The 144,179-nt window shown below is 46.0% G+C and overlaps 1 protein-coding gene across 1 annotated transcript; it reads right to left on the reverse strand.

The window, feature by feature from the left end:
• Positions 1-10,328: 10,328 nt before the first annotated feature.
• On the reverse strand, positions 10,329-111,319 carry LOC142570364 (neural cell adhesion molecule 1-like). The gene is made up of 14 exons (XM_075678753.1): positions 111,262-111,319; positions 106,207-106,554; positions 59,867-59,977; positions 49,003-49,209; positions 32,864-33,015; positions 29,250-29,394; positions 27,375-27,668; positions 25,745-26,032; positions 21,308-21,619; positions 20,517-20,660; positions 18,382-18,409; positions 17,494-17,710; positions 15,855-15,934; positions 10,329-10,606 (listed from the first exon to the last, which is right to left on the reverse strand). The coding sequence occupies exons 1-12, from the start codon at positions 111,317-111,319 to the stop codon at positions 17,530-17,532; spliced, it is 2,268 nt and encodes a 755-aa protein (XP_075534868.1). The 3' UTR covers positions 10,329-10,606; positions 15,855-15,934; positions 17,494-17,529.
• Between the last annotated feature and the right edge of the window lie 32,860 nt (positions 111,320-144,179).

Below are 144,179 nucleotides of genomic sequence, written 5' to 3' on the forward strand. Positions count from 1 at the left end.
TTAACGTGCGCCCAATGCACGGGATACGGGCGTTTTCCGCATTTCGCCCACATCGAAGTGCGGCCTTCGCGCCCGGGATTTGATCCCTGCGACCTCGGGCTTTGCAGCACAACACCATAGCCACTAAGCCACCACGGTGTGTATTGATCTCCGTTAGACTTATGCAATATCATCTATACCTGCAGCGACTGCTTGCATTCACGAAAGTAGCCTTTACAAGTAGAAAAGAAACAAATTTGAGCTGCCCGTTCAGCCAGCCCAACTGAAACTCATGTATACCCTACCAAGGACGCAGCCGCAAGTACGAAACGCTTATGCTGCCAGCAGGAAGTAGCCCTCGCTTCGCCGCCAAGCCGAATAAACGGACGCTGCATTCGTATATTGTTGCGGTCGTTTTGTAATCAAGTTGACTGCGCGCAGGTTACACCTGGTGTATGGCCTTTTAAGAATGCGAAACCAACGTATAGTTCCCTGGGCGTGAAACATCAACGCAGTGCGTCGCTTCGCTGCAGTCTATTCAAAACATTGCAATCACAACCATTCAAGCGGGTAACGTTGCGAGTCTGATCACACCCCTAATCACAGACGGCGAAACTTCTTCGTGATGGCAACGTCATCGTTGTTTGAAAATGCCAAAAAAGTTAGTCCTATTAGCTGGAACACCTTGTTACTGTCGATGTTTTCTAGTCGTCTAGAATCGAGGGATTGACGGAGCAACGAATAATAATAAGCGAGATGCCCAGGCTGATCGTCGCAGTTTCAGGCCTGCGTATCGCCATGATCGCAGGCAAAATCACTAATATGCGATTATTCTTTTACACCAGCCTGTGGAATACCGTAAAGATAAGCTAACTGTTGATCTTCCGCTGTAATGACTGCCCTCGTGCTTTTAAGAAAAAGTCTCTGCAGGCATACGGGATGTTGTTGAAGTCCGACGGAGTTCCATAGAAAGCACCCGCACAGCCCTTAATCGCTGATGCAAGTTCGCACATTCGGCTACATAGGAAAGTCTTCAAAACCCATCCTCTACTGCTGACATCGTTGTTCTTCTTTCTTGGCCTGTTAGAACAAACGCATGAACTACAACAAGCGCAGCTAATGCATTCTGACACGCCAGCGCACACTCGGAGATCGATTGGCATACTTAGGCGAAGTTCACACGTACACCACCAAGCTCAATACATTGCACGTTCACGCAAAACATTCAGTGAAAGATTTAATATCAGTTTTCTTGCAGAAGCGGAACCACACACAATAAAACAAGATGCCTTTACAGAGCAACACCGGGCAGAACACGTTGTCGTCTGCTGCGAATACACCACAATTATGGCGACCGGCGCCGGGGCCCAGCAGCGCCACTTCACGGCCGAGCTTCAGCACATACGCCCAGCAGGATAACTGAGGATAGGCCAGAGATAAATATCAAGTTCAGATTCGTTGAAGCAGAGTCTTACTTACTTGTGCAATGCAGGACACCTCCTTCGGCTCACACAACTATCGATAGAGGAAGGAAGGTGTTTATATTTACTAGGGTTCTTTGGTGGAAGCACCCGCATGGTGCGGAGACACGCAAATGTAGGTTAGTGAGCCTCAATAAAAAACTCGCACGCGTTTACTCGAAGCGAAGATGGTAAGTTAGAATGGTCTAAACGTTACGACTTATGCCGTAATGTCAAAATGTTTTATAACTATGCCGTAAATTATGATGACGCCCTTTTTCCTCGCAATGTACTGGTACGTGTGATAGAGGGAGAAAAAACGTGAGTCATTAGTTCGGGGTCTATTAAAGCTTTGGTCGTCCTCTAAGTGATTTTTTGTGTTGTAACTCAGAGAACTTTCTGAAATACCTCACCGACGAGCATCTTCTCTTTCTCTCTGGGTGTTGGATCTGAAATATTGACTTGAAAAGCCATAACTGACGCCTTAATTTCTCTTTCTATCGCCCTTCTTCATACCTTCCATCGTCATTCACGAATGTTCCTAAAGCGTACGCTGTGCTCGTTTCAGACGTTGTAATCACAGGAGACATTAGCGGAGCCTTCAAACGTCCGAACACCTTGCATGGTTTCTGCTAGACGACGTCGCAGAGTGGAGATATCTCGTGAACAAACACTGGGTTTCACCCACCTACCCGCTACCCGCGACAGGTTATATCGGTCAGACCTTTGTGCACATTTCGATTACAATAGTCTATGTGTACGGGCTGACATAGTTGCTCACGCATTCTTTTTTATCCACCTGGACACTATTTACTTTCAACGCTGATAACGGTGACGAGCGATACGGCTGGTTCTTTACTGTAAAAGCAAGCAGATATGAAAAGAGGATGGTTAGATCACGAACTGCACAAAAAAAAAGAAAGAAAGCTGGCTCGTCGGCGTGCTTCAGGTACTGCCAAGCCTCGCGCTGAAGTCTCGCGCTCTAGCCATGATAAGTGGCTACCGACAAAACGTTCCCGGTGATGGATTGCTCAAGAGACAAAAAAATGTCACACAAACTCGGTGGTGGAACGAAGCTACATTAGCGTAGTGCAGGGCCTTTACGCGTGAACGTCAGGATAATGTAGTGCGAACCAGAAGCTTTTAAATCTTTTCTCTTCTCTTCTTTCGCACTTCCTGTTGTTTGCTTTTGACTCTACCCCAAAGAATGTCAGCCGGAGTGCTCTCAAAACTGTCGGCACTCTTATGTAAACACCAGAAGTCTCAGACATTCCTTTACTAGAAGTGATCGATTGCGGGCGTGCGGGATAACCCTCTCTTTGTATTCTTATAACGTTGCCTTCCAGCCATACGAACAGGCTTTAGCCCTAAAAGATCACGTTACATTTTCCTTTTTATAACATTTTGTTATTGTTGTTGTCGACAACAAAGTTATTGACTTAAAAATTACGATAGGCTCTCACGGCATGCAGTTCTTTTTAATCAACGTTATGGGCAGTCTGTCAGAATGGAACAAACACCAAAACGAAAAACGAAAAAAGAATGATATTTTTACCCAGATCGCCTATGCTCTTTAACCTGGCTCTGATTGGTCTTCCTAGGAAATTACAAAGAATCGAAGGACTTAACCACACAATCTATGCAGACGACACCACTCTATGGACAAACGATGGCATTGATGGATCGATTCAACAGAGACTACAAGAAGCTGTTGAAACAGTCGAGGAATACCTAGAAGGCACCGGTCTAACATGCTCGGCCGCAAAATCTGAGCTCTTGCTGTACGGACCACCACTAAAGGGGAGACCACCCAAGAACTACAACACACAAAGCAACAAAGACATGCCACTCATGACGCAAGATGGACAACCCATACCCCAAGTGGAGAAGATAAGGGCGTTGGGAATGATCATAGAAGCCAAGGCCACCAACGGAGAAACTATTCGCAAAATCGAAACCAAGGTTTCTCAGACGATGCGATTGATCAAGAGAGTCACCAATAGGCACGAGGGAATGAAAGAAGCAAGCGTCATGAGAATCATCCAGGCGTTCGTCATAAGTCAGATCACTTATGTGACGGCATACCACAGATGGGGCGCCGCAGAAAAGAAGAAGCTAGACGGCCTGATTAGGCAGATATATAAACAAGCGATTGGACTCATGCTAAGCACGAACACGGCGAAACTCCTAGAGCTGGGACTTCACAACACGCTAAAAGAGGTAATAGAAGCGCAACGTATGGCGCAATACGAACGCCTCTCCAAGACGACGGTGGGCAGACACATCCTAGATGCATTAGGGATCCGCTACTACACACAACACGGAGAAAAACGGGGCATAACCAAGAAAATAAGGTCCAAACTCGCGGTACCCCCTTTACCCAAGAATATGCATCCTTAGCGCCACGAGGGCAAGAGAAAAAAAGGGCAAAAAACATGGCGAAGAACTACAGAAGGAACAAGGACGCGGTCTTTGTTGACGCTGCACGTTACAAACACAAACGCAGCTTTCTCGCAGCAGTACTTAACCACAACAGGCAACGCTGCACAAGCTTGACTATAAACACGACACTCATCGAAACGGCGGAGGAAGCGGCTATAGCGTTAGCCATAGCACAAACAACGCACACTATATAATCAGCGATTCCCAGACGGCAATAGGCAACTTCGCGAACGGCCGGATCTCAGCTTAGGCGCTACACATACTCATAAAAGGCAAACGAACAAGGGAAGACAGGTGCGTCCAAATCCTATGGATACCAGCCCACACCACTGACTCAACGGGAGAGGACAACCCTAACGCGGTGGCACACAACGTAGCTCGAGGACTGACTTTCCGAGCCGCGATGAACGTAGACCCCTCGACAGGGCCCTCCGAAATGTGGGAATTGGAAGAGAGATTGACCAGGTTCAACAACATCACGAACCATTACAAGATGCACTTATCCACCACCCCACCCACAACTCACTAGATTGCAAGCTGTCCAGTGGCGACAACTACGAACAAAATCCTACAAGAGCCCGATACTAATGCACGCTATTTATCTAGACACATACACAACAGATAGATGCAAAGTGTGTGGCACAAGAGCCACGCTAGAACACATACTATGGGAATGCCAGGAACTACTACAGGACAATGAGAGCGCAGCCTCCATCGACAGCCTCCGCGCGTGATGGCAAGCCACGCTGCTCAGCTCGAACCTGGATGACCAACTCTGGGCAGTCCAGCGGGCCAAGGAAGCCGCCAAGAGGCAAGAATTCTTGGCCGTAACCTCGGCGGGTGCCCCAGCCCACAAACTTGCCGGACCCGAATCGTTCTGATTCGAAGTAAAGTTTTCTCACTCACTTATTTACCCCGAACAAAAACGTAACCGAAACGTTATTGCTCTGTTTCGGAGTGAAACCGAAATATTTTACAGCGAAGCTGTATACCTCTACCGCTCAAGGAAATTTTAGCGTCGTTGTTGACGTGGCAAGTAAAAAACTCCCCCTACGTGGGCCGATCCCGGAGATAGTGCAATGCCGGGCCGACCCACGGCTGACGTGCAGTTCGCCATTAAGGGGTCCACATACACAGCTTCGCTGGTCATCCTTCTTCACCGAGTGTAAAGGCACTGAGTTTATTTATAGGTTTTCAGCTGAAGGGGGAAGTCGGCAATCTGAAAACCGACTTCAGGAAACGTCAGAATAAGTGCGTATATCTCAGCCAGGGATAGCGCGAGCCATTGCCCCTCGAGCGCCAATCTAAGCCTGTCGCTCGGTGCACAGGCAGATCGGCATCGTAGCAAAACCCAGAGCTTGTGCACTGGAAACCTTATCGTTTCGTGCTCAACGGGCACAACGCTCTGTTACCGAAGATTTATTTTTCGTTTATGCTCGTTTAGGTTCGTTTTATCGAATCAGCAGCTTCGCATTTCGCCAAATGCACTCTTTGGCGTGTCACTTCTAAGATCATGCTCAGTGCCTCGACTCTAGACAATGAGCATGATCTCAGAATTTGTAATTCACTTACTGAGAAAAATTCAGCGCCCTTCCTATGTTCTTCTAACACTATGTCTTCCGTTATTTTGGCATTGATTAATAAGTATGCGTCCTTTCCAACTCGCCCATCTTTGTACTTCACTGAAAAATAAATAAGCTTTTAGCGTTACTTTGCTTCGAAAATTTTTCATGCGAACCAAAACCGTTCTGAACCATTACGCATCATTTTATTTTTTGTTCCGGAGCAGAACCGGGACAGAACGTTTTTCCCTAGAATGAAACTAAAACTAGAATTGAAAACATTATATTCCGACACCATGGTTATGGGCGACCTATGAGTGGAGTTACGTGTTTTGTCTTCACTGCACTGTGCTTGTATTTGTCACATTGATGTCGGGGTCATGTTACCCTTATACACCGGGTGTTTTTTATCTTTTGTACTTGTTTTTAGCTGCACGAAATCGTAAAAGATATCGTGTGACAGATGGACCAGTTCTAACTCTTGAGCTATATTGCTGAATGAGGCAGCCATTAGTTCCACAAAAAATCAAAATTTCAATTGTACAGTTAACACGATTGCACCAATTCGCGTTTTAGACAGTCAGCACTCATGCCACATATTTCAAGTTATATATGTATACGAATTGTAGCCGGTGTGTTCTCGAGGCATGTTCACTTAGATTGTAATCACTTAGTGAGTATTCGAGACATATCGACTTGGAATGGATTCTGTGGATGGCACCGCCAAACATGCAGTAAAAATGCACTGTTGTTCCACTTACTTTATTTAAAACACTATTTTATGCACTGAAGCACGAAAATAAGTGGAACGCAAATGCATTTCGCCGGACAATTCGAATATTATATTTCGAAACTGGTGTAGTCCTGAAAACTCGTTGTAAGTCGATATGCCTTGTAAACTCGCTCGGCACATTTCGCAGATTGAAATAAGTGCCATAAAGTAATTAATTAAAGAGTGAATTAGTGTTATTGTGGCAACTGCAGTTAAGCATTTAGATTTCTTGTAGAAAAAATGGCCGCTCCACGTCGAGTAATTTAGCTCAATGTTTAGAATAGTGCTATCTGCCACAAGCAATGTATTTTCTAAATTTTTGGAGCTAAAAAGACACCCTATATTATGCACACATGAAAGGACTTGTGCGGTCTCCAACTCCTGTGTAATGAACGACCTTGCTTATGCTCCTGGTGCCCGTATAGTCACTCTGTGTGTGGCGGCGACGTATTCGTGTATTCCTAGTACTTGTAGATATATTCCTCTTCTTTTCCTTTTTTAACGGCGAAGCTGTTCTAAGTAGACCCTTAGCCGTCCGTTGTCCGATGTCACGCAGAGGAGCCGGGAGCAGATCGCGCGCCGGGGGAGCGCAGGGGTATAGGAGCAGCTGTTTCGCCGGCGCCGCTATTTCGCCCCATGGATTCCGCTCAGCGCGAGCGGCAACGCCCACGTCTAGCAAATACCGAGCTTCGAGAGCGAGATGCGGAAGCAAAGCGCCATCGGAGGGAAGCGCTACCGCCGAGGATCGAGAACGGGAAGCGCAAGCCAAGTGCCGGTAGAGGCAAGCCAACCCCCACTTTCAAGAGCAGGCAACCCAAGCCAAGCGCTAGCAGAGTCGAGCTAATCCCCAACTTCGAAAGTAGGAGGCTGAGCAGAGACGTCGACGCAGACAGATTCCTCCCACGGAGGGTTACGATGGAAGGTTTCACTAGACAAGTTCTCGACAGTGAGCGCAGCCACAGCTGCAAGGCGTGGGATAGACTGCGGTTTGATCATAACCTCACGCCAGTGGAGAGTGCGCGCAATCCGGAACCGAAACTTGAATCTAGCAAAATGACGACAACGAGACAAAGGACTTTCGTGCAAATCGCACTAAACACGAGTTCAAAGTTGAGAAAATCATCACCAGCTTCGCTGTTTGGACAGCTTTCACTGAGTGGAACTGGCTTTACCTTATTTACTTTTTCATTTACTTCATTTACTTCTTTATTCTCGCTTGAGGAATAAATTTGGAATTTTTGGGAAACCGGCTTGAATGCAGCCTACGTTTACATTTTTCTGCACTTAAAATGAGAACGTGCAAATAATTTTGATTTCACCGTGTGCCACAGTCATCTCTATGTGTGCGGATTGATATTCAATGACACTCGTAAAATATTACCGGCCTACTTGGTAAACACTGAGGCGACTGTCCAAGTAACTAGCAGTCGGCTATTCCACGATGGAGACTTTCTTGCACATTCTTCTTCAATGCTAGCAATAACTTCTCGGGAATTATGGGTGTCAGCAGAATACTGGCCAAAAGAAATGTTTGATAGACAACAGAAAGTACCATACAACATATTCAAGCTCTTGCTCAATGTCCATTCTTTCCTGTTGCCACCTTTGTGGACTTCTGGCCCCGCTTATTTCGTCTCAGTCGTTTTCTGAACCTAATTTTTTTCGCTCATACAACGGCACAACATTCTCCTACCGCGTATCTAGTAGTCGTTTGCGTGCTCTAGAGTCTGCTGCAGTCATAAGCGCCAACAATTGTCTCCTGCTGCGATGTAGCATTGCTACACCAGCTATAGGTAGAAGTGGAGCTTTTGAATACTTATGCTTTCCTGGTAGAATTGGGTGTCAAAGTGCGCGAGTGCTGTGAATCCCACGTAGTCTAGCTCCTCTCTCTATATAATGCGCTAAGCGGGCTAGATGCAGAACGTCTCCAGTGACTAAAATTCGTAGATCATGGCCACATGGGCCACCGGCACAAAAAGCAATTCGTTCTCAATTATGCCTTTTTAAATGAGCCGGCCTGCGCAACCATCTGTATTTATGGCACGCGTTTTCTCTCGAGCGAGCAGAGTTCTTGCTGTCTGGTTTCGCGATCTTTATTCATTTTGTCGGGTAGTAAAACGGACATTTGTCTGAGTGGCCCGATTTCCCTCTTTTTATTTACTTCTCTTTTTGTTTTTGCGTGATCGTTAAATGATTGGGGTCAAGTGTCTTTCGGGACAGTGTTTCTAAATCTGCTCGTACCGTCTCCTTTGTATCTAAATTTTTTTTTTCATTTTAGCCATATATGCGCTTTTGTCTTGTTCGAAAAAAGAATGAAACAAGACCGACATCCGTCGTAGCAGGTACCATATTTCTTTACCGTATTTTAGTGCGACTAAATGTGAAACTAAGGAGATCTGTATTAGGAGAGGGGTCGGGGGCTCATTAAAGCAGCCGTGGTAGCCGCAATACATCTGGTGTTCTCCTATGCGGCATGTGTCGTATACTATTTGTTATCTTGCTTTGGGTCAATGACATCAGTTAATCAGTGAGTCAGTGAATTTTCTCTCATTCGATTTCTATTACATTGTGGTGAGAGCACTGCTACACAGGTTTCCGGCGTCCTTGATGTGAAGTCCCTTGCTTTGTCCGCAATCAATTATTTCCTCATAAGACCGTGCAGGCATGCATTTGCATTTTCATGATTGTTATGTTGGGCACGACGAGTCTGCTTGGATGCCCAAAACATATTCTCATCATTGGCTCAATACATTTGGTGCTCTGCAATAATATTTTTTTTTATTTATTTACATTTATTGCAGAACGATCGTCGCCACAAATAAATACAGTGGCACACCTACCTCTCTGTATAGAAGACGCCGAAACGCTTGATGTGATTGCACCTTGCTGCGTGCGGTGAACAGCAGAAAGCGCAAGAATGAGAATAGCACGGTCTTTATATACACTATTTACATTTTGAACTTAGGAGCCGGAGCAACCTTCGTATGTAGTCCACAGCGGATAAATGCACCTTCGTTTTCATCTGAACACTGAGATTCATGCTCGAACGAGCCTGACGGCAATGAGTCCATGAAATCTAGTTCTTCATGCAGCGTCATATTGTAAATGAAGTAGTTTTAACCTTGTTTGAAGAAGCTCCGGTGCCTCTTTAAGTGGACAGAGCTGCTCACACAATACATGCACACGAACACACAATGCACAAACGAGTGGAACGAGGCGTCGCAAGAAAGGCAGTTTTCACAGGGCTCCAACAACACACAGGCACACGCGCGCAGTTGACGGCGGTTCCATTATCGTGCATTTAGTTGACGTAATTTTTTTTCGTCTCTTCAGGTTTCATGACGTTCGTTGACACGTTGGGGCAGAGTTCCTTTCTTCCAAACCGAAAAGAAAGACAGTGCAGAAGACGCCTTAACAATGTGTAGATTATGAAGCTCGGCAAATTAATTGCCTTTGGAAACTCCAAATTGCAGCCTCCCCAATACGTGTTGATCTCGCAATAGCACACACGCGACTTAAAGTGAACGCGACTTAAAGTGAATGCGACGGCCAGGGCGACCGAACGCATACTTCACGTGCACGCCTGCTGTTCGAAAATATTTTGTTATTAATGCTTGCGTTCTCGCGCACACTCTTCATACGCGTAAAACAGTGTCAACATTATGTATTCTTGACACTGGAAGCACGTAAAGTGGCTATTTTCTTGTTTTGTTCGGCTGCACACACTGCGGTAACATGGTCAATCGCTTGCTGTCATCACTGAGTCCTAGTTTCACAAAAGCGCCGCGCCATGTTCCTTCTTGACCGCGGTTTTTGTCAACAGGTATGTCCAGGGTTTTCGCAGAATAGTGCCTAAACAGGAATCGTTTGTGATGGCCCGGCATAACGTTGGGAAGTAGGGTAATCTCCTTGACGTCTCCCCATCGCTGGACACTTGACCACTTGCGCCCTTACTTTTTTCCCCCTTTTCTGTCGAGGAAAATGAAACAGGAAATGCTGCCTCTTGTGTATCAAAAATTTTCTTCAACAACCGGTCTTGACTAGTCCACTGTATTTTTTTTTTCGAAATTACTCGTGCATGATAACGTCCACGATAGCGGCCGTTGTCTCCTAAGTCGTACAGTAGTCACGTGTGTCGAATTGAGCGCGCAAAGCGCTGGCTTCGATTCCCACGAGCATCATTCTCGAACAAGAAACGTCCATTGTTGCCGGACTCCCTTTTGGAGAAGGCACTTGAGGCGAACGGTCTGCGCAGTCAGAGATGTTCGGTCGTCGCAAGAGCGACATATTGCTGGAAGCGTAGGACCCTGTGCGTCTTGCTGACATTCCAGTAGCTCAGGATGCCCACTTCCGCATTTTTTTTTCTGGTCACATCATTCGAAAACTCGAACCTGGGGGCAAGAAGACATTGTGAAAAACATTAGGTCGCCAGCCCAATTTTTTACCATCGTTACTAACTCTACATCCTGACGTATGTTGCTTGTTTCACCTTGCTCATATTGCCCTTAGGGGAAAACAATAAACCTTTCTATTGTATTGGGAGTATTGTGTTGGGTTAAAATACCTTCACACATACATGTGCGTACAAAAATAACATTGTCTAAAACAGTCGTTCGATAACTTTAATTGCTTCAGATCTCAAAGCATATAGGCAACTTGTATTGCTGCTTACTTAAGTATCTTCAACTACGTCGCTCAGTCGCTAGCGCACGGTGCGTTTTGATAAAAAAAAAAGCCTAGTGGCTAGACGCAAGAGCGCGAAGTGCTCTGAATACATGAGCAATGCTTCTGAATACATGTGCACTGAATCTGAGCACTGCTTCTGAATACATGTAATTCTACACAATGGAAGTAATTCTCACAGGATATTCCTCGGGAATGCTTCGCTCTAGTTGAGTGCACTTCAGTTATAGGGCAACTGATATACCACCTTAACGTAAAATTGGCCCTGAAGTAGCGTGAATGTTTTCCAAGGACAACACTGGGGCGGTATTCTGCAGTTTTCGATTCGTCCGTTATGTAATAACTATTGATAATGTATGATGCGTGTTCACTTTCATAAAGAATTGAAATTAAACACTCGACGCTGAAAACCACACTGGGGCTCTTTTTCCTGCCTTTACACCTCAAATAACAAATTAACGGTGCGCGAATGCACAAATGCTCCAAGTTTATGCGCTGTTCAATTGCACACGTTCTCACCCCTTGTTGCCGCTCCAACTATAACGAGAATCATTAGTTCTCGCTCCGTTCTTCTTGGTTCTCCCTACACCAAGTTTCATTTAATTGACTGGAAAGGAAAGACAACTGTACGTAGTGCCTGCTTTTTTTTTGTCGCTTTTGCGCTGACGGAGGAGCATTTGCCTAAAGAAAGAGTCCATAATGTGATTTAAACAGAATGCGTACACTTATTCAGGTGCAGCTGCAGCGAAAAAGGATTAACACAGGTGATCGATGACTCGATCAGATAAATTGCAGCACGCCACGCGGTTGTTCCCTATCCCGCAGAAAACGAGAGTGCCAGGCGCCCCCTTTTGAAACGTGAATCATCTGGCACTAGAGATACCGGTATTATGCACGGGAACAAGAGCGCCGCGTACCGCAATTTCGCTTCTGGAGTCATCGATCACCTGTGATAATCATTTCTCCGCTGCAGCTTTACCTTTATTTGACGTTAGCCGCACTGAACAGGGAGACGGAGAGATCAAAGTGGCAATCTCTATATATCACTTCATAAACAAGAATTTTAACACGTAATATTACGGAAGAATACTACGGTCTCCTCATCAGCAGTGAATGCGGAAAGTTCCAGTCATGCAGTGCATAACGGCACCCAGCAAAGCCGCTACACCATACGGCGTTCTACATCCTCCCAAACACCCCAACTCATCGCAGCAGACGGCGACGAAGGCGTCGCTAAAATTCTTTAAGGACAACAAACCCACAACAACAAACCTCAATTGGACAACACAACCATTAAGGTGTCCATGGTGATCAGGTGCTGTGATCGTGTACGGTGCCTGCAACGAGATGCGGTTGCGTGCATGTGCAATGTCTCGCTCTTAGTCATTTTAGGTTTAGACATATTTTTCTTGCTCCCCTACCCCCTTCTACCAATCCAAAAACAAGAAGGGGCTGACAGATGGAATAGCACACTGTGGTATGAAGTTCGTAAACAGGGCTAAGGTGCCTCAGAAAGGCTGGCCAATGTTTCGATAGGAGGACCTATCTTCGTCAAAGGCGGCCTCGTCATCCTCGGCGTGTTAGCTTTAAAGGGTTAGTGCAGTGATGTCACGTGCGGGTGTTGTCGCTGGCGGCTGGTTTTAAAGAGAGGGACTACCAAGGAAACAAGCGCTGTCGTCCGACGTCTGTGAGCTTCGTTCCCAAGACGAGGGGACAAGAGCGTGAAAGTGGGCACGAAGATAGGTCCTCCTATCGAAACGTTGGCCAGCCTTTCTGAGACACCTTATCCCTGTTTACGAACTTTATACCCCTTCTACCAATGTACGGCAGTAGATCAGATTTTCTGTTCTTGTGTACTTCCCCGCCTTTCTCCTTTCCTTTCGGCCTTCTGCCAGAACTCAGGTTTCGACTTCGTTCTGTGACAGCTACATTTAAGAGCGCTCTACAATGACTTTGCACCGCAGCCACATTGGGGAATTTTATCCCTCAAACAGACTCAGGCTCCTCAATAAAACAGCAGGTGGGAAGCGACAAGGTGCGCTCACCACCTGACATCATCAAATTGGCAAGCGCAAGTTGAAGTGTTCAAAAATGCTTGCTTTTCGCTGCCTTCCACATATTTTCTATTTAAAGAGACGCAATGACGCAATTCTCGCCTATTCCTAGTTTCTTCTTCACTGCTTTTAGGCTGGAAAGGAGGAAGCCTAAAAGCAGTGAAGAAGAAACTAGGAATAGGCAAGACTCAGATGTTTGCGTTAAGAGACAAAGCCGGCAATATCATTACTAATATGGATGAGATAGTTCAAGTGGCTGAGGAGTTCTATAGAGATTTATACAGTACCAGTAGCACCCACGACGATAATGTGAGTGAGAATAGTCTAGAGGAATCTGAAATCCCACAAGTAACGCCGGAAGAAATAAAGAACGCCTTGGGAGCTTTGCATAGGGGGAAGGCAGCGGGGGAGGATCAGGTAACAGCAGATTTGTTGAAGGATGGTGGGCAAATTGTTCTAGAAGAACTGGCCACATTGTATACACAATGCCTCGTGACCTTGAGCATACCGGAATCTTGGAAGAACGCTAACATAATCCTAGTCCATAATAAAGGGCACGCCAAAGACTTGAAAAATTATAGACCGATCAGCTTACTGTCCGTTGCCTACAAAGTATTTACTAAGGTAATCGCAAATATTATCAGGAACACCTTAGACTTCTGTCAACCAAAGGACCAGGCAGGATTCCGTAAAGGCTACTCAACAATAGACCATATTCACACTATCAATCAAGTGATAGAGGAATGTGCTGAATATAACCAACCCTTATATATAGCTTTCGTTGACTACGAAAAAGCGTTTGATTGGGTCGAAAGCTCAGCAGTCATGGAGGCATTATGGAATCAGGGTGCAGACGAGCCATATGTAAAAATACTGAAAGATATCTATAGGGGCTCCACAGCCACCGTAGTCCTCCATAAAGAAAGCAACAAAATCCCTATAAAGAAACGCGGCAGGCCGGGAGATACGATCTCTCCAATGCTATTCACAGCGTGTTTACAGGAAGTATTCAGAGACCTGGAGTGGGAAGAATTGGGGATAACAGTTAATGGAGAATACCTTAGTACCTTGAGATTCGCTGATGATATTACCTTGCTTAGCAACTGAGGCAACCAATTGCAATGCATGCTCACTGACCTGGAGAGGCAAAGCAGAAGAGTGGGTCTAAAAATTAATCTGCAGAAACTAAAGTAATGTTTAACAGTCTCGGAAGAGAACAGCAGTTTACAATAGGTAGCGAGGCACTGGAAGTGGTAAGGGAATACATCTACTTAGGGCAGGTAGTGACCACGGATCCGGATCATGAGACTGAAATAATCAGAAGAATAAGAATGAGCTGGGGTGCGTTTGGCAGGCATTCTCAAATCGTCAACAGCAGGTTGCCACTATCCCTCAAGAGAAAAGTTTATAACCAGCTGTGTCTTACCAGTACTCACGTATGGGGCAGAAACCTGGAGTCTTACGAAAAGGGTTCTGCTTTAATTGAGGACGACACAACGAGCTATGGAAAGAAGAATGATGGGTGTAACGTTAAGGGATAAGAAAAGAGCAGATTGGGTGATGGAACAAACGCGAGTTAATGACATCTTAGTTGAAATAAAAAAAAAGAAATGGGCAAGGGCGGGACATGTAATGAGGAGGGAAGATAACCGATGGTCAGTAAGGGTTACGGACTGGATTCCAAGGGAAGGGAAGAGTAGCAGGGGGCGGCAGAAAATTAGGTGGGCGAATGAGATTAAGAAGTTTGCAGGGACAACATGGCCACAATTAGTACATGACCGGGGTAGTTGGAGAAGTATGGAAGGGGCCTTTGCCCTGCAGTGGGCGTAACCTGGCTGATTAAGGATGACGCAAATACATAGACGTTTTACCAGTCAGTGTGCTACCTATCTGCTGTTCCCTGGAGAATCAGGCAAAGAAACTCCTTATATCGTCCAGTTTTAGGCAATCTCCGCATTTTGTAGTACATGCGTATCGTGCGCTATCATTAGGCTCACTCATGTGCGGAAATATTTGAGGCTGTATATTCAGTTGACAGAAAAGAACAATACTATTATCACTTGCTGCAAAGCGACTCAGTTAAGTAAAAGGAAAAAGGTAAAAGAACCTTGCCAAGAAGAATTTATCGCTCATGGGCAAGACCGAAACGAAATCGTAGTTGGTGCGCAGAGAACAGCTCAACAGCCATTTGAATGGTGCTCATGCTCTACAACTTGCACATCCACAGAGGTTTGTAGTAGTCCGCAAAAAACATTCACGCTTTCTTAATTGCTATTCTGAAAGACGCTGATTTGTTAGATAGATTTGATAGATTTGTGAAAACTTACCGCAGTGACACTGCAAAAGACGCTAAGGCGCCGCAATTGCTGGCCTCGATCGCGAGGCTAATAAGTCCGCCTATTGCTACAATGGATCACCAGAATATAAGCCTGTGTTTTAGGCGTCACACCGGTTCATAAAACGCAACAATAAAAGAGGATAATGTTTGGCTGACACACTGCTGTCTGGGAAGCCGCCGAGGCCGAAACGTAGGATGGTCACACGGCATAATGCGTGAAGCTATGATTTTTAGTTCTTGTTTTCTGACCAATAATACTGCCTTGACGCCTTTCCGCTTTGCAGTAAGCTCAGCTGCTTAAAACACTGTAGGCACTCGACGATCACAGACAGCATGCTGCTTACATATTGTCACGTTCTTCGCCTGCTGCAAGGTGTGGCAATATGCATCTCTGCATTTCGCGCATGTACATTATGTAGATTCTGTTCAAATTGCGCGCTTTATTGTTTCAAACATAAACAATGGTGGATTATAATTTTTAGGAGTATCTGTACCTGTAACTGTCCGCTATTTGTGATAAATGCTCGAGCCGACTGGACCTGTCACATAAAGATCTACACTTACCTTCTATTATGTACACATATAGACTTGCTTCCCACACAGTTCCCCTATGTAGTAGTATCCAGTTTGGACATCGATGATGGCTGCAAATAAGAACGTTTTTTTTTTCGAAAATATGCGCTTGTATTCACAGAAAGCTGTTACATTAGAATTGCTCCTAAGAGAAAATTTGAGCCATTGCTGATCATGGACATAACACTCGCGAAAGCACTCGACCTAGGGCAGAAAACGTTTACGTATGAAAGGCTTTGTGAATGGGGCCTCTGTTTACTAGACAGCGGCATGTCCTTTCATTGATATAGTATGCACGATAAGCTAGTCTGGAGATAGGGTGAAAGAGGCGCTTGTGATTTCAATACATACATACACTACTAAAACATCAAAGACAGCATGGATTGCGCTTCTTCCCACCTAAAACTTAATTTAATTGAGGATATATGCTGAAGATAAATACTTATTCTGTGCGCTTTGTTTTTCGATCATGCTGTAGCTATATGGGGTAGGAAAGTACACTCAAACATTTCAAAGGATAAAATGTGTATAATATGAATGTACAAGAATCGATTTTGTCAAATGAGCGACGTATAGTATTCTCCAAGCGCTTAGTGTTCATGTCAATCTCTGTTAGACCAGCAAAAAAAATAGACAGAGAGAGAAGGTATGCTGACTTCACAGGCAGGAAGTGAAGAGATCGCTGAAAGCCACATGGCGCATGAAGGTGTACGAGTACTGATAGCTTTTTCAATCAATTAAACAGGAGGCAAAACTTGAACTCCACGGGAGACTTTCAAAAACTTTGTATGCGTAAACTTGTTCTGGATTTACGATCACCTCATTTTTTTACTGTTTTTTTTTCTTTTTTTTTTGTTAACGATGGATTGCTCTGGAATTGTTGCAGTAGAATGTACCAAAGTTACTTTATTCTTACCTTGACCAAGCCTTTTTTGTGGGTTAAGGAAGCAAGAAGTTAAAATCGTTGTCTTACATTGAACAAAAATTTTCCCATAAAATTTTTGTCGAAAAGTTTGTACACAGCTATCGCGGTGGAAGAAGCTCTGTAGTCCTGTCACCGCTAGAAAGACGATTCAAGCAACAAATTTTCTTCGAAAGGAGATGTCCTCTTGTTGCAAGTTAACTTCTGTATATAGTCGACGGAATACTTTGTACAGTCGCGGAAATTTGACGGTTTTCAGACATCATTTCTTGTCGAACTTTTACACATTCATTGTAGTCTTACTTAAGTAGCAATGCTCCATTCTTTGTGACTCCCCTATGTAACTTCGTGTATTCCTTTTCTTTTTTTATTCTTTGAGCAACCGCTCATCCTTGCTAAATGTGAAGTGTTAAAGTGAAAACAAAAATCTCCAAGCGCTGCATGTTGAGAAAAGGAGAGCAGTAAACTAGTCGGCAATATCCACATGACGTGACCATCACTGTAACGGACTTCAGTTTATAGAAGCAGTTCCCGCTCGGAGACGGTCTACCGATATGTGTGGAATGTTATTTCTCTTAAAATTGTCTTTCCAACAGCCGTAAACCTGCTCCTCACATTGCGTATTGTTTTTAAACATTGTTTCATATGATGCTGCGGCCTCTGGGCGAAATAAATGCCATCGAGGCTAAGCAATGTCGCACGCAGTACCTCCTTTCCACTGCTCGTTTGGAGCACGTCTGGATATCAGAAATCCACAATCTTCTGGCGGCAGAAGTACGGCGTGTGATTGTTGACGTTTGTTATGTAGTCGGCGTGGATCGGCGGCTTGACTGGTGACGCCTCCAGTGTTGTCGAATGGAGCTCGTTGCCTTCGCCGGAGTGGAAGGTAGTCATGTCCACTGATCCATCGCAGGCGCGAGTAGATCTACGAAGCCATAAACGCAATGATATGACTTCTCACGCTCCTCAAATCAGGTTGCGCAGTTACCCAGAAATCTTTAGCACACGGCTCATCACTCTACACCCTGTCGGCAAAACAATAGTGAGGGCACAGGACACACAGTTCCCACTTTCTAAAAGCTGGTCAGAAGCGTCAAACTGGTCAGTAGCTTGAGTATTTATCAGCTATCGAAGTTGTCAGAACTACTTGCGGTCGTGGATGCAATAAGCCGGAGACTGTAAGTGCATCGCTAAGTGAAAGAAACACAGCATTATAGATAAATACATAGCACACACTAATATTCAGGATATTCTGCTTATTACGTAATTCACGTGAGTCAAAGAAGCGCAGTTGAGCAACCCATGCAATGCGTAGAGGAGCTAACAAGTGGTCTACAGCATAAGAAAACGCGTTCCAAAGTACGCGAAACTCGGTAGAGGGTGGCACAGAATTCGATGGAGAGATATGGTGGGGAAATAGTCAGCGAAAGGGTAGGTTCGGGCATATGCAAGACCGCGATAATTGGAGATAAATGCTTGCGCGGCTCTGTCAACAGGAATCATCCCTGCTCATATCACAGCCATCCTTCAAGTCTGTTAAACGCTAGCATGTCTTTCGGTAAAAGTGTGCGTAAGGAGACACAAAATGAAACTCACGTTATTCCGTTTTGCACCACTTTATCACCTGAAAGAAAAGATGGTGTTGGTTGTGCCATAGAACCAAAACACGTTGCTAGAAAGAACGAAGTGATCGAGGAGGAGGAGGAGAAAGAACTTTATTCTGGTCCTGTACAAGGTGTTGCGACCTGCCTGGCTAGTCACTTCTTGGGACCGGGAGGTCAAGCCTCCTAGCCCTATCACGGGCGTACTGGTCAGCAAGGACTTGAGGGATATGAACGTGGGATCTAATCATTCCTAAAAACCGATTCCGGGAAATGCCAAGGCCGAGCGACCCACACTCCCAGAGCATATGTTGAAGCGTTCATATCTCCTTTTTGCATGATTTGCATATAATATTCATGTCTGCAATGTCATACCATTCCTATATTTGTGCAGGCGAATAATAAGACTGTGTTTGTAATTGCCTAAGTGTAACTGATTGTGCTCTGCTTAGCCTATAGTGAGGGGGTGCGAACTCCCTCTTTCCCATGTAGTAATGTTTTTCAGTTTCATTGTAGGTAATGAGCGTATCTCTCTGTAGGTTCTCCAATCCAGTAGAATCAAAACCATATGTAAAAGCAGCCCGGTCTGTAAGTTCACGGGCGACGCTTTTGGCCGAATCATTTGGATTGACAGGAATATCATCAAATGAACCAAGGTGCGCCGGGAACCAATAACTGTAACGTGTAAAGTTCCCGTACGCCAGATGGTAAAGTTTTAGTGCGCATAGCACAGCTTTACTTTCCCAGTAAGAACCTACGCGATAGTACAGATACAAATAACTGAAATTTGATATCTAGAAATAACATATTGGGGTTGAAGCGCAGCAGACAAATGCGGCATTCCTATAGCTTCGTATAGAAAGGATGAAACGCTCATAATGGTGATGTAAAGAATATCGTGAGGTGATGAGCCAGCATAAATGGATGAACTTGCTTCTGTAGAAAAAATTTAAACAAAAGAAATGTGCTTAAGATAAAGTAACCCTACATTTCGTCCATTTTTCAGTGGCTTTCCCAGAAAGCAAACCTTTTAACTCCCATTCCTGTTATCCACACAGCCACTTTGCATAGCGTAGTTCACACAACTGTCCGTTTATATATGTTGTGAAAGGAATATAGCTAAAGATGGGACTGGCAAGTACTTTATGATCAGGTTCCTTTTATGAGGGATTCATTGAGTGTTGGTGTTTCCGCTGTTATTTTGACAATTTGTGGTCCTTTAAACGACCCCTGAGTCGAAATGATTCTGATACGCATCTTCCTTCATGACAGAGATTCCACTGGTAAAAAGAATATTAGAAATAACTAGCAATAGATTACACTGCCCATATTCACAGGAGCTTAAATTTTCCTTGTGGATGGTTTAAAACGAATCACTTGGTGGTATAAACTCAGCTGGAAGTCAGTGGTCTGTGTATATGTCTGTGCTTTAATGAGTGTATATTACTCGAATTAAAAAAAACGGATAGGGCCAGCTATCAAGATTGTAGGTAGGAAAAAACAACAAGGGAAAAAAGACAATAAAAACTACCATTTGGTCATTGCCCTTAGCCTAATCCTCCTTTTGTCCTGTTCTTTTCAAACATGTTGTCATATACCATCTAGCTTGAATTCACTTTGTCACTCAGTCCACGTATTCCCTTGCGATACTTGACACCAAGTTTTTGTAATTTTCCTCTAAGTGGCACAGCTGCGCAGGAGCAGTCACACCTGCAGTCTAATTCACAGTGACTAAAAACACGAGGTAGCGCTTACACGAACGATCAGCAAGCTAACAGTTCTAAAAACCGCCATAATCCTATCAGCAGTCGGAGTAGTCGATTCTACACGGCATCAAAGTGAAAATGTTCGCCACGTTGACAATAAGCCAGTACACCTTGGTCACCTTTTAGTTCGCACTTCACAAATTTTCTGGTAAACGGGAAAAAACACACTCAGCGTCGCACTATAGGGGACTTCGTTTGACCTGCTCAATGCTACTTGCAATTTCATGTATACAGACTGACTGTATACCTGAGGGCGGCGTAGCATTGCGGCGAGGGTGATCTTCTAGGTATATTAACTAGAAATAAACCTAACAAAGCAAAGTTTGAAATTATAGGCAGTAAAGCAAAGGGGCAGATGGCTTACCAGTGTTCGCTTTTAATCGCTGCTTCTTCGTACGACAGCGAGCCAGAGTTACGAACAACAAGAGGAAGAAAATCGCAGAGAACGTGACAGTGATAAGGATGACGGCGAGGGAGTTGCTTGGATCGCAGCTGCTCCAGTCACCCCCTGCAAACCGGAAAATTAGCGAACTGAAACAAAGGAAGAATTCAAAAGAAACAAAGTGGAGAAAGCTCTTCCCTGTGCCCACTCCTTGAAAACTGCCGCTTCTTGACTCTCAACAGTAGTATATGTTTCGATGTGATAGTAAGGCGACTACTGCGCCATACTACTGGTGCGATCGAATGTGTGCCAATGAAAGCGCCTACGCCTCCTAAATAATGGACGTCCTGCACGATCGCTTTCACCGCTGCTAACCAAAGCATATTTCTTGCAAGGACGCTGAGCCTTTAAGAAGACTGTATAGTTACCCTACTTGCAAAGGGGGTAGCCACGCAATGCAATCAGAATACGGTTTTGCCGTGGGTTTAAATTGTTCGAAGACGTTCTCGAAATATTCACTCTGATAGTACCAGATACTTCAGAACAGCTGTCGGTGGGCTCGCAGAAATCCGTTACGTCTGCGATTCTTTCAGCGGTTGCATTACCAGCTTGTATTTCCTTGACTAACATGGTAAACATCTTGAAGAGAGTAGCACTCATGAGGATTTAAAAAGAAATGGCGAAACGACAGATATGTGACATATTCGGCAAAGCATAACGAAATAGTTAGCTCTTTGGTCACTAGACCCTCGACTGCGACACGTTTTACGTACCGCGATGCAATGTGCCGTCCCAGTATCGGTAGGGCGTCTCGGCGCGCAAAAGCACTGGCTGCGAGCGACCCATCTCGTTGACGGCGTACAGAACGAGAACGTAGCTCAGACCTGCGGGCACATCCTGCACCCAGAAGGCGGGCCTCTCTGCGCTCAGGTTGGCCAGCAGTCGGTGGCACGAGACGTCGTGCACTTCGAGGCTGTACAGCTGGCGCAGTCCTCCGCCATCGCTCGGGTCTTCCAGGCATTCCGCCAGGAATGCGTCCTCCGTCTGGTTGCTTAGCGTGCAGTTGTAGGGAGCCTTGGGCGGACCTGAAGCGGACATACGGATCGACTTATTATGCACTGACCTCTCTTCATAATTTGTGACATCATCAGGCATGGTATCAAGCTATGTGCTTTGGCTATTATTGAAATGGCCAGCAATTAAACCGTCAGTAAAGTCAGTAGATACCTTTCGCAACTTGCACTGGCTTCTGGAGCCAGTAGTATAAAAGCTCATTGGCGCGTATTTGACCACAGAAGTCGACAGGCTTCCGAGCCCACAGCTGTCAACTTACAATGCATTTTCTCACGTATCCGCATATGACCAGTGTGTCCAATCGACTCTGAACCCACACCGATATTTCTGGAACCTGCGTGAACCCAAATCGAAGCTCAGCCGAGAAATATCTACATAATTAGGTAAATAAGTGAGAAAGAGGTCGGTAAAAAGAAGTTGAACGTTCTTGTGCGAGGAGTGCGACAACGTGAAAGATTGAGAGGTAAACGTACGCTAGGCGCACAGAAGCAGGAGAAATGCGTGCAGAAGCCAAAAATTGCGGCACACTTGTTTTGCACTTCTTGCACTTTCGACTTTTCGAGTCGGTGCTGATTGACACCTATCGGTGCGTCATTAAACCGCAAACCAGGCATCGTCGTTGAATTGCTCTGCCCATACTTCCTTTGTTCACAGTGAACGAGGACCGCAGACCCTCAGTGTGTATAGACTGCGACGTGTCCTTCGTGCTCGTTGGAAAAAGTTCGTCTATTTGTTCATCTATTTGGATTGCATACGACAAAAAATATGAAAGAGAAGAATTTGAAAGGACCGCAAGCCACAAAACTATCGAACGTCGGAAAAGGTCATGTACTTTGTAATTTTGCAATTCTGAAACGAAAAAATCTCAGATCTTTTATTTCCTCTTAAATGTGAACGAATACGGCCGCGTCCTGCGGAACATGTTTTTTTGATTTCATAATATCGAAACGAAGGTTGTGGAGGCGTAACGCCTGGAAGAAACATTTCCTGTCTTTGATGAGCAATCGCTGCTCCTCGTATGTTTTGCCGTCTCTTCTTTTCTTCGCATTTGCTGCTGGCTGTAGGAGACTGAGCCACGCCTATCAGATACACACGTGCTGGCCTATTTTCCCTTCGCGCTTTGTTTTCATAGAAACGGCAGAAATCATTACTGTGACCCAGAAAGGCGAGGAACAAGCAATAGCACTTGGCAGTTACGCCCTGTGGCGAATACGGCGCCAGAATAACAACGGGAGTTACGTGCGTCCGCGGAGGAAAGAATGACGAACGCCAGATGCGTGCTGACATCGACTCCGGTAACGTTAAGGACACTCGAAAAGTAAATTCTATTAGTGACAGTAAACACCGTCTCAGGACACCAAACATCGCCATCGAGCGACTGAACACTTTAATGAGTACAGACAATCGAAGAACATCGAATAAATCGGCGCACATGGCAGCTGCTGAAGAAAGAATAGTAAAAAAGAAACATGTTCTGCGAGTATGATAATTTATTTTAACCCGCCTTTCCTTTAGGTGCTGTTAAGTAGAAAAGCAGATGCGCACGCATTCGTGCATCAAAACAGGAAATGCTTCAGCCAGGAGACCGCCATAGGAGGAGGAGGAGGTAAAGAGAGAAGGCAGGGGTGTTAACCAGAAATGCGTCCGGTTGGCTACCCTACTCTGCAGAACGGGAAAGCGGGAATAGAAAGATAAGATAGAGAGAGACAGGGGAGGGGGAGAAAGCCGCAGTGAGCTCGAGCACGCACGCGGAGGGCCTCAGTGAGTCAAAGGCGATCACATGGGCCAGTCGCGCTCAAGAAAGGCAAAAGTGCCTTTATAGCTTTGTGGGCTGAGAAGCGATGACGAAGGTCTTCAAGCAGCGCCTGCGCAGACAGCGGTCGATCGTCCAGCCGTCGCAATGCATAAATCTCGTGGGGCGTAAATGAGGTTCTAATAAAATGTGCTTTCACTTCTGCCATAGTTTATTATTATTATTATTATTATTATTATTATTATTATTATTATTATTATTATTATTATTATTATTATTATTATTCCCAGCCTTCCTGTATAACAAAAGCAAGTTGGAGAACAAGGACCACCAACATCGACCATGATAGCCTTACTTTTGCCTGATGCAGTCGTTTCGTTCATTTCGTTCACTAACATTTAATAGACCCACATAATGACGGTGGCGTACACACCTTTGTTCTCCAATCTTCTTGTTTTTTACGATCGAGCTGATATTTGACGGCAACCTTTGATCCACAATTCCCAGGGACAGCGACAACCAGTTTCTCAAAGGGGCTACGAGAAATCGCGCCACATCGCTGGTGTCGTATTGCCTAATTGCCACTGGCCCCTCTGTCGACCAAATGCTTTGTCTTGTACAGGGACAACATATTGATAGAAAAGATGCATATGAAGTCAAGACGGTTAACCAGAGGCAGTTTTGCTTGCACGGGTGGAAGAGGGTAAGAACATTTGAAAAGAAAGAGCGGGAACCACATACGAAGCAAACCGTGTAGGATCACGCTCACTCTGACTTGTTGGTGCATGTTGTGCAAAACAGCGCGAAGACAAGATAGGCAAAAAATAGGCATTGTTTAAAGCATGGCGGCCTTGACATGTTTCCGATTCCACAATCACTTCCGACGTACACAGCCCGCAAACGCACAGCCTTTGAGATTTGTGTCTGTTAACCAAAAGGAGCCGTTGCCGGGGCGTGTGTTTGAACGCCACCTATAGGAAAGGCATCAACGCTTTGTCGGCGTCCTTGCGCCTGTGTGCCGTCTTAGCCTCCGCCCGCCCAACCACCGGTGCTTTTTGCAATAAACGACGTAAATTGTCCATTATCTTCCGGTACAATATAGCGGATGCAGCGATAAACAAAGAGGCAGACTCACAACTCCAGCTGACTTCTACGTAAAGCGAAGCATTCTTGGTGTCAATGGCTCATGAACCATGCGTGTTGTATAGGAAGTGTGGTTTTCGAGTTATAAATTTTAGCGTTAAAGAGAAGCAGCATGGTATATTAAGAAACGATTTTGTTTGCAGTAACTTATGGGCAGGCTGGATATTATACACACATATTTACGTGCAGCAAATCCTATCCATGTATACTGCATAATTTGTTTAAACTTTGAATAGCTGGCGTCCATAATGTCGTGTTGCACTTATGGTGTTTCTGATGATGCGTTGGTTTCTTCTAGCGCAAGTGCAAATCGAAACACGCCAAGCATTTCAACGCAATGGCTTGCTTGTGAGAACGGCCGCTCTACGCCGCTTGTCGATGCCTGCGTCCGCGGCGCAATGGTTTCGATATCACGCTTATGTTGCTAGAAAGCCTGTGTTCGAATTCTGCCGTCGGAGAATTTTTTTATTGCTTATTTATATATTTAGAACATCGTACTTTGTTGAAAATGATAAGTTTACAAAGTCGCAAAGCCGTTTGAAGCCAACACAACAAAGCTCAGACAAATCCATGTAATATCCATCATGTTTATGCTGACTGAATTCCCTGCGCGCAGCTGTCATAGACACTAGAGCCGCATTTTTCACTAGCAATTACTGCATGAAGCTCTATGATTGAAACAGTAAACTCGTAAACTACTTCGCAGCACCGTTCCCATATGGCGTCACCATCCCGTGAAGCACGTTCGGCCTTAGAGGTCAGATACGCACGAAAAAAAATTGATAATCACTTAGATATCCTTACGTGATTTGAAAGCGAAATCATTAGGACTTGTCTAACTTACCACCTTAAGTTGAAATTCGACCTTTTTCCACCTTGCACTGATTTGTATCAACCTTAATCCACTTTAATCCACCTTAGTCATCTTTATTCCCCTTTATATACCACCTTAATCCAAATTGAGGGGAAGGGGGGCCAGGTCCAACGCCATGGCTATTCACAGTGGGATTTCACAGGGCGAGCCGCAGCAGGTCCAGCGCCGGGGAACGTGACGTCATCACTTGGTCAAGTGGTTTTTCCGTACCATCGGATGATAACAACGGACGCCTGATTCTCCACTTCATAGGGTACGTAATGCTTTCGCATGAAAGGTGCATCGAACTCAGCAAGAAAGTTTCGCTTTAAAAGATTGTTTAGGGCCTGCAGCTGGACGGAGAGTGCAGGAGAGAAATTTACTGACCGATCGGGACGATCTGGAAGCGGCAAGGCTCCTTCTGCCGACCAATCTTGTTGGTGGCCCAGCACAGGAGCGTGCCGTAGTCGGATCTGTCCCGCGGCACGTAGGACGCCATGCTGTGGCTGCCCTCCGACACGAAGCTTTGAAGCTCGTGACTGCGTAGGGAGCCGTTGAAAGCCCACTGGAAGCTGACGGCCGATGGGTGTGCGTCTACGTCGCACGACACCTGCAGCATCTCGTGCGCTGCAGCCGGGTACACGGTGCGCTGGTAAAAGCTGCACACTGGCGAGTCTGTGAGAAGAGGGAGGGAACAAAACATATTAAACAATAAATCTGTAAGGTAAGCGTTAATCATACCGATAACAAAATGCGTGAGCGTATGAGAACCCTGGTGTTTAATCGTACGCGTGTCTGTGTACGCCTACATGAGACTGATTTTCTGGAGTTTCAGTACTGGTGAGGTAGGCGAGGTCTATTTGTTACCGACATATCAAACGCCCCATAGGCTGGTGCTAGTTCACGCAAATTCTCACTTTTCTTGATGAGTCTGTGTAAGTTAAAAGTATACTTATGGAGCGGGCCAGAGTAAGCTCCGTTAATTTTGTCAGCCTATGCTCATCAAGGCGCGTAGGCTGGCCGAGCAAACGCGGTCAGTTAGGTTGATTCATTTATTCAAATTTTAAACGTTGAAAAGCAACACCGGAGCTTACGCCATAGGTAAGAGCTACGGCACCATAACGCCATAGCCACTGAGAGAGTGTGGCGAGTGGTCCGGCGTACGAAAAGCGACTTGTGAGAGAGCACAATTACCGCCACATTTATTTTCCCACTAAGCCATTTACAACATGCACTGACATAGTGGTCAGGAAGACAACGTGGCTTAAAGAATACAGGCTCCGCTACAACGACACGTTGCACTTTGTATTATAAGACTATAATGAAGCACCGAGTTAATATCCCTGTTCTGGTTAACGTGAAGCCTTAAAGTATACTTAAATAGTATAGTCAAGCTTCACAAATGTGTATCTGTAATCATGCAGCATGCAGTGGCTGTTATCCTGCTAGACTGAAATCACTGGACAGTGGAAAGGAACGTATGAGATACATCATCCGTTTGCATTTCAGTACCTTTAGAGAGGGAGATCGTAAAGGCAAGGAGAGGAAAGGTATAGGGAGGTCAACCAGACAAGCGTACGGTTTACTACCCTACACTGTGGTTAAGGTAAGGGGTAAATAGAAAGAGGAAAAGAGAAAGACAGTACGCACTGAGTGTACGTGGCAGGATGCACAGGAGCATGACAAGCAGTTTCTCAAACCGGTGCACTTCAAGTAATGTACGAATAACTTTTTCTACCAGCGAAGGATGTGGCCACGGTCCGACTATCTCTGACTCAACGAACTGTCTCAAGTCCAGTCGGTTTAAATTTGTCCGGGGAAAGAGGCGTTGGACGTTGTAGCAAGGACAGATAGACAAGAGGTGCGTTCAAACCATACAACACCTTTACGCTTTTTCAATGAAAAGGTATGTCCCGCACTATAGGTCCCACACTATAAATAAATATAAGCGAAAGAAATCTGATCTCCAATGTGACATTGATACACGAAGAACATAGGAGAGATAGAAGTCACTTACACTGCACCCTCAGATGGAGCTCGTTGCTGACCGACTCGCCTTCGCTGTTGGCGGCCACGCAAGTGTAGCGCCCGGCGTTCAGGCGTTGGATAGCCTGGAAGACGAGCGACTGGTTGCTCGTGATCACCTTGGCCGCCGGGTTTGAGTGGACCTCGTGGCTGTCTTCGAAGCGCCACACGACTTCGCTCACACGCGGATTTGCGTCGATGCTGCACTCCAAATACACGTCTTGCCCCTCGAAGATCTCCTCGAGCCGCAGTCTCTTTCCCAGCTGAAGAGTCACAATAGGTTTGTCTGTGCCGTGCCGGAGAAAAAAGTGACTTAGTTACGTACATAACTCAATACCTCTGCGTGGCCACTCAAGATGCGACGTACCGACTCCCTGCTGTGTACTTGGTGCAATTAGGCAGGAGACAGGAGACATCGAACAATTTCTGTGGTCGCGTCCGAGCTACCGAGGTGAAAGGGACGCGGTAACTGAGAACTTAGAAAGAAGAGGCATCCCACATGCGTGTCTTCAACACCTGGCATTTCGGGAAAGATCTGCTGTAACTCTTCCGCGCTTATAGGTTCGCGCCTTTTTTTCACATTTCGAAGAGACACTGAACTGTTCCACAGATGGTGAACACCCCAGTGGCAATGAAAGAGACCCTCAGGCGGGGAAACTGCCAGCCTCGATCGCCAGGCTAAATCCGCCTGTAGCTACAACACACCAGCGGCTCCAGTACTCACGAATTAAAATGCGACAGTGGCGCAGTCGCAACAGCCGCACCAGTTGGGTGCGTAGCGAACCACACACCTGCTCACTAGTGACCGGAAGCACTAATCCTGCTCTCAAAAACGCTGTCACCCTCGTAGTATACCACGATGCAACAGCTTGATTCCACGAGTACCTGCGTGTACCCGCGGCCACACACTGCGGCTATCGCGTTTCATTCCGTGAACAGTACATGCGTACAAACTTAGACATCGGAAAATGAGAACACACAAACATTAAAGGTAGGACAAGCGCGCCCTCTCATTCTAGACCGTTTCTTTTCTGAGCTCTTCTTAAGTTTAAACTCTACCTGAATCAGCCCCACAGCATATGTTACTCAAGCGATTACACTCGCAAAAAAACATTGCCTTTCACACGCAAAAAAAATGAAGCATAGATTCGGCAACAAAACAAGCTTCTGTTCACAACGGAAAAAGTCGACTGCTTTGGTGGCATCGCTTAGACACTAACACTCGGGTATTCAAATTCCTCAAAAGCGTGGTGTAGAGATATACGGGAACAACACCGGAGCTTATAGTGTTCGCGTCATCTCCGGTAGACCTGTGCTAGATCGTAAGCTTGTTATTAACTTCTCTTGACTTCCCCCCTGAAAGTTGCACAAACGACGGGTAGTTAAAGGTATTGCATGGTGCGTGCCCTTTGTGGCAGAAATCTTGTGGCTAGAAGCTTCCTGAAAACGGTATCGCTCTGTGAAGGCACTATTCTTTCTCTGTTTGGTTTTCTAGTGCGGCAGTTGTTGAGAAAGTACTGCATGACTTTTCAATTGGATGATGATGACTTTTGGGAATGGCATGAGATGAAAAACAGAATTTAAAAAAAATAAATTATGGGGTTTTACGTTTCGAAACAACTTTCTGATTGTGAGTCACGCTTTAGTGGAGGACTCCGGAAATTTGGATCACCTGGGGTTCTTTAACGTGCACATAAATCTAATTACACGGGTGTTTTCGCAATTCGCGCCCATCGAAATGCGACCGCCGTGGCCGGGATTCGATCCCGCGACCTCGTGCTCAGCAGCCTAACACCATAGCAACTGAGCAACCACGGCGGGTAAAAAAAAACGTAATCGGGGATGTGCTTAGTAGAACTACACTTACAGTGCACGTCAAGGCTGTACGAGGCTTCGAGGAAACTTCCTGCAATGCCGGGGTTTTCGGCCACGCATCGGAGTCGCTTTCCGTTGTCCTCTCTTCTGGGTGTGTACGTGGCCACCGAGAAAACGCGGTGTCCAATGGGCATCACCTACGTGTTACACAATAACAAAATAGGGTTAGAACTTTGTGTACAGCACTTATGTGTGTATGAGAACACTGGAGCATTCTCATATCTAATTTCGGCGTAAATTCTTGTTTTAGGAAGAGATTTCGTTTGATATTTTTTATACTTGCATCATTTATGGCCCTAAAGTAAAGAAAGTTCATTAAACAAATGCGCTCTACACGAGTGAATTTTGAATGTAGTAAGTGAATGTTTCATTTGACAAAAAAGAAATGTCATACGATTTATCGAATCCCATATTGTGAGTGGGCCGACTACCTGAGGAAGTCGATTTGAGTCCGCGTTCGTAGACCTCTGTCGGTGTGCGAGCATACCATTTCAAGCAATCGCAAATAAACAGAAAACTTGCAAACCACTAATCATATATAGCTGCAATGCTAAATGTGAGGCTTTACTCGGTTAAGTAGTACGATCATTCAGCTTCTTGCATCGAATTATTGGATATATACTGAGTCAGGTCAACACAGCCCGAGTTCAGTCAAACACAGTGGCTGAGTGAACGGAGTGAGTGTGGGGGTGTAAGACCACACGAGGTTCGTAAATGATCGATACTCTGTAAATATCGAGTAGAAGTGAGCCTTGGCTCTTGCCAGCCCCTAATTCTTAGCAGATGACTTGTGCCTCATCGACGCTATGTTTGTAAGTAAACGTAGCTCAGGTTGTCTTCTGTTAGGTTGTTTTTGTCCCCCAGTTTTTGTAGGTCCTTACACTAAGTTAGTTGCAATTTCTCAAGTCTTCAAATTTCTCTACGGCGAAAACTGGGGTACCCCAGTCCATTCTATGTTGAAGCTGTACATGGTACTATTCCTCGGACTCCTACGTTACAGTCTACCAGTTTTGTCACATACATGCAAGATGAACACTCGCGCTTTGGAGAGCATAGAAGGTCATGCCCTACGCACGTGTTTCGGGCTGCCTCGGCGCACGTCAACAGCAGCAACAATTGCCATCCATATGACCCAGACACACGTAGCTGTCGACTCTCTCAGAGCGCACATTCGCCATCGGTCGAGGATCCTCGACCATCACTTGGCCTCCCTACCAGCCGAGAGACCTCGGACGACCTTTTCAAGAGTAATAGCGCTCATCAAGAAGTGCATACCGAAATCTTATACACCGGCGGCGAAGCCATCTTCACCGTGGAGACGCCCCTCTTTTGTATCGACTGTGGTTGGGCGTTGCTTTTACCAAAGCCAATGCGTTCCGCATAAGGATGGCCGAAACCACAATCTATGACCACTGCGACCATGAAGAATCGATTGGCCATATCTTGTGTGACTGCCCGCACTACAGTCCATAGAGCGAATCCCTTCGCCATGAACTCAATCAGGTGGATGGTCGACTACTATAGGAAGAAGGAATTCTACACCATCGACTGGACCTAACGTCACAGAAGAAGGCCGTAGAAGCGCTACGGCGCTTCTTACTATCTACCGGCCTTTCTTGATGTCTCTAACTAGAACGCCCTTCGTGTGTGTGTCTCTGTGTGTGCATTTTTTCAATCCTTCACTCTCTGGCCTCTTTATAACCCCTATATCCCGACCCCACTGTAGGGTAGCAAAGCTAACCTTCCTGCCTTTCCTCTTCATATCCCGCTATCTTCATCTCCCCTGTGGTGCTTGCGAGAACCTCAAGTGAATTTTGCTATTCCCGGAATCACAAAAGCCACTCAGTCATCGCCGGCTCTGAAGCATCTCCCGCTCCTATTACTGCACCAGACATATCATGACTGCATTCCTATATAAACCGACGGTTTGATCTCACCCACCCGCTCAACTGCCGCATTCGTCGTTCCCGCTAAGGAGCTAAGCAGGTTATAGTTAAATTCAAATGATCACACCTGACTACATCTACGTCGGCAGAACTTCCAGCTCTCCATGCTCCATGCCACGTTCCAGCTCCATGCCGCTATGACGTACGTCACCGAAGAGCCGGCAGAGAAATGGGTCGTATTTGGTGACTCTAAGGCAGCTCTTCACAGTATCAAATCTGCATCACATCACAAAACTTACTAATAGAAGATATCCGACAGCAGGGAAGTACAACATCATGCTCTGGAAACAGGGCACAACATAATCTTTCAGTGAATTCCTGCTCACTGTGGCGTCGTCGGCAACGACTTTGCTGACAGGGCTGCCTGGTCTGCCCACGAAGACGCTCAGACGCGTCCAATACCTTTGGTGACGTCGGACGCTGCCAGAGACCTTCGCCTGCTTGCATGCAAACAGTCACAAGATTTCTGGAGTTCAAGTGCCTTCAATTGCCGATCGCATAAGTTGGACCCCATGCTACGGCTACAACTGCCCTCTAGCCTTTCCCACGGCGAAACAACCGTGCTGTGCCGCTTGTGGCTAGGAGTGGCGTTCACGAATGCGATGCCCATACGATTGTATGGGAATTGCCGACAGCCGAATGTGCGACTCCTGTAGGTGCGAGGAGACCATCGAGCACCTATGGTGTACCTGCCCTCGCTATGACGTACAACGTTCCTCTCTGCGGAGAACTTTAAACCGACTGGACTTGAGACCGTTCTCCGAGTCAAAGATACTCGGTTGGTGGCCACAGCCGTCAATGGCACGAAATGCGATTCGTGCACTAGTACACTACTTGAAGTGCACCGGCTTAAGCGGCCGCTTACAGTGTCCCTGTGCATCCTCACACACGTGCTCAGTGGTCACTCTACCCTCTTTTCCTCTTTCTACTGCCCTTTCCCTCATCCCCAATGTAGGGTAGCAAACCGTGTGCTCGTCTGGTTGACCTTCCTTCCTTTCCTGTCCTTGGTCTCTCTCTTATCTGTCTCTTTTAAGAGCGAAGCTGTATATGGTTTGCGGATTCGTCCGTCCGTCCGTCTGTCGCCTGTACGCCGAAAACTCCTCCGGCGCAACCCCATGTGCATGCGCGAAAAAAGAAAAGAGCAAGACAGGCGCGCCGATTGGCTGCGCCAGTAGCGACGTCGTTGCTCCCCGTCGCAGCCAAACGCGCACGCAGCAGTTTCTCTCCGGCTCCGAAATGGAGAGGCCGCGCGCCATACGTACCCCTGAGGAGTAGGCAGCTTTCGTTCAGCAAAGCTGCGAGCAGAACCGGGAATGAGCTTGTCTGCGCCATGCCGATGCTGCAGCCCGGGCACAATAACAGGCTCGTGCAGCCGAGCGCAAGCAGCAACTGCGCACGGAGGATCCAGCAGCCTACCAAGCCATCGTTTAATGAACCGCCGGGATTGACCCAGTTACATGCACTGGCGCCGCACGTTTCAGCTTCGCTGGTTAGCCATCAGTACTGAGCGCGTGGGCGGTGATTTCTTTCTTTCTTTCCTTTGAGTAGGCATGATAAAATTTGTGAACGTTTGGCAGAGACTTCATAAGCCTCAATGGAAAGAAGCAGGAAGAGGGACGCAACGCTAGAACAGACACTATAGTGTAACACATAGACAGACCTTTACATTGTCGGCGGATATCTTGGCTTTCCCGCACCACCATGTGATCACAGGTGCAGGACGGGAGCCGGCAGCTTCACACTCGATTTCTGCTGGCAGGCCGGCTGCCAAAGGGCGCTGCTTGGAACGGATGCGCACCATGGATGGCTTCACTGCAACAAGACAAAGAGTGCGGAAAGCAGGCAGGAGGCAGTGACGCCACACTATACACCTCTGGCGCCAGGCTTTATTTAGCACTATGTTATTTTTTTCCCGACGAAACAATAGTTGGTTAACTATAGAATTAGCGGAGAGGCATTAAACAATTACGGCTATAGTAATAATCAAGTCCAATAGCCTCAGTTGCACTGGTCGCTCACATGACTGCTGATTCGATATATATATAGCCACGTTCTGTGGGTCTAAGGTTGATGTGGCCTGAGTCAACCATGGTGAAAATAGAATATTCTGAGTAGGGTTTTGAAGAGAAGCCATGGAAGCCAGACTTCACTGTCGGAAAACGGCTCAGAGCAAATGCGCGTTCGTGTAAAAAAAAAAAAGAGCAACGATGCGTCACGGAGAATAATTGTTCCCTGTGGGCTATGCAATGCAGCGCAGCCTGAACTATAATATGTCCTTAAATACGACTTGATGGCTCGCGACACATCTTGCACCGTGACGTCTCTCTTTGCTATTTAGGCGTCCTTAAAAACAATTTAGCTTCTCATGAATGAAAGGACTCTGGTACTTGAACGCAATTGGTTCTTCGCGAGACTATGCGTAGCAGTGAAAGCAAGTGTCCTGTTCACAAGTCGCGTTAATTTTGTTTGTACTAACATCATGTGAAAAATCAAGTATCTGAAACGATCATTGAACCTATATATTGAGTATAAAACACCGCGTGGGCGCACAGGTACGTTTTCAGCCTCACACACATGTTCGAGGTCAGATTTGCCGGACCTCGTGATGTGCTAGAAGAGTATGGCCACTGCAAGCTCTCCATCCGTCATATACGTACGATTATTTTAACGATTCTTTTCATATCCTATACGGCAACGAAGAGATGACAATCAAAGGGACAGACTGCCAGAGCAGGCCTATGCTAATTATCACTATCATTTCTGCAACAACAAATGATAACCCAGTCTGCTTAGCGCTGTCAAAAGCGGTTCTCTTTGCATGCAGCTTTGGGATAATCGAAAAACAGTTGGTTGGGTAACTAGTTCGAGAGAGAATAATAATATATCCGAAGCGGCCTTAGCAGCGCTCTGCCTTGCGATAACACCCACGTGGTTGATTATTTTATAGTTCTACTTGTAAAAAAAAAGCGGGCACTGACCACGGAATTAAAATTTTAATGAAAAAGAAAAAAAAACGTTTCGGCTTCCGCACAGAAGCCTCATTAACAAAACTTTTTTTCACCTCCATATGGCAGATAACTTATGTAGCCTGCTTGCTTTCGTGGTGATACAAGTGTGAGAGGGAACATATAGATTGAGAGAGAAAGTGCGACTTTGTTTTGTTGCTATCTTCTTGCATCTCTTTTTGTCTAGCACTTCTTGTGGATACACATGAAATGAAATTGAAAGAGTGTGTTATGAACAAGAGATTTCAATAAGGCTGAAAGGGTGTTTACAGAGCGTTATAGATAATGGAGAAGTTCACAGCTTTTCTCTCTTGCTTCTCATTTTTCTCTCTCTCATTTTCGTTTTTCTGAATGCAGCAAAGCTTTTCTGACGCATTTCGTTCATCCATAAATATAAGTTCAACGGAGTCACACACACGTCTCAAGAGCTAGTGTGATCCAACAAGCGCGAAGTTGCCACTACTTGTGCTTAGGATTTAGCAAACAACCGAATTCCAGAAAGTCTGAGCTGGGAGGTGTGCTATAGAGCTCAAATCAAACAATAGACAGGAATAAAAGAATCCACAGAACACGAGAAGCATGAACTACCAGGGAAATGGCATAATATTTCCATTTGCCATCATTGCAATGTGGTCATTACTTTGTCGTCATACGTGGGATCCGCATGTTCGAGCCCCCGGTAGTTTATCGTGAGCGAAGTGTTTCCCGGTCAAAATGCGTCCAAAGTGCCCACAAAGCGGCCGTGAGGCACATGGAGCATGTGAAAAGCACCTAGATTCCGTTGTGCAGAACGAATGCTGCGGGGAACCTCAACGGTCTACCTACTGGCGCCTATATGCCATGATCCATATGTGAAGTCACAACTTCTACCCGGTTTTACTCAACGCAAAACAACGTTAACATGCCGCCTGTGAATAAGCGCTTCTTTTACGACCGCCTACTTCGTCCTAATCGAAGTGAACGAAAGTGCAGATTGCAACACATCTGGCACAACGAAATCATGAAACACCTCCTATGTGACTGCCAATTATAGGAAGAGGCTTGCCCCACGGACAACTTTAGTGCACTTAGATGACATGTCTTCTGCACAGGAGAAGATCCTGGGACCATGGCCTCGTGAGAGTGCAGTGTACGTAGCCACAAAAGAGCTGAGGCGTTCATCAGCTTGTATGACTGCTTGCGATGAACTGAACGAATAATGAACGCTGCATTCGTGTTGTTTGAGGTGTGAACTTCTCTCCTCCTTCTCACCTTTAAGTCACCTCTAGCCCTTCCCCTGCGCAGGGTAACCAACCTGGCTCAGCCCTATCTGTCCCCTATCACTTCTTTCTGTCTCTCTCTCTTTCTCTTTTTTTGTCATAAAAATGGTCAGCATAGAGTTCCTCGCGAGCACCCATGAAAACTTCGCCTGAACTCATTCACAAAGCCGATGGGATTCGCTTTTGTTTTTCGCTCGCAACATCAGCCACTACAAAACCTTTTCGTCGTTTACTTTCATCCTCGAGCTATTTTCAAGGAAACTATGGGTAGAGAGAAAGAGAATGAAGAGGAAAGGCAGGGAGGTTAACCAGATATGAGTCTCCGGTTTGCTACCCTACACTGGGGATGGGGGATAGGGGTTAGAAAGATGACAGAGAGGAAAATGTTAAAAAAAATAAAGGTAAAAAAACACGCACACATGGAGGCACACACACAAAAGGCGTTCCAGTTAAAGTCGTTCACATAGGCCGGTAGATCGCAAAAAGCGCAATAGCGCTTGCACGGCCTTCTTCTGTGACGGTAGGTCCTTTCGATGTTGCAGAATTCTTTTTTCGAATAGCGCTTGGTCGTCCAGTTCGTCAAGTTCGTGGCGAAGGCATGCCCTCTGTGTACTGTACTGCGGGCTGGCACACAAAATATGGCCAATTGATTATTCATGGCCGCAGTGGTCACAGGTTGGGCTGTCGGTCATCCCTATGCGGAATGCATAGGCTTTAGTAAAGGCAACGCCCAACCAAAGTCGATATAAAAGCGTGGCGTCTCGACGGCGAAGCTGTGATGGCACTCGAAAACTTAGTGTTGGATCAAGTGAGTACAGTCGCGTGTTTCTTAAATGTGGCTCATTCCATTGCGACACGGTGCACTGCCGAGAAAGTAGGTGGAGCTTCCGTGCTGCGTCAGTTATAGAATGAGGAATTGGGACGTGGCGCTCCTCAGTATGGGCTGAGCGGGCAGCGTGATCCGCCCGTTCATTGCCGATAATCCCGCAGTGACTTGGAAGCCACTGAAAGGTTATCTCATGGCCTGCATCACTTATATGTTGCAATGTCTCTGTAATATGAAATATTAGTTGTTCGTGTGGTCCGCGTCGTAAAGGTGACAGTAGAGACTGCAGTGCCGCCTTCGAATCGCAGAATATTGTCCACTTATGTGGTGGTTCATCACCAATGTGATGAAGGGCAGTAACGAGCGCTGCGAGCTCTGCTGCCGTCGATGTTGTCGCGTGGGTCGTCTTAAATTTTATTGTTGTAGCTTTCGCCGGTATGACGACTGCCGCCGCGGAGCTACTTGGAAGGACAGATCCATCAGTGTAAATATGCGTAGAATCACGGTAGTTCTCGTACAAATGTAGTAGCGTGAGCTGTCTAAGGGCTGGCGATGATAGATCAGCTTTTTTCGAGATACCAGGTATTGTGAGGTTGATTTTTGGCCTAGCGAGGCACCATGGAGGAATCGAAGGTCTCGCAGCCGGGGTGAAACAAGCTGGCAATGATTCATCATATGCGGTTATCGTCCGGCTGAAAGATGTGTGTGGTCTGTCCGCTGTTAGGGAGTCCAAGTGGTGACGAGGAGTCCTGGTCAGATGCCTTATATGGGTCCTGAGTACTTCAATTTCAATGTGGGTCCTGACAAGGTGATCTCCAGCGATTGCTATCGTAGCCACTGTTGAGGCACTCTGAGGCAGGCCTAGACAGATCCTGAGCACCTGACCCTGAAGACTTTGTATTGTGCGTAGATTTGTTTTACCTGTGCTGTTTATTGCTGGCAAGCTGTATCGCATAAATCCTAGGAAAAGCACCCTGTACAGTTGCAACATCGCACTCGGCGACATTCCCCAGGTCTTGCCAGCGAAAAACTTGAGGAGGTGACAGATGCCTGTCAACCGTTTTTTCACGTATGAGACGTGTGGGCTCCATGACAAGTCCCTGTCGATTATGACACCTAGGAACTTGTACGATCGGACCCGTCGTATTATTTGGCCATTTATTATTACATTGTAGTTGGCCATGGATTTGCGCGTAAATGGCACTAGCGCGCATTTCTCTGAGGAAATTTCCAGGCCTCGATTACGGAGGCAGAGAACAGTTTGTGTGGCGGCTCGCTGAATTCTCGCTCGCAACTGTAGGCGTGTTACTGCAGACGTCCATATGCAGATGTCATCCGCGTACATTGATAGCCTGACTGTAGTTGGCACGTGCTCAAGGAGAGCAATTAGTGTTAGATTAAATAACACAGGGCTAAGTACACCGCCCTGGGAGACGCCGCGGTAGCTATAATGTAGGCAAGTATGGCCTTCTTCGGTGCTTACAGAAAAGGATCGCATGGATAAATAGCTCCATATCCATTTAAACATCCGACCACCCACTCCAACCTCTGCGAGAGCAGAGAGGATGGCTTCATGCGTAACGTTGTCATACGCCCCTTTAACGTCGAGGAATAAAGACGCGCAGAGACGCTTACGGCATTTCTCATGTTGAATGTAGGTGACCAGGTCGACGACGTTATCGATCGATGATCGACCGCGTCGGAAGCCCGCCATGGCATCTGGGTAGGCGTTGTGGAACTCCAAGTACCACTCCAGGCGTCCTAGGACCATCCTCTCCATTACTTTGCCCACACAGCTCGCCAACGCGATCGGGCGATATGATGAGAGTTCCAACGGCGACTTCCCAGGCTTCCGCAGTGGAACAAGGCGACTTGTCTTCCAGGTTGTTGGTAGTGTGCCATCTCTCCAAGATTCATTGTACACCTCAAGGAGAACTCCTCTCGTTCGCTCCCCCAGGTGACACAGAGCTCGGTAGGAAATTCCGTCAGGTCCTGGCGCTGATGTGCGGCTACACAAAGCTAATGCTGCCTTAAGTTCGTGGATTGAGAATAGTAGATCCATCCGGTGATCACGTGGTGGCGGACAGCTACTCGAAGGCGATGGAATGTTGGTAGCTGTCAGTTGGCCGGATAATCTGGCGCAGAAATCCTCTGCCACGTCAATCTCCGATCTCTTTTGAGAGAGGGCAAGCGCCTTGAATGGGAATCGCTGTACGGGGAGTGTCCGGAGGCCACGCACCGTTCTCCACAGTTGCGATAAAGGCTTGCGTGGATCTAGCGACTCACAGAAGGCAGTCCAACGTTGCGATTCGAGCTTGTCTAACCGACGCTGTATCTTCTTTTGCGTGCGCCTGGTGGTCCGTAAATCGTCCATTGCTTTCGTACGTCGGTATCTTCGTTCAGCACGTCGTCGGATTGCTCGAAGTCGTTCTAGTTCCACATCAAATTCGTTCAGTTTCGAAGAGCACGTGAGAGTACGCATAGTGACTTGCACCGCGCTCTTGATTGCCTCTTCCGCGTCGAAAGATGGATTGGCGTCGCAGTGTTCTTCCATAATAGACTGAAATTTAGGCCAGTCCACTCTTTGGATCGTATCCCGTATTTTGGAAGGGGACAATCCTCTGATCTTGATGTACGTGGGGATATGGTCGCTTCCGTGCGTCTCTATGTCCGCAAACCACCCTGTACGTCTGACAAGGCTTCGTGAGACGAAAGCCAAGTCAAGACAGCTGCTGTAGGTGGAGCCACGTAAGAAGGTAGGACTTCCATCATTCAGCAGCCAAAGTTCATTACTGGAGGCGAAAGATACCAGAGCTCTGCCTCGTGCGTTGATCATCGGACTTCCCCAGAGAGTTGAAATCTCCAATGATGACCCAGGGATTGGAGGTTGAGGAAAGGATGTCGTGTAGTCTTGTGCAATCAAATCGACTTGACGGAGATAGGTAGGCGCCCACAAAAGTAAAGGCCAAATTCTCTTTCCTTACGTTTAGGCATATATATTGATTATTGTCATTAGGTGGTACAGGCTGATGAGTGTAGGTGAGGTCACGGCGAATACACACCAAAACCTTACTGTTTTCATAAACAGTGGACGACATAAATAATTCATAGCCAGAAAGCCTGATTGTGTTCGATAAGTTCGGCTCGCAAATGACGATAATGGGAAACATATTGGCGTACACGAAGCGACGGAAATCTGAAAGGCGCGCTCTGAGTCCGCGCGCATTCCACTGAAAAATGGCTGCTTGTCGGACCTCTTCCCTAAAAGACCGTGGCTGTGGAGCCATGATCTACTCAAGGGTTGCAAGCACCAGACTCAGAGCGTCCAGTACTTGAAGCGCACTTCTGGCAGACGCTGTGTGCATGTTGCTTAGCAACACACGAATGGCATTCATTAAAGGCCTAATAAGTGCTATCACTTGCTCATCTGTATTCCGCGACTCCTCGGATACAGTACCTTGCTGTTCTGGGGGCGGCTTCTTCTGCGACTCTTCTGGCGGTCGTGTACGTGGAAGTGGCGGCCATTCCTCTGTGGGGAGAGATGTGGCAGTTTTCTCCCTTCCAACATTTGTGCTCGGAGGGCTGGAAACTTCCGCTGATGATGCTGATTGACGAGTTGACTGTTCCTGAAAGCTTGATGTTTTCCGTCGTGAAGACCTTCGACGGTGACGCCGTTTTCGCCGTACTTTCACAGCAGCCTCTTTGTGGGTAGAGTTGTCTCTCACCATTTGTTTAAGAATGGTAATCTCTTTCTTGATCTGGGGACAGTCCTTGGAAGAGGCGCAGTGATCACCCTGACAGTTAGGACACGTCAACGTGATTGCGCTGCAGTTGTCTTCTGAGTGGGGTTCGGCACATCGAGGGCACACGGCCGAATTTCTGCAGACACCCTTCACATGGCCCATCTTCTGACAATTGAAGCATTGCATTGGTCTTGGAATAAACGGTCGAACCTGGTGGCGAAAGTGGCCGACCTTCACGTAGGGTGGAAGGCAGTCGCCTTGGAACGTTATCCTCACACAACGTGTGTTGCCGAGGCGACAAACATGCACAATGACGTTGCGTTCACTTGCTGGTTTTATAAGTACTGGGAGGTCTGCATTAGGAATTTCATTGTCAATGTCGTAGATGACTCCTGTTATTGTGGCACCATTCGTTGGCATGATGGATCGGACCTTGATGTTTCCCAGCTGCGTTACATGTTGTAGTATGGTCAGCGCGCTCGGGTTCATCACAACGATTGCCAGGATGTTTCGCCTAGTGTTTATCCTGACATCCTTGATCTCGTTTGGCACAGTGTTTTCGAGATACACGGAGAGTGCTTGCCTGTTGAGGACGCGCAGGTTGTCGGTAGCGTTCTGTGGCACAAACAGGATGGAGTGAGGCCATCGTTGAGGCGCTGTTTTCACAGTGTTCGAGCTAGACGCCGAAGATGAGTTGATAATTCTTCGTTTGGCCTTGCGGTACTGGACTAGTCGAAAGCCGTCTTCCGAGGACTCGTCACCTGAAGCGGAGTACAGCTCTGTGTCCTCGCTACCACTCGATGTATTTCCTCGCTTCCTCGAACCGATGTCCGCGGGTGAACGGCAACCAGGAGGATCCTCGGGGTGTTGCACATCCATCACCGCGATGGAGGGGGCGGTAGACCCCACAGGTGCAGTGAGAAGTCCAGAAAAGCACAGAGACGGGCGAGATGTGTTCCGCAAGAGAAAATTTGTGGGCTTCAGGGGACATGGTTGTAATAGGAGTGGTAGGAGGAAGCAGCGGGTAGAAGAACCCTGAGTCGGCTTTCTGCGCGAAGGTATGGCATTAGGAAAGAAAGGTAACCAACGTGCAGGGTCCCGGGCAAGTCTCCCGGCCAGACCTGCTGCTGAACTCGCGCCTCTAAAGACCGATGACTATAAACAAGCTGTGTGTAAAATACTAAGCCTTCACGCATCGCGAGTGCACGGGGGAAAGTGAAAATTCATGTGCCTTAGGAAACCTCTCATTAAAGAATCGTCCATTATGAATTTTTTTCGAGATAATTCACAGTCATTGCGTCCTGAACGTGCTAATCATTTGGAGCATTGGTCTGTGTTAGAGGCAGGCCACGCAGTCATGTAGAAAAAAACAATGCTGAATTCGCGCGATGTACAACTGCTACGTTTCTCTACTTCCACGACAGATGACGTACAAAGGCCGGCTCTATTGAGTATGCGAGCGTGCCGCACAATGACCCTTTCTATTAAGTCAAAGTGATGCAAACGGGTAAACCCGAGGCAGCTACACATAACGCCCAAATGTGTAAGGTCATAGCTTTATGTTAGAGTAAACCCTGTAATAAAAACAGGGAACCTGGTCAGAGCTGCATTTGTAATTATCTTACCAGCTGCAGCCGTTTAATTTCTCCGGCTGACTTCTATTGTTCGTATCCGCATTCAGAGAAATGGTATTCGCGTAGACACAAAAGACAGGAGTCGCCTACAGGGATATGAATTTAGGTGTAGTGCTCGCCCCAGTAAACCGGGTTGGAAAAAAGAAAGAAAAGTCACAGGCCTGCGAGGCACACGCGGCACAGTCACAGCGTAAGCTCGAGGAGCGGCTCTAAAGGAGCTTCATTTTCGGCAGCATGCACTATATGGGGTCTTTTCGGCGAAGTCTCTCCGCGTAACTTTCACGAGAACGATCTGAACTGTCCCCCCGACGTCGACAGCGAGCTGCGGCTGGTGCTGCTCTCTGCACAGCAGTCCGCTGAGCCCGACGTTACCAGGTTGCAGCCGCTCACGTACCTCTACAATTTGCTTCTTCACCAGCGGTTCGTACCTTGCCAAGAAGCGCCATAAAGTGCCCCGAGAAGTAAACACAGGAATCGAGACTACGCATCGTACATGTCACAACACTTGACTCATCGCACGAGAATAGGCTTCTGATGATGATCATTTATTGGCACTCCCTTTGAAACGGGACAATGACAAGCAGTCACCTGGCCTGCTCGATTTAATAAGGTATCCGATACCTGTGTTTCATTCAATCAATATGTATTCTTCTCCATAATCTTCCTTTTCTCCCTCAAGCCTTCTATATTTACCTTGTACCGCTACCTATGCAACCGCTACATGGCGTTCTGCTTGGTGTAATAATAAGCAACTGCAATTCAAAGTGACGCTGCGCGGCGCTCATGTCCCATCGCGCGTCTCCTCGCTCGCTAAGACGCGTTTATATATATAGGGCACGTTTCCGCTGCAAGCTAGCAAGCGCGCTGGCGTGGCTCAATGGTAGAGCGACTGTCTGCCGCGCAGAGGACCCAGATTCGATCCCGGCGGGAACTGGGTATTTCTTTTCATTACGCGGTGACGGTATAGCGGTGGTGGCGGCGGCGGCGGTAACGGCGGTAGCGGCGGTAGCGGGCAACATTGGCAACCGAAACGGCTGTTGGAATGAGCCCATAACACCCGCCGTGGTTGCTCAGTGGCTATGGTGTTGCGCTGCTGAGCACGAGGTCGCGGGATCGAATCCCGGCTGCGGCGGCTGCATTTCGATGGGGGCGAAATGCGAAAACACCCGTGTACTTAGATTTAGGTGCACGTTAAAGAACCCCAGGTGGTCGAAATTTCCGGAGTCCCCCACTATGGCGTGCCTCATAATCAGAAAGCTGAGACAGACCAAACAAAAGGACAAGGTAGGTGATTAGTGAAGAGAAGCTCTCCATTATTATTGATATAGTGTGCTGCCTTCAAGATTTTCCCGCTGCTTCAATAAATGGCTTACTGTGAAAAGTGACGCCTCATGAGTCACCCAGTAACCGAACAGAGCCTCCGTCTATAATAATTTGTAATGAGTTAACAGCTGGCTAATTCAAACTAAAAGTCTATTCTCTTCGCCACTTCCTGATTCTCCTTCCGCAACCACTCCCCTAATGCAAAAGGAAAGCTCTGATTTGTTGTCCTTGTGGTGTTACGTAAACAAGCCAAGGTACCCTCCGGCAGCACCCATGTAGAGCCTCCACCAAGGGTTACGGTTGAGATTATACATGCTGTGCGATGTCGTTCCACGCGAATGTCTGCAGGCACATGGTCTCTGAGCGATACCAGACGTGCGCACATAATTGCTAGTCTCGAGGACGTCGATGTGCGCACGCGCGGGTGGTTCTGACACTGGGACACCGCACCCTTGGATGACACGAACATTCATGAGACCGAAGAAACCAGACGAACGAAACAGGCAAGTGACGCTTTTGAATACGTGTGGATGTGAACCGTGAAAAGATATGCACAGCCCCCAACAAAAATCGAAGCTGCGTTCTTATTTCCAAAATAAGACGTACACTAGCCTCACGCAAACCTATTCTTATGCGTCGTATAGGGACAGTCATCAACAGCAAGGCACTGATGTTCTGCCACCCTAACTTTCAACATGAAGCAGTCATTCGCACGCAAACGAAATCGTGCCAATGCCGAGCTTCTCAAACTCTTGATCTTAGCCGTTGCAATCTCAATTGTAATAAATCATAATAAAAATCAAATAAAAAAGTGATAACTCGTAAAACAAAACAGCGCAATAAAGCACGAGAAAGAAGGCTGCGTGTTTAGTGACCTGCACGCATGCATGGGCTGCACGCACCATTCGCCGTGAATAGCAATAGGGTGTGTTGGCTCCTCGTATACGATGTGGACGGGCACTATTCCCCCTTTGCCGGCATTCCCACTCAGGTAATACGAGTCGGAGAGCTCCGATTGCGGCCGCCTTTTGCATATACACGTCGGTGTACGTAATGGCCGTTGGCAGCAGCAATTTTGGGCTTGGCTCGCATTCGTATGTCCCGCCTGCACGTATCGAATGGTACTTGCCCCGCCCTTCCTCTTCTCTCGTGTCAGCCAACACCTTCGACTCTCTTACTTCCATTTTTTGTTTTACGGATGTCTTCTTTCTATATAACTTTCGTGTACCGTCTAATGGGAAGCGCCGTTCCCACACGCCTTTTTCTCGACTACCCTCTTTATCTTCCCTCGTGCTTTCGACTGCGTCACAAGGGGTGGGCGACCGCCGAGATGATTGCAGAGCGGCTTAAATTACGCTCGGCCGCGGGAGGAAAGGGACAGACATAGGCACGAATAAAAGGCACGCCGACAGACAAGAAGGGGAATTGGGGACCACTCCCTGCAAATAACTAAAGCTCCACTGTCACATCGCGCTTGCAGCTGTCGCACGTAGCCCTCTGGGGAAGAGACGCGATATGGATGAGCGTCGCCGACACAACAGGAGCGGTGCACGTCAGAAATCACTTCAGCTGCCGCGTACTCTCGTGCGAGTTTGCTCTATATATTTTTATGTATGCTGTGGTAGCACCGTTGCCCATATGACTCTTCGCTGGTGCGAAAGTTTTTCTTGACGTTGCTAATATCACTTCCGGGAAGAAACGAAAGTCGCATTGTGGAAGGAACAGCGTGCGTCAACAGCATCGATGTGCCTTGGGCGAATATTGCGTCAACAGCGCGCTGTTATTTGAACGCTATAGAACATCTTTTTGTCATTCTCATAGAAACGAGAAGTCATAGTAACGCATGTGTGAGGGCTGCTAGTAAATGCTTGACTTACACTATTCCGTCCCCGCACGGAAGTGACGCCGGTAAATATGAATACGTCAAGGGATATATCGGACAAACAAGCCTTTACTTTTACGGTTACTTCCTATTCACTCAGCCTTCTTGGCGTGTCATCGTTTTCTTTTTTGGTTATTGATCAGGTAAAGTAACAAGAGAAGTGTTTCAAAAAGCAAATAATTAACGTCAATTTCCCCACATGCAGGTCATTTATTTACGGCTTACCACCACCAGCTTCATGTCTCAAATAGCCCATTTCGTTTCACGTGACCTTTAATGTAACACCGAATCTGACCGCAGGCCCCGAAAAAAGAATGTGGATGCTTTAAATTATTCATCTACGTAGAGAGGTGAAATTCGACTCGACGTAAAAGTCCGGAGAAACTAAATCTGCGAACCTCTTTCACGACGGGACAATTCATTTTTAGTTTTACTAGAGAGTGGGCTTGCTTTGTGCGTTGGTTCATAGGGCTGAAGACGAATCACCGTCACCACAGACCTTAATCCTCACTCGCAATCGGCATGAGGTGAAAAAGAGAAAACGAAGAAAGAAAACAAGAAACTTTTCCGCCACCGTTACTACGCTGCTTCTGTTGCGTAAAAATGAAGTCCACGATGAGCGGCTTACATACGAGGACATTTCGACTCTCACAGTGTTGCTAGTGATGGCATGTCTGTTCTGCGTAAAGGAACAATAAATCAGGACGTAATACATGCACAATATACAGATAGTCGGCTCCTGTGTCTCTCGAGAGCACACAGACCAGCTATTACGCTTGCGCACGATAATCAACGTTTTCTAAATAGAGGCGGAGAGCGCAAGCTTTTGCAAGAGATAAGGCGGTACATACGAACGTCAGCAAAACGCACCGAAGGTAGCCGAATGATTCGGGCACGGTGGAACGACACTAAAGAAGAACTGTTTGCAGTAAAACCAAGTGTAACCATTACAGCGCATTGCACAGCACTGAAGAACCAAGTAATCATAAACGAAGCGAAACGCTTGGGTCACTTGAGAGCCCAATTAGCTGAAGACATTTCCGTCTAAGTTACATAAATGCAGCCAGCGCTTTAATGAATAAGCACTTCGCAATGCAGGAAACCAACGTAGATCACAGGTAACACACGAACAGGTATATTAACCCCTCGAGAGACAGACGAGACTTATTTTGAAATGCTAAACCACCAGCTTGTTAGTGATTACTTGGTTCTTCTGCACTGTCATACCGCCTCGCTCGACTCGTCCATTCATAAAACACTGCACTGTTTCGAGAATGCTTCGTCCGCTAAGAGTAACGTATGAGTTTCCTATAGGATGGTTTGATACTGTTTCTGGATTTGTAGCCGGTTGTACTAAACGCGTGCCAAGAAATCGCTCTTGCCACACGCGCGTCTGCCCACAGCAAATTTGTTGTGAGAACTATTGCAGAGGCTTAGTTGTGGAACGCGCTTAATGATTCATGTGGCTATGTGATCATCAACAGTTCCTTTATTGCATACAGTCCGAACGGAGAAAGCGGAACACCCGTGTCATTTATTCTTCATTTCAAACTTTGCTGGCAGCGCTCCGGAGCCAGGACAAGTATTGCGGTCATATTAACGCATAAATAATGATCGTTATAAATATATTGTCTTCTGGGAAAGCCTACAGGTGGAAACATGGCAGGGAATCGTTATAAGTATTAAGAGCATGTAACTCTATTATTTGGAGCTCTTCTGGCTGCATTTTGCTATACTTCAGTTATGCCACTTAATTGCAGCTTCAGAAATTTTGGGAAACATTACATTTCTGAAGAAAAATCAACGCGGCATCTCAACGATACTGTGCCAGGTAGATGCTTCTTAATAAATATTTCTCAGCACGCAGTCGCTTAAAATTTCTGCAACTTATTCAGAGAGAGAGAAAAAAATTCGCCGAGGATTACGATACTCACTAATGCGAAATTCGAGCGCAGCTGTGCACGTGTTCTCATTTCGGGATATATTGGCTTGCGCGAACAATCTGTGTAGTGTTGCACGTCGCAAATGGAGCGAAGTTTGTCGCGACTGTCCTGCTAATCTGGAGATCGCGACAGCCAGCGCATGGGTGACGAGCGGGCGCGAGTCACAGCAGCCGCCTCGGACAGATCTAGCAGACGACGCGCGCTGCTCTTGCGCCATCTGGTAGCTATCGTCGCCGCACCCTCCTCTCCGCTTGTCCATTGAATCGGTGACGTGCTCGTTCGCTCGGTTACGCCGCCGGCGCAGCCGACGCCGACGCTCGCCGCAGGAACGGGCGCCTAAAGGAACGTTCACGCTGGGGTATCCGGCGTCTACGGCGAACGGAATTTTCCCGCAGCCGAAATTCGCGTCGTTCACACTGCTTGCCCACCGCGTCGGCGGAACGCGATACACCGGCGTCTGCCACGTAAATCGCCAACCTCCAAGCAAGTGCGGATTATCATGGGTGTTCCTGCGGTTCCAAACTGCGCAGTTTTCTCTGATCGCGCAGAGTTCGCGTGTCTTTTTCTTTTTGTCAGCCTCTTCATTACTGTTTGCGACGACGGTGATAAAACAAGGGGAGAAGAGGCACTACTGCTATAGGACGACTGCCAAGCACATTTCTGGCGGCGCATGACGCGCAGCAGAAGTACTCATTGAAGAAACAACACCAGCAGCTGTTAGTGACCGATCTTATCCACAGATCATCCTTTAACACGTTGTCCTTGTGCTTCACGTGACGCTTGTCGAAAAGGACGGGATGGTTGCACATCAATTCGATGAACATTTCTGATGTCGCGACGGATATTGAAGGCTGCAACATGACGAGCACGTCGTACTCGGCCGGCGTCTTTCGAATTTCTAACTCGCGCTCCAATTCATTCGCGGTGAGGTAATCCGGTGGCAGCTACCGCAAAAATTAGTCTGGGATCGATCGGTGTGGAAAGGGCTATTTCGGCGAATGTCGCCAGCACTGAACTGGGTTCAGCAACGCCCAGACGCCGAATGTGTCAGTGTGAACGCGCCTTAAGAGGAAGCTTTAGCTCGGGCCCAACTCCGACGCGGCCTATTCAAATACATGTAAAACGCAAAAACGTTTTTATGAGATAACCCCTGGACCGATTTTGATGAAATTTGTCGCATTTGAAAGAGAAAGTTAAATTCTAGTGACTGTTGGAAGCGGAATTTCGATTTAGGGCTTGAATTTTCTTAAAACGATTTTCAAATATTTGACCGTTTGAAAAAAATAGAAGCACGAAGTTTATAAATTCATAGCTCTGCATCAAGAACCGATATCGCGGTTCTGTAAACGGCATTCATTAGATCATTCAAAGCGGACAAATTCAATATGTCATTTTGCATCTTACGTGAATTTGTTACGTTGGTGACAACGGTTTTGCAAAAGTTGTATTTCTCTATGATTAAATTTTTTTTATATTCATGTGTAACATATCAATTTTGTCCGCTTTAGATGCACTATTATATGCAATTCACAGAATTGTATTATCATTTTTAGTGGTTAAGTTACAGTGTTGTAAACTTGATAGTTTCGTTTTTTGAAAATTTTCGATTTTTGCCAATTTTTAATAAACAATTGACGATCTAACTGAAAGATTCGAAACCAACAGTCACTAGATTTTAAGTTTGTCTTTTAAATGCAACAAACCTCGTCAAATTTGGTGCAGTGGTTGCCGAGAAAAACGAATTCTCCTTTTACATGTATTTAGATAGGAGCACTTGAGCTAAAGCTTCCTCTTAAGCTGCGCTCTAAAACAATCGCAAAACCTGACAATAGAAACAAGTGCGAACGAGACCAAACCGAGCAGACCAAACAAGCGCGAGCGAGAGCGGACGCAAGCAGACGATAGTACGAAACGAGCGATCCTGCTAAGACCAGATACGAGAGCGGATCGAGCGGCCAGGTGGGCTCGCATGACACCAGTTTCCCGCGCGTACGTAACTGAAGGGGCCGCTCTCGTTGGTCTCCTGCGTTAGCGGCTTTCATCTTTCGCTCCGCTTTAGTTATTTCATCTTTCGCTGTGTTCGTTCGCTGAGCTACACTGCCGACGCCGACACTCGCCTCAGGAATGGGTGCCTAAGAGCTTCGCTCTAAAAGCATCGCTTTAAATATGTGTGGCTGCGCTCACGGTATAGGTCGATCGTGACGCTGCTCGTGACCACGTATGTTTCGTTGTGATTGGACGCCTTGCACACAAACGAAACGTTGAGGTCGTGCCGGTGCAGTTGCGCCAGCTCCATTGTCGACCGGATGACCCCGGGCGACGAGCTGTCGACGGTGTGGTGAACCTGCTTTGTGTTGTTTCGCCACCACGTCACCGTCGGTTCTGGCACGCCTGCAAAGAAAAAAAAAGAACAACGAGAGCAATTTTTAGAAATACGTGCGTGGCAGTGATGGTAATTCATACTGCGACGAGCGTCTGACACTGGCGCAGAAGAACATAGTCTGTGTCCATACAGAGAGGAAGGAATGATAAAAAAAATGCAGGAAGGACAACCAGGCTGAGCTCGGTTGGCTTCCCTTCGCTGGGGAAGGGGGTAAGGGGGACTGAAACATGGGAAGAAGGAGAAAAGAAAAGTTCACAGTATGCACACACATGCACAAGAACTCATCGTTAATTCAATCACAGACGGTCATATCGGGTGTTAGATCTCACGAAGCGCAGTAGCGCTTTCGTAGCTTCGTACGCTGCAGACGTACGAGGCCATGTTCGCGGGACCTTGTGTTTTGTAAAAGCCCTATGGTTAGAAAAATTCTTCGCGTAAAACTAACATCGGAAGGACCTCCCAAGATAAGTTCAGGTCTCTCTTGCACACGATACCACCCACCGTACGTGCTCTTGGATGTCAATCACCACTTCAGATCCACCTGTTGAAGTTGTGCTAGCAAGACGAAGATACTACATGCCTGGTGAAGCCTTTACAATTCTTGCGGCACGTCAATGTGGATTGATCAAGCGCGTAGTCATCGTATGACAGGCGTTACCTTCGTAAATGTGGATGCGCACTTCTTGGTTTTTTTTATCCGCATTCAGTTTTTCTCTGTCTTTTTTTTTTTTGCGTGGTTAGACAAACTGCACAACCGGGGCACATAAGAGAGCATTAATCAGTGCGAAAACTAAGCATAACGACCGTGAGTAAATATTGCGCGATGGCATATCGATGATGCCCACATGACACAGAAGAGGCTTCAGACAAGAGGATTCGTGAAATAGTGCTGCCACTAAGCTGCTAGTGAAAATTATATTGAAAGTTGCTACATAAACCTGCTCACGTACTGCCCATCTGTCGCTGATGGGCTAATTCAGCGCTGCGTTTTATTAAGTTATTAAGGGTAATGCATAAATCAAGATAAAAGAGCAGGTCTTGGAGCCCAAGACTCTAAGGGAGCCTCCTTCTGCATCTTAATTTGCTGGATAAATTGCTCAACTTATTTTTCCATTGAGTGATAAAGTTACGAATTTACTGATTTGTTCATTATTTACTTCACTGATATACCACGTTTTCAAAATTAAGCTTTATGGTTTTCCTAAAGTTAGGCACTGGGAGGCACGCGAGGGCCACCTGTGTAAGTGTTATATGGCCAGGGGGACACAAAGTCAGACGATAACTATCACTATTAGCAGCCTCCTTAACTAAACTTGAATAATTAACTTTTGTTGAATGCCGTAATTGGGTGCATTTGTATTGAAAAGTTAGAAGCAGTCGTCTTACTACGCATTATCCGTTGTAAGAATTCCTCAAGCGTGTCTGTGGTCCTAGATACCAGACTCCAATTTTTAATTGTCATTCGCATGATTACGCATGTAAGAGAGTGAGGATCGGCTCAAAACTCCTCCCTCGCGTGACGCGGCTGTTGCGTGTGGCGTTTGGTCTGGCAACGGGGTGGACGCGTTGGCAAAGATGATAACTGTTCCCCTTCTCCTCTCTGTGGGCGAAATCAAGCTATGAAAGCGCGGTGTGCCTTGCAGTTGTTGCTCTTGATTTCAATTAAACTTACAACACTTTGAAATCAGCAGTCACTTTATTTGCGTAGCCCGAACAAGGACCATGCCCGCTCGTCTAGTCACCATTACGCACGCGCACTGCCCTCCGGCTCCTCCGCTCGCACCGTTATCTCGGCATGGCAGCTGCCGCCATCATTACAGTCTCCGCGGTCGCATGTTACGACAGTGGTTCCGGGTTCTTCGATTTTTTATTTCGCCAGCAGAGAGGGGAAGGGGGACAGTTACCAGCTTTGCCATTGCCTCGGCCCCCTTGTCAGACTAAACGCCGCAGCAACAGCCGCATCAGATCAGGGAGGAGCCTTGTGCCAGTCCTAACTCTCTTGCATGCGTAATCATGCGAACTACAATTAAAATTTCGAGTCGGATATCTCGGAGCACAGGCACGCTAGAAGGATTCTTCCAACTGATACTGTGTAGAAACACGACTGCCTCTAACTTCAATACAAACATACCCACTTACTGCGGTCAACAAAAAGTTAATTATTCAATTTTATTCAATTGGGCTGCCTGACAGCGATAATTATAATCTCACTTTGTGCCCCCCTGGCCGCATAACTTATTTGCACAGGTGGTCTTTGTGTGCCTTCCAATGCCAAACTTAAGGAGAAGCATAAAGCTTAATTACGAGCACCCTGTATAAAGTGAGTGGGGGAGTTATGTACAGCTGCAGAAATCCACTAAGTAATGCCATCAGGCTCCTCTCAATGAAAAAAGCGATGAGTCTCCAAATATGCATGATGCACTCATTTGACTCAAGAAAGAGATCATAGCGAAGAGTAACGTATGCATGCTACCTGAAATAAGGTACGCAGATTTGGACACGAGCGTCCACAGATGGAACATGAAATACGTAAGCCTTATAGGACTGCGCCCAAAAACAACTAAGAACAACTAACCGAACGCGTCGGCTTAAACGCTCACAGCGGAGACGTTTTAATTGTTAACACAGAAATGTTTCTCTATCTTACAGTTTCAGGTGCCCTAGACCTATTTCATTACCAATTCAACTGCACCACCACTGTCGCAAAGAACGCTGGTTGTAGTAATCCTTACTGGGTTGAAGGGCAACTGTGGTATGAAGCATGCTGTGTTTGCATCATGATATGTCTGCATGGCTTTCCACGTCGAAAAACCGAGATATGATATTCAGCAGGTGTTGGGTTTAGGAGACGCTCCACCACACTTCCCCTTAAACTTTCTCCAACGGCATTGTCCTCGGCATTCCCTTAAATATTGCGTTCAACCCTAAGTACAGCCGGAAAACTGCGAGGACTACTGTCATGATTACACCGACACCGCTTACACGTTGTGAAATCGGTCTATGCACAGCAAGAGAGCGACACTTACTGCCCTCCTCAACCTACAGTTGATACAAATGTTGTGTTCCAATGGGTGCTTAATAAAACCGTTATCAATCTTGTTTACGGACTCTTATAACTCTTAATTACTGCAGTGCAACGATATGAGCCGATGAAGGGAAGGGGAGCGCCGTTGCCGCTATCGTTCTAAGCCGCAGTCATTATAGGCGTGAATAGTGAGGCGACGTTCATTTCCCATTGCTAACGTTGAACGTCGCGAAGTGCTCAGTGAGTGAGGAGGAGTTTCATTAACCATGCTTCGGTATTAAGGTTTCCACTCGATCAGGGCAAGCCTGACGGATGACAATAGGCCGGCAGCCGGCCCGTCGGCGACGGCGCTGCGCATGCGCACGCGCTGCAGCCCCATCGGCATGTCAAGGAAGGCCAGTGAAAAAGAGCACGCGAGGCGTTCCTATATTACCGTGCATGGCTGCTTGAGAATGCGCGACCAGCTGCGCCCCCGGTAATTGCTATTAACGAACGTTCCTGCTGCGCTGGAAGGCTGGAACTTCGCGGTGCACTGAGCCCCGCCATTGAACAGAAAGGAACAAAACCGAAGCGGGGGAAGGGGAAGGGTGGGGGGCATCCAACCGCTTCTCAAAAGGCACGTCGAAGTGGAAGTAGTGGACAGCGGAATTAGACGCCAGTGGGCTTCGCGACGGAAAAACCAAGCGTTGCGCCGCGATAACGAGGCCGTTTAAGCCTATATATGAGATCGATGACACGCTCTTGCCTTGAATTGTGCTTGCAGTTATGTGTTGCTTGTTTGTTGCGCCCATGTCTCACTCGTGCACTATTGGTTGCTGTGGTGTGTTGACATACAGTTTTCTTTCTCTTGTTCTTTTTTTTAGCTATAACAGACGGAGCGTTTTATGGCCGGTCTTCGAGCCAACTTCCTGCCAAAGGCTTTATCGGCGTCATCAGGGCCCAATATTTGAATAATTGAATAAGCACTGGAAGAGAACGCCCATACCGAATATTGGTTCCTAGTCCCGCACTAGGTTTCGTGGCATTACCGTGCTGCGGTCAATGTCTCCCTCGAGGCCGTTTTACGCAGCCATGTGTCGACACGGCCTCTTGGCTCTCGACGAAAAAGAGGCAGCGCGGACGAAAGCTCATCGGGTTCAATCTTTCTACGGTGCGTGCCTATTGCGTAGAATCTACGGTTGAGGGAGCGGGTGTTAGACTTTCTCGACGCACAGACGAGCTATGTCAAAGAACAGGTTGACGACCGGGAGCGACGAAATCAAATAAATAGACGTTAAGTGGTCAGAAATGTATAGGTGTATACCACGTCGAATATGGCATTACATTTGTATTACCGACTTCCGCAGTTAAGGGAACATATGGAACTAATGGAAACGCGTGAGGACAGAAAACGGAGTCATGGCTTTACCTTAAATGCGACACCTGAATATGCTGAATTCACTCAGAAAAAGTAAGGAATGGAAAAACAAAATCGGGAACGTTTTGTCACCAACGGCTAATACGTACGCTCTTGTAGAAAAATATAAAGTTCGTGTTATTGTCGTACTCCTTCACTCTCTGCACATTGCAATGATACAGAACTGATGGTCGATAAGAATGTCAAGTATGGTAACTTACACCAAATCCCCTTCGACGGTGTGCGTTTGGAATATTACAATTCACTTACGCCTTGACACGAATATCGAAGCCCTTTCCGCTGTCTGAATTAGGCAGAATAAAGAGAATGAAGCGGGACGGAGAGCATCCGCATAAAACGTTCCCCATAAGCACCTTTGCAGAACTTTAATGATATGCGCAAACTGTATTATCCCAAGGCCTTTATTGCGATAGGTGCCGGTAATTCGGTGAACAGCAAGAACAATAAAAATGGAGAGAGACAGAGACAGAGAAAGAAAAGATGAAGAAGAATGGCGAGTATATGTGTGTGAAAAGCTCAAAATCACTCTAACTCAACGCCAGACCATACCAAGAGACGGGATGCAATATGCCGTGGCAGAGCTATTAGTTTCCACAATGAGCGATCCGTCCATGTACACGAAGTCAGTTAGGGTGTTTTACATACAGCTGCTGGAGTAGCGAGCGAGAGACTGGACCAATTGACTCATGGTGATATGTCTGAGTGGAAAGAAGACGGGAAACCGTTGCGGAAGATATGCGTTACGCGTCGCGAGAAGAATCCGGGTATTACTTTGCTGGTCACAGACAGCTACATCCTAATGTTTCTTTTATCTTTTTCTCTCTCCATCGTCTTCAATATGGTAGCCATTTTCGCATTTTGTAGCGTGCAGTCGCTTTCGGTAGAACTGGCTTAATGACCTTAACATTACTTTTTATAGCATTCCGCATTTCCTGGCAACTGCTGCTAGCTCCGCAAAAGGTGTTTTCTTTCTGTGTTTAACTAGTATTGCTTTGCATTTCTTTTTTGCTGTTGCTGTTGTTGTTGTTGCAGCTATCATGGCACAGCACACATACAAGTCGGTCCTTCTCACTTACTATCTCTTTACGAGCAGAACTAACATTGCTGTGGGTTCCTCAATAATATGGATTCCGGATTGATCAATATTGGAGATACTAACATTGATTCGCTGGACCAGCAGAAATGGATTCGAAACATTTGCCCATTTATGTGCGTATGTTATTTGTCACGTGTTCGTCATACTAACCTGTAAGCGTCTTATGTGATGCAGCCCACTCTTGCCTGCTGTGTCTTTATGCACGCATTATCTCACCCATGTTGCTACCTCGCTTCTAGACTTCTATGCGTGAGCGCATATGCCCCCACTTTGAAGATTCGCGATGCGGGTGTATGAAGCTCGGCGATACAAGTTGGCACAGCGCTAAGAATGAAGTCAGCGGCACGGCTGTCACGGCGGATGAGGGAACACCTAGACAAGAATAGCGGCGCTGTGGATGACGTCATCGGTACAGTTGGCTCAGTGCCAACTCGCACAGGTATAGCGCAGCGCGGAGCGGATAACTACATAACCCGACATAACTAGGCGCTCGGAGAGGCACGTAATCAGTTAGGTACCGGCACTTTGAAGGAAGGGATCCTTAAAATTAAATTATGGGGCTTCACGTGCAAAAATCACTTTCTTATTATGAGGCACGCCGAAGTAGAGGACTCCGGAAATTTCGACCACCGGAGCTTCTTTAACGTGCACCTAAATCTAAGTACAAGGGTGAATTCGCATTTCGCCCCTATCGAAATGCGGCCGCCGTGGCTGGGACGATGCCGCGACCTCGTGCTCAGCAGCCCAACACCATAGCCACTGAGCAACCACGGTGGGTGAAGGAACGGATCCTAGTGAATGAGATGTGTAATAAAATAATCATTTATTAATGTAACGTAATTGTGCTGTATCGAAGCGGTCTAAAAATAAAATAAATAATTACACAAACAGTACGATAAACAAGGAGATATAGAATGGGAGAATAATTAGATAAAAGATGACTGCAAAAGTGAGAGAAAGTATGCTCACGCGAAAAATGGGTTCCCTTCGTGGAACGAGGGTCACTTTTTTTTCCCTGCTCGGACAACATCGCGGCCTCGTGTACCTGTTTGGAACTCAGCGTAGTGTGCGTTGCAGCTTGTCTTTGCAGCTTGTCCTTGTCCATGTGTATATATATGCTGCAGCTTGTACCATGCTATATATGGCGTTACTTCGCCGAGGACGAGATCATGGGTTCGACTCCCGGCCGCATAGAGACGAAGGCGGAATGCAAAAACGTTCGCGCGCCGTACTTTGGGTGCGCATTAAAGAGCCCCAGGTGGTCAGAGTTAAACCTGAGCCCTCCTCTGCGGCTTCCCTTAAAAACCCGCTGCACCATCTCGGGTTGCGATACGCCACAATGTCACATTCTTGTTTTTTTTTTCTTTCTTTTTTTTCCAATTTCGAATACGCAACCACTAAATTATTAGACATGTCACATACTTCACTAGAGCCGAATAATCAATGTAAAGCGGTCTTAATTTTTTCGCCTAACTTGTTGCAGAACTGGGCGAAAGCTAGTGCAAATTACAGAAGTGTGTCGTTACAAAATGGCTAGAGAATGGCCTTGAGGTGCGCAAAATTGGCTGCCGTGGTTTCGATGAAACGTGAAATAAATTTGCCGAGCCTACGAGGGACATGGCAAGTATGCACATGGATGAAAATTTCGTGAAATATTATTTTATTTGACACCAAGTCTACCACCGAATCCACGCGAATACATTGACGCCGTTGTAAAGCGACGTTGTACAGAAACCAGTGATTACTACGGCGTATGCTCATAATCGGAAGTTAATGAAGACTCATAACTCGGCCCTCCTACCACTGAAATGAAAACATTTTCAGTACGCTGATGACACTGCGATAGCGCTACAAATGACTGACTATAACTCGGAATGTCAAATCATCCAAAGGGACATATCAGTAATCCTAGACTGGTTCGCACACAATTCAATTTTTATAAATAATAAAAAAACTTAACTAATCTGCTTCATGAATCCACATAAGGCGCTCTCATTTAACACGAATGTATATTTGCACGGCCCACATGGCAACGCATATATATGTCAACCATTAGAGTCTAAGCGTGTGGTTAAGTAGTTAGGAATTTTTTTTTTGATCAGCATCTTACCTGGAATAACCATGTCATACACGTTTGTGGAAAGCTAAGAGCTGTCGCGGCCATGATGTATAGTCTGCGCGGGAAAGCGCCTATCAACCTAAGGGTTACTATACATAAGGCATTAGCAGAATTGGTAATTACATATGGTATAACGTTATATGGTACATGTTCTGACTACAAAAAGCAAGCTATTGATCGCGTAGTCAGAAGGATTGTCAATAGCATAACTTATGGAACCGGACTAGAACAATCAGACAGAAAAGAAAAGTATAATATTCTAGGAATACTTCCAGTACAGGAGCTATTTAAGTATGTGGTTGTAACACGCTATTATTATCCAAATTATTTTAAGGTACTAGTAAAAAAAAAGATGTTGCGTTACGAAAAACAGAAAAATATTTTAAGCCAAGGATGTTAAAAAACTATGGAAAGAAAGCAATGAATTATTATGTCTCTGATATTTTTAATGAACTTGATGCAACACTGTATGATATAAATTCAAAAGGTAAAATGTGAGGAACGTGTGAAACGAAAAAATGTGAGGAAGTGGTATTCAACTGTTTATTGTAATGTGTGATTTTTTATTAGAATCCTTACGTGACTCGAAAACGTAGTATTTATTCTTTGTGTCTTAGAATATTCTACTTTTAAGTTGTATAATTTTGAATGGTAATTGTATGTTTCATATCTCTATCGAAAGCTGTACCACTTGCTGCTTGGTCTTCTAACAAGCACGATGCGCTTAGATTGATCAGCAAAGAAGATCTGTCAAAAAATGTATTTGCAATAAACTGTGACTTGATTTGAAACTCTGATTTGATGTTCGTACGCTTCTACGCATTTGTTCTGGCCACTTCTCACATTTCTTTCTTCTTTTTCTTTTTTTGACCAGCTGTGCGTGTTTCGAACCATCCCATGCATCTTAATCTGTGTTGAGCTGTACGCCAACACATCTTAATCAGCCGCTGATCAAGTTTGCGAAGCAAACCATGCCGCTTTTTCTAAAGCGTCACTTAAGAGGAAGCTTTAGCTCGGGTGCGCCTATCTAAATATATGTAAAAGGAGAATTCGTTTTTCTCGGCAACCACTGCACTAAATTTGGCAAGGTTTGTTGCATATAAAAGAAAAACCTAAAACCTAGTGACTGTTTGTCTGGAAATTTTGAATTAGGTCGTAAATTTTTTCATTAAAAATTGGCAAAAATCAAACATATTCAGAAAACGAAACCATCAAGTTTACTACTCTGTTACTGAGCAATCAAAAACGACAACACGATTTTAGGAATTATGTCTAATAGTACATCTAAAGCGGACAAAATCGATATGTTACACATGAACCTCAAAAAATTTATAATATGAAAATATCGCTGTTGCAGAACCCTTATACACAAAGTAACAAAGTTACGTAAAATAAAAATGACGTATCGAATTTGTCCGTTTTCGATGACCTAATGGCTTGCGCTTACAGAACCGCGATATCTGTTCTTGATGCAGAGCTATTAAGTTGTAAGCTTCATGCTTCTATTCTTTTTAAACTTCGGAATTTTTGAAAATCCTTGTAACAAAATTGAGGCCTTAAATCGAAATTCCACTTCCAACACTCACTAGGATTTAACTTTCACTCTCAAATTCAACAAATTTCATTAAAATCGGTCCAGCAGTTACCTCGGAAAAGCGTTTTTGCATTTTACAGGTATTTAAATAGGCCACGTCGGAGTTGGGACCGAGCTAAAGCTTCCTCTTAAGTCAGTTTCATATACATGAAATGAATACATCGTTGCCACCTGCCGCAAGTAAGTTAACATGAATTTATGCGCCACACCAATAATGTAATGACCTGCTTTCGGGTGTCTTCAGAATAATATACAATTGCGACTACCATACGGTACAGCATGGTCTGTTCACGTAGCGGTAACGGATGTTGCATTTAAGTTGCATTTACGAACTCATATGCTTTCCTTGTTGGAATGGCCAACAGCCTCACGTGCGCCACATGCAACATCAATGAGACGCTCGCACGTATTATCTGCGTCTGCCCGCGATATAGTACCCAGAGACAAGTGCTGTGCAGAACACTGGACCAGTTGGAGAATCATCCACTATCATAGCTCAAAGCTTTAGGTCAGTACTCCCACAGAACATCCGCCCTGAAGGCCTTACTCGCGTTATTAAGGTTCCTGCGGTCTGCGGGGCTTCACAATAGACCTTAAGAACGCCGCCCCCTACCGCTCTGTAGTGTACGCAATTTTTTCGTGTTCGTCTCTATTGCTCTCTATCTCGCCCTTCCGCTCTCCTTCTCTTTTTATGCCCCTTCACCTTTCCCCCATGCAGGGTAGCCAAACGGAACCGCCTCTGGTTAACCTCCCTGCCTTTCTATGCATCCTTCTCTCTCTCTCTCTCCCTCCCTCTCTCTCTCTCTCTCTCTCTCTCTTTCTCTCTCTCTCTGCGACTACCATACAATACTACACAGCTCGCCGTCAACGAGTATAAAAAAAAAGAAAGCTCTGTAGGAAGCGACGTAACAATAAGGTACATTTAAGGTGATGGATGCAACATCCCTGACGAACTTTTGTTTCTTGCAAATTGGCACTTTCTGCGGATGCCGGAAAAGATCATTTTAGCACGGCGGTAAAACGGAACGGCTGCATCGACGGTGTCGTAGGTTCCATTCTTTTCAATTATTATTTCAATTATCGGCACAGACGCTGTCAATGGTATAGGCTTTCTGTAATCCGTGCGCATGCCTTTATTGCACCTTCTCATTCGTTTTGCTTCGCGCATGGCAACAAACAAAAACCATAGGTTGTTAAACCTTGTTACCATTTCTCACCTGTTTTATTCTTAGGCGCACAGTGTCTCTGTATTCAGGAACTAACCAAATAATTGCACCAAGAGGCAATATTTCACGACATCCAAATGTTGCCATACCGACTGGTGGAGATTTCGAACTTTTTGTAGTATCCTATCCTTGCTGTGGAAGCAACTTAATATGAAACTTTACTAAAATCACATGTGGCAGATACTCACCGCCACTGACTTCGCATGTGAGCGTCAGTGATTCGCCTTCTCGATAAGGACCGGCCACTTTCCCAACCTTGTTGCCAAACCTGTCTCTGATGACGGGCGTCTCCGGAGGAACTGCAGAAAAGATATATACGCAAGTAATGAAGACAGTCAAGGAAAAGAAACAAGTGCAGCAAGGAAGCACAAGCTAAATAAATCATTTCATACTTACGAGACATCTAAGCACTCTCAATCTCATTGTTTTACCATGTTTCGTAGTCGATGACCACATCATAGCAGCGAAAACGTTTGTTTCATGAAGCCCAAGTACGCGTCGTAGTGACTTATGATACGTGCTGGGCGGGTACATAATTATTATTGATACGGATGAAACGGTTGCACGCAGACCTATCAAGGTGTGGGCATTACGGGAAAACGAGAAAAAGTGATACATACGATAGGGTGAGCCTCCCGGAAGGGGATTAATAAGTTAAAGGTTTCGACAGTCGGTGAAAGCTTTGCGTGCTGTTTAGTGATTAAAGCTCGATACTTGGAGCGCAGGGCTACCGGCGCTTTCCGCACTTCCAATGGGCATTGCAGGCACCGAGCTGATGCATTTCGGCATATGATGAGAGCGAGAGTGTTTTGAATGCATTGCGATTGTATCTGGCCTTCCAGCGACCACCCAGCGCTCACCGGCCGGTGCAAGAGTACCGGCTGGCATGCGGCCCAATTGCCCCTCTTGAACCACTCAGCATTGTACAAGCAGTGGGTATATATTTTTGCTGCATCTGACGGACGTGTTTTCTTGGTGCCGTTCACAAAACGTTTTCCATACTTGTACACGTAGGCCCTCTTGGCCAGAATATACATATATTTGAGTTCTTTTGTTTCACAATATGCCTTGAAACTGTAGCGTTGATGTTTCCCGTTATTTTTCCGCCGTTACTTTGCAGTCTGCGCAACGATATTCCGGTAAATTCTGGGAGTTTGTTACAAACTTAGCAGTGTATGAAACGGCCAATGACCATTCATCTGCCATCGCGCGCAAATAAATTACAATGGTTGTGTTTCTCAACGGGCTCTGCTATGAACTTATGCAGTAAAAAAAAAATCGGTTCACATTCCGTTATGTTTGCGTACACAAACACGTGCACATGAGGGCTTTGCGCACCACCAACGAGAAGGATAATGAAGAACGAAAACAAATGTAAAGCGGCAGGGCGTCATTACACAACATTTTATCTCAGTGCCGAAACTTAAGGCTATAACTGCTGCAGTTAAATTTTGAAAAACTGCTTAAGAAAAACGCGCGTAAGTACAGTACTGGTGGCATGAATGCGCAATGCGTTAGCATATGCAAGATATAGTGCAAATGAGGTGTTCAAAGAAAAATCACGCTACTGGAATAATGTTGCCATTCTATTCCAACTCTTTTCCGTTTTGGGAATGTTATTGTCCCGGCCGCGTCCCTTCTTAGAGAGAGACAAAAGGGGAGGAAAGACAGGGAGGTAAGCCAGTGTAAGTCTACCCGCCTACGTTATCACTTGAATCGTTTGGTTCTGAACTGTCCAATAATGGAATATATATGAGCCAAAAATTATGTTTGCAAAACACTCGCCCAAGTTTTTAGTGGCCTCTAAGTACCTAGATGAATCGCGCAACACTTTTCTTGAGTCGCCGAGGTGGCGGCGTCTGATAAAGATGTTCAAGAGACGCTCACAAGTCGTGTAGTGGGCACGTAGCCACGCAAAAGCCGAGCTGCAAAATAAGCATTGCAGACTGCATAGAAAAATTGGAGGACGCTTAAGCTTCGCCTTCAAGAGTGGAACGCGACAGCGTTCCCGTCGACCCGCCAAGGGGTGTAAGACAATGGGCTACGGCGCAGCGACTAGGCGCACCGCATCGGACGCGGTGAGCGTCGAGCAACGCAGCGTTCGGCGCGACAACGAAATGTGCGCCTGAGCAAGCGACGCACGCCTGAGCCTTAGAAACAGCTCGTTTCTAAGGCAACACCGCGTTCACTAGAGGCGCTTTTGTACCGCTTTGAAGCATTGAACTCGTGGCTCAGTATACGTCGAAGACCGGCAATAAACAAAAAAAAGAAAACTCGTGGCTCAGTGGTAACGTCTCCGTCTCACACTCCGGAGACCCTGGTTCGATTCCCACCCATCCCATCTTGGAAGTTGCTTTTTATTTATGAAGTGCCTGCCGTGATTTATCGCTCACGGCCAACGCCGCGGACGCCGACACCAACGCCGACGACACCGGCTTTCCTGCGACACGAGCTCCTTAACGCTATCGCGTTAATACACTCCTGTGTGCAGCGGCACGTTTCGTAGGCCTTTTGAAGCATTGTTAGTGTGCTACGCAACTTACATTGCATTTCCTTTCATTTTCTCTCCTAATTTACCTTACAGCTATACTGTAGCAGTTTAGCCAGTGATTTTCCCAAGTTTGGAGATGAATACTCGTAGATAATTCCTGAAAATACAGTCGGGAAACAACATATGCAGCCAGAAAGCCATCGAAGCAGAATGCTATCTTTTGTTGCATTTAAAATTGCGCACTGTTACGAGAACGATCGATGTCGCCGCACCTCTCCGACTTCAATATTGGATTCTCCGTATCGTCCGCAGCAAAGGGAATCGACGCAACAATGACGAAAGGCCGAAATCTGGAAAATGAAGCATATTTTAAATGCACCAGAGCCCAATGGGAGCATGACCTTTCTGTAAACGTGGGCAGACTTGCGCTCCCCCCCCCCTCCCTTCGTCCGTGACAAATATAATAATCCAACTTATCATCATTGAGACGTATGATAACAGGATGACGTTCTTGCTAAGCTTTTGTATATGTACGCCTGAACGCTCCTGAGTTCCATATTTTTTCCAGCCCATGCAGCAAAGTGCGCAAGAGGAAAGACGAAGAAAAATTGCTGTGGCTCTAATGAATTAGCACCATCATTGCTTTTAGAGAGCATAGGGCTGTCGCTGAGAACACGGGAAACAATTTACAGGCGCCGAAGCCCGTTTATCGCTAGAACGCCGAGCTCAACGGCCAGTGGTGTTCCCCGATGGGACATGAATCAGACCTTCTTTTGCAGTAATGACGCATGGAGAATTGTTTTGCAATGAGAGAGTGTCCATGTGCATTTCTACATTTTCTTTTGTTACGCAAGCGCTTTTAATCGACGATCTTTCGTTCAAAGGTATCTTTCCAAGTTTTAACCTTTGTTGCAACGTCGTTATTAAAGGAACCACCTGCGCTTCGCATTTCATATTTTCAAAGTATTTTTGCACTTTGTAGTCCGAACTCTTTGTGATCACTAGACGTACACTTGAAGCAAGGAAACACTGCAATTTGCTGTGTATGTTGGCCGCTGCTTGAGTGACGTCTCGTACAAAAACAGTTCTGATTTGCCACGCTTGTAAAACGGCCGTAAAAACTATTTCAATTAATTAATTTTCATTCATATATATATATATATATATATATATATTGCTGACTACGTAGGCAGTTTATTCAGGGGTTATGAACAAAAATAAACGCCCCCACATATGCGCACGTGCGCGAACACGCACACACACACAAACGCCCACACATACAAACGCCCACGCACGCACACGCGAAGATACAGATCCCGTTCGCTCAAATCAAAACAGCTTTTTAAGTGCTGCCTCAGTGAAACGCGCTGAAGAGATAATATAATTCAAGAAGACTCACTACTCTATTTTTTCCGTGGATTGTTTTGTTCTCCAGAATTCCCAAATGAAGAAAAAAAAATGGCTGTGGCTTAGCTAAGGTTAAGCCCAGGATGCGAAGCATACTAGCCTTTATTTTAGTTGTTGAACCACTGTTTAGCCTGGTGAACTGCTGTTGCTTCGCTATATTTGGTTCGGCTAGACGAAGAAACAACTCACGCAGGCGAGCGCACGAGCTTAGACCCGGCTATGTAGCTACGCGGCCGCAAGCGAGCGCACGAGTTAAGCCTCCGCTTTGATGATGATGATGATAGCAACTTTATTGTACCGCCGGATAAGGAGGCCCCTACTCCCCGTCCCCGGCACACAGGCCTTGGGGTCGGGGGCCGGAACCTCCGCGATTAGAAGCAAGCAAAGAGGTCTTGACTCTTCGCGGCTTCTTCCGCCAGGCGGATGGCGTGTTGCTGTGGAGTAGGGTCCTCGCTCCGCAGCAGGGCTTCCCAGGCCTCTCTACAATTTATGTTTGCTTTAGCCCCTGGTGAGCTAGCGCATTCCCAGATTATGTGATCGAGGGTCCCTCTCGCCCCACAGTGTTTGCACTCATCGGTTTCTCTATCATGCATAACATGGTATGCCCAGACCGGGTTTACGAAGTTCCCAGCTTGCAGGCGCCGCCATCCGACTGCCTCTCTATTGTTTAGACTTTTATCCGGCGGTGGCACCAGTCTCCTGCGTAGCCGATAATTTTCGACAATTTCCGTATAATTTTGCAGACGCTCGTCCATGTTCCGGCAGTCGGGCGGTTCCACAGCCACCCGGAAGTAGAGAGCTCGGGCTAACTCGTGGGCCGCCTCGTTGCCAGGAACGGACGTGTGTGCAGGGGTCCAAATTAGGCTAATTTTTCTGTTCAGCCGTCTACTGGCCAGAACCCTTGCCGCTTCCTGCGAGATCCTGCCCTTTGCAAAATTCCAGATGGCCGTTTTGCTATCGCTAATTATGAAATTTGCTTCCGTTCCCACGCAAGCAAGCGCTATCGCAACTTCTTCAGCCGTTTCCGAGTTGCGGCTTCTAATGGTGGCGGCCGATACGGGGGCACCTCGGCCGTCGACCACCGAGGCGACCGCCGCACCCGATTTGCCACTTGCCGCGTCCACGTACGCAACCGACTTGCTGTTCATTGAATCGAAGCGTTTGATTAGTGCTTCTGCTCTTTTTTCCCTCCTCTCCGTGTTGAATATGGGATGCATGTTACGAGGAAGGGGGGGAATGATTATATTTTCTCGGCAGTCCAGCGGGATGTTTGTCTTGCCTCGTAGTCCCCTATCTGTTTGCAGGCCTACCATTTCGAGGATAGCTCTGCCCGTGGTCGTTCGGCTTAATCTTTCAAGCTGCGAAATTCTGACAGCCTCCGCTATTTCGTCCCAGGTATTGTGCACCCCCATAGAGAGGAGCTTTTCTGTGGAGGTGGTTATTGGTAAGCCTACGGCCCTCTTTATGCACCGTCGAATGAGCGAGTCGAGTTTCCTCCTCTCCTCTGACCTGATGTTTAAGAAAGGTGTGGCATAGCACACGCGGCTTATTACGTATGCTTGGGTTAGTTTAAGCAAGCTTCTTTCCTTCAGGCCTCGTCCTTTCAGCGCGACCCTTCTAAGTATGCCAAGTGCTTGCGTGGCAAAGCCCTCTAGATTTTTGATTGTCCCATCATTATATCCGTTTTCCTGTATGAAAAGTCCTAGGATTCTGATTTGGTTAACCTTTGGGACTGGTTTCCCCTCTATTTTAATGTCAAATTCCCAGCTACGCTTGCACCGGAGCGACTTTGGGTTGTAGACGAATAACTCCGATTTTTGCGGTGAGCACGACAGACCCCTACCGGCAGCATAGTGCACGACAGTATCCGCCGCCGCCTGCAGGCGCTCCTCGATGCTCGCATCGCTCCACTGGTTGGTCCAGAGGGTGATGTCATCCGCATAAATACTGAAATTTAGCCCCTGTATGTTTCTCAGAGCTTCGGGGAGGCCCCTCATCGCCACGTTGAAGAGGAACGGAGAAAGAACCGAGCCCTGCGGCGTGCCCCTGCTTCCTAATTTTAGTGTTGGAGATTCAATATCTTGGAACTTCATGCAGGCAGTTCTGTCTGACAGAAAGTCCTTGACATAGTTGAATGTTCGCGCGCCTACCCCGATTTCTTGGAGACCGTGGAGTATCGCTTCGTGTTTAACATTATCAAAAGCCTTTGTCAAGTCCAGGCCGAGGATTACCTTGGCGTCTCTAGAACGTGAGTCGATTATGTCATGTTTTAGTCGGAGCATCACGTCCTGCGTACACAAGCCCGGTCGGAAGCCGATGATCTCGTGCGGCCACAGGTCGTTCTGCTCCATAAAGTGCGTCAGTCTGGTCTGGACTACGCGCTCCATCAATTTTCCCATGCATGAGGTTAGGGAAATGGGTCTTAGATTTTCTAGTTTAGGGGGTTTGCCCGGCTTTGGAATTAGGATCACGTTTGCCATCTTCCACTGGCGTGGCAGGTGGCCTTTAGTCCAAATTTCTTGCATGTACTCCGTCAGAGCGCTGATGGAGGCATCGTCCAGATTTCTTAGAATTTTGTTTGTTATCCCGTCAGGGCCTGGGGCTGATTTGGTTTTTAGTCCCAATATTACTGCCCTGACCTCCGCCTCCGTGATGGGTGCGTCGAGCTCTTCATTGGGAGCTCCGTCGTATTCCGGGAGGGGGGTGCTATGCGTATCGCCAATGTACATGGTGATCAGTGCTTTTGCAGCTGTTATGACGTCACATGGTAGCTACGCGGCCGCGCGCGGCGCAGCAAGGAAGAGCGTGGTTGTGCGGCTAGTATGCTTCGCATAAAAATATGTGTGGCTCTGCTATCGCAAACACCAGAGACCAGCGGAGCTGGGGAAGACCAGTGAAGTAGTGCCAAGCCGCACACAAGACACACGAGCGCCGGCAACGCGTCCTTACGGCGTCCACGAAAGGCGTCTGCTACGGCTTCTGCAATTTGCGTGGCCAACGCCGTAGTGGACGCCGCGGTTGTCTCTAATGTGCGGCGAGCCAAGATGACATCGAACCCTAGCAGCCGCCAGAAAAGAACGTCCCTCCTCCCTCGCACGCCACAGGAGAGGGCACGCATCGGGGCCGCGTTCCTCGCTAGCGTGTGCGCCGCTCCTTCTCCCCTGCTACGCTCCATCCCTCCGTCACGAGAAACCGAGCGAGGTTCTAATAGCTCCAGTGTAAAAATGGAGCGCTGTCTGAGCGTCATTTTTGTCTAGTCGAGAAGATTTTCACAAAGCTTTATTGCTCTCCTCTGCTGTCCTTTGCATTCGCTCCCTCAAAGTAACATGGGGCGCGATCGCCGGGCGCGGCTGACGACTTGGCGTGGCCGAGGCCAATCAGATAAGTCGAAACTGAACGCTAACTGAACGCGTAATTCGAACAAAGATCTCCGATATTGCCCATGGTCTTCTCGACTGCGTCAGAGGCTACAGAAAGAGGGAGAGCTTACGAACATAGAAGCCTTCCCGAGAGGTGCCCTTTCATTCAACAGTTCACGACCTATTTGAGTGTCTCTGAAAGCCGATGTGAACCATTTAGAATTGACACTTTCATACCTGATGCTTCTGAAACTATTCGGACATAATGAAGGATGCGGATGAAGACAGAAAAGTTGAAAGTGATAAGTGAACGAGAAAAAATAAAAATACATCGACCGCGCAACTGCTGCTCTGCGATTCTTCAGTAGTGTTGGTGCTCGCCCGCGGAAACAAATGGCACAGCATATATGTTCAGGTATTCGGAAAATACGTACAGTCGTTCAGAAATGTTTACGGGACACTGTATTTGCGAAAAGTTGAACTGTCACGATAACCTGGGCGCATAGCCTCGATTTTATTGTCTTAATGGGTTGTAGCCTTTACGACGTACGAAGTGAGAATAAATAGAAACGTATTGCCTTAACTGAGTATAACGTCATATTTGCCGTAGAACCTGTGTACCATGATTTTTTCACCTTATGTTGTCTTTTTAATGGTATACGAAAAGACGATACCGTTCCTATGTAACAAATTAATTTAGAAGTGAAGACATGTGGTCGTTTGATTAACTGCAGGAAAGGGTACGTTCCAAAATATTTTGCGAGCACAGAAAGTTTCATGTCTACGGCCTCATGACCCACTCGTGGCAATATAATTTACTGCAAGTGTTGAAATATACTGATCGTCCTGCATTCCTAATTGAATTTATTACACATTCTTTCGGGAGAGTAAGTTAATGTAACTAATTTTTTATGATCCGTTCAGCGCAAGTGGTATTCTGGCTCTCTCTCTCTCTCTCTCTCTCTCTCTCTCTCTCTCTCTCTCTCTCTCTCTCTCTCTCTTATTCTATAGGGAGCAAATGATGTTGTTAAATCGGCGTGTTGTAGTTGAGGGCTGGACGAAGGCTGGCTTTGTCAGGAATGAGTGAAAAAAGCAGCCCAATGAGTGAGCACCAACATTTCGGTAATTCAACTTTGTTACCTAAATGCAGGCCAGCTGGCCACCTTTATTACCACTCTAGAAGTCCGGCTGTGCTGCAGTTCGATACTTAGTCGGATGCCGTTACACCAACGTACTGGCAACACCAGGAGGTTACGATATTAAACGTGGCTATTTTACGCGTGTCGATACCTCTCATATGCCACTCGTTCTTCCGCCGGTTATAGTTTGCTCCGAGAAACGGCAGCTGCGATGCAAAGTAAAGGCGAACATGCTTCTTATTTCGCAAAGTAAAGCTGAGTCTTCCTCTACGATCAGCTTTGCGGCATTCTTCGTCGACGTTCCCTTTCTGTCCCGGCGGGGCACCGCGGAAGCGGCTGCTTTTTCTTGCATTAGCCCGATTACCTCCGGCCCGCCGAGCACACACGGAGAGCGCAGCCAGGCAACAGTTCTCTAAGGCACATACGTCAGCGCTTATCAAAGCGCCGTACGAAAAGACAGTGCAGCGTGCGAACAGCTGCCCGGTGCCTACAATACTATTCTTTTACCCTTTATTGTGGGTCCACTGGGGGCGAAGCGCGCAGCGCAAGCCTGCGAGACATTGGCCATCGATTCTTATCGCCAGCCGGCCGCTATTCCACTTCTTTTTTCTCTCTCTCTTTCTCTTCCTGGTGCCGGCTTTCGCTCTCCGCTTTTCTTTCTGTGTCCGTTCTCTCTATTTTCATTCCTTCTCCAGTGTTTATTTTTGCCTCCCCGTTCTCCTCCAGTTGGAGAAAAAGCCGGCTGATGGTTTTCGTCGTGTGTGTGCCCGCAGGTAGATTTCCGGACCACGCTTTCGAGCCGCAAGACAAGTTCCTTGAGCGGAAGCTACAGAAAAGGCCGTCGCCTGCCGTCTAAGTCGGGCGCTTTTAGCTCGTCGGCGAACTTACTTATAGCGGCTTTATTGAACATTATTCTCCAGGCTACATAATGTCAAATATTGATTATTATACTATATGTTGATATTATAGCAGAATATGTGCCAAAAAACACCGTTGAGGTGAGGCGGTGGTGGTGTACTTATAATCGGCGCATGAAGACAGCTAAAGAAACAACAGGAAAGTGTACTAGCAATGAAATTGCTAAGATGAATGAATGTACCCTTACAAAAATGACTTTAGACTGTCTATAGAAAGTCTATAGACTTTTCATAGACGACCTTTCCTTTCTATAGATTTGGACTTTTGTTGATATAAAGTCTATAGACTGTCTATAGACGAAAGTCGATAAAGTTTCTATTTCTTTTTGTCTATTCGCAGTCTATAGACGGTCTATAGAAAAAAGTCGATAAGGTGTTTGTTTCCTTTTTGTCTGCTTCCCCTCTATAGAATGCCTACAGACGAAAGTCGACACAGTCTCTATCTATTTTTGTCCATACTTTGTCTTTAGACTTTCTATAGACGAAAGTCGATAGGGTTTCTATTTCTTTTTGTCTATTCGCAGTCTATAGACGGTCTATAGAAAAAAGTCGATAAGGTGTTTGTTTCCTTTTTGTCTGCTTCCCCTCTATAGAATGCCTACAGACGAAAGTCGACACGGTCTCTATCTATTTTTGTCCATACTTTGTCTTTAGACTTTCTATAGACGAAAGTCGATAGGGTTTCTATTTCTTTTTGTCTATTCGCAGTCTATAGACGGTCTATAGAAAAAAGTCGATAAGGTGTTTGTTTCCTTTTTATCTGCTTCCCCTCTATAGAATACCTACAGACGAAAGTGGATACAGTCTCTATCTATGTTTGTCCATACTTTGTCTATAGACTTTCTATAGACGAAAGTCGATAGGGTTTCTATTTCTTTTTGTCTACTCGCAATCTATAGACGGTCTATAGAAAAAAGTCGATAAGGTGTTTGTTTCTTTTTTGTCTGCTTCCCCTCTATAGAATACCTACAGACGAAAGTAGACACAGTCTCTATCTATCTTTGTCCATACTTTGTCTATAGACTTTCTATAGACGAAAGTCGATAGGGTTTCTATTTATTTTTGTCTATTCGCAGTCTATAGACGGTCTATAGAAAAAAGTCGATAAGGTGTTTGTTTCCTTTTTATCTGCTTCCCCTCTATAGAATACCTACAGACGAAAGTGGATACAGTCTCTATCTATTTTTGTCCATACTTTGTCTATAGACTTTCTATAGACGAAAGTCGATAGGGTTTCTATTTCTTTTTGTCTACTCTCAGTCTATAGACGGTCTATAGAAAAAAGTCGATAAGGTGTTTGTGTCTTTTTTGCCTACTTCCCCTTTATGGACTACCTATAGACGAAAGTGGATACAGTCTCTATCTATTTTTGTCCATACTTTGTCTATAGACTTTCTATAGACGAAAGTCGATAAGGTTTCTATTTGTTTTTGTCTACTCGCTGTCTATAGACGGTCTATAGAAAAAGTCGATAAGGTGTTTGTTTCTTTTTGTCTATTTCCCCTCTATGGACTACTTTTAGACGAACGTCGATACAGTGTCTATTTATTTTTGTCCATATACTTTGTATATAGACTTTCTGTAGACGAAAGTCGATAAGATTTCTATTTCTTTTTGTCTACTCGCAGTCTATAGACGGTCTATAGAAAAAATTCGATAGGGAGTTTGTTTCTTCTTTGTCTACTTCCCCTCTATATGGGCTACCTGTAGACGAAAGCCGATACAGTTTCTATTTATTTTTGTCCATACTTTGTCTGTTGACTCTCTATATTATGGACAATAGTCGACAAGGTTTCTATTTTTTTCTCTACTCCTGGTGTATTGAATGTCTATAGAAGAAAGTCGATAATATTTAATTCCGAGTTCCCATACCCCCCGCCCTCTGCGAACGCGATGATATGTCACTGGTTCATGCACGACGGCACCGCAACCCTGGCGCGGCGGGCAAACCGTGCAGACTGCTAGTCTGCGTTCGGTGCAGCTGCACCGAACGAGGATCGCAGCGGAGCAGGCACCGTCCGAGTCACCAAGGTCTTCCAGGCACCCGAAGGCCCTAAACCTGGCTGCTTCCCGGACGTACACTTCGCGAAGACCAGGTGGTGAAGGTCAGATGGTGAAGATGTGGCAAAGGGGGTGAATAAGTGGCGAAAGCCCGCAGACCAGGTGGTGAATTCACCACCTCTGAGTTGTCGTGGTCTTGCATGTCTATAGATTAACAATAGACAAACATCGTTAATCTGGGCCCAACCCGTGTACACTGTAACCAAGCGCAGGTACCGGTGGATAATACATAGCTGCATTTGATATAAGCCACTAAAGTTGTATACTGCTGATATTGCTATAGAGCCTATTTGTAGACTTTAGTATACACATAGTGTATACCTCCGCATTTGTTGACCACATATGATCTACGTAGTCACTCTCGGCAATCCCACGACAGTCTTCACAGTTGTCGCATCACTTTTGCGGCAGTAGAATAACGGAAGCAAAACGCCGATCCAATTGTTAAAATATATGTTATGAACGCCAGCTTCAGATGCAAGTGGATTCGAAACAGGCATCAAGCTAACAGCAAAGACACTCGTAATGTTTGTAGCTGACAACGCGGACTTTGTGAATGTGCCATGAACCGATGTCGCGCATGTGGTGTTCGCGTTGTGTGTCGTCCGATTCTCGGATACTTTTCACATTGTCTTCATATCTCGGCTGCGTCACTAACATCGGGCGACTTTTGTTGCCTAATTTCCTGCACTATAAGTTTCTCATTCACTTAAAATAGGTGCCAAATTCTCTGAGCCCACCCAGTATTTCGCCGGCGGTATGCCTGCGCAGCCACGCATATGAGTACCTCAATGCTGTACTGATTGCTTTGACCTATCATCGGAACAGAAAATTAGCACTAACATACGTGCGGGCATCACATTTGGCGGTACGCTGGAAGATATGCTACAAATACGCTGTATTACTCATCGACGCTGACAATAATGCGTCTAAAACGTCTGAAGGGCACCGTAACGGCTTTTACAAACAGCGCATTCATGTTAGCGTTCCAGTCTGATACGATAGCCCACAGCGTTTGTCTTACAACCTGCCAGCGCATATCCTTCTTCCACGAAAAAAATGCATAACGGAAAAGAAAAGCCACCCGTTCCGGCGCGCATGGCGCATCAGAGAGAGAGAAAGAGACAAAGAAAAAAATGAAGGAGGAAAAGGCGCTCACACTCCTCCGAGCGCGCACGCCCTCCGCGCGGAGCTCCTGCGCATGCTCGGAGTTCTTGCGCATGCGCGGCGGTGCGCCGTCTCAACGAGCGCGCCAGGCACGTAAACGGTTGTGCCGGTGTGCGGTGTCTCCCTGAACGTTGGTGTCTGTGTATGCGTGTCTTCTTTGTGGCATCACAAGTCAACTACATTGAATGGTAAGCTTTATCAAAGACGTTTTGCGTCAATACCTCATGATTATGTGAGCGCATTTCGTAGCGCGAACCGGCTGCACGTAGCGCAGGCGACTCGGGTATAGTGTCGGTTTGTCGTTGACATGGTTTGATAACGCGCTCCTGTTCTCGCTTCTACTATACGGAATGTTTTACGGCGAGCGATCGCTCGTGCTTGTTGATTTTATCATTATAGCTTAGGTGCGTAAAAAAGGAAGTACACCATGTTTTAACTTGATACTGAGCTACCACTAAGCGGATTGTGTGCGTTGGGCAGCCAGTGTGGTAGATCTCATTTAGTGGCGCTTGATCCGGCCGCGATGAATGCTGCACCGTATGTGTAGCGAAATTCTCGTGACACGCTTTACGCATATATCTCGAAATTGTGTTAGCATCAAGAATTTTCAAACAGACAGGCATAGTTGAATAACTGCTAGCGTACTAGGATGAAAGGCCGTGCTTGCGGGGCATGCATCAGCACTGTGTGCGCTGCCGTTTTCGCATAGTTTAAAAGTAGCAGTATTTTTAAGGTTCCTGGCAACCAATCTAAATAATTTTGGGAAGTTACAGCAAGCAAAACACGAGACTTGAAGAAATATCTAGTAGAAATCTCTAGATTCACCCAATCTATTTATATGCAACCACAAACGCTTTTGGAGCATGAAACCTGCGATAAGCTTAGTCACTTGCAGCTCCGCAACTTAGCCGAAAAAATTAGAGAACAATAAATTAGTCGCTCCGGGAACACCTTTACACGTTTCAAACTGAAGGCATTGCGTTTGACGGTAGTTGGAAGATTTGTTTTTTGTCTCTTTTTTAAACAATTTAGCAGCAGAAGTTATCTTTCGAGCTATATGAAAAGCGTTAAGCGGCTTCCGATGCTTCGGCGTTCTGTAGTTTACGTGCTCTTAATAACAAGGCAGCTGCTGGCGCAGATTCGCATTGTGCTAATCGTGCATGGTATGAAGCCATTGTCGTGCGTAATAAGTGTTCCGGTTTTCATTACTGTTGCATGTAGCGCCGTCGTCTTGGACAGACTGCATACAATATGCGCTGTACAAAAGAAAAAAAGAGCCAGATTATCAATTTGGTGGTCTTTTCTAAGTAGATAACGCACAGATTATTTAAATAATTCAGTGGGCATTGCATTTGTTCTACCCTTATCAACACACCTAAGAGATCGTAACATGTTTTAGTTGATAAGTAACCTGATCAGTACGCCCCCATTCATGTACATTCTACTGAAAGTGTGGCAAATGTATTCATCTCGAAGTATGAGAAAAGAGACATTGCAGACTGTTCTAAGCGGAAGTAAATTGCAAATCTTAACGTGATTGTTCAAAACTGCAGTCAGTATGCTGAGCATGTTCGTTCGGCACGGGCATATTGTATTAACACCTGAAAAATGTGCACAGTCCAGCCGGGTATCTTTGTTTCAACAAGTATTATTATAGGAATGGTTTGGGATTCTCGCATTTCTTTTATTTTTATAAGTACACTGTGTGTCACATGAACCTGTCCTAAAACGAAACGTACCGTTGCTGGCACCGGCGACCATTACGGTTGTCTAACTGCTTATCATACTGTAGTATAACGAAACATCATAATGGTACTGATTAATATTCCCATGTAGTCTTTAGTCAGAGGTAAACAAAGTTAACTAGAGGCATAAGTGATGAGAGCAAATTATATTGAAAACTACTACTGAAGCGTAAAAATAACTAATTGTATAACTCATTGTATAGTTTTTCCTCACATTGTTGCATTTGCTTTACGTGTGTCTCTGTGTCTTCCGTGCTGTACTCGTGTGGCCATCAATTACGAACTTGCCGAAGCCCTTGTCAGCTTTATTAATCAAGGGATTCAAGTCAGTTGAATCTAACACTGCATGTCAAGTGACTGACGTGTTATTCGTTTTATCTAAATATTATGGACTGGCAGTACTTGGCAAGCATTAAACCACAATATTTTTTTTATTGCACTTAAGCTGCAGGCGTCATAGATTGCCAGAAAATTTTCATGAGAACAGCCAGGGAAGGCTTGGAAAAAGATCGGGAAATTTTAAAATGGCCACATAGGTATGCTGTCTTGTTATATGTCATACAAAGTTTCCAGAGAATCTCTGAGTTAAATATATTTTTAAAACGTTTCACCTGATAAAAATTGAAGGAAATTGGTTCCATTTATTGAAAAATAAAAGAAAGTCAAGCTTACTGACAAGGCATTTCTTACTCAATATGTGTTTTTTTTGCGTTAACTAAACGTCCTGAACCTCGATAGCCTAGAAAAAATTTTCATCTTTCAAAGCACCTTAAATAATTTACTTTAATAGAATTCATTCGAACTATACTATCAGTTCTGTTTCCTAGGAGGTGCATATCTGTCGTGCCATGACACAAAGTGCTCGTGTGGTATTTCGGGTGCTCATGTGGTATACCTAACTTGGAAACCTGTTAGCACGCCCAAGAGGCCTCATTACCTGTAACAAATTAAGTGACCATATCGATACAATCAGCCCATCTGCCTTCCGTTGAAGTTATGGCCAATCACCCATTCATTTAAAAGTATGAGAAAGACATTTAAATGTGTATTAAGCAAAATAAATTACAATCTTAGGCATGATACTGTGAATATTCCAGTCACGTCTTCTGAAAATATCCCTCTGCACGGGCATACTTAACTACCAGCCAAAAAAAATGTGCAGACAGCCCAACTGGGTAACGTTTCAGCAATAAATATAGAGACCATTTGGGATAAGTACAATAATGCATCATATATGAACGTGTCATAAAAGGGAACATACTGTTGCTGGCACGAGCAGCAGTTGTGACTGTTTAATTGTTCACCATACCATGCAATAAAACATTCTATAAAGGTGCTGATTTGTATTGACAAGCAGCCATTAGTCATAGTTAAACCGCATTAAGTATTGACTTCGATGGTTTGAGCAAATATATTAAGCTGCTTAATGAACACACAAAGAATATACACTTGTTATTTTTGCCTCATATTGCTGCATCTACTTATTTGCAGCATACACCTGCAGCACCTTTGGGACTAATGACACAAAGGTCAAGGCCAGCCTGGCGACCATGCTTGCCAAGGAGTAGTGTAAATATTTAATCTGTTTCCATAATAGCATACGACATGAATTTAAGGAATTCATCTATTATATCGAGCAATAAAAACGGTGAATGCATTGCTGGCGCATTTGTTTTATTTTTCGCACTGCATGATTCAGCACTATATAAATTCTTTCTATTTGTGCAACATATATGAAAGTACAGCTGGTTCAGAAGCATTATTAATCTACTAACGGTAATGCATAAGTGCAGATGAAAAGGAACAGGTGCACATGCATAAATACATTCAAAACTTTTTGCTACCGCATGTAAACAAAAATGTAAACTAACTTGTAGATAGCCGCTATGGAGTTATGGCCTTCTACACTCTTTGTAGACTTGTCTATAAGATGTTTGTGTATATAGAGTGCCTATAGATTAAAAAAAATTCATATTTGTTAACAAATGTCTGCAGAATGTCATAGAAAAAAAGTGTATCGGACTATAAAGTTCTGTTTTTGTAGACTGAAGTCTATAGAATGTCCATAGACTATCTATATACATTTGTATATAGACATTCCATAGACTTCAGTCTACAAAAGTAGAACTGTATATATAGTTCTACTTTTGTAGACTGAAGTGTATAAAATGTCTACGGACAAATCTCATCTGTAGACATTCTATAGACTTCAGTCTACAAAAGTAGAACTGTAAGCCTATACACTTGTCCATAGACAGTCTATAGACAGTCTATAGACTCAGACTTCTTATAGACTAGTCTATAAAAAGTGTATGGCCATAAGTCTCTAGACTGTCTATAGGCAGTGTATAGACAGTCTATAGACTCAGACTTTTTATAGACTAGTCTATAAAAAGTGTATGGCCATAAGTCTATAGACAGTCTATAGACAATCTATAGACTCAGACTTTTTATAGACTAGTCTATAAAAAGTATGGCCATAAGTCTATAGACTGTCTATAGACTGTGTATAGACAGTCTATAGACTCAGACTTTTTATAGACTAGTCTATAAAAAGTGTATGGCCATAAGTCTATAGACTGTCTATAGACTAGTCTAAAGAAATGTCTATAGACAGTCTATAGACTCAGACTTTTTATAGACTAGTCTATAAAAAGTGTATGGCCATAAATCTATAGACTGTCTATAGACTAGTCTAAAGAAATGTCTATAGACAGTCTATAGACTTCATAGACAAATGTCTATAGACTGTCTATGGACTTTCTATAAAATTTTTTGTAAGGGTAGTATAAACGTCCACTTTGTAAATTATTTATTTCATTGATCGTACTTTAACTCCCCTTCCCTCTTCCCCAGTGCAGAGTAACAAACTAGAACGCACTGGCTCAGGTCAACTTCTCTGTCCTTCCTGTCAATAAATTCTATTCTATTATTCCATTTCAAGACTTACAAAAAATAGCGAGTTCGCGTTATCTTTGAAGCTATTTCCGAGTCGTTACCAGTTTATTGGGATTAACAAGAAAGGGATCCGTAGCTTGCCGCGAAGGTGCCGTTATCTCGGAGATGGTGCAGCCGTTATTAACAATCATGTACCTAGCGTTTTTCTGAGCAAATGTTCAGCGTGAAGAACCACGAATCGATGCATCCGACTTCGTCCCATCCCCCCCCCCCTATGCCTGCAAATTTACTAGATTTTCTCGCATGGACTGATTCCCTTAGAATTTGCAACTTATTTTTTTTAAACTTAAAGGTGCCTATCTGACAGAAGTGCTGGGTATATCCAGCGGCTTCAACTTGGGCTTTGTAAGATTCTTATCAAGTGTACGTACATTTAGCGTTTGATATGAGCACAACTTGAGCGATGATATTTGCGCCTTACGCATACACTATATGTTGTTTTGCACAGTGGACTTCAAGTTCTTTACGTAATGTAGGCGCAGATGGGACGCTTCTCCTGATTTGTTTGTTTGTTCACGTGCTTGTTTTTGTGCTCCTTGTTGTCTTGCTTACATATATTTTTTCACTTGAATTTGGCGTGGTTGTCTGTCTGTTTGTTTGTGGAAAAAGGTGCTGCCATTTGTCTGCAATCATTTAGGGGCACAAATCAATTAATGCCTGATCCATGACTTCGTGTGACATTCTGTGTCGCATACAGCCACCGTCGTCGAACGGTTCTTGCGGTGTGAGTGCATCAGTCACACGCGCAGCACGGAGCGCACATTGTCTCGATGGGAATGAGCTTTTCTTGAGAATGTTCAATAGAGAATTTCACGATCTGCTCGTCGCTGCATGTCTGTAGCCGATGCTGGCATCCTGTATGCACTGCGTGCCGCTCACTCAGGATATGCGTCTTCGTTGCTGAAGAGCAACCCGCCGTGGTTGCTCAGTGGCTATGGTGTTGGGCTGCTCAGCACGAGGTCGCGGCATCGAATCCCGGCCACGGCGACCGCATTTCGATGGGGACGAAATGCTAAAAACACCCGTGTACTTAGATTTAGGTTCACGTTAAAAGAACTCCAGGAGGTCCAAATTTCCGGGGTCCCCCCACTGCGGCGTGCGTCATAATCAGAAAGTGGCTTTGGCACGTGAAACCCCATAATCTCATTTTTAATTTTTTTCCTCAAGAGCAGCCTGAACCACATCGCCGTCTCTCGGAATACAGAAAACGAAGGACAGCAGAAGCAGAAAAGTTGTCGCAATTAGGCCAATCATTCGAAAAGCGTTAGTAATTATTGCTGTCTCGCACATGGTGCAGCATTGCGGAGTTTGCTGCAGCATCTCTTCAAGCTTTTTATTTTGAATTGTTCGCAGCGTTCTGGGCGGAAAGATTGCAGGTGAAACCTTACACAGATGGTCGTTCATATAAAGAAACAGAAGTAATAGATGAAGGAGGATTAGATGCGTATGAGTGCAAAAAGGCCCGTTGATAATTTAGACGAGCGACATTAAATGCGTGCGATTGGCACTAGTGCTGCCTAATGTCGATGGCAGCGACAGAAAAGTAATTTTAGAGATAACGAACTAGATTAGGCTAACAGAAAAGAGAGAGAGACATACGGGAAGGAAAGACAGGGAGGTTAGCCAGTGTAAATACCGGCTGGCTACCCTGTGCTGGGGAAAGGGGTAATAGGAAGCTAACTACACTTGTGTACAGGTGGATGTCAAACATTAGAGAGCAACAAGAAGAAAAAAATAGCTTATTCGAAGAGAAACCCTTGGTAAAAGGCGGTTTCAATTTATGCTATGCCAAGTGGAGTGTCAGATCGCAGAGATTGTAGAGGTATAGACATTTAGACAGGGTAACTCGCCATTAGCAATATGCATTATTGACCCTAGCAAGAAAAGCAGACATGTCGCCTTTAATCACAAAGTACTTTAGAACCATCAACTTTGGTGCTGAAATAAGCAAAAAAAATTAATCTTTAGAGTTTTGCTATATGCGCCAATCACCAAATTTTTAATTGAGTAGCCGCCTGCTAGGGATGTTATATTCACATAATGAAAAGAAGATAAGCGGAGGGCTGCTCCACTGGCACCCGATGCTGCTAACTCTTCTTATCATTGTTCCTTGTTACCAGTGGCGTAGCCAGAAATTTTTTTCGGGCGGGGGGGGGGGGGGGGAGGGCTCACGATGGGGGGGCAGCTCGGCCTCCTCCTTGTAGAGTTTGTCGAGGGATCAAATACATGAATAATAACTGCATTGTCATTGTCAAAGATGCTGCAAACGAATTCGTAAACGCTACGCAGTGTCAAGACAAGTAAAGTATGTATTCTTTATAAAAGAATATACCGGCATGTACCAAAAATTGTGCCCGAAATAAGTGATATCAATGCTTCGATGTTTTTGTCTATTTAATAAGTAAATAGAATATCACACCAACCTTAGAAATATATCAGTTCGAAACCAGCAAAGCAGTGCATGCCACCGATAGGAAAAAAAATGTAAAGGCCATGAAATGAACAAGTTGAGCACAAATATGTTAATGAAACTTTGTCAGTAAAGAACCTTGTTTACGCTTTTGTACTTATGCAAAGGCCAGGGAAGAATCTTAATGACGCTGTCATTTGTTCTAATGTATTGCGCAGGAGCAGTTTGTCACCGGTCGTGCGTTGTAATGGCAGCGAAATTATAGTCGCAACAGAGAGCACATATAAAATGCAGAGGTTCTGCAGAATATACGAGGGCGAGTCAAGTGAAAGGGCGCCAATGCGAATATATGACAAACGGGTTACTTTATTTAAAAGTGGTCTCCACGAGCATTTAGAAATTTGTCCCGCTGACTAACGAGTCGCGTGATTCTCGTTTCATAAAGCTCCTTGGGTTGCTTCTTGAAAAAGTCCGCAACTGACTCCTTCATGTCATCGCCGGACACGAGTATAGTTCCCTTGAGCCGTTTTTTTCAATTGCCCCAAAATGTGGAAGTCGCAAGGCGACAAGTTTGGGCAGTATGGTGGATGTTGCAGCGTTGCCCGCTTGAACTTTGCCAATTTTATGTTAACCACATCAACGAAATTGAGGCGGGTATTGTCGCAGAGCAAGATTACCCCATTCGTCAATTTTCTACGTCGTTTGTTATTGATTGCAACACGCAGCCGATCCGGCGTTTCACAATATCGGAAATGATTGATAGTCTTTCTAGGTTTAGGAAATTCGATCAGTAATGGCCCCTGACGATCTAAAAAATGTCAACACCTTTCCGGCGGAAATAACGGCCTTTGCTTTCTTTTGGGGTGGTCAATTCGAATGTTTCCACTGCGAGCTTCGCCGTCATGTTTCAGGCTCGTAGTAGTGGTACCACGACTCGTCCCTGGTCACAAGTGCAGAAAGAAGTCATCACCCTTATTGTGATACCGGATCAGGTGAGTCATCTTTGGCAAATCTTCGGCAACCATTGCCCACACATGAGCCGATAACCGAGATGTTCACGAATTATGTTGTGAACCGAAGTGTGACTGATGTTCACACATCCTGCCTGTTCATCGATGAATATCCTCTGTTCATGTTTAATCAGCTCATCAACCTTTGCAATTATGTTGGGGGTGATTGCACGGTGGCTTTAACCGGGTCTTGGATCGTCTTTGCAACTATCACTTCCTTCTTAGAGCCGTTTCCTCCAACGCTTCACTGTGGCCAATGAAATGCAATGTTCAACGTACGCGGCATCCATACAGCGACTAATGTCATTTTTGTAAACGCCTTCAGCTGTGAAATTGTCCCGACACTGCGCTGTTCTACTTTTCGTGCGTCCATTACGTCACGCAACCATATTCGACCCAGTGTATGATCGCATTAACGAACATTTATTCTCACACCCGCTTGTCACTTTCATAAATTATAGATGCCTGTGTGCTACCCGCATGCCTCACGGATAACCATTATTGAGCGGCGTTGGTTGGCTCACTTTCATTTGACTCGCCCTCGTACATTAGAAATTCGAAGATACAATGGGATGTACAAATGTGAAGATAGAGCTTGATAAAGGGCAAAGAAGTGCCACTGGAAACAAAGTTCGCTGCACGTATACACAAAACCTCGCAAGAAGATATTTAAATATAAGTCTCCAATAAATCTACGTATCTAAGAAAAAGTCACTGTATATAATGCGCCAAACAAGGCAAATAAACATGTTGCGCAATCACATATTCCGAGATAACCAAATCCTAACGCCCGCCACCCCTCCCTCCGCTCCCCCTGACGTATCACGCGCGATGGAAGGCGGCGCGCTTCCTCTCCGCTTTCCTCCCTTGCGCACACAATACTGAACCACCACCATCGGCTCACCGATGCCTTCCCCGCACCATGTTTTCATTCGCACATACAGCATGCGGCTCACGGTCACAAGGTTATGGCCCTTGAACTTTATACGGAACATGAGGGCGAAGGTGACGGCAGGAATGCGCCTGCAGTGTCCATATGATTGCTATCGCAATAATGTAATACGAGCATCCGGCAAATGAAGCGTCCCGGAGCCCATTGCTTTCCGCAAATGAAGAACCAACAAACTCGAACTTTCTCCATGCGACAATGCGCTGCGCTGGCAACGTTTATTTTTTTCTTTTGTGCAGCGGGGGAACTGAGATGAAGAAATGCAAGGGAAACCATGTTGGGCCACAATGGAATGCCTACTTTGGGCACCTAATGTGGCTACCCACGGAATATCGAAGACAGCGTATGACGCTTGGCCCACAGAGAACCATACGCATGTTGCTCGGTATCCTACGCTGGCGACAAAAGACTTTCCGGAGAGGTTGCGCTCAAGCGAATGCGTTGCAATCCCTCCAAGTCCCCACAGTGATGGCGGCGAGCGACTATTATTTCTTTTTCTCGTCTGCTAGCCAGAAAGTGTCCAAAACTCTGCCAGGCTAAAATACACTTGGCTAGAGATTAACGAACGCGCATCGATCGTGCCGGGTGGTGGTCGGGGCAACACGAGAAAAACGCACGCACTTTGGCTAGCGCCGGCAGCCCGCCGGTAGCGAGAACAAGAAAATTGAAGAGGCTCAATGTGGTCGTCGCAAATAAAAGTCTAAGTTGAAAAAATCGATAAGAATTTCGTTACCTTTGCTGGCTTTAGTGTCGTGACATTGATGCTTTGGTGGAGCGGAAGGAAAATGTTGATATTCTTTTCTGTGACATGACGACACAAATCAATCGCCCCAACGCTTCGTCTCATTGGAGCTCGCTGCGTGCTTTGTCAACTTGTCTGATGGTGTGTTGATTTGGCATGTATCATTGTATGTTCCGATATACTTTAGAAAAGTCAGTGCACCTTTGGCGTCAAATGTTTACAACAACATTAGACGCACAGAGTCCCGTATTTCAAGATCTAAAGCACGACCTTCTTTAATCAGCTCATCAACCTTTGCAATTATGTGCAAAGATTGCAATTATGTCAGTGCATCTTTCGCATCAAGAATTTATGAGAACTTTTTATCCATAAAGTCTGGGAATTTAAATCCATGCACTCCGTAGATTCCGCGGCCTCAACGAGATGCCGCGACGAGCCCGCTGGCCATCAAAATGCCCTCGAAGCTTAGTGCTCGGATGGAGTTCTTAGAGATATGTGAATCCCGGTGTATGGGCGTGGCCTTGAAATTCGCTATGTGCGTGCTGAAATATCTTTTTGAGCGTGAGAAATACATTCTACACCAAATCTAGAATGATTTCTGGCGATGGGGATTGTTTTGGTCGGCGGTGCATGGACAGCACGAAAAAATTTCGGGGGGGGGGGGGGAAGCTGAAACCAAATAACCCCCCCCTCCCCGGCTACGCCCCTGGTTGTTACTTCAACGCACTTTTCATGCCTGACCTAAACTACATGAAGAGTATTTTGTGATTATACTTTTACTTTTCCACTGTGTATAGCCTTCGGCACTGGTTCGCATGAAACCGCGCAACTTCTGGCGTCGGTATCAGTCAGATGAGACGGATGTAAATAAACAAATAGGATCGGAGCAAAAAGAAACATTTTGCAGAATTCTGTTCTCCGTTCAATATAGGGTCTCTGGCTACAGTTATTTGTTTTGTATAATCCGTGATGGCGACAAAGTTATGAAAACTAATTATACTGCTCACCTGCAATCAAAAAGAAAAAAACAAGAACTTTACCAGAAGATATGAGGAAATGCCGAAAAAAGCCCCAGCGTTACAAAAAGTGTCACGTAAAACGCTAAATATAGACAGCGGGAGATAAATAGCAATTTCGGGGCAAATACGTACAAAAAAGGCTATAGCTACCCGTCAGTTTGAGCAACAAACACTAGTTTGGAGGTCAGTGATGAATCACCTTGATGGCCGTCATTTCAGGATAAAAAGATCGCTTGGGCATTCGGTAATACGTCCTTGCTGAAATTCACTGCATAGGCCTTCATAAATTTTAAGGGAAGTGATATAATTTCTATGCCTGAACACATATAATGTCCTTGTGCGATTTTCTTTATTAGATTTAGTGTTCTTCCACTAACTCGAATAAGTGACTTGTGTTAAACTGCAGAAACTGCAGGACGTGTCGTTTTGCTACTGATATTAAAATTATTTTTTCTGTATTGACTGTCTCAGCATGTTAGAAAAATGTGCTTTCAGAACGTTTTCGGAACGTTTATTTTATATCGCCTCGTGTTATTATCGTTTGGTCACGAAACTGCTTAATATTTGTCAAGATGCCGGCGACGAAATAGTTGCCGAGATTCCCGATTTCAGCCAAATAAGTGACTCGCAGTCAGGCTGAAGAGGAACAGAAATCGTGAGCCAGTCAAATGAGTTGATTACGCCAATATTAGAACAACAGATAGATAGTGAAAGGACTACAAATAAAAGGGGGAAAAAAGATCATTGTGTGCGCAATTTGTTAGTCAAGATCGATATCACACAGCGGAAAAGCTCAAGAAGCGTGTAGTTGTTTCTCGGCAGCATTAAGCAGTGTAAACTAGAGTGAATAAAACAGATCTTCAAGGTCGATAGTCTACGAACTTTGCCTCATCCGTCTGCTAATGATCGATCGCGACAAGGCGTCTAATAATCGATGCCATAGCCTCAGGGTTGTGCGAACTGGCAAATTGTCCTGAGGATAACGTACATCCATCCAGTTTGGTGCACCTGCGCATCGGTGTTCATGTCGTCTGGAAATAGGGCCTCGGTGGGCCATTGCCTCGTGGCAAGCGGGCAGATCTTCTTTTCATTCATTATCTTTAAATGTTAAATCACTGGACTTCGTTCACTTTAGTCATGGGGAAGTGTTGTGTTCTTCCTTTCCTCTAACCTTCCATTGACTTTATTTTAATGCTTGCATTGCTTCCTTCCTGAAGAGGCTATGGGCTCGCGTTTTTCTCCTTACGGTGGCACTTGCGAGCCTGCAAATTTTATTCATCTTCGTGTTTTCTCTGTCAGCTGTGTATATGTTTTGAACGACAACAATAATAATAATAATAATAATAATAATAATAATAATAATAATAAATCATTACAACAATTCGTTCACGTCGACTTTTGTAGTGCTTCTACATCCTGATAAGCAATCGTCTGAACGGATCGACAAGCGACAAGTCGCCGGTTGCCAGTATTTGGAATTATATCAAACTCAATTAGTGAATCAATAGCGAGAAAAATTTTACCGGCTTCCTTAGAGGAACGATATTCTCGTGGTATAGCAACAAAACAGCAGAGCTTTGTCCTGTACGTCTCTTTCAATGAAACATTCAATAATCCTACTGCCGCGAAGAATCTTAGGACGACAGAAAGCTTAGCTAGTTGGTAAGGATTCATTATGCAAAAAGGTGAGGCGTGCAGACAGGACACAAGAGAAGAGAAGTGGACAACACGAACGCCGACTATCAACTGAAGGGAGCACCGAGGCGAAAAGAAGAAAGAAGACACAAAACTCATCTGCGCAAGCTCTGGAATGGTATCACCGCGTGTCAGTCGGGTACATGTGCCGGTCTACGTGAGAGATAGCTGTTATATTACTTAATATCTTCCTTATGTGGAGTAATTGAACGCTGACTCACGCACGCACTTCCACCATTATAGATATGCCATGCCTTACCATAAGAGGCGTATCTTCATTCTTGTGCCCCTACAACATCGCGCATTCATCTAACTCTGGCGTGCAGTTAAAATCTTGGCAATGTAGGGAAAGATTAGAAGGCGATCCACCGGTTAACGGCCTTTTATGTTCCATTAGCCTCTGATTGATACACCGCCCCGTTTTCCCTACGTAAAACAGGCCACAGCTAAAGGGAACTTTATAAACCACACCCATACGACAGTCAGTAAAACTGTTGTTTCTTCCACGCTCAGCCAAGTGTGATCGACCTGAATTTCCGGGCACAGACACACGGGGTGGTGGCCCAGGTGATGGCAAAAAGGAAACAGAAGTGCAGCTGCTTCCGGGTTTAAGCATTGTTCTAGCAGCCTAGTTCAAACAATGACGCCACGCTGTCTTTTTCTAACTGCTGATGGAAACAAATTTACTTTTTATTTGTTTATTTACACATGCTCCAGCGCAATTGGGCTCTAGCATGTAGCGTTTGTAGCGTTTGTAGCATGTAGCGTTTGTACAGTGCATGTAACCAAAACATTATTCTTCACAAATCAACTTCGACACCGTAGCAATCATGATAACTTCAAAAGAAAAGACATAATGAGCAATAACAAAAACAGCATGAATCAAGTTAACTTATACAAAAAATTCCTCTAAAGGCAGTGACCTAGTTTCACCTGCTAGTAAGTTCCATTTTGCGAGGAAAGAAGCTATACTTAAGTTGTATAGTACGGGGTTGAAATGGTGCAAGGATAAGTTTGTGGCTATTCCTAGTAGGTTTCAATATATCAGGAGGCAGATAGTTGTTCTTCAATGAGAAGCGTGGGGTGTTAATAATATTACGCAACAATTTAAGGCCTTCACGATCATGCCGCTTGGACAGAGGTTGTAGACCTAGTGCGACAAGCTGAGATGTGGGTGAGAAATCCCGGTCATAACGGCGGTCTATGAAACGGATTGCTCTCTTTTGAACAGATTCGAGGGCATTAATATCGCAAACTTTGTAAAGGTTCCCGATGGGGCAATCCTATTCGAGAATGGTTCGGACCAGCGATATATATGATGCAATTTTGTTTTACGCGGAGCTTTTCGCAGCGTACGATTTAGCCTTGACCACGACATGTTAGGTGTGAAGATGTGGCCAAGGTACTTGTATTCAGACAACCGTTCAAGAGAAGAGCCATTAAAGGAATAGTTAAACAAACAAACAGAATTGCGCGTATTAAATGATAAAGCGACTGCTTTTAGAAAGTTTGTATTCATTTGCCGTTTGTCGCACCACCTGCAAAATTGTGTAAAAGAAACTTTAAGTGAAAGGGGGTCAACATTCGTGTTAATTACGCTTTACAGCACACAGTCGTCAGCATAAAGGCGGATTTTTGCGTACATATGATTCGGCAAATCATTGATATACAATAAGAACAAAAGTGGCCCCAGCACTTATCCCTGGGGAACTCCGGACGTTACATTTACTACAGACGAGTTTGAGGAATTAAACGAAACGTACTGGGAACGCTTATGTAAAAAACTAACGATCCAGTCAACCAAGGAAGAGTTATTACGTATAGCGCGAAGCTTACGGAGAAGTTGAGAGTGTGTAACAGTGTCGAATGCCTTGGAATAATCTATGAAAATGGCGCCTATTTGATTTCCAGTGTCGAGAGCGTGTCAAATGTCATGCGAGAATCCTACAAGCTGAGTTATTGTTCTAAACCCGAACGACAATCATGCTGGGAATTACTCAAAATGTTATTATTTTCAGGAAACTCCATAATATGTTTAAAGATTATATGTTCAAGAAGTTTACACCATTGAGACGTTAAGGAAATTGGACGATAGTTTTATGGTGATTGTTTGTTGCCGGATTTAAACAAATGAAGAATTTTTCGCCAATTTCGAAACTAAGGGGACTGTTGAATTAGATAAAGACTTTTGAAAAAAATTTTGAAAAACAGAAGCCTTTCTTTTTGTTTCTTTAATTACAGGTTTATCGCGAGAGAGTATATTCGATTGAAACTTGCTCATAGAAACCACAATTGAGGGCACAGGCAATCGAAGCACTGCAACACATGAACGAGCGCGACCGGTAAGCCTGCTGAATTTCCCATTTGTGTTCGATTACGAGGTGCGCAGAAGCGCCACCGACTGCACGCAAGTAGTCAGTGATTCATCCGATCAAAAGCTTTGCGGACATTAATTATGCCGCCTTAGAGAATGTTAATGCGGGTACGATTAGGCAAATAACCCGCTTGGTACAGCACGTCAAGGTTATTTTGATTATTTGCTTCGCTTTGCATGTTAAGGCGTCAGTCAATCGGTCGGTCGGTGGGTCGGTCATTGCCCCCTATGTCATTACTGATAACTGAAAAAGTACACTGCCAAAAACAAAAGCAAAGACAGTTTTGTTCCTTTCATTTAAAGAACGTTCTTGGGCCCTATAATGTAAAACTATTCCAATATGTTTTTATTCCAATCTTCTGACGTCAGACTTGCGTAACCGCCGACGCATTCATCGGGTGGTGATCCGCAGTGTTGCCTAACAGCGCAATCAGGCGCTCTCCTAGTTTATAGGAGGCGACTTTTGCTTGCTATCAAAATGAATAACATTGCCTACATTGAGCTGTCTTCCGTTCGTAATTGGCTCCCAGGAGGCGAGAAGCACGCTCAAGTGGAGTGGATTTCAATAGGGCCGAGCCAGCGCTCTGAAAACACATAACCGGATGAAGAGGGTGGTGTCGGCGTTTGCGATTGGTCCGCTTTCCCTTACTTAGCTTGCGGTGGCTGGTAGAAAATCGCGGCTGCGTGCAAATGAAGGTTCATAATGCCGTTAAAACGGGTCCTCAGCCAAGAAGAGTTGGCAGAGGGAGATGGCAGAGGTACGGGGAGGAAGTTTGGAATAGTTTTACATTATAGCACCCCTTGTTGGCAAAAGTTGTTGCTGCAGCCACCCGCTTTCGCACGGCTGAAACATTCTAGCGATTGACAAATCAACATATATCATGACCAGTGGTGCTTGAAACGCGCGTTTTCTAACTTGCAAGTGACAGAAAAGGGACAATTAAGGACGTTGGACAGTAAACCGAAATTAAATTCAGTAGGTATTGAGGCGAAGAAGAATATGCTGTCAAGACAATGGACTGTAGGAAAGAGGTTTCAGAATAAAAAAAAATTAAACACACAACTTGCAATCAAAGCAGGTGCAGAGAACGGCTTACCAGCGTCCTAAAACAGCCGTCTAAGGAATACGTGGAAAAGTCTATTCTTCACTTACGAGGCTCTCAAAATTTTCAAACCGGAAAACGAAGTGCGAAAGAAAGAATCCGGATCAAGGAAGGAACACAACGCATTGACCCTGTAAAAATAGGACGCTGGCAAGGTGACAGCTGTCGAAATACGTTTTCTTTAGAAGAGAGCGATGAATCTCTTTCCGTCGTGAAATGTGTGTCACTTTTACACAGTGTCCTTGCATGTTTTTGTAGAGCGTTGCATTATCCTAACATCGCTCATACCGCTTTCTATATGCGTACATATGACTCAAGCGCGCACGTCAGTCTTCTGAAAGCTCGATTGCTCACTCTCACTGCCTTTCATGGTCTCAGGTCTAATCGAAAGGTGGCATCCTTCGATGACACGAATGTTTATGCTAAAGGAACAAGGATGGGGATTTGGTTCACGCATATTGCATAGAAACACAGAGGCCTGCCTCTGCGAAACTATTAAATGAGCATATGTGGGCTCGCTCTTATCGCGGAAGCCGGAATGCGACATCCACATTCCGGCTTCATCCACATTGATGAAGGAAGATGTGATGCCTCTCACATCTTCCTTCATCGCATGCAACCGCCATTCCTCGAACTCAGTTGGTTGGTAGGTTGTTTCTTAACGAAACGGCGCAACCCAGTCGGGCGATTCGCTACGAATCGAAAGCTATGAGTATTCGAGAAAGTATAAGAAATGGAAAAAATTATGCAATGTTATTAATAAGGAACTGCAACATTAAAAACCAAATTATAAGTGAAAAGTGTATGAAGCGTATAATGACTTAATATAATGCCGTGCACTCGAGTTATGCCTCAACCTTCTTGTCTTCAACTGCCTCTAGCTCGTGTCGGATGAAAATCGCGGAAAGGGCGTTTGCTTGCACTAGTAGCAAGTAGAGTTCGTTGCACCAAAGTGCATTGCACATCTCTAAGATGCTACCATCACACCTTATCTCTTGACTAGGCTCGTCCCACAGTCTCCAATATAAGGAGTAAGGAGGAACGAATCCGAATCATTATTGGCATTTCAAAAATCACATGGCGAGTTGTTTTTACCGGAAGGGTCGGGTAAAGCCATCCACTGACTGCAAAGCCAGTGCGTCATTGTATCTCAGTGATTCCGACGTGTGCCCTAAGCACCTGGTGACGTTCAGATTGAAATGCAATGCTGGCTGGAAAGTTTCTGGTGAAATATAGATAAGAGAAACAAGGCTAACTAAGAAAAATAATAGCAGAAAACGAATAGACGCGACGTTCAGGTGTCTGCCAACCCTTCTGTAGTCGTCGCAAAAACCGCAGGTCTATTTTTTCTTGCACATGAAGTCATATACAAGCCAACCACGGCTTGTTGCTGCAATAAGTAGCCACAACCGATGATGCAGACGGCCAAATAGAATGAAGCTAGAAGAAAAGTACCGTCGACGTGTCAAGCTAGTAATCAGTCCACAATGCTTTCATTGTATTACGTGCGGCGTTCCCCACCTTTACAAGTCTCTCGTCAGGACGGCCTCTCGTATTCACCTGCACCACATGGCACAGACACTTGGAAACAAAACCGATGCCTTTTCATTGCACCCATTGTTTTGTTTAGCTTATGCGCTCTATCAAATACGGCAACGTACTCACGTCGTACCTAAAGGCGAAGTGGTATTTTGTAAGTCGTCGGCAAGCCTTCTCATCCATGGGTGCACATAGAAAAGAGGCTACCATGGCGACGGCTGTTTCGTTGGCACCACCATCGTATTGTGTTGTACGCATGTAGTCCTTCCTACATGACGTGGCGCACCTTTTGTAGTATTCTGAAACAAACTGAGCTTTCCTGCCACTCAGCCTTCCTTGAATCATTGAACAGCACAAAAGGGCGAATTGGGGCTGTTCTCCTCGCTCTTGTGCAATCTCCACTTGTCTTTCGTTCTTTCACTCGAATCTTGTTCTCCCGTTTTCCTAATTTTTCCTGTGAGGGTGGGTCTTTTTTCTATCGAACAGAATAGGCGCGAGTGGCTGGGGTGAGGTCGTTATGTGCCTTCCGAGGTCTGCCTTTGTTCAATGCGCACATCGTTGCGAAACAAGGTGAACCCGCCCTCGTTATCTTTTGCTGCATCAATAGATGCCCCGGCAAACTTGTCCCAACACACCGTGCGCACTGTACGTGAGCCCAGCACAGACAGAGGGTGCAATGCAGCTGCTTCGCCCTCGACAACGCTCTATGTAGCAAGTGCCACACGATGCCTACATACGCGTTTATTCCTTCTTGCTTCAGTGATATCTGAAATCTAGGAGCCCATTATTTTGCGCCAGATCATGCATATTTAGCAGCTTTTTTTTTCACCATATGGCGTTCAGGCTGACGCGGCTCTCTCAAGACTGCCCTGACGATTGCCCACTTATTTAGTTGGTGGCGGCTGCACGTGTACGGGGATGCAAGAAGCTATTTCGATAGCCGAACCACACGACCACTTCATCATTTCATTCATTTGGTGTCACGAGTTAGCGTGACCTCAAATGAATGTTCAGCTTTGTTCAGATTTCTTAGAGAGCGTAATCCATTGAGCAGAACCACGCTTGCCAACGTAATTATAGCTTTCTGGTCTGAAAGGTTTAATTGACTTTGCCATGAATATTGTACAACAACACTACTGTAACAAACGAGTTCTGCGGTGATGCAACCATGACTAGCATTACTTATATGTTCGTCGCTAAATAAGAATTTATTTTTGGCTGAGCTCTAGCCCCGCAATCTTACCTCGCACACGGGCATGCCTTGTAGTCAATATTGTCTAATACACACTTCGAAAGTCGGTAAGGCACTGCACTTAACTTGTAATGCACCAAATTACATCCTGTAAATATCACCGTAGGCTACAACGTCGACATGAAAGCGAGTTAATATATAATCATCCGTAAAGATGTACATTCCCACCTCTCCCTGGAGCCTTCCTGCAACTTAATTGAGTTGTGAAGCCTGTGTATTTTTAAAATTGTGTCAAAATACATACACATCACACGAAATGAGCAACAAATGCTGTTGTTGTCCTTGTAATGAGTGATGTGTGCGTATGTTGTGTGATATGTTAGTTGGTGTGGAAAGAGAAAAGAAGACAGCGGACACTCGCTTATGTAACGAAAGAACGGCTTAATGAAGAAGATGAGGACAAACATTCTGGTGTGGCTGACAAGACAAGACAAGGCGCGGGCGAGCGGAAACGTAAGATAGGAAGAACCGTGCAGCCAGTTACAGACTGACACAGTCGCTGACAAAACTACAGAAAACTTGGAAGGCGGCGGTGGTGCCCTGTCCGCCTAGGGATGCCACAGAACATCGACGTCCACCGAGAGCTTGGGCGAGCCGTCGGGCTTTGGGCTCAAGCTTCGTGACCCCAACCGGAACCTGGACAATTCTTCTGCCTGGCTTCCAAGTGTATCCAACCATCTTCAAGAAATTCCGGTGTTCGCTGCAGGAGCGACCGGGAAACCTGAGCCACCGCCAGCTCTGCGCTCCTCACGCCATAGAAATGCAACAGACGTTCGGTGATCCGTCCTCCCCGTTCATCCCACGTCTTCTTCGCATCCACTGAGTCTTAGGGTGCGGGCTTGGGTAGGGAACTTTGCGTTTTCTTGCGGACATTGTTACTTTTCTCGTTAGGTTAATACGTGCAACTGTTTTAGATATAAACTGTACCACTCCTCTTTTCTTCTAATTTCATGTGCCAATACGAGTTTTTTCTTTTGTCTAAATACGATGTCACCGCTTCTTTTTCTTAACCAAATAGTCTCGTTCTCATTCAATGCGCTGAGACTTCGACTCAGCAGCTTAATATTCTCTTATAAATGAAACGAACCTCGCAGTCCTATAGAACCTCTTATGCTAAACAGCAACTTTAGTTGGAAGCACTTGACTTTTCTATTGAGTTACTTCCCACAGTAGTGTAGTTTTCTTTTTCATGCATTCCCAAGAAAAAACAACAGCACATGTCATTATACTGTCTTACTATAGTGCACCTAGAAAGATATGTCGACAAAAAAGATACACTCTGTAAAAGAAAGAAAATAAAGTGAGTGCGCTACCACTTGCATTGTGCCTCTTGTGGTGGAAGGTGGATGCAAATACTCAAGCCAAATGAGGAGTGCGATATTTAAAAAAAAGTGTTTGATAAGTGCCGGCCAGTGAAAGCAGCGGCTGCAGTCGTTCAGGTGCCACGCTAGCAACTGTAATATCAGGAGATTGCGTAATTTCCCTTCTCCGTCACCCCGCATACAGCCTAGTGGTGCCTCTGACACCATCGCAGAACAATGACGAGGCGACTTACTGGAGTGAGCTTCGTAATCGCTTTGTAATCCGAAGTTGTCTTGCGCCAGTAGTCGTAATGAAGCACACACCGTAAGTCGCGTCAGGGAAGAGGACAGCTCTATCTCTATCGCTCACTCGGTCATTACACACGTCTGTCTTGGCTTCCTAAACAGACGCATGTAAAGGAGTAGGCTCCCCTTGCCCCTCCCTAACCCCTTCCCCCCCCCCCCCCAAGCCCGTTCTCTCAACTCAAGATCAAACTCATTTTCGGGCATCTTTTCGCAGCTTTCTCGCGCCTCTCGTGGAACTAGAAAAATCCCTTCGAAAATGAGCCGTCGCGGATTCCACGAGCCTTTACAGCCGCCGGATAAATGCGCTTAGCGGCTCTGCCAGCGTTCTTGGTCCCCGCTTACCACGGCGAAAGCCCACGCCGTGCAGAAGGAGGTCAAGCATTTGTAGCCTCCCCCTTCTTTTCGTTATCTCTCTTTCCCTGAGCCATGAATGCGTGTGAGAGGTTTTGCTCTAATGTCTGTGGTCAGGAGGTTTAGGGACGCCGCACCGCTCAGTGTACGTGGGGGCTTATGAGAGAGGCACCAAACGACGTTCTTTTAGCATGAATGACCTGCAACGAGAGCACTGCCTTTCATCGCTTCCGCAGTTCTTTAGCTGAAATCTGCCTTCCTACGTACGCGGACGTGAAGGTTTCGCGGTGATATTCATGAATAACGGTGAAATTTCAAGACCTAAAAAAAAAAAGAGTATTTGAGCATAAAGTTAGCCACTGCAGGCAAGTTTTTTTTTTTTCTTGTAATGGCGAGTAACCTGCAATTCGGGATCGAATTTCACGTGAAGAAAAGCGAAAGTGAATGAAATATGAGATGGACAAAACTTTTCTTATGAAGTTTCCTACAAATATTATTGGAAATATTACTAGTATCTTCGGGACCTGCAAGTATGCAAGTTCAGCCAGCATGGCAATGACGCACAGTATGGGCATGGACTTGCCTAGATTTGGAGCCTTTGACTTTGCGACTTTGCAAACTGATCATTTGCAACAACATATTCTGTTTTAAACGGAACATTTAGGAATGATTTCAAATGCACGCAGCACGTAATTGCCTTTCTGTGTTTAGGAGACTATGAGTGCTTGAAGCTATAAATATATAAAGCGTAATATATACGTCGCTTGGTCCGAAAAATCGACGCTATTTTTTTACGTTGTCTTCAGTTGATAGCTCATGCCTGTATCTTTCAAAAAAATATTGTCACGGAGTTAACTAAGACGGGCTCGCCGAAACAGGACAACCTTCTTTAATGATTGCCGACGCTCAATAAACCCGGCGCACAACTGCGCCTTTCGTCGTCTTCTCTCTGGCGATCGGTGCCTGAGTGGGCAGCTGACTTCTGGCGATTAGGATTCGTAGTGGGCAGCTTACTTTCCGTCATTACTCCCCGCGTGAAAAGTGACCGTCACGGGTGCTCACCGGAGGGGAGTAAAGGGCGACAGAGGACGCGGGAGAAAGTTTATCAGAGGGCCACTTCTTCGCGGATGTAGCATGGTTTGATCCGTACTACGTGGACAATCTCGGCTAATGCCCGTCGTCGGCTCGAGCTCATAATAGTAGTCTGAGGGACGACCTTGTAGTTCACGTCGCTGAGTCGCCTGGCGATCTTGTACGGTTCAAAGTTCCTGCGCAGTAATTTTTCCGACAGTCCCTGGTGACGGATGGCTGTCCACACCCAAACGTAGTCGCCGGGTTCACACTGAACGTTCCTTCGGCCACTGTTGTAATGACGGGTGTGGGCACTCTGCTGGAGCGGATGCGGTTGCGAGCAAGCTCTCGAGCTTCTCCGGCCTCCTGGATGATGTCGCGTTGTTGCTTCTTGCTTCATTGTCCACCGGGAGCATGGCGTCTAAAGGTGTTGTTGCGTAGCGCCGATAAACCAGTTTGGATGGCGTGAATCGGGTGGTTTCCTGAACAGCCGTATTGTATGCGAATGTCACGTATGGTGGAATTCGGTCCGATAACTTGTGCTCTACGTCAACGTACATCGAGATCATATCGGTGATAGTTCAGTTGAGGCGCTGCGCAAGTCCATTAGTTTGTGGGTGATAGGCCGTAGTTTTCCGATGATTGGTGTGGGTCAGTATGACGATCTCCTTGTATAACTCAACAGTAAATGTAGTCCTTCGATCGGTTATAAGACGGAAGAGACCCAGTGACGTGATACGATGTCATTGACAAAGAACATGGCGATTTCTGTAGAGGTTTCGCGGAGCATAGCTTTTGTTTCTGCGCACCGCATTAGGTAGTCCGTTGCGACGACTATCCATCTGTTGCCTGCGGACGACGTAGGGAAAGGACCTCGAAAATCCATTTCAACCTGTTGAAACGGTGCTGGAGAAAAGTCAAGTGGTTGCAGAAGACCAGCAGGTTTCAAAGTGGAACCTTGCGCTGCTTAAAGTCACGGCAGCTTCTCGCGTAGCGCTGAATGGACGAGAACAGCCGCCCCAGTAATACTTCTGGCGTATGCGTGCTAACGTCCTGGCGAAGCCTAAGTGTTCGGCACACGGGTCGTCATGACACGCTTACAACACTTCTTCGCGCCGTGAAACTGGAACGACGAGAAGGAACGTTTCTTGGCTGTTTTCGAAGTTCTTTTTGTCGAGAGCGTTGTCGCGGAGGCAGGAAGAAGTCAGTCCTCGTGACATCGGTTGTGGGAAAACAATGTCGGCTCCCTGGAGGTGTAGGATGAGTGGAAGCAACGTACTGTCTGCACGTTGGAGGTTAGCCACCTCGACAGTGTCTACTACACCAAGAAACGGGAAGTCTTGCTCTAACTCACTTGGCTTTAAAGATATAGGTGCGCGTGAGAGGCAGTTGGTGTCGCGGTGCTTTTGTGATGTGATGAACCACTGTGACGTCGTTCTCCTGATGGTGGAGGCTCCAACGAGCGAGGCGGCCTGAAGGGTCCCTAAGACTAGCAAGCCAGCACAGTGAGTGGTGGTGACTTACTACTCGAAAAGGTTGGCCGTACAGGTAGGGTCGGAACTTGCCGATGGCCCAGACGGCGGCGAGACACTCGTTTTCAGTCGTGGAATAGTTGACCTCCTGGAATAGTTGACCTCTGAACCCGGCACACAACTGCGCCATTCGTCGTCTTCTCTCTGGTGATCTGTGCCTGGAATGGGCAGCTGACTTCTGGCGATGGGGACTCGTAATGGTGCAGCTTACTTCGCGTCAATATATATAACACTTGAATGTATGTAGCATCTAACACACTTACGCTATTATAATTGCCGCGTCGACCAGAAATTACGAATGCCTCGTGGTGGATTCTCCATTTTGTTACGTACCTTTCATCACATAAAAGCAACTTATGTCTGACACAACTTTTGTTTTTGTTTTTGTTTTGCAACTTTTTTTGTTGTGAATTTTTATAATGATTAGGGAGGTCTCTGTAGCTCTCGTGTGCTTCTCTTTAGTTGGTTTATGATGGCACGCGTTCCTGGGAGTGTACCTGACTTCCATCAAAAACCCATTTCGTGGCTTTTTTTGTAGTGTTGTTGATGAGTAGAATGCAAACGCTCACATGCATGAAAACCCAAGATTTCTGGCACCAGCTACAATTATGTCTGACACAACTTGGTTCGCCACAACACAATTATGTCTCGGCTCAGAACACTCCCACCCTTGGCTCGCAACAAAATTATGTCTGCATACTTCAAGGGTGCTAAAGTACCTAGGAGTTACTCCTAGACATTTGTATGCTTCCATGTATGCGCTGTTGATGGACTCGGGGTGTGTAAAAAAGGAACTTCAAACTAAAAGCAGCAGCAAAAGAGCAAAGAAATTACCACGAAAACACAGCTGAAGGCTAAGGTAACGTTCGCGACAAAAAATAGTGTAATACTTAGTTGTTTTGAGAATAACAAGCAGTTTGACACCCCTTCATTTACATTGTCTTCTTTTCGGAGACTTTGTACCTTTTACTAAAAATAACCACTGGGTGTATGCGAAAATTGGCGCTGTCTGAGTTAGCAACATGTACAAATGTGGAACTATTGATTACCCGCACGCTACTGGTACTTCATTAAACAAGTAAAAAGCATGTCGAGGCGATGCGCACTTACACAGCTTTGTTCCAGTTGCATAGTGTAAAATCGTCTTTCCTTCCGCGAATTTTGAACGCTCTGCTACTAATAGTTTTCACAGAAAGATAGATGTGTGAAGGATGAAAAAGAAAATTACAAAAAATGATGTCTTTTGAATAATATTTATTTAATAGATAGTCCAATTCCAAGTAATACCATAAAAATAATTTTAAAAAGCACAACCATGTTCATGACTCTTCTGAGTGCAAATCTTGCATAGCACGTTTCAAGGTCTCACCACCTGAAGGCAGACAGCACCTTTGTGCAAACGTTTTCGACAGTTGCTGCCACGCATGTACGATGCATTAAACTTGTGTTATGGTGCGGTAGCTATAACACTGCTCGCAAACTGTTCATAAGAACTCTCCTTTATCATTTTTTGTGCACATCGCTCTGACTTTATTTTTTGAGCAGTGTTTCTGCTTTATATCGCGCCTTGGAGCACATGAGTATGCATCTCGTCCCATGCACTTAATCAAAAGGATCAAGGTAGGCCGGAGTAAGAGGCAGAGTTTATTGCGGAGAGGCATTATATTGATCTATTGAATAATATACATGAGCGGCCATCGGCTGGTGTGTCTGTACAACAACCAAACAAGCGGAGGTGCCGGAAAAGCGGACCACGTAGCTACAGTCGACAGTACTTCCTGTGTACGTTGCGCGCATTATTGTGTCCAATGTATGCATAGTGCAGTCGAAGTGAGCAGTCTGTCGAAGTTACAACCAAAAGTACACATTTCATAAATGTGCACCTTTCTCTCTGAAATGTGCACTTGCAGTGTCACGTGGAGTTACGTGTCCACTACCGATGAAGTAGACTTTTGATGATAGTTTTCTCTGTCAATGCTAACCAGTGTCAGCCATGTGGTGAGAGGCGTTCACAAGCTCAACTAAGTTTGTCTATGGAGGTTCGCATCTTCCTCACTATCACCATTTATTAAACCCTTAAAGACCCTTGCGGCTATTACATAAGGGGTGGGGGCCACAACGTTCGACCATTGTTTCCATACATCAGTCATGTGAATCGTCACACAAATGAAACATTAATAATAAAGCTGCCGTCATCATTTATTAAACACTTAAAGGACCTCTTTCTTTAATTGGTACGTCACATTTGGTATGTCACATTCGCTTATTTGGTAGGTCACATTGCCAGGTGCGTCGCCATTATCAGCAGCGTGATGTTCCTGCTACTCCGTCTTGTGGAAAGAAGTAAGCCAATGTTATTTCGAAGAAAACAAGAAATATCGCATCGCATTCTCCGTCGTGCTGCCTCTCCAACGCGCACAATGCACGCGAGAACAGAGCGTACGCGAAGCCACCAGCCATTGCAGGTCGCCTATTATTTGCACCCACCGCAAATTGCCTCCGACATGGGGCGCGCGCGACCGCGCTCCTCCGTGTCATGCACAGCAGTGGCCGTGCTAGAAGAGAAGGCGCTCAGTCCCCACCTGCCCCCCTCCCCCCCTTTCCCACTGCGTGCATTAAAATGTGGCGCGCATCAAGCCATCATCCTTCTCGGCTCACGCTCGCACGCGTTCCCTCGCACCTATGCACGACCACTGCTGAAATTTAGTGTGCCAACAGCAGGGCCTCAACACAGAGCCTAGCGAGTGGTGGAAACGGTTTTCAGTAGCACGTGCTGGGATTTTGCGACATCAATTTCGCCTCTCATCTTGAGGTACATGTGTCCATATTCTGTCCTGACAGGGAACCAGGGTGCTGGGACGTATCGACGCATGCGCTTCGCCAACGCTAGTGGGTATGGCCACTGCTTGGCTGGATGCACATAGCTAAAGCGAACGTTGACACAGGCGCGCGTATGAATGGTGTCATCCAAAATACCGTACCATTCTCGTGGCCTCCCTATCCCATGGTGTCAGCATATTCTAGGTACACACTCAAACTGTCATAGTGCCTCCTGGTCAGCGCTGATTCCTCATGGCATACGGCACCCGGCCGCGATCTTGCCACACCTAGATTTTGTACAGAACCTTACGGTGACAATGACGGCAATGTTTCACCTGGAGTATCCACATAATTGCAGTCGCTATAAAAAGGCGTCACCGAAAAAGCATTTCACGTGATAAAAGCAAAAACAGTCTAGAGGCACAAACGATGGAAAGAGCCCTTTATAGGCACTATAATACCAGTGCTGAGCCACTTCTTAACCCATAATTCGTGCTCGTACACCGAAAGGGTGGGGGCCTGGCGTGCGGAAGAAAATATGTATTCGTCTATAATCTGGCGTCTAGTTATAAAATGGGAGGAGGAAATCAAGGGAGAAGGCATAGATGTTGACCAGAAATGGGTCTTGTTGAGCACCCTACTCTGGGAAACGGGAAAGAGGGAATAGAAAGATGAGTTGGAGAGAGGGAGGGGGGAGGAAAGACGCGGTGAGCTCGCGCACGCACGCGGAGGGCCTGAGCAAGTCAAAGGTGTTCACATAAGCCAGTCGCCCTCAAGAAAGACTAAAGTGCCTTCACAGCTTTGTGCGCGGACAAGCGATGGGGACGGTCTTCGAGGAACACCTGCACAAACAGTTGCGTGGTGCATACGCAGAATACAACGAAGCAGGCCATGAGCATATGCGTACATGACATTATATCAATAAACAGCGGTGGTACGTAACTTGGTGGTCATTACATGAGGTCTAACCACACAGATAATACAGAGCACTTGGACAGGTGTGTGACCTATCTATCCTCCTTTATATCGCGGAAAAACTATAGATATGTTTAAGCCTCTGATGAAATTGTATGTATTGTTCATGTCGTGAAACTCGTAATGAAATTTTATCATGTAAGCATTGGCGGTTAATAAAGCAGTAATTTTATTGTTTCACCGTCGGTATGGGCCATCTCTTTCCAGTACGGGCTTCCATTCCAAAGTTTAGTTACTAGTCATGAGACACACCATGCTGCAGTTAATTGGTGCATTGCTTAATTATGTCGGGTGTTCCTGTACGGCTTGCCTTGACTCTGCTCAGAGCCAAAGTGAAAACTAAAACAAAAAAAAGAATGTTTGCGTCATACGTGCCGGTTAGCAGCTGCGTTCTTTCCTGATTGCTGCATCATGCCGCATTAGATGCGTAGTTCGTGAGCGAGAATATAAAAGGAAACGTCCCACGCGCGAATTGCCTGGTGGCTTTCTGGAAGCGCTACTTTCGCACGCTTTCAGGAATCCATTATATCTAAGCTATGCTGCGCTAAGAAGGGAGATATTGGTGCCTTTGCGGAAGCCCTGTTTCATCCAGCCCCCTCAGGCAGAATTAAGAGCACCGGACAGAAAACACAATATTCCAGTGAGAACGCCCGAAGTTAGGCAAGAGTACTGTGTTCAATGGCGTGTTGTTGGATCAAGGCCACAACAGTATAATAATCACAGTTGATGGGCGCTGTCAACGCAATGATAAAAACAAGGCAAAAAGATATCCCCTTCCAGTGTAGCGTAACTAAACGTATATGTCTAGTCTGGTGACCCTCCCTACCTTTCTCGTCTCATTTATTTCTCTCTCTCTCTCTCTGTACCAGCTGTTACTCTGCATTGCCATCAAACGTAACACGTAATAAAGGGGAAAATGTGCAAAGATAAAGGCAACACATCATCACATGCTCTAATATGCTACTAGAGTGCACACATTCCGCGCGAACATAGCGCTGCTGAAGCAAGTGAAACAGTTTCTTGTTAGAACTTCTGGTCACGTTGAAGGAGGGCTCAAGCACGTAGCAGAGCCAACGCACGAGCCAAAAACAAGCGATGGCTCTCTTAAAGAGAGATGAAAACGGAGATAGAGAGAGAGAGAGAGAGAAAGCAATGGACCAAAAAATGGGACAGCGACAAAGTGAAAATTGTAGCCTGAGAGTGATACATGAGACCATTAGGCACCTTGATTTATGCCTCGGCGTTTTCCTCGCATGACCGGAGAAAGGGACTCGCTAGTGGCATGAAATATTCACTCTCCTCGAGGTCATTCGAGCTTTGTTTTGTGTACTTCCCACAGAGGTGAAGCACTTATTTTTCTTTTTTTCAGTGCCACCTTAGTTTCTTGTACTTATGCTGGCCATATGCAGCGGTGGTCTTTATAAGCGCTGGTTTAGCGGAAAGAGTATAGCCCTAAGACACTAGAGAAAATATTTTACACCTCTAACGTTTAGTAATAAATTTGCTTGAATATAGCGTCTAAATTACGAGTGCGACCTATTTTTCGCGAAACAACTATCAAGAAGTGTCCGTCGCAGTGTGATGTAAGCTGTTGCAGCCCAGCCATATGTCATTGTATAGGATTTCGATTTTGTATGCCCTTACCTTCGCCAGGTTCAAATAGTTTTCTTTGGCTCACTTGTTTGATGCTTTCTCCAATGAATATTCCTTTCTCGCTCGCTCTCTCGCACACTCACTCGATAGATCGGTCAATCGGTCGGTCGGTCATAATTGATTGAGCATTACTTGCCAGAACAGTTTCATGGACTATGAGGGGAACGAAAGGGGAGGTATCCAGATCAGTAGTTTTCGAATTCCACCCTCATAAGAAATTGCCGCATATACAGGAATTTTATTCTCAACTTCAAGCTCATCCTTGAGACCACCTTTGATTAGGTGGTAAATGCTGTTGCGTGTGCGCAACAGCATTTCTCCCTTTCTCGTTTATTTTCTGCCAGCTTCACCTGCCCCAGTGTAAGGTAGGAAACAAGGTGTAACCTGATTAACCTCCCTCTCTTTTTTTCTCTTTCTCTCTATCTCTCTTTCTTGAGCTTATCAGGAGAACGCAGTCACTGCAGAGGAAGCGAGGCGTGTTCGTTCGCTTAGTCAATCTCCTGATGCACCTATAAATGAGAAAATTGGGTGCTCAACCAATAAGCCGCCTGCTTCTACTTGTTTAGTTGATACTTGGGAGAAAGCCACACACACACATTTCTAAAGGGCGGCCAAGAAATGCCCGATTAGACACTGGTGTTAGAGAGTACCACAGAGATCAGTTTCATACGAACAAGCACGACGTGTGCATCTCCCCGGCTTATCGCCTCGCTGCCACCTATAACGGGTGGTAATAACTGAATCCTAATGTTGGCAGCGATCTTCTGCACATTGCGCAACGTCATGCAAAGCCCTGGCCCAATTATTTCGCGCAAGATTAACGCGCTGGCCAAGGCGATTAACCGCAGTATGCTTGCGCAAAGGTCGAACGAAATGTGGCCGGCAAGCACTTGGGCTGATTAGGCCCAACAGTGCGGGACAGTAGCCCACCCACACGCTTAACTTACGGCGAAGCTCGGAGTCGCAATTTTCTGGTTCAAGCGCGGGGGCGCAATTTTCGTAAGCTCGCTGTAACTTCTGAGCTGGGTTGGCGAATTTAGACCCTAGGTTTTTTTTTTTTTCTGCCACAACCTTCTGCAGCGTCGTACAGCAGAATAATAATGTGCCATTGTAGGTAGTAGATTCGTCTATTGGCCGAATATAAAAAATAAAGGTAGCACATACTTTTCTTCGTAATATTATTATCAGGACGCAGGCGTAAGCCGCGTTGCAAGTGGCATGTTCCAAACAAGTGCAACTTGGTGAATCTAATACAGCTCCTACAAACGAGCAGCGCGAATCTTCAGTCCTGCAGCAAGCGACGTAGCTGCATGGCACTTGAAACAAGTCATAGTCATTGAGCAAAACGTCAACAAGGTGGCCTTGGTCTTGTGCACAGCATACCTTTACTCTTAATTCGACAAGCTAACATACCTTCCCTCGTCGCCGCACCCTCCCGCCTTACACCCTCTCCCGTTTAGAAGAAGCCCACCTATATATACTGTGGCGAAGAAAGCATACGTCGCCTTGAAGAAGACAAGTCCACTTGTCGAAACGTTGGCTCCTGCTTTCACCTTGTTCACGTTTTGCTCATCGTCTTTAATTTCCATCTCCCCCATTCCCCATGTTTTCCCTTAAGTAATAGTCATTGTATGGCATGCATTTGCTTTAAGATATATTTCGCAGCATAACACGTAATGACTAATATTCGCTTCAGTTGAAAAGCTATCTAACAGAATAGAAATAATATATTCATGAAAGAACAAGACAAATTCTACAAAATTAATAAAATAAGTGAAGTTTGGAGCGAATGACTGGTGGCCAACAAATTCTGCGGAGTACAAGGCTTTTGCTTTTGAATCTATTCTTCGAAAACAGGCAGTGTAAGTTTGTGCGCAGACGTTTTAACTTCGAGATGATACGACAAAACTACTCATACTCCAAACGTTGAATCCTACACTGTTCCCTGGATCTACAGATTTCTTTTATTTTTGTAAGACCATCGGCAAGTGGCTGATTTTAAATATAAATGCTCAGGGAGTCATTTATTTAACTTTCGTCTGGCGTGCTTCAAGAACATTGTTTCGCTTGTTCTCCATTACCTATTTTGTTTGCGACTCCTCATTTTATCTGGATCTCATACACCTTCATTTTCACCTCAGTATTATTTTACTATCGTTGTCATCAACATCAGTAATATAATGCGCAATTTTTTTTGCATACTTTAGGTTGTGTCTCTGCTGTTGCACGCGGATAATTTAACGCCTCGAAACAGAAGCGTTGGTGAGAATAATGATTAGAACGCGTTCGATTAGAACTGTCGGCATCCAATGATAATGATATAGACTTATATCAGACAAATTTCTGAAGTAGCCAAGTGTTTTCTATCCACACTGCTCGTAATATAGTCGACTTCGTTGGTAGATTTCACGCTTACTTCAGAGTTCAGGCGTTCGGTCCCCATCAGCAAAATTAGAAATAAAGCTTAAACGGTCGACCGAACATAAGCGCGCAGGAAGACACGCACGAAGAGCCGAGAAAGAAACATGACAGGCGCTAACGAACAGCTATTTTATTTGCACCTACGTCAGTAAATATATGCCGAAAGTATGACATGCGCAGTGCATAACAGTAGAAAAACATAGTGACAAGGCAAACCAAATAAAAAAGTAACTACAACGCACGTTCAAGGAACTCAATTTCTACTCTGAAGAGCTTCACAGACGTATCGCTAACACATTTATCTGCCCTTTTCCTGATATAAAAGGCATTTCTTGTCATCTATTTTCTTGCTTTAAAGAAAGACGAGCCTTATAAATACTGCTTCTCCTTCTTGCGTTATACTTAACTGTTCAAAATTTACTATCCTCCGGTTCTTCGGGCCTTGGGCACAGTGACGGGAAGGTTTGTACTGCTATCCTGGGCTTTCTTGTAGGGTCAGTGCGAGTTAAATTATGAAGTCTCTAAATTCAGAATTCAGACGTTCCTTTTCTTTCCATCAAATTGAATTTGACATGTCTTATTTTTGTTTTTTTCTTTATTTGCTCTATATTCATAAAATATTTATCTCCAATCAGTCTCTATATTGTAACCTACTTACTCTAACATTTATTGTTCTAATTTCTTACATTTCTTCTTTTTTTGAGCTACCAGGATCTTGAGCAGTCCCTCATAGTGGGTATGTGCCACTAAATCCAAGGATCCATGCCTACATCTACATCAACAGCTCTTCCTAGAGGGTCATTGCTTGCACTACGTATATAGGGAGTTGAAGCACCTGAAATGTTTTCCTTGCGCACTTCGACTTCCCAGGAACAAAAGCAACCTGGCCATGTTTACTGAGAACCTTTCCATAAAATTTCAATCAACAAGTTTGGTAGCATCCATAGTTCACAAGCACATAATATAATTTTTAGGGTATAAAAACTCATGCAGGTCCCCCCGCGTACTTTGGGGATCGGTGTGAGCGAAGCTTAGGTGAGCCGGTAAGACGAAAAAGGCGCATCACGCTAAGAGATGCCGAGCGAATACCGGTGACGAACGCGTCGCACACCCGTCCTCAGACTGGACGGTGAATTTTTCAGAAGCACAACACAGCGCCATCACCCACCAAAGCATCTAACTTTCAGAACCCATGAAGAGAGCTTCGCGAAACCCACGTTTTAATCCTGCCGCCGGACGCGCTCTTTCTTTTTTTTTTTTTAAATAGTGACGAACGTCTACTGGGCGAGAAAATAAAAACGACGAGCGACTGACCGAGCCAGGCAATACCGCTGGATGGTTGGCACAGAAAGCGTTCGCTTTAACAAAATCGAGGCAGATGCCGAAAGGTTGTTACCTCGGGCAGCTTACTCATGACTCGACAGGCGACGCATGCGCCGCTTTTCCCGTGAGCAGAGAACGTGGCCGCAACGCCGTTTGTGAACCACACTTATCCCATTTTCCACTCCGGACCTCTCTCTAATTGGCGCCTCGTTATGCCCGTGCGTATGGCCTTCGGGCCTCCGAGCGTTACCGAAAGTGGCGCCCTGCAGGCTGCAAATCGAAGGAGCCGGCGCCGAGCCCCTTCGTCACAAAATTAAGTTCGCGCCGCGACCGTGCTGCTCGCTTGTCGCGTGTACACGCTGCATCGGCAACCCGGGAGCGAACGCTAGCGCCAGCGAGATTGTAGCATGCCGGGGAAGTAATTTTGTCATAATTAGGGGAGGCTACTGTGCATTCAGAGCTCGCAAGTGTCGGGAGAGCCAGTGACTGCATTTGGTCGCTCGTGTCGCGTGTGAGCGCCCAAACTTGCCTGGTAGCTTCGCTTGGCTCGACTGTTCGCGTAAGCGTGAAACTGAATCGTGAAAAAAGAAAGCGTGTACGAGACTACACAATTTTGCAGTAAACACCGGACAATCCTTTTGCAACAACAACGTAGCGTGGCTGTTGGTCTAATAACTATTTAGTAGAACTGGAACGTGTGCATGCTATTTTTGAGCGCACGCTCTGCTTTATCTGTTCCTTTGGCAGGTGGTCAGCAATCGCAGGGTTGAAAATGAGCGGCCCCGTATTGCTTCTTCAGAAACATAAAGTTTGACGAGTGAAATAGTCTGATCTGTCCGAAGCTTTGGGTTACGTACTCCGACAAAACCCAAGCACAGCTATATTTCGTATACGCAGTCTTGCATTCCTCTCTCAACGTGTGTACACAGAAAAAGAAAAAAAAAGGGCACTATATTTAGTTGTTTTGGACATAAACGAATTCGTGCATATGTAGTTGCTGAAGTTGCTAACTTTGGATAACTGAAGTGTTATCTCTTGTTTTCACATACATGATCGATCCCGCATGGAATAGCGAATAAATGCGCAAACTTTTGCATATGCTGATCCTTGGGAAGGCACCGGCATGCAAATAATACGGTGCCGATAGAATCTGACAGTCACGTTAAATTGCTTCTCTGACGGTCGTTACGTAGAGATAGGCGTAACTTATTACACATTTGAGGGAACGTTATGCTTTGCTCGACAACTGCTAGTAATCACTATTCAAGCGCGAAATAACGACATGTCATCGAGCCTATCAATATAGAGAGCAACATTAGGGCGTATCTATAGCTACATTGGAATCGCTGCACATAACTTAGCCATTTGTTCGAGCGAACTAAGTGTGGGAAGGCATTGTTCAAAGGAAGAACGGCGGTGCACTGAGTAAAGAACGTACCGACTACGACGAAGCGGACGGTGGAATTACGCTCGCCACCGTCGGGGAACAACGCCGAGCAGACGTATAGTCCGGCGTCGGCTGCAGCCACGTCTCCGATCATGAGTAGCGCCGGCTCGTCGGCCGAAGAGAAGTAGGCGCGTCCGGACCACAGGTGCGCTGGCCGGTGCCGGGCCTGCAGGAAGTTTCCCGAACCCATGTCGATCGTGTAGACGGGTCCCGAGAGGCCGCGCTTGAACCACGACACGGACACGGCCCACGAGTCTTGCGTGATGTGTCGCAGGTGGCACGGCAGCGCAGCGTCGCCACCCACGCGGCTCGTCACCGCTGAGGGGCCAACGATGTCGCCTGCGAAGTGGCAGATTAGGCAGATTAGGCAGCCATTTCCTTTTACTTACAGGCTTATTTCAAATGATGCAAAGAGAACAAGAATGAGCATTGAAAAAAAATGAGTGCTACGGGGCACAAGATGTTGTGCATGCGACCTCGCGTAGATGAGCGCAATGTCGACGACATAATAATAATAATCGCCTTATTAATACTCATCATAATCGGCATCAACATCATCATTGTCGTCATAATCATCATCACCATAGTCGTCGTGAGAGCGTCTCTCAGAATAAAGTATATGGTTTATCATCACCAGTCATCATCATCGCTTTGTTACATTTCTAGACGGCAATATATTCGGTATCATCCCACGAAAGCGACTAGAAACAGACGTTTGACACAGACGTAACGAACACGAAAAGTGGCGGTAACTGGCCAATAAAGACATTGTCTTCAGTAGTTTGGAGAATAAGAGTGTCCTGAGGTGTTCCGCGTAAGCGCTGAGCGCGTTGTGCTATTAGCCACTGTTCTGATTCGGCTCTGGGGCTCGTGGTTCGGACACAGGCGTCACTTGTAGGCTCGCTTGCTTACGCCGTCGGTGCGCCTGGAACATGGTATAGCTGGTCTGCCCTACACTGGGGCGTCGCACTTAGCTGACTAAGCGGACCCACGATGGCCTTGTATCTATCGCCAAGACTTGCTTGTTGGTGAGGAGATGAAGCTGGGAGGTTGAAGGAAACGAGAAACAGGTTTAATTTACATATTTACGCAAATTACTCCAGATATGGGAGCACACTTCATGTCGGCGCAGATGTCTGAGAACACATGTCAGTACACACACTGCACCTAAAATGTCCGCTTTTAAGAGAGAGAGAGAGAGAGAGAGGGCTCTTTATTGGAAAAACAGAGAATTTTGCCGGCGCGTATATAACTGCTGGCATGCTACTCTGTATAGGGATGGGGAATGGGATTAAAAGATTCCAGAAAAGAGTTCGAGAAAAAAAGGATAAAAGTAAATATGAAATGTCCGAGTGGACCTGATACTAATATTTACAGGTGACATGGCGGGTAAATTTAAGCTTTTGTATAGGAAGGATGCAATTTTTAAAGCTTTCCTATTTGACCAATTTCTGTCAGGTAATTGAACAATAAATCCAAAACCCGTCGCTGTTTTGAAGGGCCTGGCATTGGACCTAAGATGCTCGGTAACGTTAACGGTTCGTGGCAAATCATGTCCATTTGGTGCTCAAAAAATTGTCTCTCGTCGCGGTACGCGGGGCATTCTAGTAATATGTGCTCAATTGTCTCTAAGTTGCGACAGTTATCACAGTATGGGTTAGTGGTAAGTCCTATGCTGTACAGATAATTGTTCGTGTATACCACGTTCAGTCGAAGACGATGGTACAATGTCTCTAAGTGTCGAGGAAGTGGTCGTGGAATTTTTGGTCTCATTTCTGGGTCAATGTAACGTAGGAAGTTATCTTGGTGAAGCGGCAGATTCAAGATGCGGTCTTTTTCTTGATAGGCATATTTTTTGCCATGTTTGAAGCATCGGCTTTTGTAAAATATGTTCTTTTGAACTTGCGGTATTGGAGTCCATTTCTGGCGGCTTCGTCCACTCTTTCATTTCCCGAAATGCCGGCATAGCCAGGTATCCACTGGAACTTTATGCAATGCCCAGCAATCTTAGCCCTGTGGTGAAGATAAGCAATGTCAAATGCTGCTGGTTGATTATTGCAACGCTTGTGCCTGTTCCAGATACTTTGTAGGGCTCCTTTTGAGTCTGTGAAAATCACCCATGTCCTTGGCGGCTGCTGTCGAAGTACATACACAAGGGCCTCCTTAATGCCATATAGCTCCGCTGAAGTAGATGATGTCGCTCGCTCAAGACGAAACGAGAATCGTTGCCCTGTAGAGGTTACAAAAAGTCCGCATGATGAACGATGTGGAGTTGTAGAGCCATCTGTGAAAATGTGCGTTGCGGCTGCGTATTCTTTGTGCATATATTCTAAAGCTATCTGATAAGTCGCTGCCTGAGGCATTTTCTTTTTCGCACTGATTCCAGGTATATATGGCACGATTTCCAGTGGGGACAGTGTCCATGGTGAAATGTATCGCGGCATAATTTGTGACGCCTGAGCAGGAATCGAAATAGATATGCTTCCGACGGCCTGCCCAAAGCTAGATGTAGCACGGGTTCTGGAAATATCCTTTAAAAAGTGAGTCTTCGTATGAATGACGTGGCGGAGGTGTATCCGAAGTGTCTCCTGCGAACATAGCACTTCCAGAGGCAGGCATCCAGCTTCTGCTACAGTCCCTGACCGGGACGACCCCTTCGGAAGGCCAAGACATACGCGAAGGCAGTTGTTTCGTGCTGCCTCGAGTTTTCTCTTGCTTGTGGGAGATATTTTGTGCAGGATCGGGAGGTAATATCGTAGTGTTCCGTCGACGTAGGCCTTATGGAGGAGCACCATTGATCTACAGTTGCTGCCCCACTTTGTTCCGGCTAAAAATCGGAATATGTGCGACGCCGAGGAAATCTTCTCACTCAGTTTTTTCACTTGGGGCGACCATGTGAGGTTCCTATCGATCGTCACTCCAAGAAACCTTTGCGTCTTGACGTATGGAAGGGCACGACCACCCAACACTAGTGGGTATTTTTCCATACACCTCCGCGTGAAAGCCATGGCAACGCTTTTGTCGGGGGACAATTTCAGACTCCTTGGATTTAGGTAGGGCTCTCTGGAGGCGTTGTTGGGTGGTACTGCGGGAACGCGCCGCACTCCAAATGCAGATGTCGTCCGCATGCAGTGTGATTTTGACGCCAGGGGGCAGGTTTCTTTTCAGATGGATGAGGACTAAATTAAATAATACCGGGCTTAACACAGCTCCTTGTGGCACTCCCTTCTCGACGGCATAAAGCGCCGTGGGGCCATCCGGGGTACACATGAAAAGTTGGCGTCTTTGAAGATAGTCTTCAATCCATGCGTAGAGCCGTCCTCCAAGACCAAGGGTTTCCAAAGCGTCAAGTATTGCTTTATGATAGACCGAATCATATGCTGCCTTAATGTCTAAAAATAATGCAGTAGGTATGTTTCCAGAGACCAATTCCTCTTCAATTGATGAGACCAAGGCAATGACATTATCAATTGCGGATCTATTTTGCCGGAAGCCATTCATTTCCTCCGGGTAAACTTTTGCAGTTTCCAAGAACCAATTTAGTCGTTTGTAGATCACTTTTTCGAATAGCTTCCCTACGCAGCTAAGCAGAGATATGGGTCTGAAGGAGGCGTAATTTTTTGGCTGCTTCGCTGGTTTCAATATAGGAATGACTTTCGCAAGCTTCCATTCCGTAGGAACCTCCCCAGTTATCCATGAGGCGTTGTAGTATTCCAGAAGGCGTAGGCGAGATGTGTGGCATAGATTTGCGAGCGCTGCATAACTCACGCCGTCATGGCCAGGTGATGATCGCTTGTTTACGTCGCCGATTGCTGCCGTGCTCTTCGATGGTGAATGGTAATTCTAAGTCAGGAAGGGTAGCTCGAGGTGGACTAGGCTGACGACTTGCAATTTGCCGCAAAGGTTGAGCCCCGTTGGAAAGGAGCCTGCAGTACTGCTCTGCCACCTCTTTCAGGGATGCGCGCTCATGTAATGAGGGGGCGATAAAAGGATACAGCTGTTGCGGCTCTTTGCGAATGCCTCTGACGACTCGCCAGATTTTGCTCAGCGGTTGTCGTATGTCCAGTGTCCCACAAAAGTCCCTCCACCTTTTTCGGTCCAGTTTGGTGAGGTAACGTCGTATATGTCTTTGTGTCCGTCGACAAGTTCTGAGGTCTTCGATATCCTTCGTACGTAGAGCCTTCCTTTCGGCACGCCTTCGAATGGCACATAACCTTTCAAATTCCTCGTCGTTTGTTGGTACATTACAATGCTTAGTGGCAGAGCGGGTACTTTGTTTGAGGCAATGAGCTATTGTCGGTATTATTTCTGTATTCGTAGTTGAGGCTGTGATTCCTTTGTCTACGGCTGCGGTGTAAGCTTCCCAGTCTACCGACTTTAGTTTCACTTTTCTGGGCGACGTCCGAAAATGGAGGGCAGAGATTAGGATCGGGTAGTGATCACTACCTCGAGTCTCGAAATCTGTACACCATCCGAACATAGGGGCCACTTGGCTTGATACGAATGTGACGTCAATGCAGCTAACAGTCGTCGGATTTTTCAGGTATGTTATGCTGCCATCGTTCAAGGGCTCTATATTGTATTTTGCAAAAAGCTTCGCCAGCTTGGCACCCCGAGCACATGTATGTGAACTGCCCCAGATCTCATTATGTGCGTTGAAATCGCCACAAATAATATGTGGAGACTGAGTGTTTGTCAACAAGTTTTCCAATCTTGTCACGTCGAAAGGTGATCCTGGTTCCAAGTAGACGCCGATCAGGGTAAACACTTTAGATGCAATCACTGTGGTTGCGCAAATATATTCGTTCTTGTCATGTGGTGCTACGTCAATCGCAGAGGCAGGTATGTCGTTGCGAAATCCAACGAGAAGTCGGCTAATTCCATTTTGTCGCCTTGAATGATGAAAATAATACCCCTTTATCCTAAAGTGCTCGTCGACGCGAGACTCGGAAATGACTAAAAAAGGGAATCGGTACACTCGCGTAAGATGCTTAAAGTCTGCTAACTTCGAGCGCAAGCCGCGAGCGTTCCACTGGAATATAGTACATGTGCGGAAGTGTTTGTTGGTGAACACCGCTTCTGAGACGATTGTTGGCGAAGCCATCGTTGCTACTGCGAAGAATCACGGCTTTGCGCCGAGAAAGAAGACGACACTAGCGGTTCCAAAGCCAGGACGGCCTCTATTTCAGGGATGCTCTTGAACGATGGGCTGGCACGCAGAATAGCCTTGATTGCGGCGAACATCATGGGAATCTCATCATGGTATCTCATTTGCAGTGCTACCATCTAACAACTTTTCTTGGTTCTTCCTGTTCTTCTGCTGCGACCTTGAGGACACTTGTTGCTGTCGTGGGCTTGAGGTTATATCACTTGAGGGCTTTGATGGATTCGTTGCAGTTGAAGGCCTTTGCTGGTTTTCTTTCACGACTGAGGCGTAGGACTTTTTCAAAGCCGCGTCGCTGCGCTGCACCGTGTCGTGTTGCGTTTGGTTTGTAGATGTATACATCACATCCGGATTCGGTGGTGGTTCTCGTCGTTTCCGCACTTTTCCTTGGATTTGCTCCATCGTCCGTGCAAGAGTGGCTGATTTCTTCTTAGGACACCCTCCGTATGACGCAGCATGCTCAGCTCCACAGTTTGCACATCGAGGCTGGGAACGTGACGTACACTCCTTATGCGTATGTGGACCAGCGCATATCTTGCAGCGGATGGGGCCTTTACAACATTTCGCTATATGTCCATGTCTTTGACATCTGAAACATTGACTAGCAGACCCCATGTATTCCGTCACAGGATAACTGCAGAATCCAAGCGACACTCGGTTTGGTAAAGGGGCGTCCTTAGAGAATTCCAGGATGACTGAGCGTCTTCGGGTTTCCGGTACTACGCCATCTTCGTTAGGGACGTAGAAAACTTGCCTTTTAGCAGATATGACTCCTTGTTCGCTCAAATACTCCTTGAGGTCGTCATCTGAGTACTCAACAGGAACGTCCTGTATCCTCCCGTACGTGGCAGAGTAGGAGTATGGAACTCGAGCTTCTACAGGAATACCCGATAGATCTGTCACTGTGAGGAGACGATTGGCTGCAGGAAGTGTAGACACTGTCACCATGAGGCTGCCATCCTTGTTGAGACGGTGGCTGAGTATCTTTTCTTGGGCTGTTGTCACGACCGCAGAAGCCAGAAGATTTGGGTTTACTTTCCATAAGCTGCTGTCAGGCTGAGTTGGCTTGAATATAACAGGAACACCTGCGGCTCTTTTCTTTTTGTAAGAGACAACAGTGAAGGCTGTCTGGTCCATCTCTTCGTTGTCTCCTGTAGATTGCCTTGCATCGATGTCATCTTCACGTAGCCTTTTCCTTGCTTGCTCATCTTCTCTGTGGTCTACAGGAGCAACGTGCTGGCCTGATTGCTGATTGCTTGCGACGGATGCCATCAGAGCATCACGAAGGTTGGCCGACGGCGGAGGCTCGCCGCGCTGCTTCGGTCCGGTGCGCTTCGGGAGCCGCTTGCTGTGCTTCTCTCGCAGGACGGTGACCCCCAGGCCGGCGTTCGGTGAAGGAGAGGCACAAAGAGTAAAAAGGCGCTCTACACTTGCTAAAAAAGACTTAAAATTACAGACGGGCGTTCGGAAGCGAGCCTATCGCTCGTCGTCTTCTTCGTCTTCCTTCCACAAAGAAATTTCTCCGCTTTTAAAACACTCGTTTTTCCTAGGTAACTGTACGAGGGAATCTAACGACTGCCTTTCGGCCAATTATAATGGTCGAATGTTTCGCAACATCCCACCCATTGTCACACCACCTTGCTGGACTCAGCCTCTGATGTCTAACCTTCGAAGCAAGGACAAGATAATCTGTAAACACGGGTGCACGCTCTTTCCAAGGACGCTGTCGACAATGCTTCCTTGCTCTTCGTGACGTTCAGCTTGTCACGATCATGAGACTGGCCTTCGCGGTCCTTACTGCTTCCACGGAAGGCACTGGTTGTTGTCGCTTTGAAGTGAGCTTCTTTGCTTGCGCGTCATAGTCGCTGTCGGGCCCTGTCGGCGTCTATGTGGGCGCTGAGGAAGGGGCTGCCTCGTGGTGAACCCCAAGGAATGCGCATGGCCGTTTTGGAACGCAAACCACGTACCTGAACGCGCAGGTTTGCGAGGTCTGTTTTCAATGCGTTGTAGGATAGCGTGGTGAGGTGGTGAAGCGTTTGTGTTTAGCGGATTAGTGCATCATTCTCTCTACCGTGTGTTTTTGGCACTGCTTTCATTGCTCGAGTCTCCGCTTATGGTGCCCAGCACAGCTGCGTGTCAACGGGATCTCGGGCTGGAGATGCCTACAACATACAGTTGACATGCTCTCAAAAAAGCTTTCAAGCTCTGTCTGAGAGCACAGAATATAGAAAAAAAAGACAATTTATAATATCTCCTGCTTCCAACTTTCCGTTTTGCCGTATTGTAATTCTAAGAAATTCGCTCAGGGATTCTGCCTGCAACTAAGGCATTTCAGAAGCGAGCAACATTGGGGCAATTTTTCTTTCGTTTCTTTTTTTATTTAAGTGATTCAATTTGAGGAGTGTATGTTCCAATGCGAATTTAAAAAAAACAATTTTGCGCTTTCTGTAGCCAAAAGAAAGGACACTCGCAGGGATATTTTTTTCCATATGCAAAAATACCGCAATTCCGCTCTTGTCACATAAAATAAGAAACAGTGCTCGATAAGAAGGCGTTTTCTTGTAAAAGATTGCAAGCTTAGCCTTTTCAATTAGAATGGCAAACGATGCAGCGTGTACATAGGTAAGAGCGTGGCACTTATAAGTATAAAAAGATGTCTCAATCCACGCAAGTGTAAGCATCGACGAGAAGTCGAAGTCCCATTAGCAAACTAGGTGGATACAGGAGCTGCTGTGGGGTCATTTATCAAGAGTAAAACTACCCACCAGTGAGTGGTCGTTTTTTCTACTAAATTGCGATCCATTTCTTATTTAAGAAGATAGATTCAGAACACGCACACACTAGAAAATACACTATTATAAATGTGGTAAGTACTGAAAAATCACTTCTAAAAGTAATTCGTAATTTTATTTCTCTTTGGATCGTGACTATTGTTGCCAGCCTATGCCGAATTCCACTAGCGGGGATGAGTGAATTTTCGTTTAAAACATTCTCTTGCTTATTTGGCTACCCTCCGCGAGTTTTGCCGACGTACGTACGTACATAACACCTGTACACGTATTTACAAAAAAAAGAAAGAAAAGAACTCTTACGCTAGAATTGTTCGTATTAGTCTACGTGTCTAAGAATTTGGGTACCTGACCTAGATATACCGAAGGATCGACTGTATATATGCATACAAGTATTATGTCGCGATTTTTTGCTTGCTTACTAAGCAAAAAGGTGGGTTTACTGGCACTTATTTGTGGCTCGAAATTCCGTGCTCTATAATCCGCTTTACTCAGGCTCGGATTGTCCGCTGCGTGAGTAATGCAGTGGTGGTGGTAGGGAAGGTTCTATTTTCCCTTAGCCATTTAGCGGCATGAATCCGAGGACGAGAAAGTGGCCTGATGATGACTTGGCAAGGACGACTACGTGAGCCGTCGTCAATGGGGTAACGCAAAGAACGCACCGACGTTCGCTGAAAACCCCGTTTCGGACTTGTCCCTGCTTTTGCAGTTAGGAGAAAAAAAAGTGGTCTTTGAAGGCAAAAAAAAAAAAACACACGAAAGGTTTTTCAAAGAAAACAAATTACGTGGTTGTGAAAGCGTGCTAGACAAAAGGACTTGATGCAAAAAAATGTGCTAGTGTTTTCCTAAACCTTTGTTGAAAAATTATTGTTTTCTTGCGCACAATAATGAAAGAAACTATTGATTTAATGGTGATTGCAGATTGGAAAGTGTCAGCGTAAGGCTGAATAGTTTACCCAGAATTTGCGACGAACGAAAAGCAGCATAAAGAGGAATGTATATCCGTATAATATGCGATTACCAAGACGGACAAGATCATGTGACGGCTTATACTTCTCACGGGTCATGCGCTGACTCTACATTACCATAATGTGTATGTATTTGTAACTTTATATTCCAAGTTTTTAACACGTAGTGTGAGTTTACTTTACGCTAAACAATTTTAAAGGCATTGATTTGTTCGTTTTTCTTCACACTATATTGTTCTGTCATTTATTGTTTTTTTTTTCTTTCGCTACAGTATTGGTATAGTCGTCTTTTCAGTAGTCAAGCTTTCCATACTTTCGTCAGTGATTGAAATAAATGATAAAAAGATAAAAAAAATGCAGTGTCAGCAGTATAACCGGGCACATATTCAAAGAGATTTATTTTGCAACATTGAATCCAGAACAGTGTTGTGCCGATAGGGGAAGTAACGGTCCAGTCGCTGGTAATTACATTTGAAGAAAGGAAACGTGTATCATATGTTTGTCAGTTTACAAAAAATACATATATGCTACAAAGATAAAACGCGGAGCCCCGTCATCGTTGTTACATCGGGTTCGAAAGGTGGTGGGAGCTGGAACCAATGACAACTCCTTTCCCAAACATAACGGCCAGAACCTACGTTACCGGTTATACAATTTCCCGAGCTTCACTCACTTCATTTAAGGCCGCTCGAAACGCGCCGTTAAAGCGTGCTTCTTCGCGCGCACGTCAGTTATGAGAAGAAGCGACAATCATAGAAGAAGAGGTGACTGGTTGCAGGTGTCGATTGTAACAAAAACAAAATCAGAAAAGACAAGAGCAACGATAACAGGGGTCGCCTGTATTGCAGCCGACGATTGAGCACACCCCACCGACATGTTAAACAACTGTGGTCGGTAAGGGACGATGGAATAATAAATTCGTACCTCGCCGTTATAGTACGTTACTCACTACAGCAACGCGACTCCTCATCAATGTCTGTCAAACGGTAGGTTGTGATGGGTTCTGCTATCTTGAACTGCCTTACGTGAGCACTTGCGCGCTCTTACGAAGTCGGCTGCTGTCCCCTATAGTGCTTGTAGTATCAGTGCCAAGAAAACGCGCAGCAGGTGATAGGAAATTTTTCTGACGTGAGTTTTCAAAGTGGCGCGCACATCGTTTTCTGCTGTCTACTTCCAAGAAGAATGAATTGACCATTCAATAAATAAACAGTGGCATCAGTCGCCTGTGTATCAGCGACTTTTCAGTGGTTCATAGCGATATATTTATTGTTATTGCTTAAAAATTTTTATAACATAACTTATTTCTTAACAAAGGTCAACATTGATGACTGTTTTCTTTTTTTTTGCGCATGAGAAATGGCACAGAAAACGTTACTATGACAAATAATGTGAAGAACCAGGATCTGAGATCCACTGAGAGACACTGCTGAAATAGAACGAGTGACAAACAAAAAAAAAGGAAGACAGAGACGGCTTCATTTTGCACCACTGATATACATTTACAAGCGATGTTTATGTTTAGTGCAACATTCTGCTACTAAAGATATTTCCCCATCACGAAGGTGTCAACATTACCAAGCGTGAGTCGTTTTACATTTCGCTTGTGATCGCTTTGATATATTTTCAGCGCCATCTTGTCATCGCTATTTCGCAATATGTGCCTATATGTATCCGAAGTTCAAGCACCATTGTGTCTAATCAGATTGTACGAGCGACACTAATACTGCCGCACATTTCTGAATTTGCATTAGCATCAATGACTGCTGTGTGATGATTGTATACATTGTATGAATGTAATATTGCCCACGGATTTAGTAAGTGTGATGCGAACTGTTGACCACAGGCCCGGCGCTCAGCTGTCATTGCTATTTATACGTTCGTTTGATTTGTGGCCACAAGTTCGCCCGATCATGTGTTAAACCATTCAATTTACGCATCGTGCTAAAGAATTTGCCTATGCACCCATCGTCACTCCGTTGCAAGATATCTAAAGGAAGCATCCTATTTCTAACCTCTAATTGAGTTGAGCTTTATTCTCAGCAATATTATTGCTTTTTGTGCGCTTATTACGTTCAAAGCGTGCAAGCTTTCTAATTAAGGATGTGATAGCTTTATTTTCGATTGTCGCAAAATTTTCAGCTGGGCTTAGGCACCGGCAGCTTGACCAAAGAACTACATAGTGCCACTCTGCAGCAAGTTAGATGATATAGGGATAGACAAGAAAATGCAGGAATTTTAAGCAGGCTGCTTTATGCTGGACAAGGGGCAAAAAACGAAGAAAGGAAACGGCGAAAGAGAACTGACGAGAGGGGACAGAGGAGAGCTCCTTAATGAATTGAGAAGAGATTCCCCTGGCGGCATGCCTAGCATGCTCCTTTAGGTGGGAATGATAAGAAGTGAAATGATAAACATAGTGCGGGCCACACACAAAATGCGCGAGACACACCAGATCACGCAAAATGCGAGCCAATTTAGAGTGTTCGTCCGGCATAACAAAGGCACCTTCAAACTTCCTGGCAGGCACTGGTTTCAACGAGTGACGAGAGATGATGCGCTCGCATACAAAACAGCGTTCGCCGCTCATTCAAGGCCTGTGTTGCAGCCCAGTCATCGTGGAAAGAAGCAGCAGTGCTCTAGTAGTCTTTTGGGAGGATTGCGTCCGACTCCAAGGTTTCAATATGTTATTCTTCGTCAGTGGTCCGTCGCCCAATTAGATTAGTGTAGCACACAGAGGTTGTCTTTGGCGTCGAGACAAGGGCAGCGGCAGTTTCGACGGTTCCGTAGCAGCCACAGAAGCTGAACGACACTTTGTATTCGCCTGCCACTTGGTGCATCCTGTGGTGGGGCGTCTTCACCGCGTCGTTTGTGGCTGGGTATTCTTCCTATAAGCTCGCGGTGTCCTCCTACAAGAACCTGTAGGAGGACAGCGCGAGCTTATAGAGAGAATGCCCAGCCACAAACGACGCGGTGAAGACGCCCCGCCACAAGATGCGCCAAGTTGCAGGCAAATGCGCTGACGGTAGTTGAGCAGACACCGCTCCGGAGCTTTAATATAACACGACGAGCAAATGCTTGATGTTTTCACACTGTATCTCTTCCTGTTAAAGGTGCGAAAGTACGTTGGTCTTGTTAGCGGGCTTAGCGCGGTGCTTGGTCAGTATTGTTGTTGTCGACTATGCCGCAATAGACCAGCAACCCATGAAATTTGACGGCGTGCCTATTTGTTCATAGCGCGGCGGTAAGTGTATCTGACGTTAAGAAGCCAGCTATTTGCTATCAGACTGCTGTAGGGCTGATTTCAGGTTATGACAGGCTGCATAGAATCGCAGAGTATAGCATACCGATTTGTTTCCTGTTTATGAATAGATTAGCCTGCTCAAAACTTTTCAATGTTAGAATACCCTTACTGTTTTGTCGTGTTGTCACTCTATCAACAACATTATTGACTACTTCCCCATGCATATTACATTGACTCTGGCAAAGTTGGGGAGAAAGAGATGGATAGAAATAGACGAGAGGAAAGGCAGGGAGTGAGATGTGAGAGAGAACAGTGAGCCTTGGAGCTGCGCAAAAAAATAATAATAACAGAAGGAAATAGTCCTGGATTCACTCTGTATTCTAGTTTCCTACTTTCTTCCAGCTCGCGTCTACGCATCATTATTTATGCAATTTAAAGGTTTTCCGCCACCATACACAACTACACCGCAAAGGTACTTACGCGTGGGAGCGCGTGTACGGCTGCAAAATTAAGAGCCGCAGAGTGCACGTTTTGCGATACCTTAGTTTCGCACAATCACTGAGTTCCATGTACTTCGATTGATAATTCTTATTTTAAAAGAGTTACTGATGGATCACCAGCACATGTGTAAACAAGAACAAATCATGCCCGACCCAATGCACATTCGTGAAGGAGCAAAATTAACGCTATAAGGTTTATTGCAATGCGTACAATTTTACTTATTGTCATCCTATGGGACAATGCAATGCAACGTTTCTGTTTGCGCACTACACCACCCACAAATCTTCAAAATGCTGCATCCTCTTGTAGCTGGCTCAATTGTTTACGTGACGCATCCCTGCAAACATAGCGTTTTCCTTTTGTTCTCAGTCCCATCAATGCCGCTTGCATTTGAACTTCATGAAGCTCCGGCATGCTGTGCACAACACATGAACGTCTCCGTCGGTGCCAGCGTTGCAATTTCTGCGTCGTTTCATGGATAACAGCGCGAGGTATTCCTAAATTCAAAATGCCTGCAGCACTATCACATGTTGCGAACGTTCCTTTGAAATAAAATAAGTGCTTCAATATTTAGATGCGTTAAATAAGTGAAAACTACGGCACCATTCTCGCACCACGGTGCACAGTAGTGTCCATGCTTTTGCAGGCGCAGCAGATTTGCCGTACTCCATTTGCCGTACTTTCTCAATCTCTCCCTGGCGAGTGCAGTGGCTCGCCGAGTCACCATAAAAGCGGCGCTTCTCAAATACGCGGACAGTTCTGGCAGTTACGCAATAAATAGCCGGCAAGCATAACCTCGGGGACATCGATCGGGGCGTTTTCTTTATAGCCTGTATCAACTCTTTCACAACCCCCCGCACGGCTAACTTCGCAACTACATCGCCCTTTGCCACCTCTCCTATTACCGTCGCTGGAGTCATTCGATTCCAGCTTGGCCCTCGGAAACCCAGTGTCGCCTGACCTGTGCTCCCTTTGCCTTGCCCCTCTCTACAAGCGCACAGTGGGGCGCAAAAAAAAAAAAGAAAAACAGGCCATGCCTTGGTCGCTGCCCAAGGGTCGGCCATCATGCGCCACATTAGAGATAATTTATCTCCGAGTTTTACGAGCCGCGTCCTTTCTGCTGCGCCGGGTAGTCATAATAGTACTTCTGTCTCGGCGAAGCTCAACCAGAGGGCTGGAGACCGGGCGTATGGAGCGCGGCCAGAATTCGCGAGCGCGCTTTTAATTAATTCGGCACTCGCTGCAGCGTGAGGGCTTCCGGGCGCGGAATATATTTAGCATGCAAATGTGGACCGTTTAATAATCGGGATAGCTCTCTCTCTCTCTTTTGCAGTGTCTTTTAGGCGATTTCTGGCGGCACAATAGTGCGCGCAGTCGTCGTTCCACGAGGGTTTCCTTCGGCTTCCGCAAACAGAACGACAATGGGGCACGTACTATTCACATAGTATTGGAAAACGCTGGGCGCTACAAAAGTCGTTGTCCTTCTCACAGAACCCGCGGAATGATTGAAAATGCACCTTTTTTTTTCCCTTTCCAATCTGCGTGTTTGCTTCCTGAAAGACTGTCGAACTTAGGTTGAACATCATTGAGCGTTAGTCCGAATGGAGCACTGAGAGCTTTCATTACGTCAGGTACAACACCAATCGATATTGAAATTATCAGTGTGTCGAATTGCGAAGTAGTGGAATCTGGTCAGGCTGCAATTTACAGTACTTATGCTTAGAAGGAGATGTAAATGTTTTATATGAGACCACCCAGATATGTCGGTGCTCGCGTAGGCAGTTTATATACTCGTGAACGATTGTGGATGCATTCGATGTCTCATAGGCGTGCGTAATACTAATGCATGTCCATTGTGCCGCCTTCCCAGAGCTTATAACTGCGGCGCATTCACAGCCCGTGCCAAAATACCATCTGAGCTTTATGCGCCACGAAAGCGCATACTGGTGTTTCGAGGTCCACAGGCCTTAACGAAACTTTGTAAATATATCTAATGTATATGTGGAATAAAAGTTATAAACACGCAGAGGATGCCTCAGAAAGGCCGCGTGTGCTATTTTCGTGTTTGTGTGATCACTGTGTACAGCGTAATTATTATCCAGCACCTGTAGTAGCATGCCAAGGGATACGCCAGGCTAAAAATATCCGGCATATCTTTAAAGTCTGTTTCCCTCTCTCCCGCTTTACTACAATATAGCCAATGAAAAAGTAGGGCCGCTGAATCTCAGGGAGGCTTAATAACATGTTAAGAGAGGAGAGCAAGAGGCTAGAGATGAAGGAATCACTCGGTTCTTTGTCCTGTTAGCACAGAATGAAGAAAACTTGCGTTAGCCACGGTACGATCACATGTCACGAAAGTGTCCAAAAATTGTGATAAATACTTTCACAGGTTCGTAAGGATAGTTTTTTGACATTGAGGAAACCTATCTCCCGAAACTCGCGAAGCAATAATTAATGTCCAGTAAAGGATATGTGAATATTATATTTCACATTATAGTCATAGTTGTAAAGTTGTGGGAATGATCCACTGTTTTCTTGACGTTTCATTTACTTTTCCTCGTATTGGTAATTTCCGCGCCTAATCACGTATTGTAGCAGCTTCTTTCATCCTTTGTATTCCTGTTCATTTCGCAAAAGTACAGAAGCCGCGAGAACAACTGCGGAGGTTGTTTAAACGGGTGTGTTTCTTCGTTCAGTGAGGGCAACATCGTGGTTGGGACCAGTAGTACCACTCCAGTGACTAAGCCATAACAAAAGAAACAATAAACCCCTTTACGACTTTGGTTGTTTTCCTTGTCCAAGCATTCTTATGCAGAAGGAACAGCCACCTGCATCTGTGATTCAGATGCTAACATTGGCCCGCATCAGCCCTACCGGCAAAACGTGCCTGTGCAATACATCCTCGTCTCCCTTCTAGGCATCTCAGGTGGAAGCAGCAACCACCTGGAAATGACGGGAATGAAATGGCCGGCCGAAGATGAAGCGGTCGAGTTTCACAGAGTAACTAAACCATTCAGCTCCGGCCCATCTGGAAAATGGGGCTACACAAAAATAAAAACGAAAAAGACGAAGTAAGTCTAGAAGCGGGAAGATGAGAAAAAAAGAGTGAACATGCGACTTAGGGAGGTATTTCCCGTGGGAAGGCGATATCTGGTTAGGCAGTACCAAAGCATTCTTTTTCACATCATTCGCCGCCACTTACCAAAGGTTGGATGTCTGAACTTTGTTGATCACATTCGGTTGCTTCCACGCCTAATAGCTTAGTTTCGTGTCCTTTCTCAAAGGCCACCTTTCTTCGTTCTTTCTTGATCTCTTTGGTGTTCGTGCACGTCTTAGCGCTTGTCCCATCTTGAATAGCCAGATGTAGTCACTGGTCATATGCTGTACATACACTGTTTACATTAATTTTCTTGATTGCTAAACGTGGTCTCTATAGAATCGCTTGCACTGCTCGATGTGATTAGCGGACGGCAATGCCTCATTTCACTGTATATGGTGCAAAAGAGATATGCTGTAACTGTAAAGACCAATCAGTAAAAACAAGCCAAAAAAACGTGCGCGTTCAACTTAAAAAAATAAACTGTAATATTGATAGGAAGATGAGTAAGAAAGGAAGAAGTGAGCACACGCATGAAAAATGAATTCCCTTTCTAAGAAAGTGCAAATGACTGAAACTTTATATGCGTTGCTATTCTTTATGTTTTCTCATTTCTAGCAGAACTCGACTTGTCTCCACATTATCGAACAAGATTTGTTTCGGAGCTTTTCCTCGACTACACCGAGTAAAGCACCATGCGACCCATCAACGGGAAAAAGACTTCTCATGAACAAAATTGCGCCTCGGCGATTCCTACGACGACGAATACTAGCGCAAGAAACACGTCTTCACAGCGGTGCATTTGTGTATTCGTTGTGAACGCCTGCACAGTTTCTTGCTTCCTTCAATAAGCAACGTGAGGTTTCATTGAAACGCAGTAACCACATAAGCCGATAGGCGCCGCTGCCGTCTAGTTCCCGCAGAATGCTAGACTTCAGTATATATAGCAAAATCTGATTGCCCCGAGTACAATCTATGATTAGCTGATTTGTGTAATTGCCTCAAATGAGGCACGTAAATAAGTAATGCTGCGGTGGAGCACTCGGGAGGCCCCATGTGAAGCACTGACCTCCTCCTCTCCCGCCACCTTTTCTCCTTGCGCCGGCTGCGACAAATGAAGAATGGCGGGCACCTTCCGAACCAACACTCGCGCTGCCAGAGACAAGAGACATGTCTAAAAAACATACGTATAGCCACCCATATCACCGCTTCAGATTTGCCTTGGCAGACTGCGTGACAGTGCCCACAGAAAGAGTTCTGTATTGTGAGTACGTGTGTATGTTGTTTCTTTTGTTTCTTTTCTTTGTTCTTTATTTCTCTCTCTCCCCGATGGCATCCCTTTCCCCTCCCCCGGTACAGGGTAGCCAACCGGAGATAATCTCTGGTTAACCTCCCTGTCTTTCCCTTGCTTTCTCTCTCTCTCTCTCTCTCGCTGTTATCTACCAAATTACGTAATGAAACAACTTCACCTAAATATCCTCACAGCTACAAATATAGGCCTTCAGGTGCACCACTCATTTCATAAAGCGAATACCTTTCTTTAAGTTTTCGACTATTACTCATATTTCTAATGATAATCGTTGATGTGTTCCGCGCTATGTTCTTCGACACTGAGGTTACCTTTGTTTTAGAGCACAGCTCTTAGGCGCCTGTCCCTGTGGCGAGCTTCGGCGTCCCTCGTAACCGAGTGCACGAACACAGCGAAGGATGAAAGAGCGAACGCGGAACGCAGTGGTGGATGAAAAACAGTGATAGGGAAGAGAGCGCGAGGAAGAAACCAGAGAAGGAGAGTAGGACGCAAACGGGTAGTAAAGCAAAAACAGGCTCTTCGGCGACGATGGCTACGAGATGGCGCCAGAGTAGTGCACATCGGCTGTTAATCAGAGCGCTGCTTGAGCGGAGGTTTGTCCGCGGCAGCTGCTGTGAATTGCGCCCACGTGTCACCCACGCGCTGCCTCTCGCGATCTCCCGGTTAGCGAAGCAGCCGAGCCACACTTCGCTCCGTTTGGAACGTGCCACACGAAACAGCCTGTCCGCGCCAGCCAATATAACGCGAAATGAAAACACGTATAGAGCTGGGCTCTTTTTTTTTTTCGCGCGGGAGTTGCACCTGCCATGAATCCCCAGCGCTGCTACGTACTGTACAGGCTTCATAAGCTGACATCGCTTATCGAAGTGGATTACAACCCCCCTCCTCCCTAGGCAGCTGAACGTTTACGGAGGCGATGACCCCGGAAGCACTTCCCTACTGCTATAATTTTCCAGAGGTGGGACGCTCGCAACTAGATAGATTGAGTGACCGCCCGTATGCACAGTTTGTCTACTCTAGTATGAACCAGCCACCTGCCACCATGCCTCGTCCCTTTGTCGTAGATTTGTGTCTTACGTCGCAACCCACTTGCCTTCCTGAATACACGTCGTCTGCTAGAGATATGGGCCATCCAGACGTCTGTCTAGACCACCGTTATTGCATTTCTGTTTACCTCTCCCTATACTTGGCTCGCGCGTTTTCCTTAAGGATGACACTTCTATTATTATTATTATTATTATTATTATTATTATTATTATTATTATTATTATTATTATTATTATTATTATTATTATTATTATTATTATTATTATTATTATTATTATATTGCCACACTTATATATTTTTTTTTTGGGGGGTGGGGTTGGAGGTCATGCAGATAAAGCTTTGGAAACAATGTAGACCGTCAGGCACAGAACGCCATAAGAATCAGTTTTTTTTTCTTTTCTTTTTCTTTTCTGCGTATTCTGGGTGGCCGTATTCAAACACGCCATTGCTCACAGATGTGCAGAAAAGCAGGTTCAAGTCAGTGGGACACGGTGAAACTCGCGAACCTGTCAAGACTGTGGAACCGGAAAACGTTTGTTTCAGAAAGCTATGTTTGAGAGGGGGCGCAAGCAAAAACGTTGTTTTTTTTTTCTTTCTTGGCAACAGCGTGTCAGTTCACACAGCCCATTTATTCCTTTGATGCGAACACGTGAGAGGAATCCGCCCTTCTTCTCGTTTTATTACTTCGATGTCTTGGGCAGGGAGTCATCGCGTGCCGGGATCACACTTTTCTTCGGCGTTAACTTCTTCTCAAACCCCCAGGGCAGAGCAGGAGAACGCGTGCTCTTGCTGGCTCGGACCCGGTATCCTTTCCTTCCCCCGATTTCATCCCGATCCCATTTCGGTGCCCGCCATGTGCGCGAGCGAGGGCAAAATCCGGCCGATTGCATCGCGTCGTACTCCTCCCTTCGTGAATTTCGATTTGGGAACGGTTCATTAAAAACCGCTCTGAAGGCAGCAGTGCGGCTGGCACCGCCAGTGCTGCTACTGCTTGGGAGCGTAAAGACGGAACGAAGTGCTTGGCAGGCGAACAAGCCTTAAGTTGCTTCTGAACACCCCAGCGTGTCTCCTCTTCCCATTTCCTCTTGTAGTATACTTTGTACTACGTCGTTTATATTGTGTCCTCTTTTATGAATATCTACTTACATGGAAGCTGCGTCTCTAAGCGAAAAAGGCACATCTCTTGATGATCCCTGGTGTTGCGATTTCGCTATATATTTTTGGTGAACTCGTTTAGTCTTTGCATATATTCTCTTCAGTTCTTGCCGGTAGAATTGCCCAGCTCCCTTGCGAAACGCTTCTCACCACGATCGTCTTAGGAAGCGGCCCCGCTGTTCTCTCCCCTCCATTTCGATAATTACGGCGCTTAATGTACCGAGCGAAGTCAACTCTTTCATTTCGCTCGATGTGAAACCGCTGCAAATCAAATCTGAGACGATTTAGAGAAATGGAAGGGTGTGTGCGGCAATTTGGGACGCTCAGGAAGAGGTGCTTTGGAAAAATAAATACACCTCGCCAAGAAAGTGGGACCATTGCACATTCAAGCGAGGTGCGGCAGTGAGGTTGGCAGTCAGATAGAGAGAGAGAGAGAGAGAAAGATAGAGAGAAGCTAGAAGCGGCAGGGAGATTAACCAGACGCGTGTACGGTTTTATACCTTGCACTGGGGGAAAGAGAAATAGGGGGCACAAAGCCAGAAAGATTGGAAAAGATAAATGGGATAAGATGAAATAAAACACGCCACAGTAGGCGAACGAGCATAAATAAAATGATGAAATCTACCGGGTGACGAGAAACAAATTTCATTCAAACATCTCGACAGCTCTGTCAAGCTGTTTGAATTAAATTTGCTGGCGGTACTCAAATTATGCAGCCTGTAATGATTCTTCTCAGCCTGCCTAGGATCGCCCACCTTGAGGTACTGGTGGTGAATGTACTTTGAATTAGCTTGGTTACCACGGGACTCTTCCTGTGTAGCGATGACTCTAGCACAGGCTGCCACGGCCGATGCTACTCCTATAAGCCACGCATTTGCTACCTTTTCGCGAACACACGCACACGCACACACGCACACGCACGCACACGCACACGCGCGCACACACACACACACACACACACACACACACACACACAGACACACACACACACACACACCCAATCACACACACACACACACACGCACGCACGCACACACACGCACGCACGCACACGCACACGCGCACACGCACACACACTCACACTCACGCGCACACGCACACACACACACACGCACGCACGCACACACACACACACGCACGCACGCATTTTGTTCATTTTGTGTGAAACGGCATGATATACGTTGCAGTACGTAGAAGCAATGTAATTATTGCCAAAGCAGATGCTTCCTTTTGCGTAAATACACCTAGTGTGCTTTGAATGCTCTGTGTTTCGCACTCGCACCACTGTATAAAATACGAAAAAAAAATGCCTTTAACAGCAGCTTTTCTCGAACTTTTCGGGATGCGAGAATGTTGTTATAGATGCCCTCTGATTATGTGTACCCATGAGAAAATATTCATGATGAGTCAAACCCAGGTGGATGCTGACTCCGGTAAATTAGATGGGCAGCAAGTCAATTGAGGATGGCATATTTCTTCACCTTAGCCCTTTCCCTAACGCGAAAAAAGAAGAAAAGCGTACCAAATTTACCAGCAAATTTTTTTCGCCCAGATTGTTGAGCTTTTTTTCTGAATAAAGCGATGTCATTATTTCATATCAGTGAGGTTCCTTCATGTCACAAATTGTGCAAGGAGATGGTTTGAAGAAGGATTCACTGTATAGCGATAGTGTCTTGCAAGAAAAGCATTTCGCAGTGCTCGATACACTATGAAAAACAGAATACGAAGAAAAAATAACCTAAACGGTGGCCACAATTACGCAGCTCCTAAAGCACTTAGTAGGCCATCTTTATAAAGTAAATTTCGAAGCAAGACGTGGCAGAGAGGCCAACTCCACACTGTTCTGACTCCTTAGATGAGAACATATGACTTTCCGTTCCGTGCACAACTCTGCAAAGCTGTCGTATGATGAGAAGTCGTCAAAATACTTTCTTTTACGCGCGCTTTCACTGCCTCGTCTCGTGGAAGCAGCCATGTTTCATGCGGGGGTGTCAGAGGCGACAAAATAACGAAATGCGAGATACAAATGGTACAACATGGATAAGTGTGGCCATCTAGTGTCGGGAATCGCAACTAGATGCAGTGTGACGAGTATAGTCGTGATATGTTCTCTGCGTGATAAATTTTTGTTCATGACGACTATACTCGTCATTGGCTACACTTGTACCATATTTCTTGACGAATATGCTCGTCAACAGGTGGAGCGGGTTAATTTGACATCTTTTGTTTTCACTACCATCAATCAAGCCCTTGCTGGCTCATATATTTAAAATTTGTTAAATTCTGGGATTTCACCCGCCCAAAAACCAGGATCCGATTAATAGGCGCACTGTAGTGGGACACTCCGGATTAATGCTGACCCCCTAGTTTTTTTAACATGCACCCAATGAAGGGTACACGGGAATTTTGGCACTTTGCACCCCCCCCCCCTCAGAATGAGCGCCACACCACAGCGGCTGTATAGCGCGGTGGGTAGCTGCCTTAAGTATCCTTAGGATAAATTTTTATTCTGAGAAAAATTATACGTTCCGTGCACTGGGCCTACACTTTCGAAAATTGTCATTGTTAAGCCAGACTCTAGCTTTCGGGTGTTAACAATTTTCCATCTCACTTTTCATCGTCTCGCGTGCTCCCTATGTATACGCATACATATTTATACTTCCTTGCGGACCTTCCGCGTCTCCAACGGCCTTCTTAAGAGAAGTGGCTCAGGCCAGATACCACGGCGCCGGTAGGGAAATACGGGACACTTCCCACTTTCCCCGACGAGGAATATTTTCACAGATTCATTCGGCCGTTTGAATCTGGCCAAGAGTCTGGAGATGAAGCGCACCGCCTCACTGCCAACGCCGGTAGCCAGGCTCCGGGGTGAGCCTGGCCAGCAGTTCCGCGCGCCCGTGAAAGGCCTCTTCTTTTGTGCCCTCGAGCAAATAACGTCGCGACGAATAATGGAAATGTTCGTGTGGAACCTCGCGCAGCACACGTATACACGAACGTAAATGTATAGACAGGAATGCTATTGCTCCATCTGAGTTCCCCGCCACTCTTTGATGCTTCTTTATTTCTTCCCCGTTGCCTTTTCTTTGGTAGGCTCTTCTTTGCCTTTCGCTCGCTCCCTTTATTCAATTGTAGGTTCGTGCGGCCTACGCCACAGATTTATTTACGTACTTACGATTTCATATTGGCAAGCCCTTATACCAGGAGGTTCCTGTGCTTCCTTGAAACCGATCACTACGTTTCCCTTTCCATGTTGTGCAATTCCGATTTCTTTTTCTGCTTGGTTTGTTTGCTGCGCGGTATGTGCATTTGCGCCATGGCTGCGTTCAAATATAACACGTTTCTGCCGCTGCACATTCTTCACCGCAAAACACTCCGACTCGAGGCCTATTCTTGCAAGCCCGCTCAATGTTATCTCTGTTCATATTTCCCTCCTTATTGCTTCAACCGCAATACGTTACATGACAAGAAAATATGACTGTCGTTCCCATTACCGGATGGGCTTTTCAACGGGCAACGCACTTATTAGCAGCAACCGGGTCGAAGCTATTACGTAACATTATATTACGTTCTCAATATTTCACTTCACATTGCCACAGAACTAAGAAACAAGGGCACACGCTTACGAATTTCCTGCAGTGCGAAAACACATGTTCAGGCCAGCTGCGGCGGCGCCAAATTCTCAATTGTGTGCTCAATAGGAAAAAAGAGCTAAGAACAGGGATTAAATTGTACAAAACAGCGTAATCTTGATTCGGTTGCGCGTTGCGTATGCGTTGCGCGCGCTGCAAATTTTCATTCCCAGTACATATATCGGCCAACTGAGCCACACTGCACGTCTTGATGAAAGCCTCAGTAGTACTCCTAGATCTTTGAGCACGGTGCACGTCATTGCGAGCTTCTCAATGCCAGCGACCGAGCACTCGAAATGCTGCCGATTGCAATCCGAAACGGTGGCTATCTAGAACTCAGCTGTCGGACCCAGTTCAGTAAATATTGGCCGAAACGAGTGCCGACAGCCGCATTTGCAGTTCATAAGAAAGAAAGTGTTCTGCCTATAAAGAGAACTACAGGAATGACATGAAAGGTCTGAAAAATAAGATGTTCTCTTTGCGCGTATTCACAGGAATGTAATTCGGGCGCACGGTTATTATAAAATACACGACGCTCGTGTTATTTCAGCATAATTGGAGCGACGTAGCGTAGAATGTGTTTGAGTCATATGACTTAATTTACTTACTTGTTGATGCTACGCAACCTCACAAATATTAAGAAAGCGGTGCTTTTAAGAAAATAGTGATGCGTTTTCTGAGTCTTTTTTTTTAGGATAATAGGGCCGGGAATGGATTACCCGAAAGAACACTGCAAGCGGAATAATTGCACACCTTACGGAATTGAGGTGCATGAACGGAAAAGGCGTAATGATTACAGTTGCGTGTGTGAGGCGTTTCGAGGTTAATTACCTGTAAAAAGTCTTGCAAGAAACACTCCCGCTCCGATATATACCCTGTGGTTGCCCTTTAACCAGGGTCAATTGGTTCATATGTTAGTGTTCATAGATGATCGGTGTTGCAGGTCATATTGTGCGTTGAATAGACACCCGAAGATTCAGTTGCGGATGGGATACGTTACAAATTACCGGCGTCATTTGGTCTCCCTCACTTCCTCTTTGTTGTGTAATTCTGCAGTCTTCTGTAAAACACGAGACATGGACTTAGTTTCAGCGGTGCCACCAACACTTACTGAACTTAATCCACCGAACTCGTTGGTACCCAGATGAACGGCAACACTGGTGACACAAATAGAAAGGGCTGCGTAAGGTGGTTTTCTCAGCCCCAACTAAAAGTAGATAGCAGTACATGAAGGTAGCCAGTGCTTTGACTGGTTCACTGCCTATTCAAGAGATTTAAATTGTTCTAAGAGCAACCGGCGTCAGCTTTTCTTGCAGTTTGGCGAAGCTATTGTAAGGAACGCCGCACAAATATAACATGATCTGAAATTTCTTCCTAAGCCAACAATGGGCGACGTTCAAAGGACTGGTTGTTTACAGTGGTCACACCTTTGATAGGTGAATATAGCGAGATTGACGAAGTTGGAAAGGAAGCTGATCCAAGGCAGACACTGAAGTGCACATATAGCGGACCGGACAGGACTCTCATTCCATTTCTGCTTTTTGCGTTCTGGTACAGCCCGCGGCAATCAAACGTAATAAACTGTTTTTGCTGTGTCCGCCCATCCATGCGCCTATCCGTCACGCCATTCGTTGTAATCGTCAAGTTTTCATCGTTAGGCCACTTCCTCAAGCTTAGCTTCACCCTTGGCACACGGAGAAGGAAAAAATAAACTTTGTCCAACACCTTTTCCCTAAACGAATACATACTAAATGTGAAAAAGCAAGGCAGGACTGAACAAAAAACGGACGCTTCAACTTTGCCTTTAAGAGTGCAACATGATGGCGTTCAAAGACCCCTGATTGCTTCTTACGCTTCCAGGCAACTGCAGCTTATGTAACCGTAATGTTTACCGGGATACGCCCGTGCTGAAGGCTATGCAGGAAGGCGAGCTTTCTGAAAGGCGGCTTCTTGCGTGGGCCGCTGTCAGGCTGCCTTTGTGTCTCCATGGAATGTCCTGTACTATAGCTGGCTGGCTGATTGGCTGGAGTCGGCATGCAGAACCTCAATTTGTGGAAGAACAAGTTACAGAAGAAGTTTTTCATAAGGCTTATCATGCGTCTTCGTAATATCAAGCTCAACGTCTAGGCGTAAATTTTTCACCGACCGTCAGAAAGGAGCCCCGACCGACTGCAGCGCACGCCTCATACGTGGCGCGTTTCGGCGGCGGCAATAGCTTGTGTCGCTACATTGGTTCAATGCTAATCGCATTAACGCCCACAGTCATCCCCAGGTGGCTTCTGCCAGAATTCCTTTTACCTTAGAGGCATGGCGCACCGATGAAGGATGCACACAGCACACAATTGCACTTAGTAAATAAATAAATGACAACACTTACTGAACCCGACGCCGTCTTAAAAGCACCACTTCTGCTTTCTTGCCTTCGCAACAAATGCAAGAGAACAACGGAAAACAGAAACAATGAAATGTCCTCACACAATCCGATGAACATCGGACCGAGACAGAAGCAATTTCAGTGGTCGTGAAAGTAAGACAAGAACTGCTGCCGTGTTTTGAATCCTTGTTCCTGAAGCCGGCATGGGACGAAACAAGTGCGCTGCGACGGGCGCAAGCCACGGTACAAGCGAGACGTGACGGGCATTTGGGATGCTTCGTCCCTGGCATTATGCGTCGAATTACATAAACTGTCCCATTTCGTCTGTCCTGTGTTGTCCAGGTCGGTGTATTCGCACGGAAGGCTTAACGACGTTACGCTTCTTTTGTTTCTTTATTTTCAAAGGCCCAATCTCCGTTTACCTGTTCTTCTTTCTTTTTAGTCTTGTGGAGGGCATCCAGATGTGTTACTTAGTCATTTGCGCGTCAGTTACTTCGTATTTTTTCTTTTTTTTTTTTTGCCTCCTGCGCTAGAAGCCTCCATGAGCAGTCCTCGACTGCGTACGTAGCCTGATGGTCACTGGTAGTGTAGGCATGGTTGAAAGGGCAGCACAGCAATGCTAAGCGTGGCGCTTTCAGAAGAAATTGAATAAGAGTCAGGAAAACTGAGTTTAAAGAAACGGGTCTGTTCGGACGCTGCGGCAGGGACTCTTTGCAGGCCTTGATGATGTTCGATTTTGTTCTGTGTCAGGTAGACGAAAGAGACATAAAAAAACAAGGACTTCACTGAAATTTACACAAAAGAAAAAAGAAAGCATTCAGAGAAATGTGCCTTCGAAGCGCGAATTCTCAGCCTAAGGTTGTCAGTGTCCTTCTTTTTCTTTTTTATAGCTCGCTTACCTAAGTCCTTTTGAAGCACTTTTTTTTTCTTTCTACATGGTTTTTACGGGTTTCGCTCGTTCCAGAGCAATCGATGAGCGGGAAAGTGGTGGCACATAGGGATGTGCAAAACAGAAAATTAGAACAGAAGAAGGTGCAAAAGTGATTAGAGAGCAGCGGTCTGTAGTGTACCCACAGGGGCATGACTGGGAATCAATCAAAAGTTTAGAGACACAAGCGTGAACGCGCTGGGTTGGTGAAAGTTAGCATTCAAGGGTGACGTCATTTGTTGGTGTACCGTAAGCGAAATTAAAGTTCTTCTTCTGTCTTTGTTTAATTTCCTTCTTGTCTTCCTAAAGTCATTCTTCCTTTCTTCACTACAATTATGCAGATTTCACTATTGCGAGGTCACTAGCAATGAACTCACTTTGTCTATAGCATGACTGAACGAATTAAATCAACTTCTAAATAGAATTACCAGTTGTAATTCCTGTCTGCAGCATAACACCTTCCAGGTCGCCACGGCTTTCAAAGAGCCCCTGCGTTTATACCTGAATAAAACAAAGCATAAGCTTCAGTTAACGTGTCTCGCATTTAAGCTCGTCTTTGCCAGCCTTAGCGCTCTATTTTAAGGGTAGTGAATAAATAATGTATCGAAACGCGATTAGTCGCCCAGAGCCCCTGGGGGAACAGGACCTTCGGCTTGAAAGCCGCCGGCTTTTCCAACTGTATTAATTTACGTGCCTCGCACAACTACACGAGAGCCAGCGAGCAGGTGCGCGCTCCCCATTGTGCTTACGTACCAGGCGTCAGCGTTTTTGTGGAAGATTGAAGCATGCTCGTCCTCTTCTTGTTGAGTCCTTTCGCGTTTGCACATGTGCGCTGTCAGATTATGTTTCTTTTCCCAATGCCGCGTACGTAAGAACTTCGCAACGAACGTCGTAAAACTTCTGGAAAGCTGGGTGCAATAAACGCCTCGATACAGCATGACTGATTCTCATCGAAGGAAACGAACGGAATGGTCGTGTTTTTGCCGCGCAGTGCCAACAGTATTCTGATGCGTCTTCACTGGGCTGCAATAACATGGTACGCTCTTTGGTTTGCGAATCATAAAAAAAAGTGCACAGGAGTTCAAATGCGGTCGACTCAACTTAAAAAAGTTACCCCGTAACCAAAAAATTACGTGTGCAGAATAAAACGAAGGTGGTATAAGGGTCTGTTCACATCTCTGGCTGGTGGAGGTCGCGCGATTGACCCCGTCTGGCAACCAAGCTGCAGGTCACGGAGAGAGATGGGGCCGTATAACGTAAAACTATTCCAATATGTTTTTATTCCAATCTCCTGACGTCAAATTTGCGTAAAAGCCGACGAAAGCATCGGGCGGTCACCAGCAGGGTTGTCTTAACAGACCAATCAAACACTCCCCTCGTTCATAGGAGGTCACTTTTGTTTGCTTGAAAAACGAATAACATTGCCTACACTGAGTGGCTTGTCTTATCTAAGTGGCTCACAAGAGGCGAGGAGCACGTTCAAGTGGAGAGGGATTCGATAGGGTCGAGTCACTGCACTGAAATCGATAACCGGGTGAAGAGGGTGGTGCCGGCCTCTGCGATTGGTCCGCTTTCCCTTACTTTGCTTGCGGTGGCTCGTCGACAATCGCGGCGGCATGCAACGGAAGCTTAAGAATGACGCTAAAACGGATCCTCAGCAAAGAAGAGTTGGCAGAACGAGGTCGTAAACATGCCAAAAGTGCTCGAAAACGTTACAAGGCCACGCAAAAAGTTTTATTACACGCAATTAAGCCCATGCTCTCCGACAAGAGCGAGTAGCCAGTGCCTGATCGATCGGCGACAGCCATCTTTTATTCATTTCGGAACGGGGCAGCCTGCGGCTATTCAGAAGAAAATTCGCTTTTGTTCGGCATAATAATGCATCTTTATCTCGTACACATCACTTTAACGCGGTGAGTTTTTGCGGTTTTGTGACGTTGTGTGAGAGGCAGGTGAAGTGGGCGCAGCCCGAAAATTTTTTACCAACAGCCGAGGGCTAATGGCGAAGAGGCGTCGAATCAGAAATAACTATTTTTCTTTTCTTCGGTAAAATCATGCATAATCCGTGTGCTCACGTTATATCGGATGGAGAGCTCGCACGTGACAGACAGATGAAAGGGGGGTGGTCCAAAAATGTTTTTGACCAATCGCGGAGGGCTGATTGCAGAATCGGAATAGGAAAGTTTCGTATAGTTTTACGTTATAGCGCCCTTGTTTGCCATTCCTAAACAGTTGCCACGCTGGAAATGCACTATAGCTTTTATTGTGATAGAAAATATATAGGCATTCCATGCGCATTTTGCCGTTGGCGTCACCATGAGGTTTCGTATAAAATCCAAGGGTAATAAAATCCTCGCCGCGCGCCGTATGCTGCATGTGCGAGTGAAACCATCCGAGGGTGAGCCTGCGATAGCTTCTCAATCTCACGCACGCAAGGGAGGAAAGCAGGGAAGATGCGCGCCGTCTTCTGTCACGCCCATGGGTCCGGAAGGAGGGTAAGGAGAAGGGGCGCGTTGTACTCCAGGAGGCCCGGGCGGCCGCGGGCGCCAGCCCGGGCCGCTGTAGCATGAAAGCCATCTGTGACGGGGACACAGACCGCCGTGCGCTGTGTTCTCGCGGCTTAGTTCGCGTTGATGCAAGAGGCAGCACGTAGGTCAATTCGCTCGCTGCTGCTGCCGCGCTTCCACGCTTCAGCGTTTTGGCAGTAAGTTTCCGCGGTCAACGAGTGAGATGTGTTCATGTTTGCTTGTGCGTGTGTGACACCATGCTAGTTAGTTTGGCTAGTATGCCTATGTTGATAAGTTTATACGACCGATAAAACTACAATCCTTACTTCGTATAGTTCGCTCATTAGCAATCGCAATTGAGGCTTCTCCTTTTAGGCGGAACTTCGACTTTTTTTTGTAAGTGTTGCATAATTCTTTGATAGTGTGCTATGTATGGTTCTGCTGTGAGCTCCTCTGGTTCATCTTCCTCTGTTTTCTTTCTTCGTTTCTCGCTCTAGGGATAGATGATGCACTTTATTTGCTAATATGTAAATGTGTGAGACTCCCGCAGTACTCGCTCTCTTCTAGCACCCCCTACTCCTTTGCCAGATTGATATCCTGATCCCTCAGTGGACCAGTTCTAAACAGCTACTTCCGTCGAACTTGCCCACAAATTGACGCTTGTTTGAGGCCTTGTGCGTAGGCAGCGCCTTGGGCTCGGCGGAGCTTCAATGTGGTAGCCTACTAAAACTTCAACTACATAGCACTTTAGCCTATGAGCCAAATCCAAGTATAGCTTATGACTAACTTATCTTCAAGCACGAAAAAGAAAACAAGGAAACAAGCAAGCAAACAAACCAAGCGTGACCTCCCCGTCACCACATTGAAACACCTGGTGATTGTTGTGCGAGCACAGCCATCGTCACGTTGAATAACTGTAAGTATATTCATTCGTTCTGCTCCAGCATCGCTCAGTAACCTTGAAACACTGGTCGGGTGCTGCAAAATTGAGCAGTGAGCATTTGAACAGAAACGGTCGTACGAGCTCCGTGACTCGCCCGTGTGAACGCTCTCTTAGTTAACCTTGTTCTTCATTTACTAAAAGCCTTAAAAGAAATTAAAAAAAATGAATTCTGGTGTTTGACGTTTCAAACCAAATGCAGACCACGAGAAGCGACTATGAGCAATGACCATTTCCAACAAATGTGGTAGCTTAAAGGGCACCTGCGGCGATTTTTTCAGGTCAAAGGATCTGTATAAAATTTACTGAGTGCGTTCTTCTGCACTCCTGCACGATTTCATGAATACGTCAGGCTTGAGAGTTGCGCAGATTTTTTTTTACAAATAAATTTCGTTCAGTCCCTCGAAGCGCTTGCCTTGCCTGCTCCTCCGCTGCTGTCCACATCGCGTTATGACGCAAAAGGAGGTACACGTAGAGCATGCTGGGAATGAATGGCAGATGCAAGGGCTGAGGGAGCGACTTTAGGTGAGGAGTCAGCTTGTCATAGTGAGCTAGTGTTTGGCGTGAGAAGTTGCTGTCACGAAAAGTTACGTTCTGTGTGGACGGACAAGAGAACGAAGCAAGTGGCCTTGCGTTGTTATCTGCCAGAACTTCAGCTCTCGCCATCCGCCCACACAGTTTGAGCCAATGCCGTTCGCGTTCAGCCGAGTTTAAAGCCTATCACAGCCGCCGAGTTGTTGCGTCTACTGCTGGCGGGCCTGAGCGGCTGACCTGAAGCTAAATAAGTCATTAAGATAAAAAAAAGCTGCATCTGTAGTTCGCTTTTTATCATACAGATTTGAAATAAACCATTCCTTATTTCGTGCAGTGCACACACAAACAACTAGAAACGACGACATGGCGCACTACTAACATCGGTACGTTGCCGTTCTTGAAGGCGGCCGATCACGTTCTCCGGCCCTTCCCTAAATGATGTGTGACTACGTACATTGGCATATTGTTACGTATTGTTATGATGACTCCTTATTTAGCTTCTGAGACGCACTGTTTACGTCGTATCACAAATGGGCATCAAGCAGAGGCCCCTTCGATACAGCAGCGTAAACCACCGCCTCCTTCAGCTGCCAACGGTGTCAATACTGGCGTCGGTAACGCCGACGCCAAAAATGAAGCATCATACCCGAAATATCCTAATATATGTCTACTTTACGAAACTCACTAATTGTGTGCATTCATAGAATACGAAGAATAATAAGTAGCCAGCATAACAACGCTTCCGTACTACCGTCTCCCGCTCGCTGTTTTTGAAAGTGCACGGGAGAAAGTGTTTTTGAAGGCCGGGCTACCGGTGACATGTTCAGCTACAGTATTCACCTGTAGCAAGAGTTGTGCCAGGAATTGTCCCGGCATCAACAATTGGGCCCAATGTTATCCAGGCCACAACGAAGATAATACTTCCTTGTCAGTACTCCGGTAGCCCCACGTCCGACCCGGCGCAGGGTTCACCCCCTTTTCAAGCTGCAGATAGCAGGGACCGGTACAGCCGCATGGATCGCATACAAGCGACCCACGCTGACAAGGGGCGTGCGACTTCAGCAGCCATTTTCGTTGTTAAGCTGACCAGCCCTGCCGCAGCTGAGGCCAGTTCTGCTTACCAGGGCACATTTCCTGCACCGGGATAACAGGAGGGGGTAGACATCCCGCGCGTTTTCCCGGGCGTCGAACTACAAGGGCTCGTACTTTTTCCCCTCTCTGTGACCGCAGCCCCCCGATTCCAGGCTGCGGCAAGAGCTCCCCCGCTTAGCCGTGCGAGCATCTGACTCCACTCGCTCGTTGCCCATGACGCACCCCTAGGAGGTGGGGAGAGCTCAGATCCAGAGGCTGCGACTCCACCCTGGCTGGATTACACGGACACGCTAGCATCCGCATCGTTCAGGTACCTCTGGACCATGAATGGTGGTCGGACTTTCCCGTGACCGACTTACTGACTGACTTCCGCACTGTGGCCTCCAGTGCATAACATCTTCGTATTTTGCTATGTTCTGACATTAACTAATAAACGGCTGGCATTATATATCAAGCGACCGATGAGCGGTCGCTGTACCTGCATGCCGGTGTAAACAAATGCACCAGTCGGTGCTTTGGACTGTCAGCGGCTTTCGTGCGGGATAATAATGCGGAAAGTTGTGTTCTACACTTTAAGTGAGTATGCGAAGCGCTTCCACGAGAAGGGTTAAAGCACCTAAAATAGTAAGCAGCACGTATAAAATAAGTGGTTATGGCTACCATTTGTCTTCATGTAGCAGCGCGATATGTGTCGAATGGGCGCTGACTCTCGGGGCGGCGGTCCAATAGCAATTTGTGGCATTTGGATTCGTCGGAACAGTAGCTGTCACTGCATGACAAATCCGAAGAACTGGTGCGATCACGCATTACCTTGATCTTGATCGAGAACTTGATCTTGGCTTGAGAACTTGGCGAGAACTTGGCTTGATCGAGAACTTCTTTCGTCTCACATACCAGTGATCATGGGTCTTGCTTCCTGAGGCTGACTGCATCCTCTGAAAGGCCCGCCTTGGAGTCCCATATTTTTCCAATTTACCATAACTCGGGTTTGGGGAGTTTTGAAGTGTTTCTCTAGTGGCTCGCATTACTTCACATATTTGATGGCTTTGTCAGCGCACATCTTTCACGTTCTCTACGCATTAGGAGTCATTCTTTATGTTCGACGTGCCTGTTACATAAAGCGAACAAACAATATTCAATGCAGTTCACCCATAATTGCGGCATAGTGGAAGGCTACAGCGCGAGATCTGACAGAGACAAAGGAGGCACACAAAGTACACAGACACAGCGCTGTAATGTTTCAGTTGAGCACGTCAACGCCACGCGAGACGCAGCCGTCATTTTCACTTTCTGGTGCACGTTTCGCGACTTCTCTGGCCGGAGTCAATAGACCAGGACCGTCCTTGTTAAGTTCCACGGTGAATTTTAGTCCGAGCTTTATGTGCCTCCTTTGTCTCCGTCGGTTCTCGCACTGTAGCCTTCCACTATGTTGAACCAAAAAGCCCAACTAGTTGTTCTGCTCAACATGATTACAGCGCGTGCATCGTGTGACGTAAAACAAACGCGCTGACAAGCATCGCGTACACAAAACTCTCAGTCAGGACGCGGAACGCTGATTATTAATAATATTATTCTCTTTGTGAAAATATATGACAATTTACACAAAAGGACGCTGGGGAAGGGACAGGCTGGCAGCGGCCACCGAAGGGGGCATAACGCCTGGCAACTATTTAGGACGGAAGGGATAAAAACAGAAGTTGAAGATAGGAAAACGGGAAGTAAAGAGGACAGAATGAGGAGGAGGAAAGTGTAAGATAAAGATATCAATTTAATATGCGCCATATTATTAATTGAATACCGCCATCTATATAGTGCTGGATTGCTTACAGTGACACTTACTACTTTCATCTTAACATTTCTGATTTCTCGCTGGCTTTCCCACATAAAGAATTTTATTGTGGCGAAGCCTAATATACAGGAATGCTTGGCACACCTGTTGTTTCCATATACCAAAGCACAACAAGGACGAATACTTGCACGCTTTGTGTGTCGCCGATAGCTAGAACTTTTTCTTTTTAATGCTTCGCTTAACCGAGTTTCTTCCTTCTGTCGGCATAACTGCAACCTTCTGCATGCCACAGATAGTGTAAAAAATGATATTCATTCAATCATCTGAAAACATTGCGTGTGCTAAAGTATAGATATGGCACTGTTTTTAGTTTCGAACATTTTTGATAAAAACCAGAGCCTCTGTAACCTGCTGACATGGCAGAAAAGGAAGCCGGTTCAGTCAGGTGTGCAAGGCTGTACAGCGAAAAGAAAGAAAGAAAGAAAGAAAGAAAGAAAGAAAGAAAGAAAGAAAGAAAGAAAGAAAGAAAGAAAGAAAGAAAGAAAGAAAGAAAGAAAGAAAGAAAGAAAGAAAGAAAGAACGAGTTCCACTATGTGACAACGCTAACCTCAAAACTGTGAGTGTAGGATAAGGAAAGAGGAGAAAGGAGTGACAAGCTCCTTGTGGCAGGAATAAACGAAATAGAGAATATCGTTAAGTTGACAGCTCGATAGCGCTGAAGAAATTCTTGGAAGTCATTGTAGCTCCATTCTTTCCGATCTTTCGGGGAAATTTCCACGGCATTCCTCCTCATGCGTTACATAGGCATAAATATATAGATATATCATAAAAGCTGGGCGTCTATAGAATTGCGTTATAAGCTGCAGCTGTCAAAAGAGCTTCGGGGAAACTGCAGGCGCAGTGGAGGGAAATTTGAACGAACGCGTGGTTGCCAGATCCCACGAACGAAAAGTGCAGGCAGGCTCTTTTGTGCCACTTGTGCAGCTCCTATCGGAATAGGAGAAACGCCACCACTTTCTTTTATGTCTTGGTAACCATGGCAACGCCACGCTAAGCAGTGGCATTGCAGCTTATATTGCATCGTTTAGATGTCCAATCCAATGCCTCAGTAGCACCAAAAGTATTATTCGAGGCTACAGGATAATTCTAGAAACCAACTGCCACAGCCTGTCCCTGAGGAGATAAATAGGGTTAGTTATGGTTTAGCATATACTTCCGAGAAACAGTAGAGGGGACTTTTTCAGGGGGTGTTGTGTTCTCAATATTTATCATTTGGGTAATCGTAAACGCCAGAAATTACGACCTCGCCCTTCGGCAGTGCTGTGAGGGCGTCAGTGGAAACTTCTTTCTTTATTTATTACTGCACCTGCTCGAGCTCTTATTATAGTGTGTGTGTGTGTGTGTGCGTGTGCGTGTGTGTGTGTGTGTGTGTGTGTGTGTGTGTGTGTGTGTGTGTGTGTGTGTGTGTATGTGTGTGTGTGTGTATGCGTGTGTGTGTGTGTGTGTGTGTGTGTGTGTGTGTGTGTGTGTGTGTGTGTGTGTGTGTGTGTGTGTGTGTGTGTGTGTGTGTGTGTGTGTGTGTGTGTGTGTGTGTGTGCTGAGGCGAAAAGGGTCTCTATATGGAAAGTGCCTAGTCGCTACACGGTCGACATCAGGGGAACACACCCTCTCCCTATGCGACAAGAGAGTGTTGACTCGGGCCGATACTTACGCGAAGAGAGCTTCAGAATAGGACTGAACGCTCTTTTCTGCCGTCTCGTTTTGTCCCGTTTTGACGCTCTGTTTTCCGCGCTCTAAATACATGCGGATGAATGTGTATTGAAGCCATGGACCAGCTCCTTCTTGCTGGTTGCTAAATTTGAACAGCGTTTATTTGTCTTTACGTCCGATCTCCAGCATACTTTATATGTAGGAGGTCTCTTCATGCGTTCCTTGGTGCACAGGCCGGGGTCTCCAGCCTAGCTAACAAGTTATCCTACTTCAAGAACGGTGTCTCTCCGGCAGAGCGGGCCATCTTGCCTATAGTTCACCCTGCTCGCCGAAGAGATGCCACCAACGACTTTTGATTCGCCTACCGAAATTCGCTTGGGGAACGAAGACAGGACTCGCAGTAAATGAAGAAGAAAGCGGCCATTTTCACCTCGTCACCGTAATATCCGACGCGGCAGTGCGCGGTGCTCCATCGCCCCTCCAGAATTCACCCGTTGGCAGCGAGGGGGTGTCAGTGATAAGGTCTCAAGCTGCTACAGCGTGACTGGGAGGCAGCTGTCGGGCGGCGTAGCAGCTTCTTCTCTCATGCTACAATGCGCTCCGATCCTGCAGATCCTCCTCTGCCGTCTTCAGAGCTCTCGTCCGGTCTACTGCGCTGTCGAGATTCGTATTCATTGATAGCGTTCTTAGTTCGTTATTTGATGTTCCCTCTTTACCTCCTCTTGTTTCGTGTCTTGATTCTCTCTCTTTCTGTCCTTTCTCTTTTTCTTTTGATCACCCCCTGCGCGTTTTTCGAATCTCCCGCGGCTCGTCGCATCATGACCATTCTGTCCTTCGTCGTTCCTCGCTGTGGCGTTCTTTTGTGCTTTGGTGTGTATTTGTTGCGTTTCAGATGTGCTTTCGCTTCTTTAATACGAGGCGTCCTTTGGCTCATTTTCGCCCCTTTGGGCAGGTAGGTAGTTAGCTAAGTAGCCATGTTCCTCTCTCGCCTCGCTTTATTAAAAAAAGGAAATAATGTGGGTCCGACGGTAGAATGGAACCTCTGCCGTCGAGCACAGCATCCCATTACTCTAATCGTTAGCATCGAACTTATCCATGCTTCTTTCCTTCCAAAGTCACCCACTCTTTGAAACGCTCTGCGCATGCGTGACATGCCTTTTCCTCGTCTTCTTTCCTTATGACAGCTCGCCCTCCGACACGCCTTGTTAGACTGCACAATCTCCGGCGAGTGGCCGACCATCATCAGTACTTTCCTATTAGCACACTGCGTATGAATTGTGTGACGTTGTCCAAGCTTCATGATCACCGAAATTAATCATGCTTTAACATTTATTCGTTGAAGTGCAGATGTCATCGTCGTTTTACATGCACCACATGGCACAGCCATAGGTGCGGACGATTGCATAACACGTAGTAGCTGATGACATCACGCTCCGTGTTTCCTACGTTTACATTCGTTGACTACCTATGTAGAAACTTACAATGGGCATGTCACAAGCTCGCGTTGAACGGTCGACGTACAAATAGTGCCGTTGAAACCACACTGTAAAGGACGGTGACAAACGGCATGGAGGCTGAGAGGTAATTTCGCCCCAGAATTGTGGGAGGTCGCCATTTTCGGGCTTCGCCGAGAGCAAAACCAGCCGGGCGCTTCGGTAATGAGTCGTGAGGTGCTCTTTGGCGGCAGATAGGCCGCGTTGCCACCTCGGGACATCTTAACCTGTCGCATGTGCGGTCTTGAAACGTAGGAAAGGGTGCGACGTTGGGGGCCCTTTGACCCGGAAGCGCGGACGGAGGCGCCCTGCCTGGGACGGACCACGGGCAGAGCGTCATTAGGGCGTCAATGGGCATGCCTGGGGTACAAAGGGGCAAGTTCAAGCCAGAGGGATTGGTGACCCGATGCGCGGTCTTTCGAAAGGCAGGCTGGCACCCGAGACAAATGCATCTGTGCACTTAGCTTTATGGGCCCGCCAGAGGAGACGAACCATGTACAAGACGGCATTGTGAATCGGTGGGTGCGCTTCGGCAAGGGTGCCCTTTGCGGCACGCAGTGCGCGATGGTTTTAATTAAGGTGCGAGGACGGGGCGACGCAGAGGGTCGTTCCCCGTAAGTGTTCTTCAAAGTGTCGGGAGACTTTCCAGTACTTGTCGCAGAGCTGGACGGTTGGGATGTTGTTTGTTTATTTGTTGTTTGGTGGTTTCTTTCTCTCCCTCTATCTATCTGAATGTTCCGAGGAACGCAGGGAGAGGGTGAGAGAGAGTGTGTCCAATAAGTGACAGCCCAGTTGACCCAATCAGGTCACTGGGGTGTCGTGATTTGCCGTGAGGGGATTCGGGAGGAGCAACTGAAGGGTTAAAACCTTGCTCCCGACCTCTCACGGGGGTTCCGGGCGCAGGAAAGGTGCTCTGCCGAGTTAAGGCGCCGGTCCCAGGGTAACCAAAGGGTCTTGACGTACGAACGGTGTTATGCACTATCGGCCATGTCGAGTTGATACGTCAGACCCACTGTAAATAGCTGTAGATGTAAATATTGTGTACATAAAGTCTCTTCTCCAAGTGCAAACGCCTATGGCGCCCCATCTCTGATGGAAGAGGACATATGACGACGACGGCAGCTGAAGAAAAATTTCTCTATCAAGTGAGCTGGTTACGCCAGCTTGGACAGCACTCTGTGCAACGAGAGTAGGAATGAAGGTAGAAAATTTTGTCACACGGCCATGATCAACGTGCTCGTCGTCATGCTGAAGTTGTAACAGACACCTGCGCTTGTGACCGACATGCACAACTATTTGATCTATTTACAGGAACACGTTAGTTCACCGGGTATAGTTTTGCGGAACCCCAAACAATGCTGCATAGCCAGGTACCTTCAGAATGCCTCGCATAAGATAGATTCACGCCGTACGTGTGGTATTTGCACATTTCTATTTCTTGCTTTTGCCGCGTCCCCCGTTCATTGTCCGTGATCCTCCCTTTCTTTCTGAGCTGTCTTCCGAAAAAGAGCCACTCGTTGACTCATCGTTACTTGTAAGTGCCGTCATCACGTTCGTATCGTTCGTCTCTGTAATTTCTCCTTCTCTATACCATTGCTTCCGGCGCTGCTTCGTAGCAAGAACAATTACACGATGTAAATAAAACAACGCGAGTGGGAAGATGCAGGTATTGTACGAGCAGAAACAGAAGGCAGTCCTCC

This window comes from Dermacentor variabilis, chromosome 2 (assembly GCF_050947875.1).
Source record: "Dermacentor variabilis isolate Ectoservices chromosome 2, ASM5094787v1, whole genome shotgun sequence".
In the NCBI taxonomy this organism is placed as follows: domain Eukaryota; kingdom Metazoa; phylum Arthropoda; class Arachnida; order Ixodida; family Ixodidae; genus Dermacentor; species Dermacentor variabilis.

Coding starts and splice junctions, on each gene's coding strand:
- LOC142570364 (XM_075678753.1), bottom strand. CDS start 111,319: ATGGCTTCGCCAACAATCGTCTCAGAAGCGGTGTTCACCAACAAACAC. Junction 106,555..111,261: donor CAACAAACACTTCCGCACAT/GTACTATATTCC, acceptor GCCACTTCGCAG/GCGACATCGTTGGCCCCTCA. Junction 17,711..18,381: donor GTGGTGCAAAACGGAATAAC/GTGAGTTTCATT, acceptor ATGGCTTCGTAG/ATCTACTCGCGCCTGCGATG.